Here is a 140074-nt window from a genome sequence, read left to right as displayed (position 1 = left end):
GTCACGATACATATTAACATATTTACTTCGTATTACGGTATAATTATATGTTATTGAGTATGTGGTCAACTCTCATACAGTCATACGAAGTACGGAGCAAAAGTTATTACAGTAGGTCTTACCATTGTAACCAAATAGTCTTACACGATATGATTATGCAAATAGGTAACAGATAACCATATACTCTTCTTCTTAGTGAATAGAGGCAATATTTACCTACCGTTTAATTCTATTGGAATTCAATCAATAAATAAATTTTCCGAAACGGTCAAAACGTAGTTATCATATATAGTTGCAAAGATTTTCATAAAAAAAAACGTACATATCACTTCAACTTTCTGATACTCGTAGTTACATTATATTATATAGTTCTGAAAAATAAGTTACGCGATCGAATGATATGACATATTCGGATGACCTAAATTGATTGTTTAATACTACTCCTAGTTTGCATTAACAACAGTAGACATGACATTTTAATATTCTAGCTAGCTAACACGCCAAGATTACTTTTAGTTCAAAAGTTATTTTCATGAATTAGTAACAAAGTACATTATAATCTAGATTTGCTGCTTTTTTTTTTACTTTGATATTTCTATCTTTATGATTGTAAACTCGTGTTAAACCTGCCGTCCGATAATTTATTTATTTTGATTACGGTCCTTAAATTACCCTGAATATGATGTTCAAAAACTGGTCTGGATTAAATTGGGCCGAAAATATGGTGAAATAATACGGTAATTTAAAAGTTGGGCTTTGGCCCAACCAGTAGGGAGCCCAACCAATATCGGGTAAGATCTGCATAAATAATCTGGTTTGAGCCCATCATCTAATCACTTGACCAAATTTTGCTGAAGTCATTATATAATGCTTGGGCATGCAATCACTTAAAGAACTTTAGTAAGTAGATTAATGTAATTATGTTCTTTAAAAGTTTACAAAATATAATTCACTATTTTGTAATTTTGCTCCTCCGTTTAAGAAATTTACCTCCGTACTTTTTTGTAAATATATACGTAGTACTTCGTATATTGATAGTAGTATAAATTACGAGAGTGAGGGATAGCTCAAGTGGTTAGAGCTTCCCTCCCGATTCTAGGAGGCCGTAGTATAAAATAACGGAAGGTACATCTTTGTGCAAACCTCACCTTTTCTGTGCAAACCTAATCTTTTCTTCTACTTCGCATATTAAAAATGTTGAATACGCATATCAATTATTGGGAATTATGTCATTTAAGTGTTGCTAACCATGTACCGCTCTAAAGTGCTATTAGAAGTATTTTAATTAATAACACAAGTTTATGCGAAAATAGACCTCTAGGAGACAAACAAAAACCTAGAATCCTAATTAGTTCACATCATTGCCCATTTGCCCAAAACATCAACAAAAAAAGAAAGTTGACAAATTGCGTATGATAGCATAATTTAATCCCTTACTACATTTGGCATATATATATATAAATATATTATTACTCCCTCAATTCCTAATTGTTCTTATGATTTGACTTTTATCTCGATAAATATTTCAACAAGGAATACATTTATGAAGGGAGTACGAACTAGCTAATGAAAATAGCCGAGATTTGAAGGTTGCATAGAAGCATGATTTCCTGTAAGTTGTTGCACAAGACCCCTAAATTCCTCTGGCTTGACCTCTATAACCTTCGGCGATGTCATGTACACGACAACCGGACCGGGATTTTTTCCCGGAACTTGCTTCACTTTCTTCTTGAACTTAGATGAATCGTTGCATACTGATCCTGCTAAGCACTCTTCAGTCCTTCCCTTTGGTGCATGAACATTAACGTCATTAACGTTGCTCATATTAAAACTAATTACGTGATTCAATCACTTAAACCGGAATAATCGAATCTCTCGTTTTGAGCAATCTATCAATACAAATATTAAGCAAACAAAGGTGTATTTATATATGAGTGTGTGCATGAGAGAACTTAAATTATTAAACCGGATTTCAAATCTTGGGTCAAAATCATGACTTAGTCAATTTATGTTTGAAATATCGAGTAATATTATGTTAGTTTATAAAGACGAATTAAATTCAGTCTTTTTAAAAAAAGGCAGGTGAGGTGACTTTTGCTGGACCCTTTGATTCTAAAAGCCAACTCTTGAATTGTTAAGTTTAGATTGAAATGTCAAAAGAAATTAAAAATTTCAAATCAAGAACTAATCAAAAAATCAGAATAATTGAGGCAGTTTAGTCAAACTATTTGAGATTTAATTAAATTATACTAATCCATAAACAGTGACATATATAACATTCCAAAAGTACGTGCTAGAAGTTTTGATAAAGAACAAGAGCGCAGCCAGTCAAAGTCGTTAATTACTAACAAAATGATATTGCTGTCATGTAATTGGTTGACAGGAGTTAATTAGTTGTACTTAAAAGGAGCAATTAGCAATGACACACCAATCACGCCAATAAGGTATGATCCTGAAATTATATATTGTATGTATGCATGATCCTGAAACAGTGCTTTTTACCTGGCCTCTCAGTCTTCTTACGAAAATAGTAACCATATATCTAACGAACCATGCAATAATTACTTGTTTAAGTTCCTAACCATAGGTCATGTTGTGCACGGATCGTGTATCTATTTTGATTTTGCACATTGGTAAAAATTAGCAAAGGTTATGCATCAAATAAACAGATGGATATTGACCTAGATGAAATTTGGAATTGTATGTTTACATCTTTCAGAAATAACTTTATTATATGGATGTAGGATGGAATCACGGTTAGAGCTGTCAATTCGGGTAAACGGGTCGGGTAAGAGTGGTTCGGGTCAATTCAGATTAATTTCATAACCTATGCGGGTCAGGTTTGGGACTTTGGGTTGGGTCACGCTTGAGTCGGGTCATACTTCTTATCGGGTTTGGGTCGGGTTAATAACATGTCAGGTTACATTCGGGTCGGGTGAACAATAGGTCGGGTTTAATGCGGGTTTTCACAGGTTAAAACGGGTTAGGGTAACTCTCGGGTTCGAGTCGGGTTCGGTTCAAGTCAATAATTTGCGGGTTAGATCAGGTCGGGTCATTCTCGGGTTTGAGTCGGTTCGTTTCAAGTCAATAATTTGCGGGTTATAATCAAGTCATGTCATTTTCAAGTCGAGTCATTCTCGGGTTCAAGTCGGGTTATGTTCAAGTCGATAAATTGCAGGTTACAATCAGGTTGGGTCATTTCCAAGTCAGGTCATATTCGGGTTCAACTAACTATAAATAGATAATTATCATTTTTATCAAGCTTATTATTTGACTATAATATATATGAAAATATACTAGGAACTATATTCTATAATTTAGGAAGATAATTATCTCCTTTGACCATACAACAAATATATACTATATTTAAAACTTAAATTTGAGGATGATACTCATTAATTTTGCCGGCCAAGACCGACTTGGTCTCCCTAGACAAAATGCTTTAATCAACAATAATAAGGTGGTCTAAATTGCATTCAAGGTGATTTGAAATCAGGTCAGGAATAATTTGGGTTGAATTTAGGTCGGGTCAATAACAAGTCTTGTTAATTTCGAGTCGAGTTAGTAACAGATCAGATTGAATTTTTGGGTCAGGTAAGTAATAGGTTTGGTAAAATTCGGGACAGGTCAATTACAAGTTGGGTTTAATTTGGGTCAGATCAATAACAAGTCGTGTTGATTTCAAGTCGGGTTTGTGACAAGTTCGGTTAAATTCGGATCAGGTTAGGAACGGGTCGGGTTGAATTCAGGTCAAGTTAGTAACAAGTCGAGTTAAACTCGGGTTTTGACGGGTTAAAACGAGTTTGGTTCAATTTCGATTCAAGTCAGGTTCGGTGCAAAGTTAATTAAATTGGCTGTTGTAAACCGATAAAGCGGTGCAAATTGTAAACCGGTAAATTGGTCGTTTAAAGGCAAATTGGATGGTTCCACCCACCCAATTGGACTCCCGGAGGATATTAGGGACCATATACATTTCGAAGTTTTTTATTCAAGGCGGAAAAATGTCAAAATTTTCCGAAATTGAAAGCTAATGTTAACGCTTTTTGAGAAATTTTGGAGGTTTCGAGGCCCGGTGTCGAAAAGAATTGAAATTAGAGGGGATACATCTCGGCGTCATATAATGACGTTTGGAACCATATATGATCATTATATGTTGTCATAAATGTACGTGGTGGATAGGCTTGATTAATGAAATCAGTGCAAGTTGTAAACTAATAAATTGGTCGTTTAAAGGTAAATTGGATGGTTACACCCACCCATTTGGACCCCCGGAGGGTATTAGGGACCATGGTAAACATTTCGAAAATTTTTATTTCCGGGCGAAAAAAATTAAAAAAAAGTTCCAAAATTAAAGGCTAATATCCACGCTTTTTTAGAATTTTTGGAGGTTTCGAGGCCCGGTGTCGAAAAGCCTTGAAATTTTAGGGGATACATCTCGAGGTCATATAATTCCGTTTGGAACCATTTATGATCATTATATGTTGTCATAAATGTTCGTGGTAGACTTGATTTAATGAAATCAGTGCAAGTTGTAAGCTGGTAAATTGGCCGTTTAAAGGCAAATTGGATGGATACACCCACCCAAACTGGACTCTCGGAGTGTATTAGGGACCATGGTAAAAATTTCGGCAATTTTTAATACCGAGCGAAAAAAGTCAAAAATTTTCCAAAATTGAAGGCTTATATCCACGCTTTTTGAGAAAATTTTGAGGTTTCGGGGCACGGTGTCGAAAAGCCTTTAGATTTTAGGAAATACATATTGGGGTCATATAATGCCATTTAGAGTCATATATGATCATTATATGTTGTCATAAATGTTTGTGGTAGGCTTGAGTTAATGAAATTGGTGCAAGTTGTAAACTGGTAAATTGGTCGTTTGAAGGCAAATTGGATGGTTCCACCCAGCCAATTGGACTTCCGGAGGGTATTAGGGACCATGGCAAACATTTCCGCAATTTTTATATTTTAGCGAAAAAAAGTCAAAAAGTTCCAAAATTGAAGGCTTATCCACGTTTTTTGAGAAATTTTTGAGGTTTCGGGGCCCGGTGTCGAAAAACCTTGAGATTTTAGAGAATACATCTCAGGGTCATATAAAGTCGTTTGGAACCATATATGATCATTATATGTTGTCATAAATGACCGTGGTAGGCTTGATTTAAATTAATGAAATAGGTGCAAGTTGTAAATCAGTGAATTGGCCATTTAAAAGCAAATTGGATGGTTCCACCCACCTAATTGGACTCCCAGCGGGTATTAGGGACCATGGTAAACATTTCAGTAATTTTTAATTCCGGGCGAAAAAAAGTTAAAAAAAAATCCAAAATTGAAGTCTAATATTCACGCTTTTTAAGAAATTTTGGAGGTTTCGGGGCCCGGTGTCGAAATTTTGGAGGTTTCGGGGCCCGGTGTCGAAATTTTAGGGAATACATTTGTTGTCATAAATGTTCATTTTAGGCTTGAGTTAATAAAATCGGTGCAAGTTGTAAACCGGTATCTCAGCTGTTTAATGGCAAATTGGATGGTTGCACTTAGCCAGGTGGACACCCGGAGGTTATTAGGGACCATTTTTAACATTATGGAAATTTTTATTTTCGGGCGAAAAAAAAAGTCAAAAAATTCGAAAATTGAAGTCTAATATCCATGCATTTTGCGAAATTTTGGAGGTTTCGAGTCCCGGTGTCGAATAGTCTTGAAATTCTAGGGGATAAATCTCAGGGTCATATAATGTCGTTTGGTACCATATATGATCATTATATGTTGCCATAAATTTCGTGGTAGGCTTAAATTAATGAAATCAGTGCAAGTTGTAAATCGGTAAATTGGTCGTTTAAAGGCAAATTGGATGATTCCACCTATCCAATTGGACTTCCGGATGGTATTATGGACCATGGTAAACACTTCAGCAATTTTTATTTCCGGGCAAAAAAAACTCAAAAAATTCCTAAATTTAAATCCACGTTGTTTGCGAATTTTGTGAGGTTTCAGGACCCGGTGTCAAAAAGTCTTAAAATTCTAAGAGATACATCTCGCGGTCATATAATGTCGTTTGGAACCATTTATAGTCATTATATGTTGTCATAAATCTTCTGGTAGGCTTGAGTTATTGAAATCAGTGCAAGTTATAAACCTGTAAATTGGCCGTTTAAAGACAAATTAGATGGAAATACCCACCCAATTGGACTCCTGAAGGATATTAGAAACCATGGTAAAAATTTCGCCAATTTTTATTTTCGGGCGAAAAAAAGTAAAAAACAATTCCAAAATTGTAGGCTTATATCCATACTTTTTGAAAAATTTTAGAGGTTTCGGGGCACGGTGTCGAAAAACCTTTAGATTTTAGGGAATACATATCGGGGTCATATAATGCCGTTAGGAATCATATATGATCATTATATGTTGTCATAAATGTTCGTGGTAGCCTTGAGTTAATGAAATCGGTGCAAGTTGTAAACTGGTAAATTGGTCGTTTAAAGGAAAATTAGATGGTTCCACCCACCCAATTGGAATCCCGGAGGGTATTAAGGACTATTGTAAACATTTCGGCAATTTTTATATCAGGGCGAAAAAAATTCAAAAAATTCCAAAATTGAAGGCTTATATCTACGCTTTTTGAGAAATTTTTGAGGTTTTAGTGCCCGGTGTCGAAAAGCCTTGAGATTTTAGATAATACATCTCGAGGTCATATAATTCCGTTTGAAACCATATATGATCATTATATGTTGTCATAAATGATCGTGGTAGACTTGTGACAATGAAATCGGTGCAAGTTGTAAATCAGTAAATTGGTCGTATAAAGGCAAATTGGATGGTTCAACCCACCCAATTGGACTCTCGGAGGTTATAGGGACCATGGTAAACATTTCGGCAATTTTTAATTTCAGGCGAAAAAAAGTTTAAAAATTTCAAAATTGAAGTCTATTATCCACGCTTTTTATGAAATTTTGGACGTTTCGGGGCCCGACGTCGAAAAGTTTTGAAATTTTAGAGAATACATTTTGGGGTCCTATAATGTTGTTTGAACCATTAATGATCATTATTTGTTGTCATAAATGTTCGTTGTAGGCTTGAGTTAATAAAATCGGTGCAAGTTATAAACCGATAACACGGCTGTTTAATGGCAAATTGGATGATTTCACATAGCCGGGTGGACTCTCGGAGGGTATTAGGGATCATTGTAAACATTACATCAATTTTTATTTTCGGGCGAAAAAAAGTCAAAAAATTACAAAATTGAAATCTAATATCCACGCATTTTGCGGAATTTTGGAGGTTTCGGGGCTCGGTGTCGAAAAGTCTTGAAATTTTACGGGATAAATCTGTGGGTCATATAATGCTATTTGGAACCATATATGATCATTATATGTTGTCATTTCGTGTTAGGCTTAAATTAATGAAATCAGTGCAAGTTTTAAATCGGTAAATTGGCCGTTTAAAGGCAAATTGGATGGTTCTACCCACCTAATTGGACTCCCGGAGAGTATTAGGGTTCATGGTAAACACTTTGGCAATTTTTATTTTTGAGCGAAAAAAAGTCAAAAAATTCCAAAATTTAAGGCTAATATCCATGCATTTTGAGAAATTTTCGAGGTTTCGGGGCCCGGTGTTGAAAAGCTTTGAGATTATAGGGGACACATCTCAGGGTAATATAATAAAGTTTTAAACCATAAATGATCTTTATATGTTGTCATAAATGTTCGTGGTAGGTTTGAGTTAATGAAATCATTGCAAGTTGTAAACCGGTAAATTCGCCATTTAAAGACAAATTGGATGGTTTCACCCACCTAATTGGACTGCCGGAGGGTATTAGGGACCATGGTAAACATTTCGGCAATTTTTATTTATGGGCGAAAAAAAGTCAAAAAATTCCAAAACTGAAGGCATTATCCACGCTTTTTGTGAAATTTTGGAGGTTTCGAGGACCGGTGTCGAAAAGGCTTGAGATTTTAGGGGATAAATCTTGGGGTCATAAAATGCCATTTGGAACAATATATTATCATTATATGTGGTCATAAATGTTCGTGGTAAGATTGAGTTAGTGAAATCGGTGCAAGATGTAAACCGGTAAATTGGCCTAAAAGGCAAATTGGATGATTACACCCACCCAATTGGACTCCCGGAGGGTAATAGGGACCATGGAAAACGTTTCGGCAATTTTTAAATATGGGCGAAAAAAAGTTGAAAATTTCAAAAATTGAAAGCTAATATCCACGCTTTTTGAGAATTTTTGAAGGTTTAGGGGTCCGGTGTCGAAACCTTATGTAGGCAACAAGGCATATTGGGATTGGTCATGGGATGAGCTGATGGCATATGATCTTCCAGCAATGGACCAAATATGTGTATGATCTGGTAAACAGAAGGTACATTATGTTGGGCATTCACAGGTAAAATCTAAAAATACTGAATTGTACTGCACTAATGTTGGTAGCATTTCCTTCTTCCCAGTTTCTGTATAACTCTCAGGTATATTACGAGCATTTAAGAAGTTTGACTGCAGGGAGCATTGACAGCCCTGACCGCCTTTTCCAAGCAGAAGTTGTTGAACATGGAAAAATCAGCCGGCTTCCTCTATCCAGTTGCTTATCTAAGTCGAATGACTTTCCCACTTGCTAAAGATGCTGCTGAAAACTTCGTAACTGAAGTAAGTGCACAAGCTTATCTAATCTCTAAATGCACATGCTTCTAAGTCAATAAATTGCATACTTCTTACATTATAAGTACCCTTTTCAGAGTATTCATAACCCCAATAATGGACCCTCAGTTAGCGAACTTAGCTTGCCTACTTCAGACGCAGGCTTACTTGGTAGCAAGAAACCATCAGTAAAACATTCACAAATTCAGGGGTACTAATACTAACCACACCAAAACAAAAACCATACAATAACAAAGTTGTCCAGTGTTCATCTATCTTATTTCATCCCAAAAGTTTCACAAAATAATAAAGTTTCACAATTGATCTTCAAGTGCATATACATAACAAAATAAACGAAGATTGCCCAAAAGGTAGTACTGCTTATGTTTTCTGAAGCTAACAATTTAAACTATCCAACTTCTTATGTTTCTCTACGCCAACTGAGCCACCCCTAAAATACAACATTTTACGATCAACCTCTACTAGTTATGTATAACAACATAAACTCAACAAACCTCATTTGTCCAGTTTTCATATTATTTCATCCTTGAAGTTCTACTCAAGCAATAGTTATGTTTGTACCTGAAATCTTTAAAGCTCAAGTCCAGGACCTTACATAAAAATCTAATGCCTACTTCTTGCATCGTCATTCAAGTCATTTCACTCGACATCGAAGCCCTTTTCTTGAAGCTCAGCAATGACTTCATTCCTCATTCTAAACCACAGCTTTTGAGCCTCCTGCTCAAACTTCTTGTTCTGCAACTCCTTCTGATAGTTGAATGCATCCTTATCAGTATCGACCGTCCCTTTGGGGCCAATGGTAGTGCCAATCATCCCTCCCTTAGCAACAAACTCTTCCATGGCTTCTTTGTCACCCGGGTACGGAAATTGTCGCCTTTCGTAGAGGTGAGCCAGTTCTTTCTCCTCCTTGGGACGAGGCTTCAACGTCCACCACCCAAGTGGGGATGTTTCATTGTAAACCCAAGCTGCCCCAAACAATGCATAGGTGCATAACAATGCCTTACCCACTTGCTTCCAAAAGTACCAATCTTCCCTCCCTAAACCCACTTTTTTCAAGACTTTAGCCCATTGAATACCTGTTATAGAAGCATTGCAATAAACATTAGTACAAAAAAAAAGCATGCCATTTACGCATTTCATCGAACAGGTGCTGGGCATTAGTGTTAAACCTGTTGGTGGATCTGGGAAGCGCTTCCTAACCATTGAATCGAATCGTTTCAAGCTAAAAAAACAAACGAAGTAACAAAATCAGATGATCCCATCATAATATCATCATGAATTGATCAATATTTGTAATTGGGTGCCCAAAAATGCACATTCAAATTACCAGCCAACTTTTGAGCTGAATTCAATATTTGATAATAACTTCGCAATCAATCAATCAATCAATCAATCAAAGCCTTAATCCCAAAAGTGGGGTCGGCTAACATGAACCAAATTTGATTATTCCGTGTAGTCATCAACATAAATCTTTCTCCTCCATCCCTTACGATCCAAAACTTCATCCTCACGTAAATCCATGCACTTCATATCCTTCCTCACTCCTTCCAACCAAGTCATCTTTGGTCTCCCTCTTCCTCGTTTAATCCCTCCATGGTCCCACTCTTCCACTCTTCGCACCGGTGCACCCTCGGGTCTCCGTCTTACATGTCCAAACCAACGCAGACGATTTTCCCTTAATTTATCTACAATGCCCGCCACACCTACTTTCTTGCGAATAACCTCATTTCTGATTCTATCTCTTAAAGTGTTTCCACACATCCACCTTAACATGCGCATTTCCGTAACCTCCATCTTTTTAATATGCTCTTTCTTAGAAGCCCAACATTCTGTACCATAGAGCAACACTGGTCTTATGGCAGTCCTGTAGAATTTTCCCTTCAACTTTAAGGGAATGCTGCGGTCGCATAACACTCCCGTGGCCGCTCTCCATTTAAGCCACCCTGACTTAATCCTGTGGGTCACGTCTTGATCAATGTCACCATTCTTCTGGATGATCGACCCTAGGTACTTAAAACATTCACTCATGGTCAAATCCTTTCCATCCAAACTCACCACTTCATTGCTTGTACCCCTCTGAGTGCCAAAACGACATACCAAATATTCAGTCTTACTCCGACTTAGCTTAAACCCTCTAGATTCCAACCTTTGCCTCCATTGCTCCAACTTGACATTAACCCCATCCTTAGTCTCATCCACCAAAACGATATCATCTGCGAACAACATACACCATGGAACCTCATCTTGAATTGGTCTAGTTACTTCATCTAGAACCGTTGCAAAAAGAAAAGGGCTTAATGCAGACCCTTGATGCAATCCGATTGTAATAGGGAAATCTTTTGTCAACCCTCCGCATGTCCTCACATTTGTTGACACATCCCGATACATATCCTTAACTAGGTCTACATACCTTCGTGGGATACCTTTCTTCAACATTGCCCACCAAAGTATCTCTCTTGGCACCTTGTCATATGCCTTCTCTAAATCAATAAAGACCATATGAAGATCTTTCTTCTTTACCCTATAAAACTCCATCATTTGTCTTATCAAATGGATTGCCTCCATAGTAGATCTCCCAGGCATAAAACCAAATTGGTTATCTGAAATGCTTGTGCATGCCCTCAACCTTTGTTCAATCACCCTTTCCCACAACTTCATAGTATGGCTCATAAGCTTAATTCCTCGATAGTTAGAACAATCTTGAGCGTCTCCTTTGTTTTTATAAACCGGGACCAAGGTGCTCTTCCTCCAATCTTGTGGGATCCTTGTAGCCGTCCATATCTTGTTGAAAAGGTTTGTTAACCAATCAATACCAATCTTACCCAAACACCTCCACACCTCTATCGGTACCCCATCAGGGCCAACCGCCTTCTTAGGTTTCATCTTCCTCAGTGCAATCTCCACCTCTACTCTCCTAATCCTTCGCACATACTCCATGTTGATTTCTTCATCACTCATAGAGGTATCTCCTATCACAACTCCATTACTTCCATTAAATAATTCATCGAAGTACCCCTTCCACCTGTCCTTGATGCCCTCCTCTTGCACTAGGACCATTTGGTTCTTATCTTTGACACACTTCACCATGCCAATATCCTTCCTTGCCTCTTGTCTTCTCTTTGCCATCTTATAAATGATCCTTTCTCCCTCCTTGGAATCAAGCTTTTCATAAACCTCCTGATATGCCTTTTCTTTTGCTTGGCGAACAGCTGCCTTTGCCTTACTCTTAGCCTCCTTATACGCTGCAAAGGTTTCATCACTCCTACATTTTCCTAAGGCTTGATAGCATTCCCTTTTTTGCTTAATTACTGCTTTCACCTCTTCATTCCACCACGAAGTATCTCTCTGTACCGAAGTTCTTCCCCTTACTTCCCCTAAGACCTCTTTGGCCACTCTTAGGAAACAGTTCTTCATTCGTAACCAAGTCATGTCCGGATCCACCTCTCCATCCCAATCCGCTTCTTCAATTACCTTTTCTGTAAAAACCTTAGCTTTTGCATCCCTTAGGGTCCACCATCTTATCCTTGGTTCTTCTTGTCTAACTTTTTTCTTCGCCTTCTCTTTCAGACGAATAGTCATTACCAATAGCCGGTGTTGGGTGACCACACTCTCCCCTGGGATAACCTTACAGTTTATGCAACTTTGTCTATCTATGCTCCTTGTGAGCAGGAAGTCTATTTGAGTTGCATTTGCTCCATTCCGAAAAGTTATCAAGTGTGAATCCCTCTTCTTAAACCAAGTATTAGCCAAAATTAAATCATATGATTGGGCAAAATCCATAATAGCTTCACCACCGGCGTCCCTCTGCCCATACCCAAAGCCTCCATGGACACTCTCATAGCCATCTCGGCTCGCCCCAACGTGCCCATTTAGATCCCCTCCAATATATAACTTCTCTGAGTGGTGGACACCCTGCACCACCTCGTCTAGGTCCTCCCAAAATTGTCGTTTCTCTTCTGCATCTAAACCCACTTGGGGAGCATAAGCACTGATAACATTCACAATCTCCTTGCCACATAGCAACTTCAGCCTTATCAACCTATCGTTCTTCCGATAGACCTCGATCACCTCTTTTGCCAACCTCTCATCGAGAACCACACCAACTCCGTTCCTAGCTCCACCATTCCTTGTTCTGTGGCTCGTTTCTTGCCCAACATACCATACCTTATACCCCAAAACCAAGCCTCGAGCTCCTTCTCCTGTCCATCTTGTCTCTTGGAGGCACATGATGTTCACGCGTCGTCTTTTCATTACTTCTACCAATTCTGCTGATTTTCCCGTAAGAGACCCCACATTCCAAGAACCAATCCGCAAACTAAATTCTTTTCTCCCACGCTCCCTCCTGATCCCAACTCCAAGCCCTTGATTATTTGACACCACAATTGGGCAATATGGCGCGTCGCTTCTGGGCGACGACCTAGCAACCCTTACATACTTATCACTGCACCCGGGTCTGGGAAGTGCAGCGCGTCGCTCAGTAGGGAACGCCCCAATGGCACGCCCTTGCTCATTTGACACCACACTCGGGCAATGTGGCGCGTCGCTTCTGGGCGACGACCTAGCAACCCTTGCATACTTATCACTACACCCGGGTCTAGGAAGTGCAGCGCGTCGCTGAGTAGGGAACGCCCCCACGAAAATATCTGTTTGGCTCATGTCATGGGATGTGACGAAGTTTTATACTGGCTGTCACTGGCCTACCGTAACCCTCCTCCTTTATCCAGGCTTGGGACTGGCAGCGGGAAACCCACTGGCGGAGTTATTTGATAATAACTTCGCAAAACCCTAAAATTTTACATTAATCGACTCAGATAAATACAAATTTTGCAATCAAAAGCAATTAGAGCAAGCATTTTTCAAAATTTTGCAGCGATAAACAAGAAAATATGCAATACAGGAGAGAGAAAGAGTAGAATTACCGGAGAAAGTTTTACGTTTGATAGAAATATAGAGTTGATCAAACCAACGAAAACCGGCAAGACTTGCCGGTTCGAATTTCTGCTTCTAACTATGCGATCAGCTCACTAATTATGATGCCCTTCTTCCGGCTATAATCGCAACAATTTTACCAACGCACGGGATATAGCACGTACACGGGATAACTGCTTACAGTTACAACATTACAGGCTACCCGAACTCAACTCGGTCAACCTCAACTCGATATGGCTCGTGCTCATGTACACTTATTGAGTTTCGAGATGATTCAAATAAGCAATTCGTGAGCAATTTGGCTCGACTCGAAAGTTAACGAGCACGAGTCGAGTTACTTTCTACTCGTAATCGACTCGCTCAATAAGCACCCTTAAAAGGAGGGTGCAAGGTGTTAGAAAAGGGAGAGTGCAAAAGTTGAGTATTAAGGACTTGGTTCAATGTATATTTGGACATTTGGTATTTTGGTTGTACAAAAAACAAAAAAAAAAAAAAAAAAAAAAAAAACAACTAAACTTGTAACGTTATTGTTCAAGCTCCATAGGTTATTTGATGTTTCTACCATGGTCAATTACCCAAGCTTTACCCTTGGTGGAAAAAGGACACCGGGATTAACTTGTAATGTAGGCTACAGCTCGCTAGAATCAAGGCGGTGCTATCTACAAAGTGGTTTCAACACTCATGAGAGGACTAAGATGGCAGTTTCTTTTAACTTTGTTTGTTTTCTTTTGTTCATAAGAGCAAGTGTTGCTCATAGCTTTGTAAATGTCTTAATTGGCCTATAAACCTTTCAATATATGCAATTGTATCCTTTTTCAAAAAAAAAAAAAATAATAATAATAATAATAAATAAATAAATAAATAAATAAAATAAAAAAAAAAGATTTGGTTTGTGGCCAGAAGTTAGTTGAATAACTCTTCAGATCTATGGATATATTATGCTGTAAAAGAAAATTAAATTTTTTTCAGCATATGAAAAAAGATTTTCAAAATTGATTATATTTGAAAAGAATTATTATATAAAGTAAAGTAACTCTATAATTAGTAAAGCAAGTTAAAATGTCTACTCCTTTAAGGTTTTTTTTTTTATTATTATTTTTTTTTTTTATCTTTCATTTGGTACCGTTGTAGACTTAGGGCCTGTTCATATTTACTTATTTTCAGTTTAGTTCAGTTCAGCTACAATCAGTTCAGCTCTTAATTTCCTTCTCTCATAAAATATTCATTTCAGCTTAGTTCAGTTCAGTTCATTAAATATGAACAGGCCCTTAATAGTTTTAATTTTCCCATTTAGTACCCAATTTTTAGTTTTACAGTACATGGTTCTATTGTAATTTTAACTTATTCTTTACTATAGCATCTCGTTAAAAGTAACATTAGTTTGGGGTGATTGTGGCCCTTTATTTCTAATTCCGACTGCAAATTTTGATCCTTTAAGATCATAATGACTCCCAAAACTTTAACCAAACATTTTTTTTGCACGAAACCGATCGAAATATACATATTGAAACATTTTTCTTGCACATAAATTAATAGCGACATTTTTAAATTTTTTTTCCCGCTAATTTCGACCTCAAACTTAAACCTTAGGGCCGCTAAGGGCTAAAACATTTTCTTAAAACTTTAACCGATCAATTTTAATGAAATCCAAATGGAAGAATACATATTATATTTGATGGAATGCTATAGTAGAGAATAAATTGAAACTATAATGGTACAAATTGGGAAAAAAAAATTTGAATGACATTGCCCAAAGTAAGAGAAAGGGATTTCGCGTTAATAAGAATCGAACCTCGCGCCTCAATGATACGAGGCGACCTTTCGTGATACTGTACCAAAAGTCAATCCTGATTCCACACCTTTATTTTCGTGGTGAGCCAAACCATTCATTTCTCTCACTATACATAGAGTATTAAAGTTCAATCCATACGTCATTGTTTTGCTGAATCTAGCAAATTTATATGTAGACAATTAAGAAAAAAAGGAAAAAAGATCTCTAAGACTCTAACTAATAAACAAAATGTACTCCCTCCATTTTATTTATTTGTCACACCACTTCGGCACACATATCAAGAAGGATGATATTATACTAGTTAAATGGACAAATATGTTGATGATTCTTTAACTTTTTGAACTTAAATTTTTCACATGCATGCCAACTTGCATCAATTAACTATATCAATGTATCACAATTTACAAATGTTTCACTTTTAAATAATTTTTCCCCATTAATAGTCGTAATAGTGTATGACTAATCAATAACATGTTCATTTTACTATACACATCCGGATAAATCATACATAGGGTAAATCATCTACACCTGATTTCAAATGAAGCATTGAAAAACAGCCTTGGGTCAAAGTATCAAAGTTGTAAGCTTGTGATGGCATTGAAATTAAATTTTCTTTTAGTACTTCGTATGATGAAATGCTATTTATTTTTCTTTCATCGAGCAAAATGAACCAAATTTCATGGAATACTTCATACCTCAAATCTGTTAATTTTAGTGATTAAACTTCAAGGGGGGATGGATTCATTTGAAGGATTTTCCTTATCTATCACCTCAACTCAATCCCCTCCTTAAATCCAACGTGTGTAATAATCACATGTCGGAATGGATATATATATGTATATGTATATATGTATATATATATATGTATGTACATACACATACATATATATATATATATACACTAGTAGAAAAAGTGCTATTTGTAGCCGGCGAAATTGACTTTTGGTAACTGGCATTGTTGGTTGCGAATGCCACCGGTACAACTAGTGAAAATTATTTGTAACCAGGTAATGTTAGTTACAAATAATGTATTATTCGTAACTGGCTTAACCCAACGCCAGTTACAAAAAGTCTATTTTCCCATTAAGAAATCACACTATTTGTAACTGGCATTAAGTTACGTCGGTTACAATAAGGATATTATTAGTAACTGGCAAATCATAACGCCGGTTACGAATATATTTTTTATTTAAAAAAAATACTATTAGTAACTAGCACAAGATTACGCCAGATACTAATGAATAATTATTATTTTTTTATAAATATTTGATTCGAATACCAAACGACCCATGCATCGTCAAATGAGTTATAACCTGTTACAATTTAACCAACAAAACACGTACTCCAAATACTTCCATAGAACTTAAATTCACCCACAACATACAATACAAACACTCTAAATAGTTCCACACAAATCAAGTTATTCATCCACAACCATACAATACAACAAAATTAACTATACTTTAATTTCCAACAAAAACAATTAAAACTTCAATAATTCACATAATACCTCAGTTACAGGTTATGTGCAACGATTTGACATAAAGCAGAGAGGAAAAATGTCTAATCGTTGCACATAACCTATAACGGAGGTAGTAATTAAAGTAATAAATAGTTCCACACAACTCGAATAACTCACACACAAGACTCATACGCATATCAATCACATCGAGTACCCAATGGTTCCTACATTTCAAAAAACTTGTTTGTATTATTCACATAATTAAAATAAGAAAATTATGAAAAAAGTAAGGATTCCAAGGTATCCATGGATTTAGAAAATTCCTAATGAGTTCAACAAAATGATTGATTCAAGGGCTTGGGGTGGATAGTTAATAATCTTAAAACAAAAGGTCACCAAAAGAAAATATCAACAAACTACTTGTCATAACACCTAAGGTAGTTTGTAAGGTTATCACCCAGCTTCACTAGTTTCAGAATCCCAAACCAATTCCAAGGAAAAACTTCATCCCACTATATTTGGACTAAAATGATCTATGTTTCTATTACTGAAACGTGAACCAACAGATTTCAATGCTTTCAACTTCACACTAATGACATCAGGTTAACAACTGAAAAAAGAAAGAAATTGTGGTGGTGGACCAATATTTATCTATGATCAAAAGTCCCAATATAAGTCCAACAATTAGTTGATCTCATCAATCTCAGAGCCTTCAAAGGCCACTTTTACACTCAATCTCTTCACTTATGTTATTGTCTTACTGATCTTATTTTATAAATACAACAATAAGTAATCTTCTACGTATTTTCCATGGCATTACAAAGTTAAATTACCAATTACCTGTTACTTTTCAGTTCATCACTTACTGTACAACAATTTTAATGACACTTTCCTTCTTATAGTAGAAAAATATGAAGGAAATTCAATGTCAGTATGCTGCTTTTCAAGCTTATAAACTGTTCATATCTTCTACTATGACACGCCTCAAGGATACATACACCTCCTTTAATAATTGATATATGAGCAGCCACACCAAGTTCTCAGTCTTCTCACTTTCCTGGTCTTTCCGCTTGCCAGACCCTTCTTACATCACTATTTAATAACAATAAAGGGGCAGTTTGATTTGAAGATGAGGAAAGGAAATAACAAAGAGAAACGAAAGGAATAGTATAAAAACTCCTTCATTGATCCATCTTGTCTGGGTGTAGAGGGGAAAGAGATTTAATTCCATTTCAACTGCTTGTAGAAAAAGAAGGGCCTTTTCGCTTGTTCGTAAAGCTTTCGAGCAGCTCTTTCAACTGCCGCCTAATCTCCCAACATGCTCAAGAACCGAGAGCCGTCCAGGTACCTACCGGCCGGAGGGAGCTTGCTTATAGAAAGAAGATGGGCCGGTCAAAAAAACAAGGCGCAACGGGCTCTCTGCTCCTAGTCACTATGTAGTGCTATTAAGTCCTCCGGGGGACTGGACTTCACCAAGGGGTTCGGTTACCCTCAACACTTACAAGGAAAATATATGAAAATGTCCACTAAACACTCACAAAGGGATTTTAGGTTCATAATTAGCTTTTCTATTCTCAATTACCCTCAACTAAAAAGCCGTTAAAGTATAAAGCTCAAGCTCCTCCCCTCTAAACATCCATTATCAGAAAGTTTGAGCTCTATACAAGTCATGTATCAAAATCCTAAAAGGAAATTATAGAGGTAGGAAAGGCAAACATGAAACAAGTGAAAAAAGTTAAATATAATAATTTTTTGTGTTACAAGACTGCTCCATGTTGCAGCTTTAATGGATCACGGTGACTCGTTGACTAATCAAACTAGCACAAAGCAAAATGACAATTGTGAAAGCAAATAAGGACTGAAAAGTGTTTCGCTATTCTGGGGCAAAAACAGCCCACAAAAACCAATTTTCCATCTGCTTTTTTTTCCAGGTAATTAGGTACCTCTCCTATTAAGCGGATATGAAGAGGGCCAATATAATCACAATTTACAAATGTGAAAGCTTCCTAATTGACCATGCTAACTTCATTTTCGTAGAATAAATACAAAAAAGAACTGCCTTTCCCAACAAAAACAGCTTATCAACCTAATTGTGTAACTAATTGACCATTTCACAAAAATGTACATTAAAGCATTATCAAAGCATGACCTAAAACCGTTACCAATCAATCTGGAAACATGTTTTAATAACTAACCCAATTTTAATACCCAGTTATAATCGCATCTTCATGAATTCTCAAAGCCATAAACAAATTAAAATCGATCATACAACTCACCAACAAGAATCAAAGTTATCAAAGTGATTGATTCAATACAAGATAATTCCCAATCTGTGAGAGATGAGCTCTCCTAATACTCTTAGCTGCCTTCTAGCATAAGTGAGCACAACAGAACACCTGACTAAATTCCTAGCAGACATGTAATCTAACAGCAAGAAACGATGCTATTAGATCATAGTTCAACTTTCCAAGACAATAATGTTTGCAATATATATAACAAAGTACATTGTTGGTCTGGAATGGCTGGCAGATCTATACCATCCCACCAACAAATCCATATAGTAAAATATTATTTCACCACCAAAATTCAAATTAGCAATTTAGACGAAGAGATAAATGTATTAATAGATCAAAGTGATTGATTCAATACAAGATTTACGCACACACACAAACAATAATCGTTTCTTAATTTTTTTTGTTCGAAATTATTCATCAAAACCTAATTTCCTTGGCTTTTAATAATCATATTCATTAAAAATTAATCAAGTAATTGAAAACAACAATAATCAATTCGAATTTACATGTAAAACCACTAATTTGAAAGTACAAGAACCCTAATTCAAAAGGAACACATACCTCAAAACCTTGATAAAAATCCCCTAAAGCTGATCCCAAATTCGAACAAACCAAAACAACAATTAATGGAGTGAGATGCAGCAAAAGAGAAGGAAGAGCGGTGAAGGAGAAGGAGGAGCAGTGAAGGGGTGAAGGAGAAGGAGGAGCACTTTGTATTGGAGCGAAAGTGTTAGTGGTTTTTTTTATTTCTGCGAATTTACCTGAATAATACTAGCTACCTTAATTTATTTATTTACTAGATGAAGCCCGTGCGATGCACGGTTTGTTTGATTTTTTTTTAAATAATGTTTTTTTTTGTATTTATGATCCTAAATTTTGTTATATATTTAGATAAAATTCCTAATATTAAAAGATAATATATAATATTTAATTAATTTAAACTTAAAAATCTCATTCGCCAATTTTGCTTGCATGACATTTAAATTATTTAATTCTAAAAGAAATTAATAATCTCTTATTTAATTGGCTACTACTAAGATTTATAATCCTACATGGCGCGCTGAGAAAATTAGATCCTACGTGGCTCTCTAAAAACTCGGGAAAAAACTCCCCTTTATATATATATATATATTAGATTTTTAACCATTAATCAAAATTTAAATGAAAATTACTTTCCAAAAAAAAAATAATGAAAAATAAATAAAATTAATGGAAAGTAGAAAACTAGAAACTTAGGGTTCATTTGGCATTGTTGTGGTTTTCAGTTTTTTGGTTTTTTGTATTTTAAAAGTGTATGATATATGTCATATAATGAATAAAAAATTAGTCAAACTTATTAAAATCATGCTAATTTTGAAAATTGGCAACTAAAAAGTGAAAACACCTTTTTCTTGTTTCCTGTTTTTGGTTTTTTGTTTTCAAAAAAACTGAAAACTCAAAACAAAAAACAATGCCAAACAAGCCCTTAATATTTGTTGCTTTTACAAAAAACAAAAATTATTATTAGACTTATTATTTATAACCAACGTTTGTAAGCTAGTTACAAAATTTTTGGTCAAATTTACTTTGACTTATTATTTGTAACTGACGTTTGTAAGCTAGTTACAAGATTTTTAGTCAAAGTTTTTGTGACTTAACATTTGTAACTGACATTTATTTAGTCTGTTACTAATAAAACTTCAAATAAAGATAAAACCACATATTAGTAACTAACATTTACTATGTTGGTTACTAATGTCATGGAATTTGTAACTTATCTTAGTCCTGATGCTTCTGTAACTAGCATAATATACGCCAATTATTAATAGGGCGTTACAAATAGCATTTTTTCTACTAGTGATATATATATATATATATATAAAGTGTTTTTTCAATCGTAATATGACTATAATGTATGGATTATATACTTTTTATGTAATCCGTCGTCCCTATGTTTTTTTTTTCTTTTTTATGTCAACTCATTTTTCATTTTATGTCGTTTTTCCAACTTCTATCCACTTTAATTTTCTAATTATGACATGCCCTTCGATCATCTCTTCAACCTCACAATAACTACACTTTTTTATATTATTTCTCTGACTTTATTTATCTTTTTCTTACACAAACTAAAATTTTTACATTCTTTCTCTTGTTTGTCTTACACTCACTCACATTGTTAACAATTTCTTAAATTACATATTTACAAAAAGTGGGTAGAACATAAAAGAACAAGCGGTACTTATTTAACTAACGTGTACCTTTGACCAACATAATGTTTGATAAGATAAATTGGCCTCAATTGTACGAATTGAAAGTTGCACGTAGCAGCATGAACTTTGACTAGTAGTTATAAAAACATAAACTTCCTCATTGGGTGCACAAACTATCATAGATGAAATCAAGCACCAGAGATATTTTTTGAAGGCGATTTATCTTTAATAATTTATTATTAAAATCGTCTTGGATTGTTTGATTTGCATGTCGGGAGATTGATCAGACAAGATTTTGAGGGGTCATTTCAATCCGTATGGGTCAATTTTGAGATCATATTTTAGCATAAACTTACCAAAAACACATCGTGTTTTGTGCTATGAAAGTTCTTGGGTCAATTTGAACCTTTAGGACTAAATACGAGGTGGTAATTTACAAAAAAGTTGATAAATATTAAAGATATCACGTCTTCGACAAAAAATCAAGTTTTGGTTATTTTTTTATGATATTTTGTGCTCCCAACGAAGAAATTGGTGTTGTTACAACTATAAGTCAAAGTTCATGCTGCCACGTGAACCTTGTTAAAAGTTCGTACTATTGAGACCAATTTTGCCTTATAATAATGGAATAGTTAGTGGTTAGTGGTTAGTGGTTAGGTCCATACCATTTATTGTTTAAAAATAAAGCATTCCAATTAAGACTATGTTCACTACTCACTTCAGATTTGATATGAACTTTTCCAATTTATTTTGATCTAATTTTCATATTTGACTAAACTTTAAACTTATATCTACACTAATGAGATGGTGCAATAATAGCTTTATTAATTTATACTTTTCCAATAAGTTAAATTTTTTATTAAGGAATTACATATGTAATGATAATTATATATAAATTAAATTAAATGATCTGATTTAATCAGATAAAATCATTTGTGAAATAAGCAAATATTATGTTGAATAAGTTGGATTAAACTTAGATAAAGACAGTTTTATAAGAAAAGTACATCAACAAAATAGGGGCGGAAGGAGTAAGTACACACGCGTACCATGATGAACTTTTAATGAGCTATATAAACAAGGTTACTTATTTACGAAATATTTATTTACTCACATGCTTGTGCCCTCCAATCACATGAGCTAGATTAAGACATTGTACATTACTCTCCCTATCTTGTAAATCTAGCCCCTCATACCAAAAATTGATGTTCCAAAAAACTGCCTCATACCAGAATTTGATGTTCCAAAAAACTGCCTCATACCTTATATGATAGTTTCCCCATGATGTGTCTATTTTATATAGTATTTTACCCCCGTCCCTTGGTCATAATTAGTAGTGATTTTGGCTCTTTAGAGCCACTTTTATTACTAATTGGTGTTTTCTAGTGTTTTCGTAGGTTTGGTTGACTTTTGCAGGGATTTATGCTTTTGGAGTATTTTCCCGAGATATTTAGGAGCAATCACGAGCATTGGAAAAGCACGACCAGAGTTTATAGCCCAGGGCCGGTTAGAGACATCGAACCGGTGATTAAGGGCTCGGTAGAGGTGATACCGGGGCGTTTGGACCGAGTATTCAAGACCCAAAGAGGAAACCTAGATTGGCCCGAAGAATTGGAGCCCAATCGAAGTCCAAATATTGGCCCAAATGAGCCGCCCGGCCAAAAAGGCTGGCGCCCGGAGGCGCGCCCGGCCGGGCGGGAGGAGCGCCCGGTGACGCGCCCGGTCGGGCGCGAGATTGCTATTAGAGGTGAAAAAAGGCGCGCCCGATCGGGCGCGTGTATATTTAGGAGACGATTAGCGTCGTTTTAATTTGTTTTAGTTTAGGATTTTTGTACGGAGTATAAATACTCCTCCGTAATACGATTTTAGTACCTCTTCTTTTTCTCTTAATCCTTTATCTTAGACTTTCTCTCTCTACTTAGTCTTCTCTCTCTAAACTCTCTCTCTAAACCTTTGTTATTAATTCTTTAATTAATTCCAGATTTATTTTGGTAACGATTTCTCTTCCCTTAATCTTAGTTATTTATTTTATTTCTTTCATCATGATTTATTCTATTACTCCCTCCGTCCCAAATTACTCGCAACAGTTTGACTTTTTGCACTATTCATACATCTCCCTTTGACCATCTTTTTTAACTAGTATATGAAAGTCAATGTAATCATGTAAGATGTTGTTGGGTCTATTTTAATGTATAATTTCTTAATATAAACTTTTTATAACTTATATAAATATATAATAAAAGATATCAACGGTCAAACATGTGCATCGACAAGCGTGTCCAGTCAAAATGTTGCAAGTAAACTGGGATAGAGGGAGTATTTTGTTTAGTTTAGTTTTTAATATGTGTGAGTAGTTCAATTTCTAGGGTTTATGGGGATCTAATAAATAATATGAAGGGGTAAATTATTGTTGTTGATTATCACCCCACTTGCTATTCCACTAACAATGCCATGTACTTTTTTTTTTATATATATAAAAAAAATCTTTCTCCCAATAATTGTGGCTATCCATGTGCACATTTATGCTTTGTTTCATTTAAAAAAGGTAAAGTGAAGGGTTTTGGACAATCTTTTAAGGACAACTTCTATTGTTTAAAAAAAAAAAAGCAACGTGTCAACCCGTAATTTTGATCAATAATTATATATTGAAACTCACCGATAATGTATATGTCAAACCGCTATAGCTAACATCTAATTGCTAAATTAAACTAGGTCTATAATTTAATTTAAATTGTTTATGCTGATTGTCTCTCTTTATTTGTGAATAAGTGCAACTATTTGACTTTTGGACTATTCACATAATAACTTTGATTTAATTTGTTGGAATTTAAATATATATAATATCAACTATTTTAAATATTTAATAACCAAATGTCATTGTGTGAACTTCCTTTGTATTTGTTTAGGTGAAACATTTTGCTCCTTGCACTATTAACCTACTCTATTTTTTTACTAATGTTTGTGATTTATAAATAAGAAAAAATCTAGGCATGTGATTACTTGTTGGAATTATTTCAATAAATAGATTATTATTAATATTCAATTGTTATAATTTTTACTTATTGATAATTAAAGATATTATTGGTCAAAGTTTTTCATTGGCATATATACGTGTAGGAGAAGTGTTTCACTTAAAAAATACGGAGGGAGTACAAATTTAAAAATATAAATGGTCAAAATCGTGTGTTGCCATATGTGATAGTCAAATTGATTCACTTACTTAGATACAATGGAAATATTTGTTTATTTAGAAATAATTAGTCCAAACCATAGCAGAACAAATTTTATACTTTTAGTTGCATTTAAAAATCTAAAAAATTTCATATTTGAAATTGAATATTAATACGAATATAATGACATCTCATTTCATGATTTTTCATCATATGAATTAGTGTATGTCAGATAATATGAAATTTCTTGATTAGAGTGATTTCCATTGATCAATATTTATAGGGCTACAATGAGAGTCCTAATCATCTTAGTTAACTAACAAGATATCATAAGATATCCTTATATAAAATATATCCTAAACTTAGGATACGAATATTCTATGAATATTTTCTATTTACATCCCCGCAGCCGAGGCGGGAGAAAATCGAATGCTCAGATTGAATTTGAATCACACATCAAAGGTTAAGGATAGTATGGTAATCCATGCTAAAAAAAGAAGTTGTAGACATGTGCCGGATTGCAGGGTGATAACGATGAGAAGCAACAACCAAGACCTACGTATAGTAGATTAGATAAGCATTGCTAGGCCGGAGGAGAAGAAGAAGAAGAGTCGTGCACAGACTTGGGCCAAAGTTGCAGATCCAGAGAAGAAGAAGCTAAGGTAACTGTAGGGAATAATTTCAAGCCTTAATCCCACTAGCTCGAACCCCACTGTGATCATACACTAAAGTACGGTGGCGTCCAAAAGGGAAGAAGATAGAGCAAAAGAGTCGCAAACAAGTTTTTTTAGGAACTTGTAAACCGTTCATAGGATGAAGGTTACACCCCTTAACGATCCAAGATATCGTCAACTCTATAAGGTCTAGAACCAAATAAGGGTTCGGGGATGATGGTACAAATCCAACCTAAAAGAGATTGAACCTGCCCTAATAATAGGCCTCTGCTTTATTCTGATCGTACTCATGTGCGCTTTTTAATTAACATACAATCAATAGATTAACCCTAAACCTGTTTAATCTATGTTGGTTGAATATTAATGCACACATAAACTATTATTGGTGATCACTTGAATTATAATCACAATTAACCCTAAACAAGATTATCATTTATCTTATTAAGCGTGATTACAAGTACAAATTCCCTTTAACATGCATAAAAGGTGATCAAGCAATAACAATAACGTATCAAGCAACATAATAAATAACCATAACAATAATTATAATCGTTATCAAAATAATAATAATAATAATAATATTCATAATCATCATAAATTATAACAATTATAATCATAATCATGTTCATGTTAATATTAAAGCATATAATAGCAAGATCCTAGGCATGATACTAACAAGATTAATAGCAAACCCTAGCATGTCACTAAGCAATAAAAATCAAGTCTTTAACCCTAACATGATACTAACAATCATAAATATTAGGGAGAAAATAGGAAGCATCGTAACAATCATATTTAATATTAAAAATACCCTAGACATGATACTAGGAATATCATAATAACAATATAAACATGATTTCTACATCATAACCTCAATTAATCAATTAAAGTACTTACTTTAATGCTTCGTACCTCTTTCTAATAACAAAATACACACGTTAGTAACTTCAAGGAAAATAATAATCAAACAATCAAATTAAATAATTGAAAGAGAGATTTGGGACCAAACCCTCAGAAATTAAAACCTTTCACATCTAGGGCGAAGACAACTTCGAATATGGCTAGGTGTTTCTTGATCTTGTGAATGCGGAATTTTGTATGAAAACAAAGTAAGAAAGAATTGAATGTTTTAGGAGATGAATGAATTAGAGAATGCTAAAGAATTAATGATTGTTGATGAAAGCTTGCGAATGAAGAGAATTGGTGAATGAAAACGGAGTTTTTGATACGATATTTATAGAGAAAATCAGCCAAAAAAGATAATTTAACAAAACAGAGTCTGACGCTCAGGAAACAGAGCTGGCGCCAACCCTGGCTAGCGCCAGGCGCCAATGGCTAGCGCCAAGCCTGGTTCCACGCGCCAAGGCCTGGGGTTGGACGCCAAGCTTGATTTCAACACGTTTTCGAAAATCTGATAAATTTCCCGTACTGGAGGATAAAATAATATAATTTCTTCGAAAATGCTATTTGATTTTGATTAAAACTCTGAAAAGTCAACAAAGTCAACTTATCAATGCTAATTGAATTAGGAATGAAAAGAACCTTCTAGAAGACTAAAACCATTCCTAATTGCATTAGGAATGATAAATCATATTAGGCCCTCCCCTAGATCATTGGGCCGCACATAAGGCTCAAAACGGGCCCAGTTTAGTAAATTGGCCATAACTTCCTCAATATTCATCGGAATTGGGCTTATAATATATCGTTGGAAAGCTCTTGTCAAGCCCCATCCAACTACACCATTATTGGACCCATATCATGGACCAACCAAACTAGATTGACTGTTTTCTTAAAATAAAGTTTTCAAAAAACAGAGAGAAAAGAAAAGAAAATAAAAAAACTTTCTGCAACACTAGACCTTCCACACTTTCGTTTCATTCGATTATGAATCGACGTGAAAGGTACTCATCACTGGGTTTGGTTTTGGGGAGACACAAATGAGTGTCTACAGTAACAAACCATCATAAGAGTGAAGATACTAAATTACTACGAGAAATCACATTTGAAGAAAAACAAATAAGATAGCCTAAATCCCGGCCCACACCACTTGACCATTAGGAATTATATACCTCTAAAAAAAAGATGACCCACACAACAAGATAAATTCCACTAATTTAAAACAAGTAGCCTTTGGACTTAGAAAGACGTAATCCATCACATACACTTACGATAAAATTAATTTTTTTTTTTAAAAAAAAAATTCAAAAAATTGTTGCTGCTGCATAAAATCTAACACATGCCTCTAAGCTGTAATGTACGTATTTAAACAAGGCTCCAAGTCCAACTAAGGTGGTGGGGGACGACTTTGCTGGTGTTGTTGTTGTTGTTGTTGGTGAGGAATATTCCGGCAACAACAACATCGAGAAAAAGAAGACTAACAAAGTGGTGGGCTATCTTGTGGGTATGGTTCATCCAAGACTACTATTTGTCATAGGATACGCTATGCAAAATTACAATTCACTCACAAATTAGACTAATGAAGGAGGACTGTGAGTGAGGAAGGTGTGGCGTATTAAGTGGAGAGCCAAGAGGTAGAGGTGGTGCACGAATCTCCTAAGTGTGGTGGGAAGTCAAAGTACAAGAAAGGTTGTCGGTGCTAGTTAACCATCATACTCCATAATTAAATCGCGGGAAGCAAAAAAAATGTGTTTTTGTGTAATCATTTGTTAATCCCGTTGGTGGGTTTAGATTTCAACAGAAATTTTTAGATCTAAACAATCCCAAGATCTAACCTAAACTATGATACCATGTCAGATAATATAAGATTCCTTGATCAAAGTGATTTCCATTTTTCAATATATATAAGGTTACAATAGGAGGCATAATCGAGGGAACCCCAATTAATATATGGGATTACATAAAGTCTTATATGTGGTTGGCCACACCGTGTGGCAGGGGTTACTTCGTAGTTTAATAGGGGGTACTTGATCGGTGTTAAAGGAGTTACTCCGTCAATGTTATTGGGTTACTCGGTTAGTGTTATAGAGGTTACTTAGTCAGTATTATAGGGGTTACCTAGTCAGTGTTACATGGGTAACTTTGTTCTTTTATAAGTGGTCACACGGTATGGCTAGCCACATACAAGATAGGTTGTTGTGATTAACATTCCAAGTTAATCTCCTCTCACAACTTTATGCATATATTTATGTGCCACTTTACTTTTTTACTTTTATTATTTATGGAAAATAAAAGTAAAACAATATATTGTGAGAGGAGATATATATTCATGTTTATCTCATAGATAAACTTGAATTTTTCCGTCATGATCATATTAGGTAACTAATAAGATATCATAAAAATATTCTTATACAAAATTGATCCTAAACCTAAGATAAGAATATTCTATGGGTATTCTCTATCAGTGCACAAATAAAGTCAAAATCTGATTGAATTAATATACCACAAAATTCAATAAATTAGATCAGATTTTTTGTATAAATTAGGTGATTTGAACCTAGCCTTAATTTGTAGAAAAGTCAGGATTTATTTTGAAACAAAGAGAGTACAATGTACAATCGCTTTTGAAGTGCAAATTTTCCATACATAGCATACCTTATTGACCGCGGTTATATTATAACCTCTCCAAATCTATTCTATGGTTACATTTTTACCTCAGTATTATATACGTGGTTAAAGTTGTGCATTGGAGATTGTAAAAGTTAAATTGTAACATAAAAAAAGCGACAAATAAAGTATTATACACGAAATACATTATGAGTACTATAAATAAATGCATTGACAAACGTGAAAATTAAAGTATCACAAAGACAAACTAAAAATAAACCCAACAAATGGTTGAGAAACATTAAAAGTAAAAAAGAAAAAAAAAAGACAATTTTGAAAAAAAAAAAAACAAAGGAAAGAATGAGTTCTTCCTCCTACCTTTCCCCTCTCCAACCATCTTAGGCCGCCACCACCACCACCACCTCTTCCGCCGCCGCTACCACCGTCATCTCCGCCGCAACACCTCCTTCTTTTCCTTTTCAATCAAAAAATTTTCTCTTTCTTCCATCTTTGTTCGATCCAGTGAGGCAAATCCGACGGAAATTGGAGCTCCGTTTTAGTGAAGAAGAAAGCAAGGTTTGTTTTTATGGGTTTTTTTTTTTCTTTATTTTCTCTATGAATTTGAACTGGGTTTTTGATTTTTTTCCATTTTAAAAGCATTAATGGGTAGCCTAGATTTAACCCAGAAAGATTAGTTTATTGTACTAATTTAAATCATTTTATCTGATTTGGGAATTTTTTTTTGGGGGTTCTGACGGTGTGAGAATCTTGGGAGGCTTCAATTCAGTTGATTGCGGCTTCGTCGGAAGCGGGATGCTATTTCTTAGATTTACTTTTTTTTTTTTTTTTTTTTGTTTTTTTTTTTTTTTTTTTTTCAAATATTTTTCTCTTCGATTTTTTTTGTTATATATTTTTTTTTGTTATTAAAGTTTTTTCAATTAGTAATGTGAACCAATTTTGCCTGCATTTATGCCTCAAAATGAAAGGGAAACTACTCCGTAGAATTTATCAATTTAGTGCAAAGTAAATGTTACATTAAGTTCATTTTTAGACCCTTAAAATGTCTAAGAATTGTTATTGGGTAGTTGAAGAAATAAAAGGTAAAGAAAGTTAGCAATGTAGTTCATATGTGTGATGGTCCATTGGTCCTATTCCAATTATAAGCATTCTAGGGAAGAGTTGTTAATTCGGAACATTCGCATAGCTTCCGAGATTTGTTGTCAAGAACCCTTCTAAATGATGTGATGGACTTGGATTTACTGGTAGAATGTAGCTAACAAATTGGCGATAAGTATAAATACTATTGCTATGTATGCATTAATATGTAATATAACTTTTTTTTTCGTGGTTCTAATTGGGTTTTGAATCGAATAAATGTATAGCGTTGCTAATAGTTGCTTCAACTTCGTAAGAATAAGAGGACTTGTTTATGACCATTTCATTATCTATGATGAGAAGTTGTGATAAAATATGCTTTCTTTTTTTTGGAATTGCCATAGGAAGGTGTATTATAAATGTCACAAATATAGTTAAATAGATTAGGTTTGGTTGGTTCTATGCTCTTGTCTTTCTCTACATGTTAAGATGTGTAATCGCTTATGTTCTTTGTATGTAGTGCTCTTTTCCTATTTTTTTTCCTCTCTATGTACCATGTTTGCTAGTTGAGGGGGCTGGGGAGGTAGTATAGGCTACTGCATAACTTTTTATCATACACAAAATGTTAGTTGAGATTGATCAAAAGATGAGGATTCTATGTTACATGAAATTGGTGATGACATGCGGCCTTTATACAAGATTAATCTACTCTAATGCTGGTGTATATATGCAAGATGTTAATCAAAACAGATTGCCCTTCAACAACGTCATTACCATACCCCACTTGCAGCATTGAGTAATTGTGTTTACGTCATGTTCATAGATGAACCTTGCTAAGTGTATTCAAGATAGTTTTTGATGTGGTATTTACTCACAGAAAAGTATCAATTGTTGAAGGGAGTTATTGTGGAAAAGCTGTTTTACGCAGGTATGAAGTGGTATGAAGTGCAGTCGTACAGAAAAATCGATGATGTTTATGCAAAACCCACCATGTTTTATGTTAGAATGATGTGGCGAATCTTGTTGGCTCCTTTTTAAGAAAAGAATTTTCTGTTTTCTTATTTAGCTTTGTTTTCAAATGTGAAATTTTCATATTGGTTAACATGATTGTGTATTTGTGTTGGTAAGTGCAAAAAATATCATATACAGTAAGAATATAAATAGAGTATAACATACTTGTATGCATGTATTAATTTTTTTTTTTCTTTTTTTCCCAATAATGGGAAGAAGTGTAGTCACATAAATCTACAAGAAACACATAAGGAATTGTTTATGAAATAGTTTAAGGATGGGAAATTGGTTCAACTTGTTGCGTACTTTGGTCTGGCGGTGGATCTAGTAGTACACTAGGTATACATGTAATGTGATTGGAGTGGTAAAATAGTATTGTGGTACTGGTTCTGTATTTTGTCTTAGTGGGTTGTGACAAATAACTATATGTGCTTAGCTGGGATAGTTGATCTTGTTTCTTTAGAATATACTTCGATGAAAATTTCTTTACTTAATGCATTGCTGATAAAATGATGTGAGAGTGAGAATACATAGTTCCTGCAATGTTACTTGAAACAGCAAATATGCTGGCCTGTCCTTTCTCTATGGGAACCAAGTGGTGATAGAGCTGTTTAAAGTGGTGTACCTCTAATTCATGGCTGTCTGAGTAGTATTGTGTGAAAAGGGGCCCTTTGGGTCCTTGTTCCCCTTGTTGCATTAAAGTGTATAGGATGATTTCCTCATCCGCTAGCTCATCAATTGTACTCGATAACAGAACAGCTGCGCTCTTTTCACCTTAAAAGAAAAAAAAAAAAGTTTCAGGGGAGATTAGTTCAAAAAGGCTCCGATAAGCTGCAATTCTTTCTGAGGGGCTTCCCTAGTTCAATTCACTAATAATTATAAGTAAGTTCTGATAAGTTTAGAGAAAGGTTTTTAGGTGAATTAAAGGAAATCAAATCATAATGGTGTATTAGAATCACAGAATGGTCTCTCCTGGACGGAGGGTATATGGAAACAAAAAATTTCTCTGCTTCTGCAGGGGTAAGCTGTATATCTTACTACATCCGACCCTTGCATAATTGGATTCTTGTTTGCTGGTGGTTTTGTTGTAGTGGCTTATGAAGTTTGACTACTTTGTTGCTTTAGCTACTATTTGCTCACTTTTTGTTTAATGTGCTAATCTATTCTTCTTTTTCATAAATATATTGGACTGGTTGGATCAGCTGATTAGGAGTTAATTAAGGATTGGATAATTTGGTCTACAGCTGAAGGCTTGAGCAGCATATTGTGTGGAATCAGAAACATTCTCCAGCATTACAAAATTGAATCTGGTACTTTTTAGTTGAACTCAACAAGATTTTCCATTTGATTTGACAACATGCACATGTACAGACATCTTGATTATTGTGAATATTGGGAACCAGCAAGTTACTCCAACTTACTAAATATTAATCATCTGGGTATCAATGTTTAAATATAACTAGGCTGCAGTTTGATACATTCGCCATGCACAAGCCAAAGAAAAGAAATCTGCAATCACCTCAGAAGTCAGCAGACTGGTTAGAATATATTAATGATTGCCTGCCTGCACTAGTAATACCTGTTGGTCCTCGATTTCAAGCTGATGTGCCAGAATGGACGAGTGCATCTAATCATATGTACGAAAATGGTGATTTGGATACTTCAAAGTGGTTAGGTACCAGAGTTTGGGCCTTTCAAAATGATAGTACAGATTCAGGAGGTAAAATAGGAAAGGGAAGGCCTGAATCCTGCTCTTGCTCTTCTCCTGGTTCTTTACAGTGTGCAAAACAACATATTTCGGAAGCAAGAGCAAGGTTGCAATCTGACCTGGGCCCTGCATATAAGAGTTGGAAGTTTGACGAGATGGGTGAAGATGTTGGCAAGTCCTGGAGCTCAAAACAGAAAAAGAAGTTTGATAGCCTTGTCTGTGCAAATCCGTTGTCACATGGTAAGAGTTTTCTGCAGCCAGCCGAATCATCCTTCCCATCTAAGACCAGGAAAGATATTGTCAGTTATTATCTGAATGTATATGTTCCTAAGCGCATTAGCATAATAACTCGGTTGGGATATATAGTGCTTGATAGTGATGATGACGAGGTGGAGGAAGCCCCAAATACCAAGAGCTCTCAGAAAAGACCGCGACCCAATAGTGATGATAGTACAAAACTTGCCAAGTCCCACTACTTGACTGGGAGAAGATGACACACCGGACCCAGTGTCTTACTGAACAACTCTTTACAGGTTTCCTTTTAGTTCAGACTTCGGAGGATTCCCCCTTTTTTGGGTTTTTGCCTGTAATGGTTGCACATTACAGTGCAAAAATAGCGAAACTAGGAATAGCAAAATTTAGGCCTGAACTTTGTGATTATACACCCTAACGGGGATTTTCTTGCGGCAAACTCGTCTCAATGTTGAGAAAGCTGTGTGCATCTAGGAAAGTCAAGCTGCACAGTTTTGTGACACTATTTTTTTCTGCTCATATTGTGCTGGTAATAGAAACATCCTTGTTCTACTGCAAATTTATCGTCTACAACCTGGTCTCACCCCTTTCCCCCCTTTTCAATGAAAACTCCTCTTGTGCGGAAGTAATAGTAACATTGAGAGCATGTTTAGTAAGAGTGATATTTTGGTTAGAAACGGATTTATCATTAGAGTGTTTGGTTAGATGGTTTGGGTAATAGTTTTCACCTATTTATGTAGTAGAGTATTATTTTTCTAAAACTTAAGGTAATTTCCCTTACCTTCCTCGGAGAAAAAGAGAGGGAGTTAGTTTAGGTATTTCATCTTCATGGTTAACCCAAACAAATGAAAAAGTAGTTAGATTATTCTTTTTCTCCCTCTTATTTGCTTCTTTATCATTTCGTTTTCAATGTTTATAACAAACACCCCATGATAGTGTACATGACCTAAATGTGATCAGTAAAATGTGATCAGTAAATCCGGACATAGGTAGTACTAAGGAATTATTTTGCATTGTACAGGGAAAGATGAAGTGAATCTAGTGCTATACTGGCTATGTTAATGCTCAAACTAGTATCACTTCCGTGCCCAAAAATTCGCTACTTTGCAACTGTTTTGGAATAAGAGGTTTTTAAGCTTTGAACAGGATGAGAAGATCTAGGGTTCTGGAAATAACCCCAGAACAACGTCAAGGTTGCCCTTTATAATCGAAAAATTTTAGCTGGCATATCACAAATGTTACAATCATCATACAGTACAAGGAATGGTTTAAAACTAAAAAGGGTGAAACAGACATTTTTGTATTTAACTGTTTGTTAAACTATGAACGTTTGTTTTGTTTTTCTCGGACTCGTTGAAAAACTTGGATTAACCCATGTCATATGCCACGAAATTGCACTCCTCCTGTCATCTGCTGCATCATCTCACTTCACAAAATCACAACCTCATACTCCCTCCCATCCCATTAGATTTGCTCATTAAACCCTTTTTGTACGAGTTTTTGGGGTCAAATAGAGCGATCTTAGTGAGATTGAGAGAGTAATAAAAAAGAGTAGCCTCTGAAAAAATATTTTTTTTGCTAGTTAAATTGATAGACCAAATCACCAAGAATAGTCAGTAGTTCAGTACTCAGAGCCTGCCTGAGTTAAAGAAACCTCACTTAATAAATTGTATTTGCAAACCTCAGCCCCAAAAATATGAAAAAACCAACATAACACAATGCATGTTACAATTACTCCGTTTGAACAATGAAAGCGTCGCCAAACATCATTACACTAAAAGATAATAAATCACACAAAAGCAAAGCATACAATCACATAAGAACAATTGTTAGCATAATTGAGATCATGATCATGTTATTTGAAAATGCATCAAAGTGTTTTAAAAGGTAAATTACTAATAAGTTTTATAGTAGAAGCAACATGAAACAAGATTACAAGTGTCTTTACAGAATGCCCTGAAACTGAAAACTCATATCAACATATACTGCTCTATTGTTTCAGTAATCAGTATTACAACCTTAATACACTTCTAGCCAAAGATTTTGAGTTCTTCAATCTACTTTTTCCTAACCTATTTCTCCTACGGCTCCTCAATGGCGTCAAATAAAATCGTAACAAGCCATTATCGAGGGGGTGATTAGGTGAGTTAGTGTACCTAGCGCTTCGATTCCTCTGTAAAACAACAGGTTCCTGCCTACTCCTAACAATGGCCTTTGATTCGTTCCTACTTGCTACTCCACCAACTGAACCAACTATCGTGGAAGAGCCTCTAGAGCTCGATGTGCTATGGCTTCGTGTAAGTTTCCTTCCACTGATGTCTGCAGAATCAGCATCAGGACTCTCTGAATGTTCTCTATCGCCTTCTTCGTTCCCAAATTTGTCTCCCTTTTTTCGATTTAGCAATCCCCAAATACTCCACAACTTGCTCCATTGGCGGCACTTCTTGAACCCCTTCCCATTACTGCTGCTAGAGACGGATGCAAGGTCTTTAGACGCCGTCTCAAAGCTCTCCGAGCTATTATCATCTCTTAAAGAACTCGAATTCAACCTCCATTCATTCAACTCTTTCTCAGTTATAAGCAACTTAGTCCCATTAAAGATCCCAATAGCAGCAGGTGAAACCCTGGCATTCGATATTCCCTTAGCTTCAACATCCTCAATCACATTCACCCCCACATCCCTCCTTACTGAGCTCGTAGATCGATCAAACCCATTCCTCCACCTCTCCCTATCACTCCCACTCTCCACCTTCGTCTTCCCTTCACTCAATACTCTATTATCAAACCCGTAAACTGTAGCCATAGCATTCTCAATAACCGAAACCATAGGGGCATTTCCATTCGCATTACCACGAGACAATGCCGCTCTCCCACCTAGCATATACCCGTCCCAAGACGCCCTCGGAGCATCAAACTCACTCCTCCCAACCTCATCAATCGACATTCTACCACAATCAACCGATGCCCTCCCTAAATCAATTGAAAACCTAGGGTCTGTATCACAAGACCTCCTCCCAAACCCACCACAATCAATCGAAGCTCTACCTAAATCAATCGAGCCTCGAGGATCGGTATCACAAGACCGCCTTCCGAACCCATAATCACCAACCTCTGATTGAGTATCCCTCAACCTCCTCCCTCTCAAATTCTCAAGCTTCATCTCCCCCAAACCAACACCACCATTGTTGCTTGTTCTTCCATTACAATCACTATTCTCTTTCTTCTGCTTCTTCCCCCATTTTCGAAACTTCTTACTGAATACAGAAGCAGCAATCCAGAAACTTCCAGCAATTTCCTTAAAATCCTTCTTATTACTACTATTTTTAGCTTGCAATTCAAGATCTATAAACTCTTTCATAGTCCTATTAGCTTCCTCAAATTCATCTTCTACATTTCTAAAATTAGAAACCCTAGGTTTAACTTCTACTTGTATTTCACCTTCAACTACTTCAATCTCTTCCTCCTCGGGAACAGGACAAGTACCTTTACTCAAAAACCCTAAATTCCTCGATTGAACTGAAACGACGTCGTCCTCTTCATCGTTATCATCATCAATATCAAACAAAGACGACAACGATTTCCGACCACGAACATCGCAAGATCTCCGGCGAGGCTCCATTCCGATGACAACATCACAGTTCTTCGCCGAGAAAGTCTTGCACCGCCGTAACTCCGGCAAAACTCCGGCGGAAGTAGCAGCAGAAGTTGAAGCTTCACCACTGCAAGAAGAAGATGGGTTGAGGAGAGAGAGTCGCTCCCGAAGACATGGCGCACAAAGACCAGTAGTAGTGGGAAGATTAGGGTGACGATGGCATGGAGTAAGACGGCGAGGTTTAGGGTTTGGCGGTGGTTGCGCCATTGTTGAAGGTAGAAGAAGTTTACGCCATTTTTGAGGAGAGAGAAAATGGTGTTCTTTGCTTTGAGAAAGGGGAAATCTAAGTTACAGCTTTCACTTGGTTAGAGGTTTTGGTTTCATTGGATTCGTAAATTTTTGGGGTTTTTTTTTTTAATTTTTAATTTTAAATTTTGATTTTTTGGGTTTTTTGAGATTATTTTTGCTCTAGTCGTTTCTTTGTGTGTGTCTTGTTTTTCTGTGGAATTTCTGACTATCTCGTGCTGTCTGTAGGGATTTATTATTTGTTTATTTATTTGCACTTTAAAATAAATAAAAAAAAAAATAAATAAACCATTTGTTTATTTGTAGTGGGAAATACAAATAATAATGTTATTTGTTGTTGTGATTTATTTTGGATTTCTAGGGTGTAGGGTGGTCTAGATTAGCATCATCAAATGATCATATGCACGAATGGTTTTTAGGCACTAATGAGTGTAATGAGGACAATTCTACTAAAGTGTGGTCTTAATAATGTGTACTAAATCTACTAATCATAGCACACTATTGTTTTATGACAATTGATTTTTGTTGTCATATTGATTTGAATAATGAGATTTGAACATGATTATTAGAATTAAATAGTTAATTTGAGTCGAGTTTTATTAAACTTGAAATTGAACTGATTTGAAGATTAATTGGTATAAGACTCGTATCAAATATATATTAAATACAAACTAAAGTTGATATATTAGGTGGCTCATTAGCATGGCACAATTTGCTAATCCGGTATGCGGGATCGGATCATGCATGAGCTTCATTTATGAAAGATCAGCACAAGCCTGACACAACACAATTGTTTCTGGACTCGTTTTAAATATGACCTACTTGAACACAAGACACTAGAAGGTCTTCAGCGGCATGTACCTAACAACCACAACCCCCATGTTTACTAATCTAGATTAGTTAAATAAAACCTATTTAACCATCTTTTTAGTGGTTACAAATTACTTGTAAGCAGTACAAAGCTACTATGGAGAAAGCGAAAGGAACGATTGAAGCAAGTAAGGAAGAATCAGAAATTGTGTCCAAACTTGATGTTCATCCTCATCGTCCTAATCTCGATTTCAGTTTCTATGAAGATTTCACCTTACGCGGTATCCGAGTTGACCGAGTTCAACCCCAACTCGTCGTCTGTTCATTCAAGGTTCCTCCTAGACTCACTGTAAGTTTCATTAAAACCCCATTTCTTTCTTGTACAAATCAATTCAACTGATAATTTCATTTATATGGGTATTTCAATTTATTTTCTGGGTTTTATCTATTTGTTTTTATAATCTTGGAGTGACTTTGATTGGGGAAAAAAAACCCAAATTTATGATTGTAGTTTAAATTTCACCTGATATGTCAGAAAATCTATGTAATCCATATACTATTGTAACTTAATTGATCAAATTAGTCTCAGTTTTCATATTTTATGAAATCAATAATGATATGTTGTAAACAAGAAAGAAAGCCAAAGGTTTGAAATGTCTGTTATACATAGTGGCAATTGATAAGTAATACATGTTTGATTCCTCAATGATGCAGGATAGAAATGGAAATTTAGCATCCGGCGCGATTGCGAACCTTGTTGATGAACTTGGTGGTGTGGTGATTTACAGAGAAGGACTTCCAATGAATGTATCTGTCACCATGTCTATCTCCTATGTGTCAACTGCCAAGGTTGATGTATGTGTAACTTCAATTCTTGAACTTCTTGTTATTGTTTATCATGCTTGTACTTTGGTTTGTTGTATGAGTGACTTTTGATGGTTGGCTTCGTTATGAATGTTAACATGAGCTAATTTGGCTCAGGCAAATCCCGGTGAAATCGAGCAGTGTCAAATTAAATTGGGCAGCCAAAGATTGATTTGGACATTTAGTTTAGCCTAAGAAGTGTTTTAGGGTGTGCCACATAAATAAGGCTTGTGTCATTTTGATTCTTTGTGCTCGTTGTTGTTGTTGCTTATCGTGATTTGCTCTGGTTTTTTAGAATATCAAGCAACTCAAAGGGCTGTATAAAGGTAGGGGGGGGGGGGTGCTGAAATTTTCAAATCGAACTTTTGCATTTGGTTGGTATTGCATCTGTAAAATGTATGTTTGTATCAGTTGAGTGGTGGCTGGTGTGGTAGCATTGGTTTAGTGAATTTATGACATGATGTCCTGCTTTCTATGCTAACAATGATTTGGGTTGTTGGTTGTATATTAATAGATTGATATGATTATGAGAAATAATTGACTCATGTTGTGAGACAGATATGAATCAAATAAGCAAAAGTTAGCACTTGTAAAGTTCAACATATGCATCGTTCATGAATTTGTGGGTTTGAAGAACAAACTTCTGTTAGGCATTGTTTTAAGGATGGTAACGAGTCTTTGTTGCCTGGAATCTTGATAAGTGAATGTTCTTTGTAAAGCCTTTTCTTTTAATAAGTAGATGTTTTTGTTTAATTTGTGTTACCATTCATTACCACCTCTGTTGGTACTTGGTAGTAAAGATTTTTTTTTTTTTTTGGGAGTTTCATTGGTAGTAATGAATTACGAGTATATTGAAAAAATAATGAAGAAAATACACAGATACATACGCATCTGAAAGCTAACACAGATACATTACTAGGAGTTTAGCACATCAGAATTTCCTATAGAATGGACAGTCAGTGCAAAGCATGATTCAGTAGCAACTAACACTCGTATATTTCGTAGGATGAGCTAGAAGTTACCTCAAGGCTTTTGGGACGGAAGGGGTCTGTTTTTGGAACTACTGTCGTGCTCAAGAATAAAGCTACCGGGGAGACTATTGCTGAGGGTCGACATACTCTATTTAGCAAACATGCTAGCAAAATTTGATCTGAACAATGTGTGCCGGTTCATGGAAACAAAGTTTGATATGGTATTAGCCTCTATGAAGAGTTGGAGGCTCTTGGAAGATAAAGTTGTCATTTTAAGTATTGAATTGACAAATGTGTAAAATATAACGTATTTCTGTAAATTGAATGTCTTTTATTTCTTCTACTTGATAACCAAATATTATTTCATTAATTATGTCCTATGTTGGATACAACAAGAAATTTTTATTTCTTATTTGAGTGCATTTTTTCACCTAATTAACACATATCTAAACTTATTAGACCTTATTTTATTGGGAAATTCTCAATGGTAAACAGTATTTTTTGTAAATGTGTATAGTAAACCTCAAATTATTATGTTAAGCGAATGGTAAAATTAACTAGTTAACTATACAGTTAATGACTAATTTATAGTGTAACCCTAGTTAACTATACAGTTAATGACTAATTTACCCTTAATTCCCATTTTCATCCAACTGTGAATACCCACTTCCCTCCCATTTCCCTCTTAAATCAATTTCCCCAATTTTTCCCCAATTTTCACTTTTTATGAACCCTAATTATTTCAATCTCAATTTCTTCGCCAATTTTGTGCAAATCCCCAATTGAATGAGCATGCCAATTTCGCGTTCTTCTTCCTCCTCTTTCAGACCAATAACCATGGAAGATAGGATAGGTTGGGTGAAGCTTGTTCGATGTCAGTGTGTTCCCCCCAAAATCGCTGCTGTGAAGATCTCAGAGACTGCGAAGAATCCTCGAAGATTATTCTTCAACCGTAGGGTTTGCGATTTCTTTGCTTGGGTGAAGGAAGAGGACATAATTCGACCTAAAGCTGCTGAATTTGGAGCTGAACAAGGTGATGTTGTTGCTGTTATTGGCAGGCTTGATGAACTGGTTAATTTCATTAAAGTGATTGTGACAGTAGCTCTTATTATGTATTTCCTTATATTTTATGTTGCGATGTAATGTATTTTGAATGATTAGGAAATTATGGTGTTGTTTGATGATGGAATATAATGTATCACTTTTGTAATGAATAAAATTCAAATTTGATCCAATGCTAGTTTGATTTGTCTCAATATGAAAGGAAGGCATAAAAGCAAATATATTTTTTGCACATTTTGAGAACTAACTTTGGATGTTTTTTTGAAACAAACTTCATATGTTATATGTTACAGAAGTAATCCTGTCAAATTAGTAAAAAAAACAACAAAGAAACTTGGAGCAAAAAATTAAATAAAACATTGATATTAATTAATGTTTAACATATCATAAAAAAGGCCATAAAAGCAAAGTATTCAACTCCATTCAACTTCCACTACTAATAAATGATGGACTTGTGGCTTTTGCCCTTCGATTTTCTTGGCACATATCATAGTTGAACCTTCAGGATCAAATTTTAGCTCACCTCTGATAGTCTCTTCTATTTTACCTCCAACCTGAACATGTAATTTCACATCCAAAATCAATTTAGTACTAGATTGTACAGCGACTAAATCTTTTGACAATGGTATGTCAATTGCATAATAATCAGAATTTGATGATCTTTGACCACACCACTTCACAACTTCTGACTTTTCCTTTTTAAACAACATGCTTCGATAAAATTTCTTTTCGTAGTTTGTAGAGCACCTGTACTCACTATACCTAGCATAAATACTCCCATAAACTTCAAATGGAGAATTTAAAGACAGTAGTCTAACACGAACTCTTGCAGATACTGCTTCATGGAAGATCACATAATGCACACAGGCAAAACCGTGTTCACCTGTAATAACAGAGGATATGCGCTTGTCATACCACATATGTGTTTTATGAGGATGCCACTTCATACAACCGTTACTGATTTCACGCCCTCCTACATCCTTCAGGTCAAGATGCATAGCAAAGTAACCATTGTCGGCCTCATAACAATTACAAGGCTTTAGCAACGATATAGGCTTATAGGGAAACACTGCTTCAGGTTTCATCTCCTCTCTCTCGAAGATAAGATAACCTTTAAGCTCATTTTCAAAGCTGATTGTTTCATACTTGATTGTTCCAGAGACACTCAAAGTACATTCATGACTAAAAGAACCAACATAAACAGAGAACACCTCAACAAGTTCTCGAGAAAATTGTTTTGGCCAGAACCTGAAAATTCAAGAATAATTCCCAAGGCAATTATTATTCATCTCAAACAATCAGAATCTATATTGATATAGTACAAGATAACAAAGAACATTAAGAACACACACAACACAATAATAATAAAATAAAAATGCATGACATAACTCAAACCAGTGATCTTTTGAATAAATCATGTAAAGTATGATACGTTCATACCTCTTTTGTTGAGATTCCTCAATGGTACTAATTCCCCGAACCAAAAGGTTTTCATCATCACTACCCGAGGACCCATAATCATCTTCATATATTATTTTATAATTATCATAGCTTATTAGCTCACCAATAAACTCATCTATATCCCGAAGGCAACCATATGGATGGATAAAAAACACTCCCAAACGGATGCACCAATTTTCCCCCATGAATTTCTTATAACACGGTTCATTATCTGCTTCAGGTTTGCATTCCAAAGTGTCATCACCAGTGACAATTCGTTCACCATTAACTACCAAGTCTGGTTTAATTCGAAGTAATGAATAAGCTGGCACAGCGACCACAGGCAGCCTAGTATCATCATTATTCACGGTCAAAGATATGGATGTATCACAGAGCACGCGTGAAAGTTCCCTCTTACCCTTCACATTAGTACTAGCAGAAATGCTACCACTGACAGTCACAACTTCATCAGTTTTATCATTTTCAATACCACTTCCATTCTTATAAACTCCAAGAGTAGTTAGAGCAAAGAGTGCACAGCGGAATACAGTATAGTTCAAAGTGACAATCCCATACCCTTTACCTTTACTATCATAAATTACTGATTGTTCTTTGTCATAAACAACCTTATGTCGGAAATCCAACAAATACTCTGCATTGACAATGGTGACATTCCGAGTCTTGTCTACCAGATACAACTTTAACCAAAAATATTTTGGTACCCATCGAGGTTGGTAGCCTTGGAATTTAGGAAGGATTGCACGTCCCTTGTCCAGCATACAGACAGTCACTGGTTGACGGCGGTGTTGTTTGAAGAGAAAAAACTCTTTACCATAATCATTAGTCAATTTTATATGACCATAAATTTCAAAATCATTAATATCATCCCCCTGTGTTGTATCCCTTTGTATAATAACAGAGAAAAACTCAATTATATTTAGTGCTTTAATATCGAAGTTAGGAGGCACAAGTTTTTGAACATCTGATGGCTTCGAACTCTTCTCAGTCTCAACATGCCTGATCAGAGCACACGATTCTTTTTTAGCAACTTCTACTTGTTCCGGATTATCACGAATTAATTCCAGCATATCTCCGGAAAAATAGTTTCCTAGTTAAATTCTGTGTCCATATTGTGGAGTAATCTATTCAGCCTGCAAAAACCACGACATAAATTGATCAGTGACTACCATGTATAATTATTTCTTAGATGATACAACTAAACCAATGAATGATCGTATATACTAATAAAAATATGATAGGCCTTTCAATTTCAATTTTATGCAGGAGAGTTGTACGATTAGGTCTAGGCCCGTCCTAACCAACACTCAATCACCATATTAGGCTCCAAAAATCACATTCGCTTAACATAATTAATCGTATAAACTTCCATAACTTGACTAATCTAAATTAATTGTTAAGGGTTCGTTTGACATTGCTGTGGTTTTCTGTTTTATGGTTTTTTGTTTTCTAAAAGTATATGATATGAGTCCCATAATGAATCAAAAATTATATAAACTTATTAAAATTATGATAATGTTGAAAACTGACAACAGAAAAGTGGAAACACCTTTTTCTTGTTTCTGGTTTTTAGTTTAAAAAAAAAACAGGAAACTGAAAACCAAAATTAATGCCAAACAAGCTTAAATTGTTTCAAAAAAAAAAAAAACTAATTGTTAAATAGTCCAAACCCAGGCTTGTTTCCTCAAAAAAAAAAAAAAAAAAAAAAAATCCAAACCCAAGCTCCAAAAATCACATAAAACTCTTCTAGCATGAATATATCAATAAAATTACTCGTATCATCTTTCGCAACTTCGGTAATTATAACTATTAGTTCAATATTCCACCTTATAAGAACCCTTAATCAATTATAACCTTAGAAGAACCCTAAATCGACTATAACCTTAGAATATTCCTCGATTGTGAAATTCATAGTCAACGATTAAAAATAACATCTTACCACAGAAGCCGCTTCAATTGAGGAAAGTTAGAGGGACCGCTTCAATGGAAGAGAGAAAGCTCAGGAGCCGCTTCAATGAGAGAGTCTAAAGCTCCAAAGGGGTAAAAACTAAAAAGTAATACGGGGTATAATAATTAGATATTATTTAGATGTAACTACTTGTCAAAAAAAAAAAATTAAAAAATAACTAAAATATCAACGATTACAAGTCTTACAAGTTACGGACTTAGGGCTTGTTTGGTTCACCTTATTTTTGCTTATCTTAACTTATCTGATATGGTCTGATCTGATCTGTTATGATCTGATCTGTTATGATCTGATCTGATTTGGTATGATCTTATCTGAATGTCATATTTGACCAAACTTTGACCTTAAATATACGATAATCTATAAGGAAAAAAATATATCAAATGGGATCTTGTTAAATTCGTAATGATGTATATTTTATTAATATGTGATCGTAATTTTTTTCATTACGAAATTAAAATATTTAGCGATAAAAAATTACACATAAAACGATGATCTGATCTGAACTTATATCTGATCTGAACTTATATTTTCTGATCTGAAATTATTTTTTTCTGAAATAAGTAAAAAATAAGGTAAACTAAACAAGGCCTTACGGAGTACAACTTATGAACTTATCCCGCAAATCATAACCAGGGATAGGGCTGTTCATCGGTCCAAGACCGGACCGGACCGGACCAACCTGGATAAGACCGAAGACCGAAAATTAGAATTTTAAGAACCGAAGACCGGACTGATTAAGTTAGGACCGAACCTGGACCGGACCGAAAGAATCGGTCCAAAACCTGAACCGGACCATTTTGGACCGATTTAAGAATTTTTTTAAAAAGAATATTAATTTTTAATAAAGTCAAGGAAAACAAAAAAAAAATATTGGAAAAACGATATTGTAACGTCATTTTTGCGTCTTTTTTTGTATGTTTAGTGCAAAAAAACTTATAAAATTAAAGTATTCTAAGCTTATTAAGGATAATTTTAAACGTTATTTAAGGTTTCACACATATTTTTTATAAAAAAATTGGTCCGGTCCAAAACCGGTTTTTATAGGGTTTTGGACCGGACCGGACCGAAGACCGGAAAAATGAATTTCAAGACCCGAAGACATGACCGATTAATTCGGTCTGGTCCGGTCCGGGGTGGTCCGGTCCATTTTTCGGTCCGGACCGATTTATGAACATCCCTAACCAGGGATGACAGTGGATATGAACTCGACTCGAATCCATGGATTCAGATTCGTTTTTTACGAATATAGGTTTTTAAATTTTGGATCCGAGTTCTATTATAAAATGGATTTGGATCTGGGTCTAACCCCCATTCATGGACACAGATCCGTTTACCCCTTTTTTTTAATTTTCTAAGAAAATAATTGATAGGAATAATTCCAATTTTGCTTCATTTTTCCAAAATAATCACAACTTTGCTTCATTTTCCCAAAATAATCCCAACTTTGGAATACTTTTTAGGAAAAATGGATTCTTTTTAGGAAAAATGGATTCTAATAATCCCACCTTTTGATTATTATCTAATAATCCTATCTTTGGAGCACATTCTCTTCTAATGGACCTTCATGACCGGTGACCTAGCTTGTGGAGGAAAGCATTTGCCTAAGTCCCATCAATGCAATTAAGTCCTTTGAGAGAAGGAGATAGCCACTTTCACTTGATACTAAATGATATTTATCATGTTTGCTTGTCGTTTTGATGTGGTAGTTTCTTGGAGTTTTATTGATAGAGAGGGTAATAAAGTCGCTCATGAGCTCGCTCATTGTGAGCCTTGGGTTGTAGGTAGTCGTGTGTGTGGGTTTCGAACTTTCCATAATGCTTTTTTTTTTTTTTTTTTTTTTTTGAGGAAACAACTTTCCGGAATGCATTGTATCTCTTTTAAGTCATGATATCTCTATGAATGAAAACTAGTAGCCCTGTATGGGTGTTTTAAAAAAAAAAAAAAAAAAAAAAAACTGATTATCAGTTCTTCCCTTCCCCATAGAGCCCTGCAGTATGTATCAAAATTCGACAACTCCTTCCATTTCCGGCCACCCTTCCTCCTGACCTTCCTATGGCTAACTTCTTTTGCCCCCCTTCCCTTCTCTTTATGGGTGTTGTGTCATCTTTCTTCGTGAGTGCACTCCATAACCGCACCTTTTGGGTCTTCAAATTGGTCGAAAATTGAAGATGCGCAAAGCGGGGTTAGGAGGGGGATAAAATAAGGGAGTTATCCCTCCAAATTAATAACTAAGGGGGTAGTATTAGGAATGTAAATTAAATTTAATGAGTAAAAGACATTTTTACCTTTAATGAAAGAGAAAATGAAAGAGAAAGAAGAGAGTGAAGAAAGGATATTAAGGATAATTTTGTATTTTTATTAGTTATTCCAATCTAATCCCAACCCATACCAAATATTAGAATACACTATTTTTTTTTTTTTTTTTTTTTTTTTTATCCTTATCTCATCTATTAATTCCACCTTTTTATCTCACTTAATCCCATCCCCTACCAAACGCCCCGCTATAGTTGAAATTGCTCCACTTTCCCTTTTAGGGGGTGTTTGGTAAGTGGGAATTGAGGTTGGGATTGAGAGTTTTAATCCCAATTTAAAAAATAAGCCTGGTTTGTTTGGTGAGAATGGGAATAAAAAGGGGTTTAGGCATGGGATTATTTATGGGTGAATTCCCACCATTTTATTACCTAAGGAGGATAGGTAATAAATGGATGAAAATGGGAATAGGGAAAAAATGACATTTTTGCCATTAATGAAAAAAATGAAATAATAATCTTAGTAAGGGTATTTTTTATAAAATTGTTATATATTCTCTATAAATTCCCACCAACTATTTAAACAAGATATTTTCATGTATTCCCATCAATTAAGGATAAATACAAGTTAATCTCTGAGATATATCAAATTTGTTTATCACATGACAATTTTGTAAATAAATAAACAACTTTTTCAATAAATATGGGCTTCCTCATCAATTATTTCCCAATCTTATTTTCATCTTTTAATCCTCAAACTCCCGTCCTCACGATCCAAACGCCCCGTTATTTTCTTCTCACTCCCTGCTGATTTCCTCCTATTTCATTCTCTCTCTTCAGATTCTCCTATTTTCCAACTTTATTTTGCTCAATTTCTATAGATATTAATGCTTTTCTTATCATTTTTTGTTTGGGTGTAGGAATTGAGCTTAAAGTTTGCATCTTGGATGGAGTGGTTGTGGTTATCTACTGGTGCTCTTTCTAAATTGTGCTCGATCATCTCTGGTAAGGTTTTTGATTTTACGTTTTTGTAGTAGATCATTTCTAGGGTTCTTTGTTGAATTATAGGTGAGTGAGGATTTATGATTTGGATTTATAACGAGTAGTTTAATTGGACATAATTGTGAATTGGGTAAATTTTGAGTTTCATCATTTGAAATTTGGATTTTGTAAATTGATTTCTGTAGTTAATTTAGATATTGAACAAGAGAGCGGTTGAGGCTTCAGATGAGCAGCGTCTAATGCCTGACATCAGGACTGGAGACATTGTGCAAATCAAATTGTTTGGTTAGTAGTGGATGTGAATACTAAATTGTTCAATTGTTTGAGCATAAGATTACTTTGTGTCAATGTGTCTCATCTTTTACATGCTCCATTGCAGGCTGATGTTGATGGTAATGGAACATCATCACAGCCGCAATGCATATGAATAGAGTGAAGAAGGAGGAGTGGGAGACCATCTGTAAAAGGGCTTTGAATATTTTGACCAAGATAAGAGTGGGTAGCTTGCTCATGGCTTTTAAATATCTTGTCTGCTTTCAAAACATTTTCAACAGCTTTGTATCCTGACTCCTGATTAATGAACATTGCTTGCTTTGATTCTCACCATTGATTTCATGGGTGATGAGCAAGCCTCGAACAAGTATAACATGGGTGATGAGAAAACAATGCAGGAGATAATTGCTCAAGTTGACGCATATAATTTATCTTCTTGTCTCTGTCTCCTTATTTACCGTTAAGTAGATAATCGTAAAGCATAATCCTGCTAGCTGCTGTCTCATTATTCTTCAGCATAGCATTTGTCAATTTGATAGTTGTGCTATCATTCATATCGAAGAGACTCAAAGCATGTTACTGGCAGAATTAAAACTGGACTAAATTACAATTCTTCTCTCCTGTGCAGGATGTTAGAATTAACTATAAGGATTTCATAGCTATGATGAAGAAAGGCAATCCTGATTTGTGTTAAACAGATGGAGGAGATGATTCATAGGACAGTAACTTTATGATATGACTACTATGACTATCGTGTAAATGTTATCTACACCAGCCTGGAACGATTGCAAAGATTTTGTCAATATCCGATGCCTTGAAATAGAGTGGATCAAAAAGAAAGAAACGCTCAAAGCACGTGCTCAGCTGTAAGGTTTTGTATCTATACCCTCTTTGTCATTTATATCATTGGAACATTTGGTAGTTATTTTTTTTGGTTTTGCATCTATTTGTTCAAAGAAACATGTTCAGTTTGCAATAGCTTAACCTATGTTTTTCTTGCTTGTATCAAAGTATGTTGTATGTTTTATCTACTTCCTTTGTTAAATGTTATTTGCAATAAAAGGAAGCTAAGCATTATTTGCAACATTTCTAAATTTTTCCATTTTTAGTAAATTTCGTTTAATTATAATTACAAAACACATTTACATAAAACTTAACAAACTCAATTACATACTTAAAACATAATTAATTAAACTAATCTAATCTAATTTAACTCATCTTATCTTTATGAAATCATCATATTAATCCACATTCTTTCTTCATCTTCTCCATTATCTTTCTCTCTGTTTCTTCATTACCAATTTCTTCATCTTCTTCCTTTTCTCCATTATCTTTTTCTCTCCTCCTTCAAACCCTATTCTCATAAATTGAAGAAGAAGACCACCCTTTAGTTGCTTCAATTCCTTTCGTGGGGGTGGCCGGGTGGGTTTGATTCCAAATGTGATGGTTCGTGTTGCTGTGGGTTTTGGGTTCAAGTTCAAGTTCTGGGATTCGTTGGTTTGATTTTGGGTTCGCGGGTCGTTTATTTGTGGGTTGTGGTCCATGGGTTCATGGGTTCTAGGTTTTGGGTTCGTGGGTTCAGGGAGGGAGGGTGGGTGGGTGGATCCATGGTGGTTAAAATTGCTTCCATGAAGAAGAGGATTTCCCTAAGGGGTTGATATGGCCCTAATTTACACTCATTTTCTACTAGGGTGTCATTTTGTTCGGGGCATTCCGCCATTGTTGAAGAAGACGACGACAAGGAAGGCCGGTGGTGTTAGGGTTTCTCCTCTTGTCCTTTTCGGTGGTGGAAACGGTGGTGGAATGGGGAAGCCTTCGTGGTTGATCGACGGGAAAACAGCGTACCGTTGTGGTGATTGGCGGATTGGTGGTTGTCGGAGAGGTGGCTGACTGGCTGTAGTTTTGGTTTTGGAGAGCTGGTCGTGGCTCGTGGTAGATAGCTGTAGTAATTTTATTTTTTTTTTTAGAAATGGGATTGATTTACAATTTTTGTCAATCAGACCGATTGACTGAGGTGCCCCCTGTCCTATTAGCTCCAATCTTTTTTAGTTACGATTATTTTCTTAACCTTTTTTTTTTGGTTAAAACCTTTCTTTTTATGATAGTGCCATAGTGGTTAAATATATTGTGAGGGCCGTTAATTCTCACATTAATGTATCATTATATGTTTTTGTTGATTTGATGAGGATTTATATGAAAAAATTAGGTGTTGTGTTGGAATTTAAATAGGACCTCTCTACATACTTGCACCCTGACAAATACTACGTATCTTGGAGGGATGAGTGGTTTATCCGTTTATGGTTTAACCAGAGAAAGGGTTTGTGACCAGTACACTCACTGCATGAATCTTAGCTGGATCACATGCTGATTTTAATAATGTTCTATCGCAGAAACTATGTTGTCCAGTACATCATCAAGCTAAAAATTCCATTTGCAGCAGCACAGTTTGTCTCTCAGTCTAAAGGGAACTATGTGCGTCTCTGCATGCAGAAATTCAGCAGCCATGTGGTTGAAGCTTGGAGCATTTTTTAACCAGTGTACGAGGATAGTCACCAATTCAAGGTCTGCTTCTAATAAAATCCAAGAGTTTACAGGGTTAGTCACCAAGGTCTGCTTCTTGTAAACGCTTCTTAACTATTTGCTTTCATGTCCTGTTATGCTCATCTATGAAGTAGAATAATTATCATGCTTGATTGGTGAATGAAAATTTCAGGATTTTGGAACCCAAATAGTAATATGTGATTATACATTGATAAGAATATCAATAAATTTAAGGAAAAATTGAAACTGATGTGCTCAAAATAATTCCACCTTTAAAAAATCCCAAAATAATCCCACCTTTTACCCTTATCTTCTTAAAATAGGTCATGACCGGCTTTGTAAGGATTATAACCGGTAGAAATGGGTAGCTTGCCATGTGTTAATTTATTATTGGTCACATTATTATTATTATTATTATTATTATTATTATTATTATTATTATTATTATTATTATTATTATTACTACCTCCGTTTCGCATTATCTGCAACAAAGTGATCTTACACAATTCCCAAGACAAAATTTCTTATGCAAAGATTAGTAAAGAGAGGGGCAAGTGATTAATTGGATGAGAGAGAAACTTAACTCCACCAGCACCAACCCCACCACCACCAACACTCTCTCCGACACCAACCTAACACCACCAACATCCACCCAATGAAACCACGACCACCAACATCCACCCTATGAAACCACGACCACCAACATCCAGCTTCGCCCGCAGCCACCGACTCCACCTCCACCTTCGCTGACCCCCTGAACCTAACATGCGTCCTCCCCCAACACCCCTTCAACCTCGGCGATCCCCAACCCAACCTTGTAAACCACTACGAAACCACTTACCCCGAAAACCTCAGCCCACACTCTCAAAACCATTGAACAACCCACCTTGAAACCGTCTCCCATCAAACCCAGAAAAACCCACCACCATAAAACCCACCCTTTTTCAAGAAAAAACCACCCAACAACCTGAAACTATGAAGACAGCTTTAAAAATGGTAGTTTTTTACCTTCAAATCGTCATTTAGGGGTTTACTAGCGTTAGTTCCACCAGGAAGTCTGGAAGATTTTTTTTTTTTTTTTTTTTTTTGATAGTTGAATTGGTGATTGAATGGTGGTAGTTGGAGGAGGTTGATTTAGTTTGAGGTTAATTGATTTATGTTTGTAATTTAATCAAGTCTCATTAGTCTATTAATTCTGATTAGGAAATTTTAAGTAAGGGTAATATAGTAATATCATACAAAAAAAAATTTACTATAAGAGGAAAGTTTTTGGTTTGTTGCAATTAAAGTGAAGCACCCGTTTTTGGAATATGTTGCGGAAAATGCGAAACGGAGGTAGTATTTTTATTTTTAAAAAAAAAAAAAAAAAAAAAAACTCTTTCATCTCCCTCTTCTTTTCCTTCCTTGTCAATGGCAGGCCGCCATTACAACCACCCACTCCAGGCAACACACCACCAACAATGCTTAAGCAATCTCATTAAACATCAACCCACAAAAAAAAAAAAAAAAAAAAAAAAAAAAAAAAAAAAAAAAATATATATATATATATATATATATATATATATATATATATATATATATATATATATATATATATATATATATATATCATAATTGCGTGTAACCGTAACATCGATCCATTTTGTTTGGGATTTTTCTGGTGGGTGGGTAAAGAGGAAACTTTGATCTTATCATCAACAACAATAACAAAAGCCCACAAACCCAGGCCACAAATCCCAATCAAATCACCTAATCAAATTAACAAACAACAACTCAATCAAAGCCTCAAATCCCACAAACTAAACGCCCCCAACAAAATTAAGGTTCCAACAACTTATCATATTTTATATATCTCAAATCGAAGAACACTTTAAAACCAAGAAATCGATAAGTTTACATTATCTCATGACCGCCTGAATAATCAATTAATCTGTTTATGTATGTTTAATTTGTAGGTAAAATTGGTATAAACCACCTTTTTTGTCCGACTTTTTTGAAAAAACCACCTTTTAAGTTTTTTTTTTTTAACTAAACCACCTTTTAAGTACCTAAATTTTTTATTGCACCACCCCTATTTCAAATCTAACATATTGTATCTCAACCATCCACTTCCAAATCATCAACCATAGCAAATCTTTCCCTTCCATCTCAACCATCCACTTCAATTACCTCAATTTAGGTTTTGAGGATAAACAAATACTACAATTTAATTTTTGTAGCAAAATTAAGTTTGGTTTTTTAGAGTTTTACTCAATTTAGTCATGCATATATATAAAGGGGAGGGTCAAATGTTTTTGGAGGTGAAAAAAATACATGATTTTGGAGCGAAAGTCACAAGTTGTGGGCCCCTTTGACGTTTTAGTTAATTTTTTCGTCATAATTTGAAATAGGGGTGGTGCAATTAAAAGTTTAGATACTTAAAAGGTGGTTTAATTAAAAAAAAAAAACATAAAAGGTGGTTTTTTCAAAAAAGGTGAACATAAAAGGTGGTTTTTACCAATTTTACCTAATTTGTAAGGAGTGCTGTTTTGGGGTTGAATGTGATTATAATCTGTACGTAGTGCTGTTTTGTGTCGATGGACATAGGTTGGTGATAGGTGTGATGGGTGGGGTACTGGGTAACTGGCGGTGGTGGGTTGCCATGGAAGGAGGTTGTAAGGTAGGGTGGTGGATAGTGTGAGTATGGTGTATTCTAAGGTGGCAATGAAATGATAGTTGTGGAGAGGAGAGAGATGTAGGTTTTTTTTTATTTTTTTTTAAATATAGAACCTATTAAACAAGTTTTAAGCCAAAAGGGTTGTTAATATCAAAGGTGGGATTATTTCTAGATTATTGAAAGGTGGGATTGTTTTGAGCACATCAGTGAAAGGTGGGATTATTAGTTTCAATTTTTCATAAATTTAAAGATGTGAACTATTATAATTAATTGAGAATTGCAATAGAAAAACTATGAAATGGAAATGAGTAGGGGTGAGTATTTGTTTTAGTGTGCTGGCTAACTTTTTTGCCTATGAAAATATTCATTACAATTCTTTTGTTCTTCCCTGAAATGATGAAATTGCAGTATTCTCATCCTCTTAAGTGTGGGCGTGCACACTGGGCTAGGGATTGCCTGTCGAGTGGTGGTGGAAGGTATCCTTCACAATCTAAATTTTGTAGATTTGGTCTGCAGGGAGATCGTGATTATGACTGCGGGGACTGTTATGGCAGTAGAGATTGTTTGGAGAACAGAAATGGGTATCCGCCTGCTAGTGATCATTCTGGAAGCGATAGATATTTGGATCGATGTCCCTTAAATATGGCCGGGATAGAGATATGGAGGCGTTATGAGGTGGTGATGGGTATGCTGCTGGTGGACCAACTCCCTATGACAGAGAAAGCTTTAGATACCAGGCTCACCCTTATGATGCTCCGGGAGAAGCAAACAGAGTTGATATTGCTGTTGATTTTGCTCCTTTTCTAAATAGTTGCAGAAATGTTGGATATCGTCTCCTTTGCGTATTCGTATTCTGTCCAGAAAAAATTTAAAAGAGTATGGATAACTGTGGTGACCTTATTAGTTGACCTGTAGGAGTATCTATTGGGAGGAAATTATTTATATTCTGTATGTATGTTTTAGTTGAATGTAAGAATGGACAAGATGCACATAGATCAATGTTGGATATCCTCCCTTTTTGCCCCACACATTGCGCATATATATTATCAGTTAATAAACCCCTGGAACTCAAATTTTTAACCTTCACACTAAGTTCCATCCAGTCAAACTCATCATTGCAACTAGATGAGGTTGCCTTCTCACGCTCTCTCAATAAAGTCAGCATCTTGTAAGAGCGTATATCTCCCATCTTTCTTGTAATGCCACACCCACCTATCCTTCCTATCAAAGAGACTTAAAACCTTAATTTTACTAATGCAAATAGAAATACCTGTATACTTGTAATTTGTAACGATTTCAAAACTTATCTATGTGATTACTACATACACAGTTTCCACACTATGATGTAAATATTTTGGAATATAAATTAATGTTTGTAAAAGTTAATTTGGAATATAAATTATGCACGCGGAGGTTTGGATTAATGTTGACAAAAGTAAACATTTTTATGTTTGCAATAGGTGATTTGGAATTTGAATTATGCAAATTTGAAAAATTGTGATTTGTTACTGGTTGGAAGGTTGGACTTTAATGTCAATATCATGATTTAATGCTAGGAAAAATACTTTTTAATAATTCCAATTTTGATCGATTTATTTGATATACAGTATAATCTTTGAGCATATTGCCATATTTTATTGAACCAAAGATTGAAAGAATCGTACTAATACATACTCAACCCAAATAAAAATGTCCATTATTCAAACTGAGTTGTTCCTATGTAAATTTGTTTTCATTACTATTGTTATTATTTAGATATCAATAATATAATTTATAATAATATTGTTTTAAAACGCGGCCTTTGGACACTTCTCCTCCATAGTCTAGTATTAGTTGATTAGACCGGTGTTACGGGCCTATCTTAGGCGTGTAGTTAAGCTGCACATTAAGGTCTACTTAGCTAAGCTTAACAATCCATCGCATCCAAAGGAAAAGCCTTGAACCTATATACTTGTATGTATAATGAGCCCATTTTAGGCTGATTTACACAGCAGCTTTGAGGGATTAGTGGCTGATCAATTTGCCCTAAGTAATCAATGGCTATTAACACCTAATCATGGCTGCCCAACTCCTCCTCTCTCCTTTCCCTTTTTACGTACAAAACAAGGCTGACTTTCATCGGTTTTCTTCATCTTTTTCGTGGGTTTCAAAGGCAAATCTAAGGGGGAAATTAAAGCCTAATTTGCTGCTTAAAACGTGCCCAAGTTCCTCCTCTTTCGAATTGTCAAAACCGAACAACTTTGAGTTAATCATGACTTTGGTCACGCTTCAAGAGGTAATCAGATTTACTCCCTTGGGTTTTGGGGTTGGATTGATTAGGGTAGGTTATATTTGTGATTTTCGTTGCAAAATTTTGCATGGTTAAATAGATGAATTTTATTCATGTAATGAATATCACAACCTAGTTGTTTTGTGAAGATTTCATTAGGATTATGCCTTACTTGACTTAGTATGGGTTGATTAGGTATAAGTTTGTTTTTGGGCGGGGGAAAGTGAAATCCACAGCACCTTAAGCATGAGTTTAAGGTGCTATCACCAAATTAATTTTAATGGCCTAAAGCCAAGTATAGGAGTTGCTGCCTTCCATTGTGAAATGTGCGTCGTTAGAGAGTTTTTAAGATGTGTTTTGCCTAATTTCTAAGCTCAAATGCATGATTAACATGACCTATTATGTTTTTAGAGTGTGTACTATAATGAGCTAAGCTTAGTTCATTTCATGTCTAAGGTGGGGTTTGGGTGATTTGTTGTGATTGGTGCTGTTGTATATTAGTGTAGGGGCTGCTTTAAATATGATATTATTTGGTGATTTGTTGTGATTATTGGTGCTGTTGTATATTAGTGTAGGGGCTGCTTTAAAAATATGATTTTGTTTGGGCATGTTTTCTCTTGAATTTTAACTCCGTTAGGGTTTCATATGATGCCTATTGTATTTTTGTATGTGCCCTAATTTTTATTTCACATTTGAAGCATGTTTGGTTGGGTTTTATAATGATTTTTGGACTAATATGTTGTTATCCCGTACGTTTTGGTTGTTTTATGAAATGGTAATTTGGAATTTTGGTTAACATAATTGAATAAATTTATGGATTTTTTATTGTAAGTATTATATATTGGTTGAAATTATACTTTTAATAAGTGATGTGTGAGATTTTGAGTACTCCGTATTATAAACCCCTAAAGTGAAATACTTGAATGTGTGTTTGAATTTGGGTGAGTAGTTGTAAACTTGTAATTGTATTATTGACGTCATAATGTTTTTGAAAAGGATAATACCGTATTTAGCATTTCTTCGCCAAGAGTTGTGAATGTATGCAGTTCATTGTTTTAATCCATTAATTATATTCCCAAACTCAGACGATACCCTTTTGTGGTTTATTAAGTTGAAATGTGTTTTAATTTGAAATGGAGTTTTAATTATATTTTATAAATATATGGTTTTCTTATGTAGTTTAAATTGAGTGTAAGACCATTTGAGGCTTCTCTGCAGAATTCTGAGGGAAATATGATATTGAATTTTAATTGATTTTGAATTGTGTGTGGGGCCATAGTTGGGTGTGAGGTAGAGTTGCTTCATGATGGTTAATGAACATGCTAACTTCATTAACTACGAGTCTTAGGTAGCTCAACTTTCCGGGGGTATGTAAGACCTTATAGACATTGACCTATAACCGGGAGTTGGCCAATCTTAGTCGTGGTCTTCTATGAGTTGACTGGGGGTTCGTCCTAACAAACCTTAGGAGGTGGTCTGCGAGTTCACTGGCATTCCCTCCATGCCATTTCTACTTTTTTGAATATTTTGAGTTTGAGATATTGAATATATGAAATAATTACTTATTTTGAAGTTTAAAAAAAAATTATGATTGAAATAAAGGTGTTTTAACATCGATTTTCAATTTTAAGTTGATTACTTCGTATGAAATATTTCACAGTTTGTATCGTTAGATGATTTTAAGTGATATCATTTGAGTTTTCAAGTTGTTTGTGCTATGGTTTCTTTTTATTAATTTAACTTTGAAAGCTTTTATTTCTAATTTAAGGAAGAACTCCTAGTTGCTCTCCACTGATTGTGGAACGTTATTGTAATTTGTAGATTCATTTATTTAAACATTGTGACAATGGGTTGGGAATTGAGAGTCAAAGACCCAACTTTGGCTTGTATGCTTTAGTTGTTAGTTGATTGTTTAAGTGCTTTGAATTTGGTTTTTGTATGATTTCAGTTTGGCGGATAAGGGTTGTTCTATCCTTGGTTTTTGAATGTAATTGATTTGCCTAAGTTTATGTTCATTTGTTAATTTTTTTTTCACCTTATAGTTTGCTTGCTCTTTAGGTTAAACAACTTATTAATTTGGATGTTTGAATGACTTAACCTTTAGATCTAGGTTAAGCTTGATTTTGTCGATCGAAGTTAAGTGGCCTCCTATCTAAATGAACGGGGTGTTACATTATTAGTTTGCCAATTAATTTATTTTAAATTTAATCATCTAGCAAAAAACCGGGTAGTAACATTTTAAGGCTTGAAACAAAGGATTGATACTCATCTATTAATCCAATACTAATTTCCAAAGCATAAAACGAAGTAATATATAATTTTCTTCAATTTATTCAATAATAATTTGTTTCCTCAAAAAAAAAAAAAAAAAAAAAAAAAAAAAAAAAAAAAAAAAAAAACCATCTAAAGTTAGAATTAAAAATTTAAAGCTAATTATTAAATCCAATTTTTGTTTCTTATTAATTGGAGCTGAGATATATACGAAGTACTCCGTAGTATATAAGAAGTCAAGCAAACTGTAGTAATGCAATGAGATGGAAGCCGTGATGCTACAACACAGGCCAACAGCAGCTACTGCGACTATCAGACCCTGAAGTATGCCAAATCATGAAATCCAGTGCTTGTTCCAAATGCAAACAAATGGTAAGGGCAAAAGATCATAGAAAATTTGAGCAAATAATGTATTTCTGTGGCGAAAATGATAAAGTCAGAGGCTGCATCCTTAACAAATAGTCAAATGTATTGAGCTATCTTATACACCTGGTTTAAGACACAAAAAGATAATCCTTGATTCTCTTCAACTTCTCTCATTTAGTAACCCCTGATTTCAAGGTCATGTATAAAGGTAGACTCCTCTTCTTCAGCATAGACTGGAGACCTGAGTTCAACAAAATTAACAATTTTCAAAAGTACACTCCATTGAATACTTCTTCAAATCTTCAATTAAATATGTCCAGCAAAAATAAAAATACCATCAGTCAAACGATCTCAAAACCTTCATTTCATCCTCCTTCACCTCATATCTCTCACCTACAAAAAAAAACCATTTTATATACTAATATTTTTACCAAAATACTGTATTATATACTAATATTAATTACAGTAAGATTATATATAGATTTTTACCTGTATATGAATAAATAACAGAACAATCCGGCTTCTCAAGTATGATATTGCTGTTTTTGGCAATGTACTGAGCTAATCTATCATCGGGCTCTACCAAAATACGGTAGAGACACCTCCACACATCTGGAGAACCCCTCTCATTTTCCAACCACCTATCTAATATCTTTTCACGTTCAAGAGTTGATCTGCGCCCACTGCGTTTCTTCAATCGGATATTTCCTTTGTATTCCTCTGGAAAAAATAAATAATAGTTGTTATTAACAAAAAATAAAAACAAAGATGATTGCTTATAATTAATCAGGACATAACAAAAGATTGATTAAAATCAATTTTACGCACAAAAGAAGAGCAACCAAGTTAAAACAGACAGAAATAAGAATATGTAGTGGATACATAATGTATTCTGAACATGAGGAGCAGGAATCAAGCATTATGAGACGTAATAGGGAGCATCCCATCCCATCCTACATTACATAATCATGAAATTTTAGCAAATGCGATGACAAACCTGAAAATTCTCAAGCAAATACAAACCTAACTTCAAACGACGAGTTGAAACTGAGCTTCAAAATTACATAATCATGAAATTGAATTTCACTTTTCACTCTAAATTTCTTACAGTACTCTTCAAAAATTCTTACAGTAATCTTCCAATTTGATTGGGCAGGAGAGAGAAAAGACCGCTGATTTAGGGCGGACCTCTATTAGCCCTAATAGGGAGCATCGCATCCCATCCTACATTAAGTCTATAAGCCCAAGTTAAAAGCCCAAAAATTTGAACCCATTCCAAATATCCATATTTCATAGGTGACAAAGTCCTACTTCTCTTATACTCCTACTACGAACTATACTTAAAAATATATATATATATATATATATATATATCAGTGGCGATTCCAGGAATTGCTCGTTATGAGTTCGGACTCTCCAAACTAATATAGCGATATCAAATGTCATAATTAAAATAAAATTTGCATTTGTTAATTCGGGTGTGCACAATACATGTCAATTACAACAACAACCAAAAAGTTAAACTAAATTACAATTGAACTCGACTTTATACGAATTTTGCAATTTTAACACAAGTCCTTTCAAAAATACTTTAAGTTTTTCATATCCAAACTGTCAAACACAATGATAGAATATATATACGTATTAACATTCTACTTTCTACTTCACGGATTTTGAATTCACAGTTTCACAATTCACATCATTTATCCATTTATCAATTTACTCCAACTAATTAACAATTGTACACATCCATCAAGCATTCACAACTTCAGTTATTGGATAATTAACAATATAAATAACAATTTTTGAGTTTAATTAACAATTTTAAACTTAAAAAAAATAAAAGCTGAAAAAAAATAAATAAAAAAAGGTGCAAGGTTAGTGGGTTCCGCACATTCTCTCGTGAAAATAAATGCATAGTTTAATAATTAACCCTTGTTTTGATTAATTTTCTGTAAAAAAAATAAAGAAGTGCGGTTAGTGGGTTTTGAACCCATACCTTTCCTCTAGAAGGTGAAGCGCTAACCAATAGTCCGCGCATTGTCTAACATAAATACTGACATAGTTTAATATTTATCCCTTGTTTTGATTATTTTTGTAAAAAAAAATCTATTAGTTTTTTTTCGTGGAATCGCCACTGATATATATATATATATATATATATATATATATATATATATATATATATATATATATATATATATATATATATACTATCCTAATGTAGTGCTTATTTATGCTCATTTTTGTAACAAAATTACTTAATGTATTTTTTTTTGTTGTTTAGAGAGTCACAAAGCCGAGTGATGAGAATCGTTCCTAGATCACCTGGAATCGGGAGGGGAGCTCTAACCACTTTAGCTATCCCTCACTCTCATGTAAAATACATACATTAATACATATATGGAAAAATTGCAAATAATATTACAACCTTTGACTCGTTCTTTTTTAATAATACAACATTTTGATTATACATTAATATTACAACATTTGGAGGTGTTTATTTTAATAGGAAAAAACCAGTTGGTAACATGTGACGTGTTGTTGTTTTATTGGTTTTGTAAATTTAATTTGATTTTTAAAAAAATATTAATATTTTAAATTTTTAAAATATATAAAATAATAATAATCATAAAAAAAAAAAAAAAAAACCTAGCCTCCTATTCTCTCTTCTATCTCCTAAACCTAGTCTCCATTGTCAATTTTAAAGGGGCTTCCATCGGATTTCACCGGTGGAAAACCCCAATCTTTATTTTCTTTTAAGCCTTTTGTTTTAGGTTACAATAATGTCTCCCTCGAAAGAAAGGGTTTATCTCCTTCGAAAGACAAGGTTTTTTCGATCTCCTTCGAAAGACAAGGTTTTTCGTACTCCTTCGAAAGACAAGGTTTTATTTGTGCTTAATTTGGTCTCCGGTTGTACGGGGCTACTATTGATTGTGGCTCGGATTTGGGTTAAGGAATCAGCACAAGAATTGACTTTCTCACAAAATTGCGAAGCGATGACGGATCCAGTCAAAAAGTTGTATGAGACAACGAATCGAGAATATGCCAAATTGTTATATTTATGTATTTGGATTCTTAGCTCTTCCCCGATTAATTCTTGTTTGATTTTGCTAAATTCATTTTCATTATCGTTCATTGTTAATTGTAGATGCCGTATGGCTTATATTAATGAAATTTAGTGTCCTTCAGGACTTTTTTCAAAAAAAAATAAATAAAAAAAATAATAATAATCATATAACTAATATATAAAGCTAAACTTTTAGCCAGGCGACGAGATAGCGACACTTGGCGTTCCAACTCATGATCATTATCTCTTTACCAACATGTCAAGGACTAAGGTCTATAACGCCGAGCCTCAAACCAAGAATAAAATAATAATTCTCAACCTTTTAATCTCATACATTAATCAAATAACCATTCACAAATTAATAGATAATATCTCAACAATTGCACAGGTTCCCAAATATTATAACATGATGAACTCAATTCAATCATAGAATATCTCAAAGCTTATAGGGCTAATATTAGTATCCAAAATTAATTAATTCTTAACCCAGGATTATATTAGTAACTCTAAAACCTCAAAAACAATACTACTCCCCATATCAACAACATTAAAAACCCTGAAATAATAACACAATCAATATAATCAATAATACAACAATATAATATACGATAATTAAATCATATATCACGACATATTAACAAATATATGTACAAAACTTGATCATACAAATCCTAAAATTTACACATAACAATACAAAATATAAAACAAACATCTCCATAAAAAGTCTAGTGTGATTACATACAATAATAATACAAGCATCTCCAGATAGGCCTGTTCACATTTACTAAACTGAGCTGAACTGAACTGAATTGAACTGAATATTTTATGAGAGAAGAAAATTAGGAGCTGAACTGAACTGATTGAAGCTGAACTGAACAGAAATTAAGTAAATATGAACATGCCCTAAATCTGCGTGATTACCTTTCACCGAATCACAATAAAATTGTGATATATAGAAGGGACTAAGGGCTTGTTCACATTTACTTAATTTCAGTTCAGTTCAGCTCCAATCAGTTTAGTTCAGTTCAGTTCAGTCCAGCTCTTAATTTTCCTCTCTCATAAAATATTCATTTCAGCTCAATTTAGTTCAGTTCAGCTACAATCAGTTCAGTTCAGTTCAGCTCAATTCGGTAAATGTGAACAGGCCCTAAACAGCTCGGCAACAATACAATTCACGGTTTGCAATCAACATATAGATCAATGTGATGGTGGAGAATTGGAGATTATAGAATAAACCAAAAACATCAAAAAAAAAAAAAAAAAATCAAATTTGGGTTCGGTTAATGAACCCCACGCACAAGAATAGGAAAACGGCTGCCGCTGCTTTATTATTATTATTTTTTTATATATATATACTAGTTGATGTGTCAATTTTATATAGTATTTTACCCCTGTCCCTTGGTCATAATTAGTAGTGTTTTTGGCTCTTTAGAGCCACTTTTATTACTAATTGGTGTTTTCTAGTGTCTTCGTAGATTTGGTTGACTTATGCAGGGATTTATGCTTTTGGAGTATTTTCCCGAGATATTTTGGAGCAATCACGAGCATTGGAGAAGCACGACCAGATTCTATAGCCCAGGGCCGGTTAGAGCCATCGAACCGGTGATTAAGGGCTCGGTATAGGTGATACCGGGGCATTTGGACCGAGTATTCAAGACCGGAAGAGGAAATCCAAATTGGCCTGAAGAGTTGGAGCCCAATCGAAGTCCAAATAGTGGCCCAAATGAGCCGCCCGGCCAAAAAGGCTGGCGCCCGGAGGCGCGCCCGACCGGGCGGGAGAACCTTTGGCTGGCGCCCGATGACGCGCCCGACCGGGCGCGAGATTTGTAGACGCGCCCGATCGGGCGGTGCCTCGCCCGATCGGGCGCGTGTATTTCTTAGTAGACGATTAGCGTCGTTTTAATTTGTTTGAGTTTAGGATTTTTGTACGGAGTATAAATACTCCTCCGTAATACGATTTTATCACTTCTTCTTCTCCTTTTTACTCTTTCTTTACTCTCTTAATTATTCTCTTAGAATTCTCTCTCTATACTTTTGTTCTTAATTCTTCCATTAATTCCAGATTACTTTTTAGTAACAATTTCTTCCCCTTTAATTTCAGTTATTTTATTTACTCCCTTGATTATGCTTTTATTTATTTATTTGATTAGTTTAGTCATGATGATTTGTGAGTAGTTTAACTTCTAGGGTTTATGGGGATCTAATAAATAATATGAAGGGGTAAATTATTGTTGTTGATTATCAATGCTAGATTAATTTCCTATTGATTGATTTAATGCTCTGTGACTAGATTAGGCCTATCTTTTATGCATGAGTTTGACAATATTGATTCAAGATTCGAGAGATGAGAATTAATGTTTAGGTCTAGTTTCAATAGGCAGGTTAATTTATAAATGGTTAAGTCGAGATTCGAGAGATGAGATTTAATACCGGTAAATTAATTATGTGATTGTAATACGTAGCGAAAGCCCTTTACAATCTGGTTAATTGATGCATTGATGATTGACTATTATTGGTTATTGGTATTGCATGATAATTTCTTATTGAATTGTTTTAATGTTTTACAATTGCGGCTTGTAAAAGTATAGCAATATTAAATTGATGAATCGAGCAGATGTTAATTTGATATTAAAGGCTATTTTCAATAAGAACTTAGATCTAGTAAATTGCGAGAGCCTGTTAGATCTATGTTGATTAATAAATTGCGAGAGCCTGTTAATCATGTTATTTATGCAATGTCAATGATTGATTACTATGTTTTACCCTGGAGTATTATTTATTGGTGAACCTATGCCCTAGATCCTTTTATATATTGTTTTCTCCCTATTCCTATTCTTTGTAGTTTAGTTTCATACTCAAATATAAATATTGGTTACTTAGATAATTTAGATTATAATAATTAATTATGAGTAAAAAGGCTTGTTTCCCTGTGGAGATCGACCCTACTTCCCTATCTACTTTAGTTAGAGGATTTAGGTATTTACTTTTGATTAGGGGATACGACTTTACCCTGTCACTAGTATATATAAAATATCTTTTTGTGGGTTTAAAATAGTTTATAAAGTTTAAAATAGTTTATAATTGTAGAGTCCTATTTAAACAAAATAGGGTTTTAAAACTTTCCGAATTCTAAAATAAAAATATGATATTAGGTTAGTTATTTAATAAATAAAAATAAACTATTTTATTAAATTATAAAATATTTTGGTATTACAAAAATGGCAAGTATTTTAATGCAAATGGGATGAACATCTATTAACTATAACTAAAACAAAACATGCTGACATCATTAAGGGATATATGTCAACTTTTTATGAAATTTTTTCCCGCCAAAATTATTTTTGACATCATCATTTTTATTTTCTCTATTTTTTTCCTCCTAATTTGTAATTCTTTCAAAATTAATTAAAGAGAGATTATGATTACATTTTTTCAAATAAAGAATATTGACAATTATTTTCATCAAATAATATCTAATTAAACCGTGCAACGCACGGGACTAAACTAGTTTTGGGACTAAAATTAGGGATGAAGGCAGTACAACCTTTGGATGGTCCGTAAAAAACAAGTCAAGATTATGATTATTTCTGAATAATACAACCTTTGTAGAGTTTTCGCTTTAAACAATATATTTTACTTGCTACCTTTATAATCAGTTAAAATTTATTTTATTTTTTATAAATTCGTTTTATAGTTTAGTTAACTCTTAATTAAAACTTTAATTATGGTTAACAATTAAAACAATTAACAATTAATATAATTTTTTTGAAAAAAAAAAAATCCACAACACCCATATCCTACACCGGCCCACTGCTGCCACCTCCTTCCCAACGCCGGCGCTCCCAAACCCCCTTCCCCGACGCCGGCGCTGACCCCCTCCCCCAATCTCGCGTAGCTCATCCCCTCTTCCCTCTTCCCCCTAACCACCAACGACGATTCTCCCCCAAATCTCCTTTCCTCCGACCACAAAATCACCCATCCCCAACCTTAGAAAACCTTAATCGGACCTCGCCAGATTAGGGTTTTCGAAGGTGGGGAAAGGGTTTTAGGAGGTTTTGTGGTCTGAGAAAGGTTCTATGCGATTGTTTTAGGTAGAGGAAGAGGATTACGGGGAGGGCTGGTAGCTAGGTGGGCGGCGCGGACATGGGGGGTCGGCTCCGGAGCTGGGGGAGGAGGAACTAGGCGCGGCCAGCACCGGAGAGTGGGAAATGGGGTGGCAGCGGTGGTTGGTGGGTAAGGATTGTTTGCTTTTCAAAAAAATAAAAAAATAAAAAAAATAATAATTTAAATGGCAATCGGTTGGGATGTGTACTAACTAGGCTCACGTTTATTAAATTAAATCATTTTCTGCCAAAGTAATACTTTGTGAAAAAACATCATACAAACTAAGACTTTATTACTTAATTAGTTACCAATTAAGTCTTTCCATAATTTTTTTCCATCCTTGAGTTTAAAACAATAGCTTAATGGAGGCTGTGCACACTTAAAGATTAAGACCTATTTTGGGTGGTGGATTATGGATTATTCGAATCTACAATTTGGTGGTGGCGTTATAATATGGTATCGTCTTTCCTCAAAGAATCTAATTATTTGAATATATAATTCTATAAATGTGTTTAAGCTGTTTGTGTATAAGTTATTAAAACAAAATGTATTTTTCAATAGTAAAGAAACATTTCTATGTTTATGGGGTGAAATTGTACTTAGTTTTATCGACTTTGCTATTTCCTTCTTGCATGTGTTTCTTTAATTTCAAGTTTATGTGACTCAATGTGAGAGTGCGGTCCCTGAAGTTAACTAGTTTTATTAGTGATTATGTAGTGGATTTGAGACACTTATCTAAAGCTTAGTATTTGGATTCAGAATAAATTTGGTTAAGGCCCTGTTTGGTGGTAATGTTTGAGGTAGCGGTTTTAGTAGCGGTAAGCGATAGAGGTAGCGTTTAGGTAGCTTTTCTCAAACGTTAAAAATAGTAGCGTTTAGAAGTAGCGGGTAGCGTTTGACAAATTTTTATTAATTTTAAAACAATATTTATATGAATTTTGATATATTTTGGTATTGCAACCGCTACTTTTGCCAAACACTCATACTATCAACCGTTACTTTAACAACTAACCTCTACCCACTACTAATTGACCGCTACTCGCTACCTTAACAACTACCAGCTACCGCTACTTTTGCCAAACAAGACCTAAGTAGTGATGTAAATAGCATGAGCCGTGAGGCAATGACACTCCTAATTTTCTATTTTGTAATATCTCATCAATTCGATCTCTTAGGAAAAAAATTCAAAAATGATACTCGTACAACCTTTAAGCATTCCGCCAAAAACAAGTCAAGTTTTTTATTATTTCTAAATAATACAACCTTTTAAGGTATCCGCTTAAACAAGTCATAATCGGTTATTAACCTCATTAACAAGTTATATACTTATATGGAACATGTATCATTATTTTATTGGTTTACAATTTAATTTACTTTTTTGTATCGATCTTGCTAACGAGCGCCCCGTGGCGTTAGTTAAGGATAAATTATATTGGTTGAAATGGTATTAAGTTAGGAATTCATGACAAAATCACTCGTCGTTCGGTGTAATTAATGTTAATTTTACTCTAATATTTGCACTTTAATTCTCTTATCTAACGCCCCGGGGCGCTCATTAGTTTAAAAAAATTCAATAAAATAAGAGAAAAATATAATCATAACCAAACACCAAAAGGGATTGGAAAAAAAAAAGTAAACGAACAACATATATAATAAATTCCATGTAGATAGAAACATATAAAAATGATCATCATTAAGCATTTAAATTAAATATGAAATTGAACTCATATTGATTTTAGATTTGTATTGTTAGTTTCTATATATGTAGAGAGTAGAGACAATATATGTAAATTTACCTTATGTATTTGATAGAGGAGAAATTGAGTCACCCAAGTTTGTTGCGATTGTGAACAAAATTTTTTTGTTTGTTTAATTTGATAGTGTTGATTATGACAGTGAACAAAAGTTTGGTAGGATTTTTTTAACCCACGTTTAAGTTCTTGGCAGTTTTTTTTTTTTTTTTTTTTTTTTTTTTTTTTTTTTTTTTTTCTTTTTTCTTTTAAATAAATATTTTTCATAAGTATTTTTATAAAGGGTATTTTTGGAAAGGGAAAATTCCCAACCAAAAAAGGTTGTTCCTTTTAAAGAGTAACTTATAAAAACATAGTTATAACAAACATAAAAGATGGAGAGAGCAAATGAGGTTCTAAATTTGAGGTCGGGCGAGTCTGAAATGGTTTCAGAAATCGTGGTTAACCCACACGAGCCCCAAGTTGGACCCAGTTTCTATGAAGATTTTGCCCTTAGAGGCATCCGAGTCGACCGAGTTCAACCCGGGTTCATCTTCTGCACCTTCAAGGTCCCTCCTCGCCTAATTGTAAGCTTCCCATCAAATTACTATCATTCATCTCATTCTTTTCTGTATAATTTTTAATTGATTGGATTTGGTTATAATTAATTGATTATACAAATGGGTGTCAGTTATAATTATACCTTATTGGGATTTTTGTATTATAATCTAACAAAAAAGTGCTAATTTGTGCTTAAATTAACCCAGATTATTTGAAATCAGATGGGTATTGATCTCTTAACTCTATTGGTTTCAAGTATTTTCACTTTATGGTTGTATTTCAATTAACAACTCTGTTGTAATTTTTCACAATTTGGGGTTTGAAAAAATGCTTTAGAAATAATGGTGTTAATTTTGTAGTGGATAGATTAGTAATTTATGATTATAATAACTTGCAATGGTGAGGAAAATGTGGGTCTTTCTGAAAAATTTACTCTAAGCTTGAAAGGAATTAAGTTGGGGGAATTTGGACCTCCTTAGACTAGCTCATAGCAGGATCGGAACCGGTCCATTTGTGGTATATTGTATTAAGGTTGAGTGAATCTCACTTGGTGAGCTTTGATTAAATGATGATACTCTGATAGTGATATGGTGTCTTCACTTTTGGTGCCAAAGAAAATAGTTTTTAGGGCTGTTTCTGTTTTCAATCGACTTTGATGGTAGCGCCAAATGTTAATTCTTATAATTATGATAGTGGTGATTGGTGCTTCCATTCTTATTAGCTTGTTAAAATTTTGATTTTCTGGAATACATGGAAATGTCGGAAGCCTGTTGATCATAAAGGGTTTTCCTAGTAGCTGTTTTAGCAAATGTTTTCTATAACTTATTAAGAATTAGAGGCTATGTTTGACCTTTTGCTATAATTTGCTACTTGTATGTTTGAATGTTAGTGTGTGTATATATATCAATACATTGATCTATAAGGTTGAGAGTCATTATTCAACTGTGAAGGTTATCAAATTTTGTCTCTCGTTACATTAATACAAAGGGAGTTCCTTTTTTCAGCACTCACATTTATGAAAAAGAATGGTTCGTTCCTAGCTGACTGAAGTATCATCAGTAGATTAATATTGGGCAACATTAACACTTTGTTTGGATAGGAAGAAATGGAAGGAAAAGAAGAGAAGAGAAATGGAGGGGGACAAAATCTCTTGTTTGGGTAAAAGATTGGGGGAAGGAAGGGGAAGGAGAGGGAGGGATCCATTTTCCCTCTCTCTTTAATAACCATAATCTCTCCAAAATTGGAGAGATTTGGAGGGAAAATGGAGCTCACCTCCCCCTCCCTTTCTTTTCCCTCCCCTTCCTTCATTTTCCCTCCCCTTCTTTTCCTTCCTTCTTTGCTATCCAAACAAAGCGTAAGGCTGTAACAGGCCATCTGCTTAGAAATTAGTATTGATACAGAAATGGCATGTGTCAGGCATTACGGAGTAATATGTTTGATTTTGTGGTTAGGCATTGTTTGCCTTCTTTCAGTATATGATGTCTAAGGTTGTTAACTAGCTATGGGTTGTTGCCAAGGATAAAAAATGTAGAAAGATGAGTATGAACTTCAATAAACATTTGGGACAACTATGAAACATAAACCTTTTCTCTCTGATTACTGTGTTTAATTTAATTTAATTCTCACAAGTGTTGCCTTGCTTGTCATGTCAGGTTCTTGGCGGTTTGCTACCTTAGATTTTTCTATTATTTTGTCATGTGTTACTTCAAGAATTTGATTAAAGCCTTAAAGAACTCTCTTCTAGCATGACTTGTGCAGAGTTATGCTCTTTATTCATTGGATTCAGAATTCTTTCATGCTCCATGCTTAGATACCTTTCATTGGATGTATGAGTTTCCATAGATGTCAGCTCTTATTCAGTTCTTAACATAACTTATTGCAGGACCGAACAGGGCACCTGGCTGGTGGTGCAATAGCCAATCTCATTGACATAGTTGGTAATGCATTAATCTATCGACTTGGTCAGCCTATGAATGTATCGGTCGATATGTCCATCTCATATCTTTCAAATGCAAAGCTTGATGTAAGTAAGCATTGTTTTGCAATAATATGGAGTTTGCATGTTTATATTTTTAGTTTGGTGGTGACTGCTTGATGGATCTAGGAACAAACCTATTGATCTGAAAAGGATAGAGTGAATTCTTTAAGACTGAAATTGAATTCCCGTCCATATTAATTACCTAAAGCTGTTGAAGCTTGAATCTGAAGTTGGGATGTGGAGTTTGTTTCTTGAGTTCTTATATCTCAACTAATTAGTCGCCTTATCTTTAATGTTCTTCTTTATAGGCACATATTTAACATGTTTGGTCTAAATATTGGTAGGATGAGCTGGAGATTACATCAAAACTTCTAGGGAAAATTGGATCTGTTTCTGGAACTTCTGTAATCATCAAGAATAAGGTGTCTGGAGAAATTATTGCTGAAGGACGACATTCATTGTTTAGCAGACTGAAGAGTAAAATCTGATACCAATCCCATGACTTTTACTATTCTTGTACTTGAATGACTATTGTTTTAATGCTTAACTATTGCATTGGATCTCACCTGTTCACTGATCCTAGTGATGTTGTGGTTATTATGATGTGTGTAAATAAGGAGTTACAGATAAATAAAAGTTAGGAATTACAACTTTAAAAGAATTTTACTTTTTTCATGCTTTTGTTTTAAGTGCTCATTAGTTTGTACAAACAACTTAGATTCTGATGGATTTTTTAAACATTTGCAAAATTTTAATGCAATGAGTAAGCTTAGGATTTGAGCTTGATTGATGATGTTAATGAACACAACTCATTAATTTCTGTAAGACCTCACCCCCCCCCCCCCCCCCCCCCCCCCAACTCTCTCTCTCTTGCTGGGGCTTGGGCATGCAAGGAGATACAGAAGTTTATGAACGCAGCTTGCATACATATGGAATTCAGGATCTCTAGTGTACAAATTGGTGTTATCTAATCCTCCCCCACCCCTCTCCCCTCTTCCTTTGTGTGAATTGTGTTTTGGGAACGTGTAGTGGTGTGGTAGAACTCTTTTGGATTAATTTAGTAATTAGGTAGCACTTTATGTTTCGTGTATTAGAAATGCTCCATGAATTAGGCAACACTTGTATAAACATTATAGATCGGAGAATATTTGAGCTAAGATAGCTGATTCTTAGCTTGAATGCCTTGAAATCATTCTTGGTAGATTAGAAGAGTCATTGATTCCCTTGGGTCTTTGTAGTTTGGAATTATATTTCATATATTATGCAGGATCATCCTGTATTATCATTTCCTTGTGAGAAGACATCTACTACAGAGATCTAACAATGAGACCAATACATCTGTATCTTCTCTATTTTGAGGTTTATTACCTTTGTGGATATTTTTAGTAACTTCAGTTAGTCTTGACTCTTGAGTGTTTGTTTAGTCTTGACTCTTGAGTGTTTGTTCTCTCAGTAGAACTGTAGAGTCAACAGCCCCAGGGCAGCTTGGGGGACTGACATGAACCTGGGAATTCAAGGCGAGCTCTAGCTGAGCCACAACACACCCTTCTTGCTCTGTTATGTTGCTTTTGTGTGCTGAGTTATGAATTTGCTTATAATGACTGTATGATGGATGTGTGTCATGGATTACCTATCTCAATGGTAAGTTATTTGTAAAATGAATAGAGTAAGGGAAAGGAAAAAGAAACATGTACTTAAAATAAGCACAAATGATAAAATCATCATGAAGCTTCAAGTTGAGTTGATCATATTCATATATAATCGTTATGCATCCATATCAACTGTCTGAACCCTGTTACTGGAAATAGGTTGTTGATTAGTTTGTTAAAGATTACTTACTTTGTTTTTTTTCAACTTGTGTAGTTCTACATATTTGGTTGAAATAAGAGCATAACGAGTTGAATATTTCGACAAGATTTCTTGTGAAAAATAGAAGTATTTCTTGAATTTATGTTGTTATCAAGAGAAAAGCATCTGTAGAAGTTATTGCTGAAGACAAGATTTGTACTTCAGTGATTTGGAATGACAGCATAATGTTTATTTATTTATTTATTTTTTATTTTTATTATGAAGCATATGTTATGGACTTATGGTACGAGTAATATTAATAAGTAGTGCAGCCGCTGGTTAATGCCATTGAATAACTCTTTGATTTTCTCACATTTTGCTAAAGTTTGAATCTTCTCTCCTTTCTCATACACCATTGTTTTTAATTTAATTTGATCAAACTTCAACCTTATATACATACAATAATACACTGTATTTTAAATTTGATTTTGATCAAATATAAGTGCATCATATGGGTATTCATAATACTGTATTTTATTAATATACTTCGTATAATTTTAATATTTTACTTCCATTACAAAATTTAAAATATATATTCTTTTTTGATCCGATTGAAGAACAAAACCAGAGAATAAAAAAGCAAACTACGACACCTAATTATGGAGGAATAAAGCGTGACATTGTCACACCCCTAGCATCATCATCTAAAATACGAATATACGATTCAACTCTACCAGATAAAAAAAACCACAAATAAAATTATACAGTGCCTTTGATAAAAAAAAAATATATAATACAGAGTACTACTGTAATTTTTTTTTTTTTTTTTTTGAAGTGAATTTATTCTTTCAATTAGATCTTAAATAAATAATAAAGTCCAATAAACTTAAACATTTTAGTTGGACAACTAATTACTCCGTAAAAATTTACTCGTAAGACGATAAGAACACAAAGAAAACGGGATTAGGCTCCTTTAATCCATTTTACTATTCCAATTTACTACGTACAAATATTATACAATTGTACTATAAAACTTTGAAACACAATTTCTCTCTCCTCTACCAACCTGAGTCTACACTCTGAGCAACCAACCATGAACACCTTTGCCTCTCCTCCAACATTGAGCAACAAACTCCATTTTCCCCCAATTCCACCATCTTCAAACCCTAATTTCCTCTTCTTCTCCAATCTTTCTCTCTCCTCCGCTCATTTCGCTCCTCCTTCCATCACCAGACGCTCGATTCTTCCTCCCTTCCTCGCCGGAGCACCTTCTCCGATTTCTCCGGTAATCAATCTCCGACATGGAGCTTCGTTGTTACTCGCCGGTAAAACTAGGGTTACTCCCGGAGATTCTTCCTTCCTCTCCGATAATGGCGGAGGAGAGAGAATGGAAGCGCCGAGTTTTTTGGAATTTTTGACGTCTGAGAGAGTGAAGGTGGTGATGATGCTGGCTTTGGCTCTCGCTCTTTGTAATGCTGATCGTGTTGTTATGTCCGTCGCCATTGTTCCTCTTTCTCTTTCTCATGGTTGGAGTCGAGCTTTTGCTGGCGTTGTTCAGGTCATTCATCTTTGATAACTCCGAATTAATTTTCTGTATTTCGAATTTCTTTTTTCTTCTTTTAATTATCTTGATTTTCTTACAATTTTAACAATTCTGCAGGTTTCAATTACTTATTAATTTTTGTGTAAGTCTTGTTTCCATTTTTGAATATGTATGATGAATAATTTGTTGTCATTGCTTTCACTTGTGATAATATTGAGTAATTTGGACAATTTTCATGGATACGTGAAACTGCATTGAGTTGCTTGCTTGTTTAACAGTTTTGCAGATTTAAATTCGTTGTTCAATTCTTATTCAATGTCATATTTCTGGATTTGTGTGTATATATATTTTGGCATCATTTTTAGCTTGTGAGTTGTGACAATGTCGGTTTTTTTTTTGGTTACTTTACAAATTACTGTTGTAATTTTTTTATATTGATAACTTGATAAGCACTAAACACTTGCTTTTTTTAATACCTTTGAATTTATGCTTTAGAATAGTTAATATCTCAATTTAAATGTGATTATCGTTGTACTGGAAGTTTAATTGCTCTATTTGTTCCGAAAACACGTATTATTTTGCTCCTTATGGTATCACTTACCTGGAGGGAATGTTAAAGGTCGATTACAAAACATTTCAAATACTTGTGGATTATCTATATAACGCAAATTGAGTTAGTTGATGGATAGAAGAGTGGGATGCATGGTGGAATTCCTCTTGACCCCTACATGGCTACATCTACTAGCTTCTTTTTGGTCTATGCATCTCAACATTTTTCGTGTACCTAAAATTTAGGAAAATGGCTGAAGTGCCTAAAGATTTAATTCTGTGGGCCATTCAATATGAATGATTAGCTTTGTTATGACTTCCTAAAACTTACCAAGAGCAAGAAAATAGTAGTTTGTGACAATTTAATGAAAACTCATATATTAATTCAATGTACGACTAACACAGTAGCTTAATATCACTAGTTTAGGAATTAATCTTAAGTTAAATAAAGAATACATGTTTCTTGTTTCTGCTGCTGCTGCTACTGCTAATATAAGTTACTATTGCTGCTTGCAGTCATCTTTTTTGTGGGGATACCTTATATCACCAATAGCAGGTGGAGCTCTAGTGGATTACTATGGTGGTAAAGTTGTCATGGGATGGGGTGTTGCTTTGTGGTCCTTTGCTACTTTTCTAACTCCTTGGGCAGCTGAAAAGTCTCTCTGGGCTCTGCTTGCCATGCGAGCTATGCTTGGCATTGCAGAAGGTGTAGCTCTTCCTTCGATGAACAACATGATATCAAAGTATGGATACCAATGTCTATTTATTGGAATTTGATGTTTACTGGTCATTTATATCCTGCTTCAAACTTTATGATTTATATTTTTTGTTTGTCGTTTTGTGCACTCAAGAATGCAATTGTGAGTGAGTAATGGGCTTCTCTGTTTGACCTTTTCTTTCCAGGTGGTTTCCTAAAGCAGAACGAGCAAGAGCTGTTGGAATAGCAATGGCTGGGTTTCAGCTTGGTAGTGCTATTGGACTAATACTTTCTCCAATCCTAATGTCCAATGCTGGTGTGTTTGGACCATTTGTGATATTTGGATTATTTGGATTTCTCTGGGTTGTTGTATGGCTGTCTGCTACTTCTAGTATTCCAGAGAGAAGCCCTCAAATCTCTGCGTATGAACTAAAATACATACTAACAAAGAGGCAACAATCTGTTCCATCCAATGCTGGGAAGGCACACAAAGCTAGAGTGATCCCACCTTTCAAGCGGCTGCTGTCTAAGCTTCCTACTTGGTCACTTATGGTTGCCAATGCTATGCATAGTTGGGTAATGATCTAGATCTGATCCTCTATCTTGGCATTATATATGTCATTGACTGCTTTACCTGGTACAATAAAATTACTTTTGTATCTCCTTGCTAACGCAAGTTTTTTTTTTCCTTTCTTGTGCAGGGCTTCTTTGTTATTCTTTCCTGGATGCCGTTGTATTTTAACAGTGTGAGTATTAAAGTTTGGCTTTCTGTGTGTGAACTCTGTGAAGTCAAATATGTGATGTGATTTTTCTTTGAATGGTTATTTGAATGTGGTTGCAGGTATATCATGTTGATCTTAGACAAGCAGCATGGTTTAGTGCTGTCCCATGGAGTATGATGGCGCTTGTGGGATATTTTGGAGGTGCTTGGTCAGATACGTTGATCCAGCGTGGTTTCAGTATCACTTTGACCAGAAAAATCATGCAGGTTGGTGCTTATGTATATATGTATTTCAATCATTTGTGTGATAGGCCTCCTTTCTCTTGTTAAACAGATTTTTAGAATTGAGTGCCTATATTCTCTTCTTATCTAGTTGACTTGTCCTTTGAAACCATTTTTCTTAACTTTGTATGAGTAGCCGTGTAAATCAAAGCAATTTCATACTTGTTTTGTAGTCGACTAGTTGTGCTTTGACTTACTCTATGTCAAGGGAGGATTGGTTCTCATAAATAGTCATTGGTCCGGATGAATGTTCAGTGCTGAAAGGAACTTTTTGTGTTCAACTGAGCAACTAGATTTGATAATTCTGGTGATCGTTCATTGTTGCACCTATAGTTTTTCCTGTGTATGCCAACAGTTGAAAACCAACCTGCTATATCTAAGTCAGGATAATCTTGGTGCCGAGCAAATTTATTACAACTTGTTTGGTAAATTTTGAAGGGAAAAAAAAAAGGAATGGGGGAGTTTCCTATGTTTGGCTTTAAAATACATATGTACTTGATAATAAGAGAATGGAATCCAAAGGAATATAAGCTCACAAAGTTTCAGCTTCCCTTTACTCCCAAAACTGGAGGTATTTGGAATGAAAGAAAAACTAAAACATGTAAACCTTATTTTCTTTCCATTATACTACTCGTAATAATTAACCTAACATTGTAATCCCTTCAATTTCTTCAATAAAACCCAACATTGAAAAATATAATTACTTGCCTTTTTATTCCCCTCTTCTCTTCTTTACCTTTGCTTTACTATATATATATGAAGTACTCTGTATCAAACAAGCTGTTAATACAATTGTTAAATAATTCTGTTGGTTTGACATGTAGCATAATTTTTTCAGTTCTACTCCCTTTGTCTTGCCATAATTGATAAAATGGTCCTCTTCCCTAAATACTTTATGCTGTAACCATAAATTTTGTGAGAATTTCAGCATACTTGGTATTTGCAATGATCCTGTTTAACTTGTCAATTGAATACCTGTTAGATTTCAAGTACTCTTATGTCTTGATCTGTTTGCTTCGTCTTATATTCATTATATTTTATATGGCCTCTCTAATTGTCTAGATTGAAATTGTTTGTTATGCAGTCAATAGGATTTATTGGCCCTGGCATTGCTCTTATTGGTCTGACTACCGCAACTAGCCCATCTATAGCTTCTGCTTGGCTCACATTAGCTGTTGGACTAAAGTCATTCAGTCATTCTGGTTTCCTTGTTAATATTCAGGTTTGTTGCTTCTGAAACTTAAAATTTTTAGTATCAGTGCCATTCAGTAATGTGCTCGCCCAATTTCTAACGACATTGTATTTTTGCTCTCTTCTGATGCCAGGAAATTGCTCCACAATATACTGGCATATTACATGGTAATTTATTTTTATTATTTATTTAATGTGTTATTCAGGAATTTCAAGATTAAGATGGCAAAGATGGGAAATTGACTTTATTTTTTTAATCAGTGGATTTCTGGATTCTAACTTGATTCAATTTATATATACAGGGTTGGCAAATACAGCTGGAACGTTCGCTGCAATTCTAGGAACTGTTGGGGCTGGTTATTTTGTTGAACTGTTTGGATCATTCAGAGGATTTTTATGGCTGACATCACTTTTATATTTTCTCGCTGCTTTATTCTGGAATCTATTTTCAACTGGAGAGCTTGTAAATTTTGATGCATCCAGTAAGTGTTATACCTTTGATGATTTAATAAGCACATTTCCAGTTTTCCACTATTCAGTAGCTTCATCATGACTCTCATTTTTTTGACAAACTCCATCTATTCTTTGAATTTCAGATTCTTGAACCTGATTCTAAGGTTTGGTGATACCTATCTGTAAATATCATGGAATAAACATACAGTTGAAAAGGCACATGAAGACCAGAAGACAGGTTCTGCGACATCTCTTTAATAATCCCAAAGCACTGAAATGTCTGAATCACTCCTGCAGCAAATATCGAAATTCATCATTCATGCATACGTGATCAACTGTATAATTAACTTATTGCCACGTAGATACACTAAAGAGGCTATCAGCAGCAGTGACCCTTGGTGTCTTGTATAAACTTCCCAGCTCCCTCCACCAGTCGAGGAATGATGATCAGACTCTGGGAGTGAACAACTAGGAATGATGATCGCCTGATTGGACTCTAGGGGTGGACAAATGATGACTTTCCGTGGTACTCTACCAATGGCTAGGTGTTGAATGAAAATACCACTAGTATTACTGGTCAATGAAAGAGAGACTGTTAAAGCAGGAAACATGTTCTATTCAAGACGTGGGGGCCTAGTCCTGTTGCAGTTATTTGGGACCCTTGACAACTTGTTTTCTTTTACTCGTGATTGAGAGTTAATAGAATACTCGTAATACGGTTGCACATAAAATTAAGTAGACCTTTCAACGTCTTTGACTAGCTGTATTTATTCAACAACTTATTGCTAGTTGTATTTGCAACTAAGGATTGATCTAGTCATTCTTTCACCATATTATTATACTATCATTAAATGAATATCTCTACCAAATTGTGGAATTTATGCATAAGCAAATCATTATAATATATCTTCCATCTTTTAGATCCAGATAATTTCTAGTATTATTTTGCCTGGAGAATTTTATCTGTGTCGCGAATGAAGAAATCACCTCTCCCTTCTCCCAATTCCCAGCATGGAAACCAGGAGAAGAAGTCTCGCTTATACCAATTTATAAGGAAAATTACTATAAGTTGCACAGCTTTTGGGTCCAAAACAGAAAGGGATGCCCCAGAACCAGAGCAAACTTATGGAAACAAGAACTCGAATCCAGATCAATCCTATGGAAACAAGAACTCGAATCAGATTCATAGCAACTCATGTTAGTCCTCAATCACCCTTTACATTTTCTCAGTTCTTTTTTATTTTCTTTCTTTCTTTGGGTTACTGTCGATTTCTCATTATTCATGAAGGGATGCCCAGTTTATAATGGTTAGGAGCGCCTTTCTGTTCGTAGAGGGGACCTTCTGGTTTATAATTTGTGATATTAGATGCAATAATCAAACTCATTTGATTATATTGATGGTGTGAATTTTTGTGGTCAATGCTCAGTTGTTAAATTTGTGAAAATGAGATAGAGTTGGATTGTGCTCCCATTTTACAGGATTTTAAGTAATATATACTTTGTATGTTCTATTTCAGCTGGATTTTCCACAGGAAGCAAAAATAAAGGAGGGCAGCCAGATTCTTTTAATTCGTCGGGATCAGTAAGTGGAGAGGTCTATGGCTCATTGAATTTTACTCTTCATGATATCAAGAAAGCTACAAAGAATTTCTCTCAGAATAATGTAATTGGAGATGGCGGTTTTGGGACAGTGTACAAGGGACAGCTGAAAGATGGAACTGTTGTTGCCATAAAACGTGCCAAAAAGGTAAAAACATAATAGGCTTAACATCTAATGATCATCAACTAACTCACAGACTGTTATGCCGGAGAAATGCTCATTGACTTGCTTGATATGTGGCAGGATGTTTATAATATGCGCACAGCACAAGAATTCAAGAGCGAAGTCCTAGCATACTCCAAGATAGAACACCTAAATTTGGTGAAGTTCTTTGGATATCTAGAGCACCCGGATGAAAAAATTATTGTGGTTGAGTATGTCGGTAATGGAACTCTCTTCGACCTTTTACATGGTAAGCCATTAGCCATAAGTTCTCCAGTATGTATTAATGATGAAATTCTATCCAGTATCCATCAAATAAAAAAATAAAAAATTTATAAGTTTGTAATGATGGCTATTATATCGGTGAATAATGGTGTTATAATCTGGTACTGGATGTTAGCAAATGCTGGTACATTGTCCTAGCACATTTAGTCTTCCCAAAATGAAAATCTAACCATTGCAGTATGCTGTGTCCTCAGTCAGCATGTGTTGCATATAACGCCTTCTATTTTAAATCTTCAGTTTGAGAGTTGATTATGTTTGAATTGCAATGCAGGTAATCGGGCACTAGTGCTTGAGCTTCCTGAAAGACTGGATATTGCTATTGATGTAGCTCATGCAATCACATATTTACACAGTTATAACGGTAGGTGCATTTCAAGCTCCAGAATAACCGTTTTTTCCATTTTTAACTTTGTGCTGGATTATATTTGGGCTTAGTCTGGAACTCTGGATTAAAATCATATCCTACATTTTCTTTTAATGGATTTTGATATGAAATCACATCTTCAAACATTGTAAGAACTCTGATTGTGAACGGATAATTCAATGCTGTTGTTCTGTAAGTTTACTTTGTACATCATTAGTTTGAAAGCAAAAAATTCATTTCCAGAAATTACAGAAGCAATTTTAGTTGGTACTACTGTCTGATTCCTGAGTGCTTACTGAATTACTTAAATTTGTTTATAGAATTTGTACATTGATTAATTGAATTCCTCTTTATGTTGCTTCTTCAATTGACAGATCCTCCAATTATCCACAGAGATATAAAAGCATCTAACATTCTCATCACAGAGAAATTCCGAGCTAAAGTAGCAGATTTCGGGCTTGCTCGATTTGTCCCAGATGGTGCAGATGTAACCCACATATCTACTCAGATCAAAGGGACTGCTGGATACTTGGACCCTGAATATATGAAGTCTTATCAGTTGACTGAAAAAAGTGATGTCTACTCTTTTGGTGTATTGCTTGTTGAACTCGCGACAGGAAGACACCCAATTGAACCATTGAAAGGGGTCAAAGAGAGAGTTACCACAAGATGGGTGAGCATCCTAGTCAACTCTCTTTATTAATTTCTTAATCAAGAAAAAAGATTAGTGATCTACATTATATTTGTATCTTATGACTTCCTTACTTCATGCAACTTATGCTGTTTCAGCTTTAGTAACTAATATGAAAAAACAGTCCAACTTAGTAGACTTATTTTGATATCTTAACACAGTTTTTTTTTACCCTGATCATTTTTAATTTTTTGTCCAATTTTGGTCATTTAGAATCAACAATAAGCAGCTTAACCCAGTAATAAGACTATATCAGATTCAGACTCTTATCCAGTAACCAGTTTATTTGGAAGTGCCATGTTCAGCTTAGAAATTTCTGAATTTTCCCGAGTTATCTGATTTGACCGACATCTGTTAAGTTCAACACTACATCAGACATTAAATTACCTGACATGAGAACTCAATCCCTCTGATTAGCCATATGTTTCTGTATTCATCTTCATCAGCAATCTTCTAATATGCTGCATGTCACTTTAGTTTCACGTGAAATCGATCTTCATGATGGGTTCATGATTAAAAACAACAGATTTAAAGATCACAAAAGCAAAATATTATAAGAATTATAAGATAGATGTCATTCATTTTAAGCTTCATGCCACGACCCCTCGTTTTGCTAAGTTAGCTAAGCTAATCTCTTAATGCAGGCATTGAGCAAGCTAAGAGATGGTATGCCAGTGCTGGCAATGGATCCTAAGCTGAACAGAAGTCCGGCATCCATCAAGGTAATCGAAAACATTTTAGAAGTTGCCAAAAAATGCACTGGGCCAATCAGGCAGTCTAGACCATCAATGAAGGAGTGCGTTGATGAGTTATGGGCTATTAGAAAAGGATTTAAAGAGGGAAATCAGCTGGACTACTCTGCTTCTCATAGATCGGTCGATATACTTGAAAAGGATGCAAGAAAGATACGCCAAGAATCATTGGGGATTGTAGGAGAGAGCTACTCTTTTATGTCTGCATAGTCAAATTGTAAAGGGTGTTGTGTACATTCTTGAGTTCTCTTTATATCTAGCAAGTATAGTCCTATTTGCAGCATGCAGAAGGTCAAATGTTAAGAAAATTTTGATGTATAGATTATTGATTGGAAATGTAATTTGTGATTATTGTTACAAAGGTTGCTAGCTTCTTGTAGTTCCATGTTTATTGGTTTATCACTTATAGTGTTGTAGTAAAAACTTTACCTCACTTAGTCACTTGGTATGTTCTAATTTAACATAACTAAACTAAACTGAATTGTTTATGAGAGAAGAAAATTAGAAATTGAGCTGAACTAAATCTAAGCTGAAGAGAACAGATCCTTATATATACTCTATGATAGCTCGATTGTCATAGCAACCTAGATTTTGACGTGTTCAACGCTAAATATTGTAAATTAATCATCCTAATAAAATCGTCAATAAGGACAATTACTACTTTACAATAGCTACTAATCAATACGAGTTTGAAAATTAGTACCAATTTAGGACCTTAATTAACCCGGTTAAGGTCCTAAACTGGGTATTAAAATTTAAAAAGATGTTTTGTCTCACTTTCTTTCAAAAACTAGAGAAATTAGAAGCGGTGGTTATAAAGAATCAAACGAAATTTTCACCAAAAGTCTTAAATAGAAATATCGCCTATTATTATCGTAGAAAAACGAGAGGCGGTTGATATTATACCATTGAAAATAATATCTCAGATTCCAGATTCAACCCATCTCCCAAGTTGGAGGAAGAAGACGAAATTACAAATCAATTTTTTCCATACTTAAATTACACACACCTTTCTATTTTTGCTTGCACTTTTTAAGCAAAAAATAAAAAAATAATTAAAAATATCGTTAAGCGCGCTCTTTTTAAACCCTCCACGTGTCCCTTCCCAAAAACTTTGGCAATCTCAATATTTTTTCATCACTCAATTTACTACACTCTCTCTCTCTCTCTCTCTCCTCAATCATTCCTCGTGAATCGAACTGCTTTGAATCAATCAAATTCCAAAAATTTGCTAATTTTTCATTTTTATTTTTCAGAAATTCAATCATAAACTGCCAAAATTATCAATTTGTCTGCTTTTTCTGCAGTCGTTTTCGTCAATTTTTTCGCATATTCTTTTTCTATCGTTCTCCAATTATTCAGAAAATATCTCTGCAATTTGCAATTTAATTTCACTATTTCTTCATAAATAACGCTTCAAATTGTTTGCTTTAAGATATTATATCTCAATTTTTTTTAATTATTATTGTTTCAGCTGGTGCTTGAAATTCTGTGGAATATCTGGTAAGTTGCTTTTTTTTCCGTTAATTTTTGTGAATTTGATTCCTTTTATCTCATTTTCATTTTTCCATTGTTTTAATATACTTTCTTCGTTCGGAATTAAGGAGTAACGATCATATTTATTTGTCGGATGAATTTGAATTTTCGCTATTTTAATGTATTTCAATGAATTTTTCTGATGAAGTTTAATGTGATGATTTAATGATTTAATGTACATTATCTGTATGTGATTTGAACTAGTAATGCGACAATTAAATTCCGATACGATGATTGATTTCATTCATATCTTGAAGTTTGTACATCACATTTACTGTTGATTTTCCAAATGCTGCAAGTGCTTATAACAGAATAACACCGGATGAATTTCTATATTGGACTAAAAGATATACAGTTGATTTAATATTGTACATATATACAATTGTTACTATATATGCTGATATAATGTCATAAAATCTTGATTTGTTTTGAATATTAATCTCGGATATGAACCGAGCATTTCTCAGTACATCCTTGGAATGTTTGATGCAAGTTTCATATTATTTTTACTGATTAATTTGAAAGTTCTTGTTGATTTTTTTTTCTTAGTTTTATCTGATTAATGTTGTGGCAATATTGTTAAATTGAAGCTGGTAATTTAAGGTTTTTTTTTTTTTTTTTTTTTTTTTTTTTTTTTTTTTTTGATGAGGAATGCTTCATATATGATCATCAAAGAATTGTTTTTTTTTTTTTTTTTTTTTTTTTCTTTTTGTAAAATATTTAGGTTGTTTGAGAGTTAATAAGGATTCATATATATGTAGGAGTGGATTAACTGCTGCAGATGGGGACAGAGAAAGCCAATGGTGTGTCAAAGCATGGAATTGCTTCGAAAATTCCAGCTGAAGCACATCCTTTATCTGAAGAACCAACTGAAATTGCATCAAACATTAACTACCATGCTCAGTTCAGCCCTCATTTCTCCCCTCTAAAGTTTGAGCCAGAGCAGGCTTTTTATGCCACTGCTGAGAGTGTTCGGGATCGTCTTATTCAGGTTCCAATCTTAACACCCATGCTTTCATGTCATTGGTAAAAAGATCATTTAGTGATATTTTGGAAATGATTAGGGTAAACTCTGTAATGAATATGAGTTGATGAATACTCTAAAAAAATGGATATGTTCAGCTGATCTTAGATGTGAAGCAAAATATTGAAGTGTCTTTAGTCATTTGGGTTAGCATTGCTTGCAGACATTTAATTATTTGACTGATTTAGCTTTGTTTTCTTGAATCGATATCTGCAGCAATGGAATGAAACCTATTTGCACTTTCATGAGGCTAATCCAAAGCAGACGTACTATTTGTCCATGGAATATCTGCAAGGACGAGCCTTAACAAATGCTGTTGGAAACTTGAACATCCAAGATGCTTATGCAGATGCTCTGAATAAACTTGGACATCAGCTTGAGGAAGTTGTTGAGCAGGTACAATGTTACATGGCCAGATATTGATATCATCAGTGTTGCAAGGAACCTTGACATCGTAATTCCTTAATGTGCCAAATTAGTTTTGCTTAATCATCTCTTATACTGCTGTCATTGCATGTTTCTAATGTATTTAGTGACTAGACACATGTGTCATCCAAGTTTTGATACCAACCTTAATTTGAATATCTCATATCTTTTCTTTTCTTTTCTTTTTTCTCTCTCATTAGCTGTATGCTAATAACATCATTTCTCAGTTGCATAGCTGATTTTTAACTATCTATGAGAATTGTGTAAGCTTCAATAGAAATTTTAACACTTTGCTGAGATGATACCGATTGTCTTTTAGGAAAAAGATGCAGCACTTGGAAATGGTGGCTTAGGGAGGCTTGCTTCTTGCTTTTTGGATTCCATGGCTACATTGAATCTTCCTGCATGGGGATATGGTTTAAGATATAGGCATGGTCTTTTCAAGCAGCTAATTACTAAGGAGGGCCAAGCAGAGGTTCCTGAAGACTGGCTTGAGGTTTCACTAAACCTATAACATTATTAAACTTTTTCTTTTTTCCTTGAAAGATATCATGAAACCCAATTCAAATGTCCTATATCTTACTTTAAACTTCTGAAATTTTGCAGAAGTTCAGTCCTTGGGAAATTGTCAGGCATGATGTTGTATTTCCTGTCAGATTTTTTGGTCAAGTTCAGGTCAATCCCGATGGATCGTAAGTGTCTCTCCAAGATGTAATTATCTTGTTAATTATAAGCATTTCATGAGTCTAGCTTGTGGAGTTTAAATAAGTACAAGTTATTAACTTAAGACTTAGTAAAAGTCCATGCATATCAACTGCCCTCATTTTATGCTACTCTACATCACCCAGTGTGCAACTTAGTTGTTATGCACATCATCCTCCTCAAATCCCCCCTGACCCCATGTGTAAACCTCTTGTGCATTTCAGACGAAAATGGGTCGATGGTGAGATTATTCAGGCTCTGGCATATGATGTTCCTATCCCAGGTTACAAGACCAAAAACACCATTAGTCTTCGTCTTTGGGAAGCAAAGGCTTGTGCTACGGACTTTGATCTGTTTCAATTTAATGATGGACAGTATGAATCTTCTCTACAAATTCATTCCAGAGCTCAACAGGTGAGTCTAATTAAAGTCCTACACAAGATTTTTATAATTGTACTACTCGTAAAGTTGTAATATACTGCATGATTTGAGGTTTAATAGGCTTTTTACATTTGCAGATCTGTGCTGTTCTCTATCCAGGAGATGCTACTGAAGGCGGAAAGCTGTTGCGTCTGAAGCAACAATTCTTTCTGTGCAGTGCTTCACTTCAGGTTAAATCTCAAGTTTATTATCAATTGATGCGCATCTTTTGATTCTGGACCTGTTGGCTTTAAAACATGTTCCACTTTGCAGTTAGAGTACTGTTAATAACACTTATGACTTGACGAGCATAACTGAGCAATATAAGCTTGCGATACCACTGTTGTGTTTCTATTGACTGTTACAGCTGACATGAAACACACTGTTAGGTTGCCACTGCATTCTCTGATGCGAACTTTAAATAATCCTGTGAGATGGGGAATAACTCTGAAGATTTCACATAAGAAATAGGTTCATTTGCCAAAGTTTTTCTGGTCATGTTTCACTGCAAAACATGCTACTCAATACTCATAGAAATAGCTATTGTACAGTCTGTAGTATATTTTTTGATGCTCTTATAGCCTCTGAAGTCATTAACACAAGACTACTGCCTGTACATCAGGAGAGAAGCTTTGTTATTGCTCAACTATATATATTCTTAGCACTCATGAATACTCCATGTAGGAACCTAGGTAGTTTTGTGCTGGAATCCTGGTGACTAGAAGTTAATAATGCTTAATCTCAGAGTAACATGTATTCAATGAACATTTATTGGAGCAATGGTTAATGATTTTCACTGTATTCTTCTGTACTCTGAAGCATGCCATATGAGACAACTATTTTACCAGTAGATCCTATTGTGATCCCTTTGGTCTGTACATTGATTTGACTTCTTATCTGCTATTACAGGATATTATTTTCAGATTTAAAGAGAGGAAGGAGGGAAAGACCCCTCTGCAGTGGTCTGAATTTCCAAGCAAAGTTGCTGTTCAGCTTAATGATACACATCCCACACTTGCAATTCCAGAGCTTATGCGTTTGCTGATGGATGATGAAGGGCTTGGTTGGGATGAAGCCTGGAATGTAACAACCAGGTGATTTTCAATTAAATATGAGTCCTGTTGTTCACATATCAAGTGCACTGTTCCATAATGACTGTGAAACCAACTAAAACAGGGCCATTGCTTACACAAACCACACAGTTCTTCCTGAAGCTCTGGAGAAGTGGTCACAATCTGTAATGTGGAAGCTTCTACCTCGTCATATGGAGATCATAACTGAAATTGACAAGCGGGTAGGTCTATCTGTTTTCTAGCACCATCACTAAGTGCAACATCACTAGTCCTACAGTGGCCTTTTTTTTATTTTTATTTTAATTTTTTAATTTATTTATTTTTATTTTTTTTATGGTGCTACATTATTATCATTTATCAATACTTATTTAGAAGATGACTTAATAATGAAGGTTTGGTATGGAAAATCAAATTAATGGTGAATGCAAGATATAAGTTGAGCATGTGTCCTTGACAAAAAGTGACATTTATTTGGAGTTGAATTGCAAGATGCTACTTCTGGTTTCTTATTTTCACCAAAACCATTGAAATGGTTTTTTGCAGTTTGTGGATTTGATACATTCCACAAGGCCTGATCTTGAGGACAAGGTTAACTCTATGTGCATTTTGGACAACAATCCACAAAAGCCAGTTGTGCGCATGGCAAATCTGTGTGTGGTGACTTCTCATACGGTGAGCTAGATTTTTTTTTTTTTGAAACCGAGCTAGCTCTATATGCATATATTCATTTGACTAAAATTATGAAAATCAAATGCAAATAAATTGATTTCGTCTTGGTTCTGTCTGATGCTATGCAGGTGAATGGTGTGGCACAGTTGCACAGTGACATCTTAACATCAGAATTATTTGCAGACTATGTCTCAATATGGCCTACCAAATTCCAAAATAAGACAAATGGTATTACTCCTCGACGGTGGCTTAGATTTTGCAATCCAGAGCTCAGTAACATCATCACAAAATGGTTGAAAACTGATGAATGGGTTACAAATCTTGATCTCCTTGTTAATCTGCGCAAAGTAAGTACTATTGAAAATTTGTTTTTCTTATACCACCTCTTGAACTATAATGATTGATGCTTCACCGTATATATGGTTTACAGTTTGCAGACAATGAGGACCTCCAAGCTGAGTGGGCTGCTGCCAAAATGGCAAACAAAAAGCGCTTGGCACAATATATTCATGAAATTACAGGTGTAAGCATAGACCCAAATAGCCTTTTTGACATACAAGTCAAGCGAATTCATGAATATAAAAGACAACTACTAAACATCTTGGGTGCAATTTACATGTACAAGAAGTTAAAGGTATGTACAAGCAATGCATGAATATGCACTAGTCCATACATTGTTTTCAGGTTGTCACAAATCCTCCAATGCAACTATTCTTATTTAAGTTGTCCCTAATAGGAGATGAGTCCTGAAGAGCGTAGTAATGCTACACCTAGGACCATCATGATTGGTGGAAAGGCCTTTGCAACATATACAAATGCTAAAAGAATAGTGAAATTGGTAAATGATGTGGGTTCTGTTGTCAACACTGATCCAGAAGTCAACAATTATCTCAAGGTAATGAACAGCATGATATATCATCACCTCTGTTTGAAATCACACTTGGAATACAGAATGCTACTGAAATCCTTACATTTTATTTAGTTCTTTTACTTGTTTTATTTAAACATATTCTCGTGTTTCAATTATTTGTTGGATATAAAAAAACCTGCATTACTTCTAGGGAATGTCCAAATCACTAAAATCCATCTTCGTTAAAGTGACTTACTAATTTTAGAACTCCAAACTCGTCTTTATGGAATTTTATAGCAGTAGCTATATGAGGAGAAGAATTCAACACATTGTTGCACTACACTCCACTTTTTTAGTGAACTGCATGACTTATTTGATGTTAATGCGGAACTAATTAGTCATGCTTGTTACATAATAGTAAATGTTATTTGTCATTTTTTAAAATATGGTGTGGCCTTGAAAGAACATTTCATTCATTCTTCATTGGAGTAAATTTTTTTAGAATAATAGAGAGGATGGATTAAATAATGATAAAATAAAATAAAACAAGTAGGGAAAAGGAGATAATTACCTTATTCTTAACATGTGCACGACTCAGTGTCAGCCACTTTGTTATATTTTGTGTGAGCTTCCTTATAGCAATGATCTTCTCAAGGTTTTTACTTTATCTATTTTTGTATAATTCAGATCGTTTTTGTTCCGAACTACAACGTATCTGTGGCAGAAATGCTCATTCCTGGAAGTGAGCTATCACAGCATATCAGCACTGCTGGCATGGAAGCCAGTGGAACAAGTAACATGAAGTTTGCCCTCAATGGATGCCTCATCATAGGAACACTGGATGGTGCCAATGTTGAAATCAGAGAAGAAATAGGAGAAGATAATTTCTTTCTCTTTGGAGCAACGGCAGATGAAGTGCCAAAGCTCCGTAAGGATAGGGAGAATGGATTGGTAATTTCCCTGAAACTTTTTGTACTCTGTAGAGATGTGCAATCTTTCAGGATTGCAAACATGGATAGCTGATGACTGACCTCTTTACCAGACCAATTAGGTTTAGGCGTTTAGCAGTTAGCTTCTGTCTTACTCAAAGATAGATCTATAGAATTTGGAAAATGTTGAAGATCTATAGAATTTGGAAAATGTTGAATATCTATCCAAACATAACTTCCCAAGAAATTAGCTCTTTTAAAAGTTATGTAGAGATGATGCATATATTATATCTTAGTATCATGTTTCACCCTTTCATGCCTTGCTTTTGACCTGAAACTATGGTTTTTGATGGTGCAGTTCAAACCAGATCCTCGCTTTGAAGAGGCTAAAGAGTTTATAAGATCTGGAGCTTTTGGAAGCTATGACTATAATCCTCTCCTCGATTCTCTTGAAGGCAATACTGGCTATGGTCGTGGAGACTATTTCCTTGTTGGTCATGATTTTCCTAGTTACATGGATGCTCAGGCTAAAGTTGATGAAGCATACAAGTAAAGTTCCTTGGCTTTTTTTGTTACTTTTTCGTCGCTCATTTGGTTGATATATTGATCTTTTGTCGTAATTTGTGAAGACTGAAGAAAATAAAAACTTCCTGGCTGTAAATTGTAAAAGAGTTGCACCAACACCACACTGATTGCTTAAAGTCCCAAATGTGATGTCACATCTTCTTGCAATTTCTCCTTGCTTCCTAGGTCTTCATATATACTGTTACTATGAGCCTAGAGACTTCTCAGCCTTGTTAATAAATACGTCTATTTTTCAGCCTTTTCACCTCCTGGCAAAGCGTTGCCCTTGTACACTTCAAAGAGCCACCCTACTATACCAACTCAGCAGGGTGCCCTTGAACCATTCTCTTCTTCCCATAATTGATCTGCTACTTAGCTTTGCCGATTTCTTTGTGTCATCTGCAGGGACCAAAAGAAATGGCTGAAGATGTCTATACTAAGCACTGCTGGGAGTGGCAAATTTAGCAGTGACCGGACAATTGCACAATATGCAAAGGAGATATGGAACATAGAAGAATGCCCTGTAAATTAAAGAGGGTATTTGTTTCTTATTTTGTGGACTCAATTTTATGTTTTCTTATCTACTGCAGTGTTTGCTTAAAATATTTCTATTATCTGCAGGACTGCAGGGATGAAATGATCTGAAGACGTCTAGTTGTCTACTCATTTAGTCATTTGTGTGATGCTGCAAGTGTAATTAGTGGCGACTTTGGAACTGTTTTATGTACTGAAATATAGATTTAGTAGCACCAGAAAGTGCCATGAACAAGTGGTTACTTCATTAAAATAAAGCTAGGCCTAAACCCATATTTATCTAATTTGTGTATCATCTTTTCATGCTGTTGTTTTACTATAAAGATCATTGATTCAAGATTCCATACCTTCCAATATTTAATTTAATCAAACGCAGAAATTGTCTTCCAGTTGTTTAAGCTATATTTGTTCAACAAAGTTCACATGTATATTTACATAATATTTGTACTTTTTAGTATGGATGTCAGCGTAGTTACTCTCAAGTAGTTTTGGACACGAATAATGTTGTTCCGTCAAAGGTTTGAAGTCAGTTTCATCAAAGTTTGGTTCAGGCTTTGAAATTATTATAATGCTAGTATCAGACACATCATTTATGAAAATTGATATGCATTTTTAACGAGGCTTTTATATCCTTTACCCCAAAGCCTAAATTATCATAGGATTCTTTTAATAAATTAAACGACAGATCAAAGGATTCTTTTACTAGTAATAAGATTTACCCAAACCATCAAAGCTGTTGTTATATACAGAGTATGAACTCAAATAAAGAATCGGGTTGAAACTTAAATGCATGATGCATTATTCAATGGAAATCATGTTACTTTTAACCCAAGCTTATAAAGGAGATTGTTTATTTGTAGCACATAATAGTGACTTGCAATTTTTCTTCTAATTCTCCTATTTTCAATAAGGAAATTTTGTCAAGAACTACCAATTAAAGCGCGTGTTTTGAAAACAACTACCTATTAAATTTTTTTTTTAAAAGAACTACCACAAAGTTGTAAAAAGTTTAAGTAGCACTACCACTTTGATAATTCCAAGTAGAATATTTGGCATGTAGGTTCCACTTTTTACCTTTACCTCATAAAATCATCATCTAAATTGACTAAATTACCCTTCATAAAGGTAAAAAGTGATAAAAATGAGACTCAAATACCAGAGATTCTAATTAAAATTGTTAGAGTGGTAGTGCTACTTAAACTTTTTACAACTATATGGTAGTTCTTTTAAAAAACTTTTTTAATAGGTAGTTGTTTTCAAAACACGTGATTTAATTGATAGTTATCGACAAAATTACCTTTCAAAAATATGTACTGCGTACTATTTTAGTAGCTCCACATATAAGAAACCCGAGTTTAAACTTCAGTCTGCTACAACTTAAAACGCCAGCAAAAGGTTAACTGCAAGCCGCTTCACAATACAATTTCACTGGTTTAGAAAAGCCTACAAGTTCCAGATACACATATAATACAATGGAAAGAGAGAGTAATCAAAAGCCTAAATAGGTAGTCAACTTCAGCCTTGGACAAGTATCTAAATTAATTAAGAGAACATCATATTAGAGTTTATTCTACACAATGAAACCAGTCTGTTCAGGTAGACGGTGAAGGAGACCTTGGACTAGCAGATTTTGAAAGAGACCTAGATCTGGAGGGAGCACTGTGACCCGAGTAGCTTCTGGATGAGTGACTATCAAGGGATCGGTCACATTTCTTAGGGGAATAGGAAACACTCCTACTGGGGCTTCTTGATAAACTGCGAGAACAGCTTCTCCTGGTACTCTTCCTTGGCCTTGGTGAATAGCTACGGGAGTAGCTCTGCCTTGAGCCTCTCCTAGGCTTAGGTGAGTAACTCCTTCGTGAACTTCTCCTTGGTCTAGGTGAGTAACTCCGAGAGTAGCTCCTCCTTGAACTTCTCCTTGGTCTCGGAGAGTAACTGCGTGAGTAGCTCCTTCCCCTGGGTGAGTAGCTACGGGAGTAACTCCGGCGCCTTCTTCTGTAATACCTTTCATCAGGAGAATAATCATACCGTCGCCTACCAACTGATGATCTCCTGTAGTATGGAGAAAGAGACCTTGAGCATGATCGGCGGCTCCGACGTCTAACATAGGGAGAATATGATCTATCTCGCCTGGGGTACGGTGAATAGGATCTCTCACGATCAGACGAATGAGACGAGTGCCTGCTGTAAGGTGAATAAGTAGAACGGCCACGACCTGAATAGAGGATATAAAGGAAACAGTTTGCAAACCAGTTGGTACTTGGTGCAGAAAAAGATAACAAAAACTCAAGACAAAGGAAAGGACTCTTACTGCGAGATGTCCTCAACCCCAAGTATCTTCCTGGTGTTGGTGTGCGACCTCTCCTTCTTCGGGCCTGAAATAGGCATTTGTGGACTGAGTGTTAGTTAACAGTTGGATAACCTGGGACCCTATGTATGTCCACTAAGCAGCAGATTACGGTTTTGGGAAAAGAAGACTTCTTAGCCAAGGAACTAACAAAATAAGCAATAATAGCACACAGCTAAATTCAACAGCAAAGAGAGAAATGCAGGGCATACAACCCTCTGATATAAAGTCTGAAATTTGATTTGCTTGGATTGATTTGATAGTTGTGTAGTTTGGTGAAGAGCTGCTACACACAGCTAACCTGTAGCTGCCACAAAAACTTCAGGTGACAAGAAGCAAACCGATTTCAATCTTAACATGCCAACAAAAACAAATACCAATCTTGATACATCATAAGCTGTAAACATAAACATGGCAATCATAAAAGCTCTAAATAATACTAGTGCTTGAAAGAATACCAATCCTTGGGAAATGCTGAGCTCTGCTGATACGAGGATAATCTGCTGAGGGGGAGGGAACTAATATGTAAAAAGAAAAAATAAATCTATACCTTCTCAACCGTGATGACACGCCCTTCAAGTACAGAGCGGTTCAGATACTTAATGCAACGATCTGCCTCCTCAAGAGAGGACATAGTCACAAAACCAAAACCACGTGATTCTTTGGTCCATGGGTCTGTCACGAGGTGAACATCCTCAACCTGCAAATGTCATTCATTAGGGAACAGGGCAAGTAGAAATAATAACAGTAAAAAATAGCTAAGGTCCCATAGACCCAAACAGAATCTGCTAGCATTCGAGTTCATAAAGAGAAACACAATTGCTTTTCAATTCAATTTATTTGACCATATAATGCCCCATTCTAAAAGCTCGCAAAAACTGCAAAATATATAATCACCTTTCCCTCACTTGAGAAATGCTTCTCAAGTTCTCTTCTGGTGACACGTGTCGATAATCCAGTCACATACAGATTATTGCCAGGATTCTCCACACTGCTTTCACGGCTCCTGCCACATACAAAAGCGCATAAATATCATCAACATTGCTGCTGTTACTCTGTTTATACTTCAAGTGAAATTAAAATACAGAGGTCCAAAATACATATCAAAGAAAGATGAGTACCTTGATCGACTTCTTGACAATGACCTTGATCTAGACAAGGACCTCGAAATAGAGCGACCGTACCGCTTGTACGGCGATGGTGAACGAACATCCCGTCTGGAGTACGACATCTGTAACAGGTACGAAAATTAAGATTCTAGAAACTAAAATAGAAGGTCAAGTACAGCAACTTCACAAAAAAGTTATTCCCAACACTCCAACAGTCGATAAAATCACCAGTAATACAACCAAGCAACCATATCGAATATCAACAGAGAACTCACACAGTTACGTACTTATATATTACTAAAATAGTTCCAAAAGGTTTAAATATCATCTGCGTAACTAGGGAATTTCAGAGATAGAAAAGATACCATGCCCTACAACCTTAAGGCAATTAGATGCTTATAACATGTCAATTATATGGATCATAAATAATTTAATCAAGTTTTAATCAAAGTTTTAATCTCACAAGTGATATGGAAAAAGTTTGTTGGATCAAGTAAAATATTATGCTGAAACTCATCTTGTACAGTGCATTCTAAAAAACAATGACATGTTCTCAGGGAAATTATGAATCTTCTAAACGACATACAGAGTATTAAATTTCAAATGCACATAATCTACGTTATACTTCCATCAAATGGCAACGCCAGGTAAAAAACATATAGCAACATAATACTCTGCTTGCCAATTCATACTAGAGACAGAAGCATATCATATAGTTATAGGTATATTTTACGTGCTATTAACTACAAACATTACGCGGTCATCAATTTGCTTATCCACTGCCAAAGATTAATCCATCAACCCTTGAACAAAGCCGACGATAGCAAAACTCTCCGGCAGGTTATCTAGTAGTCTATAAAGGGAAAGCCAGAATCTGATACCCTTATCAAAATTCACAGATTTCCTACAAATTAACGAACCAAGGGGAAAGCATAACTTTCTTCCGGGTTAATTAAGAATCAATTTCAACATCTACGCAAATCTCACTCCTGTATAGCTCAGGTAACTACTTTTAACAATTCTACGTTTTCTCGAACTTCCCCAAAAAATTAACGCCAAAGATGAGATGGCAATTTCTATCTTATGAACGCAAAACCCTAATATAGATAACAATTGATTTCGAATTAAATTGCCTAACGATCAATGAATTTGTAAAAACAACACAACAATTGATTTTAAATTGAAACGATCAGTCAAATCAAATCTAATTACATGTCATTAACATTAAAAAGCCCACAAATTACAAACCCTAAACAAGTCGAAAGTTCTTGATAATAAATTCACCAGGAAAATCCAGAACACAACAATTGAACATGAAAACTCAAATCAAATCAAATCAAAATCAAGAATTAAACAGTACTAACCGTGAAAAACTGATTGATCGAAATTTCTGAGATTGTTAGATTTGATGAGAAATTGAGAATGGAGAAGATTATCTCTCTCTATAATGCGGAAGTTTGTGGAAAACTGAAAATTGTGGTGGGGAATAGCCTTATAAGGCGCAGGAAGGTTCTGGAGAATGCTGATTCGGAAGTTTATTTTATTTTTTTTTTATTTTTTTATTCCGCTTCATTAATTTCGAGTTTTCGTCCATCCATTTTTTTTTCTCTTTTTTCTATCAAATGAAATACTCGCCACGTTGACGGTGGATATATTTTCAACTTACCATTACAAAAAGGGCTGAAAATCTCTGAACTGATCTCGACCCGAAGAAACTGAGAGAAATCCGACCCAAATCTAAAGAATTTGAATTTAACCCGATTTGACCCAAATTTTATATTTCGTAATAATGTTAAGTTTTACACTACTTTTGATAGATTTTAAGCATAACCGGAATAAGTTAAGAGTATATTTAAAGGTAAAAAGTTAAAGAGTATATTAAAAGGTAAAAAGTGAGGGTATTTAGGTACTGGGTAGTATACAAAAACTAAAAATTGAAACAAATGCTTAATTTTGAGACACCAAATAAGAAATACTCATGCAATTAATTTTGAGACTGAGATAGTAAAATCACTACAGAATATGATATTGGTACAATACCGATTAAAATTAGGCATTATGTGAGTTTTGGTAATATCAGCTTCCTATCTTATTCTCTTCAATCCCTAAAAAAAAAAAAAAAAAAAAAAAAAATCTTATTCTCTTCAAATGTAAAATAATATTCTCCTCGTGAAGTCCTCCATGGCTCCATGCATGTCAGGCAATAATGAATAATGATGATAATTATCAGGAGATTAGTTACATTTTTTTTTTTTGTTGGATAAAATCCTAACAGATTGAAGATGGGTTAACAGATTATATAATTTCATTAATCCAAGTTTTAGTAACTACGGAGTAACAAGTTCGATCTACTCAGTAAACCATAGTTTTAGTTAAACAAAAGAGCAACTAAGGGTCTGTTCTCATTGACTGAACTCAGTTGAACTGAACTGAACTGAACTGAAGTGAATTGAATTGAGCTGAACTGAACTGAAATGAATATTTTATATGAGAAGGAAATTAGGAGCTAAACTGAACTGAACTGAACTGAGCTGAAATGAACTGAAATGAACTGAACTAAGCTGAACTGAACTGAATTGAACTGAATTTCAATGTAAGAGAACAGACCCTAAATCTAATTTAATCGATTTGCCTCAAAAAAAGAAAAAACTCTAATGTAATCGATTAATTTAAGAAAAAGTTTCTAAGCGTTCGTTAGTCATATATTTTTCGATATCTCACATGTGTAACAGCTTTGTTAAAGAAAGCAACATTTAAATAAGAACACTAAAGTGATAAAGTAATTAACTCATCATGTAAATTAAAATAAGTACATGCAAGTAAATACGAGACAAAGTAACTGGTATAGTACGGAGTAATATTTAACACAGACAAAATGTACGGATTAACAAGAGACACTAGACTAGAAACACTCAAGTTACATCATTATATAATTCATACGACAATATACACCTTAAGTTTTTAAATAAATTTAAATCGAGTCTCAACTCACTTGAATTCTATTACATTAATGTCCCGTATTAATACAAATACAACTAAACCAACACATGACATACACGTATAACGTTTTACATTACTACGGAGTACTCCCTCCGTTTTTAAATACTTGCTCCACTGTTCTTTTCCGGCCGTTTTTAAATACTTGCTCCATTTCCTTTTTTGAAAAGTTTTTACAATATTTAATTCATTTCTCACACTTAGTGGACCCAACATAATACTCTCTGTCCTCATATTCTTCCACTACTTTTGCTTTTTACAATTTTTTATTCTCTCAACTACTATACCCCACTACCTCCATATTTTATTACTTTCTCCAATTTCTCCTAAAACTCCGCGCATGAAGAAATAATGGAGCAAGTATTTAAAAATGGAGGGAGTATTACTCTCACTAAACCATACGTACAATATTACAATATACTAAGTGGTAAGGATTGTACCTTCCAACCTTGAGGTTGGGGGTTCAAACCCCACTAGAGGCACTTTAAGGGGTGTAAAACTAGAAATTTCTTACCCTTCCCCCGTCACTTTCAAAATATTTCTTACCCTTCTCCGTCACTTTCAAACTAAAGATTTGGTCAAGTTTCTTCTCCTTACCATTTTTTTTTTATAAAAAAAACAATATTACAATAGCATAAAAAACCCAACTTCTCTAAAGACCCAACCTCTTAATTGACTCCAAAATAAAGTCATAAACCTTGTTTAGATCAGGAAGAGCTTTAGCCACACTTTCCCTTTGCATGCACCTCTTAGCCCATTCAATGATTTTTGGGCAAGATTCTTCAATCTTGAAGTTGGTCAATGTTTCATAGGCGGAAAACCAACTATAGAATGGGATGAAAACAACATCAACAAACCCAAATTTATCTCCTCCAAAGTAAGGTTTATTCCCCAACTCTTGCTCCAATATCTTCAAATGCTCAATGAATTCCTTTGCCGCCGCCTCTTGATCTTCGCCTTTAGTGGTCCAAACTCTCCTCCCGGCAACGTAAACCTGTACGAATGTACAAATGTTAGTCATCTGATCAAAGGAATGAAAATGTTTGACATACATCTTAATCCAACTTAACTTACAAAGTAGGAAATACAAAATGAACCTACAACAATTCTTTGTATGTGTTGTTAATTGTTCCATATAACTACTTCAACTACCCTTGAATATGATGTGTTGTTTGGACAAAACAATTACTACCTTGGTTTCATTTTATTTTAAACGAGTAAATATTTTTCCTCTTTACTTTTATGTTAAATTGTTATACTACCACCGGTCCAAATTTCTCGCAACTTTGAAATATTTAATATCTCATAAATAATACCCCAAAGTTGCAAGTAATTTGGACCGGAGGCAGTAAATAATATCAACTGAAGAAGTAAATTTTAACATTACAACAAGACGTACAAAACACGGCTTGTAGCTGCTATGATAATGATAGGCAAAAATTGTTTTGATTATGGTGGTCCTTAACTAGCTAGAGTAGTGGTACCGTAGTAGTGAAATCAAACTCAGCATTTTATAATTAGGTAGACGTAGTAATGTCCAACTTAATTTTTTCTGACCCATAAACAAGGAGTCATCAAATACTCCCTTAGCTTATAAATATAACCATAACAACTTTTAATTGAAATCCTTTAATTATATATTGATTATAAAAACATAATAAATAATCTCCAATTAGACTAAAGTAAAAAGTGGAGGGGGTTTTGGGTGATAAATTTTACTTTTTCAAAATACCCCTCTTATTTTATTATATAGCGTACATGACATCATCAACATATTTTTTTTAATAACATATTATTTTAATATTACCCACCAATATTTTTTACTTAGAATTAATGAGATAATATTTATGAGAAAAAAAACGTAGAATAATCAAGCTTAATATATACTTCCTCCGTTTCTTTTTAGTTGACACGTTTCTTTAGTCACGTTTGTCGATGCACTTATTCAATCATTAATATCTTTAATTATCGATATGCAAAAATTATTAAAAAAACTGATATTTAAAAGCATATAACGTGACGAATCTAACAAAGATCCCACATGACTATATTTTCCATTATATATAAATCACAAAATACGGTCAAATAGAGGTGAATAAATAGTGCTAAAGTCAAAATGTGTCAACTAATTAAAAAGAAACGGAGGTAGTATAGATTACTTATATTACGCACACACGTATTATCTCCCTTAGCTTGATGAAATAAACCTGAAATATAAAGGGAAAAAAAAAAGTTAAAGATGAGTTACCTTCTTCTCAACAAAATCAGCCCAAAAACGAGCTTGAGCCCTATGATAAGGATCAGAAGGCAACAAAGCAGGTTTATCAGACCAAACTTCATCAATGTATTGAAGAATGATAAGAGACTCACAAAGCGGTTTATTATTATGAACAAAAACCGGTATCTTTTTATAAACCGGGTTCATCTTAAGTAGTAATTCACTCTTATTCTTCAAATCTTGTTCACTATTTTCATAATTCACTCCCTTTTCAGCTAATGCTATCCTCACTCTCATCCCAAATGGACTTGCCCAAAAATCCAACAATTTTACTTCATTATTATTGGTTGCCATTTTTTAAAATTTTTGAGGTAATTAAAGTTAATTAACGATAGGGAATTTGTGGTTTTAATAAGGTGGGTTTGAAGGGTATTTATAAAGGGCCAAAAGGGGTTTTGGCGAGTGAAAGAGAAATGCATGTGGAGATTCCAAGGTTGATAGTAGAGACGTAGAGTTGTAAGAGTCTCGGATTTTCTTTTGAATGTGTCATCATGGCTTACGTTAGCATATTGTTCTTGATGTAAGGGTAGTACTCTAATTGATAATCATCAATTAAAGATAGCAAAATACCAAAAACAGACACCGACAATAAAACGTGTTATTTTCTGATATTATTTTTCTCATTAGAGTCCCCTTTCCTTTTAGTAAATATCTTTTATTTTAGAATACTACCGTGCATCTGTACTAATGCTCGAGATATATATATCTTTTTGTTTTAACAAGAGACGCTAGACTAGAAACACGTACTCAAGTTACATCATTATTCATACGACAATATACGCCTTAGTTTTCAAATAAATGGAGTCTCAACTCGCTTGAAATCTATTACATTAATGCCACGTACTAATACAAATACAGCTAAACCAACACATACATGACACATACGTATAACGTACTACATTATTACTCTCACCAAACCATACAATGCAACATAAAAAACCAACTTCTCTAAAGACCCAACCTCTTCTTTAACTGCAAAATAAACTCATAAACCTTGTTTTGGTCAGGAAGAGCTTTAGCCACACTTTCCCTTTGCATGCACCTTTTAGCCCATTCAATGATTTTTGGGCAAGATTCTTCAATCTTGAAGTTAGCCAATGTTTCATAGGCGTAAAACCAACTATAGAATGGGATGAAAACAACATCAACAAACCCAAATTTATCACCTCCAAAGTATGGTTTGTTTCCCAGCTCTTGCTCCAATAGCTTCAAATGCTCAATGAATTCCTTCCTCGCCGCCTCTTGATCTTCTCCTTTAGTGGTCCAAACTCTCCTCCCAGTATCATAAATCTGTATGAGTGTCACACATAAGGATATATAGTTATGCTAGTCATTCGATCAAACTCATCAAGCAATAATATGTTACCTCCGTTTCTTATTATGTGCAACAAAGGTGTATTATTTATGAGACATAAAATATTCCTTTGTTGCACATCATAAGAAACGGAGGTGGTAGTACATAGTATTACATAAAGAATCTTGAACAATTCTATGTGCTATTATATCAACTACCCTTGAATATGATGTGTTGTTTGGACAAAACAATTTAACCCATATAGTGAGCAATTTATCTACTTTTAATCAAAATCCTTTAATTATCGACTTTAAAAACATAAATAATCTCCAATAATCAGACCGCTTGACAAGAGACAAGCTTATAAAAATAAAGCATGAAATTTAATGAAAAAAAAAAGTTGAGTTTTTTTAAGAATTACCTTCTTCTCAACAAAATCAGCCCAAAAACGAGCTTGAGCCCTCTGATAAGGATCAGACGGCATCAAAGCAGCTTTATCAGACCAAACTTCATCAATGTATTGAACAATGATAAGAGACTCACAAACCGGTTTATTATTATGAACCAGAACCGGTATCTTTTTATGAACCGGGTTCATCTTAAGGAGTAATTCACTCTTATTCATCAAATCTTGTTCACTGTATTCATAATTCACTCCTTTTTCAGCTAATGCTATCCTCACTCTCATTCCAAATGGACTTGCCCAGAAATCCAACAATTTTACTTCATTGTTTGTTGCCATTTTTTTTTTGTTTGAGGTAAAAATGAATTTTAAGGGAGTTTACTACGGAATATGTTTTTAATCAGGTGGGTTTGAACTTTGAAGGGTGTTTATAAAGGGTTTTGGAGAGTAAAAGAAATGTGTGGAGAATCCTAAGTTGATAGTTCTAGTTATAGACGTAGAGTCTAGGATTTTCTTTTGAATGTGTCATGGCTTACGTTAGCAGAATGTTCTTGATGTAAGGGTATTAACTTTACTAAAGTGATTTATTTGGACTACTTTCACGGTATATTTTTTTAAGCTAAAAATTGAAAAGAATTGAAAATAAATAAACATTTATTATACCCGATTTATTCGTAAAATGAAGTATATTAAATGCTTATATGTAGTCCTATTACCCCCTTTTTTTTTTTTTGACAAGCTATTACCCTATTTTTTACTCCTTCCCTTCCGTAATGTTTTTTCCATTTCTTTTTAGTTGACACGTTTTTTTAGTCACTTTCGTCAACATACAAATTCAACCATTAATATTTTTAATTTCCAATAAGCAAAAAGCATAAAAAGTTGATATTTAGAAAAATATACTACTATATCGAAACGATTATAACAAGATCCCACAATCCCACATCACTATATATTTCAATACATATAAGTCACGAACCATGGTCAAAGAGAAGTGTGTGAATAATGCTAAACTCAAAATATGTCAACTAATAAAAAAACGGAGATAGTAGTAGTGTTATTTACATATATCGATGCAATCTTTGGTCATATTAATCTCACTCCAACAAAAATTGAAAAAAATTAGATATTAATAACGTATTCATTGAGACGAATAAAACTAGATTTCAAATGACTATGTTTGTTTGTATTTAGAGAGAAAATTAAAATATGTCCTCTAATTTTTAATATAGTTGAAAGATTATAAATAGGATTAACAAACAGAAACGAAGGGATTATTTAGTAGGGAAAGATACAAGTGCTGTAAACAAAATTTAATCTCAAGTTTGAATGACATATCTCAATTTACTCTCTCCGTATTTTATTATTTGCTTCGTTTGCAATATTCATTTAACTAGTTTTGACTAATAATGTTTGAGATTTATACATAACATAAATTATAGTCTTATAAGTTTTTGTTTGAATCTGATGTTTGTTTTAAGTATTAAGGGTTCGTTTAGCATCGCCGTGGTTTTGTTTTACTAAAAAAAAAAATCAAACTTATTAAAATTCTGATAATTTTGAAAACTGACAACAAAAAAATAAGGGCTTGTTTGGTATCAGTTTTGGTTTTCAGTTTTCTGTTTTTTTGAAAACCAAAAACCAAAAACAGGAAACAAGAAAAAGGTGTTTCCACTTTTCTGTTGTCAGTTTTCAAATATCATAATTTTGATAAGTTTATATAATTTTTGATTCATTATGGGACACATATCATATACTTTTAGAAAACAAAAACCGAAAAACAGAAAACCACAGCAATGTCAAACGAACCCTAAAAATACCTTTTTTTTGTTTCCAGTTTTATTTAAAAAAAAAAAAACCACAGAAAACAAAAAACAAAAAACAATGGCAAAATTAGCTATAAGCTATTGACAATAGATGAATAGATAGATTGATAAATTTTCAATCATCCTTATGGACTATGGTTTAGCTATTTGGGCCTAATTACACGTAGTGGGCTGGGACTTGTTGTACTATTCAGTTTATTCTAAATTCTAACCTATTTTAAAAAAATAAAAAAATAAAAAAAAATCATCCTTCCTAACCCTCTTCTCTTCTCTCCTCCATTGAACCGTACTCTGAGTTCTCCATTGAAGCGGCTAAACAGAAGGTAAGAAGGTTTTATTTTTCATCATTTATCGATCTAGGGTTTAACTGTTGATTTAATTCAGCTTCATTGTTATTTCTTCTCGATTTTTTTTGTAGTATTTTTTGAGCAGAATTTTAGAGTAGAACTAAGATGAAGTTGGATGTTAATGCTCTTAAATACCTCTCTAAAGATGATTTCCGGGTTCTCACTGCCGTTGAGATGGGCATGCGTAATGTAATCAATCACCTTTCTTTCTTCCCTCTTTTAATTGTCAAAAACACTTTCAAATTTTAATTATTTTTTTTTTAATTTGGGTTTTTGTTGCAGCACGAAATTGTCCCTTCTGAACTCATTGCTCGAATTGCTTCACTCAAGTAATGATTGTTTTAATTCTCAATTTTGATGGGTTATTTGTATTTTGTGAAATTAATTCATTGGTAATTCTCAATTTTAATGGTTGATTTGATTTGTTTGTGAAATTTTATAGACATGGTGGTACTTATAAAGTGTTGAAGAATTTGCTTAAGCACAAGCTGCTGCATCATGATGCTTCTAAATGTTAGTCACTTACTCTTTCATTTGCTGATTAAATTATTTTTCATGTTGTGTAATATCTTGTATTCTTCAATATAATTTGTGGGTATTTTGTTTAGATGATGGTTTTAGGTTAACATATCTTGGGTATGATTTTCTTGCCATCAAGACGCTGGTCAATCGCGGTGTCTTCTGTGCAGTTGGCCGTCAAATCGGAGTTGGAAAGGAATCTGGTAATGCCTGTTGATGTATTATGTATAGTGCCCTATGTTTAGTTTTGTTAATATGTGATAAAAATTGAGCAAGTTTGTGTTTTTTGTGGGTTCAAGATATCTTTGAAGTGTCCAATGAAGATGGTACAATTATGGCCATGAAGCTGCACAGATTGGGTAGAGTTTCTTTTAGGGCCGTGAAGTCTAAGCGTGACTATTTGCAAAACAGGAGTTGTTCTAACTGGCTGTACTTGTCTCGTCTTGCGGCACTGAAGGAATTTTCTTTTATGAAGGTTCCACATTTCTACTTGTTTGCTCTCTCATTGACTAGTTTTGATGGTTCATTGTTTTGAGCTTAATGTTATCTTAATTTGATAGGCATTGGAAGATCATGACTTTCCTGTACCAAAGGCTTTGGATTGCAACCGACATTGTGTGATTATGTCCCTTGTACAAGGCTATCCACTGTAAGGATTCCTCTTTTGCTTTACATGTCTCGTAAAAAAACATGCTAGATAAGCCTGTAACAAATTTTTGGTAGCTATAATGAATATCTATTATTCTAATATGTTCCATTCCACTGTCTATGATTTCACCTGGAACCTTCCATTTCCGTTTGTTTCCCCATCATAACAATATGATTTAATTACACTATGATTTAATTACCGTTGTCAAAGTAGAATGAGGATCATAATTTTGGAATAAAGGTAGTATTCGTCTATTAGAGGTGGAATCTAATAAACAGTAACGAGGAATTGAGGTCTTAGATTTATAGGTGATCCTTTCAATATGGTTTTCATATGGCAACCTTTTTCATTTCAAATTGTATGCTTGGTTCATGCTAAGAACTGGAAGTTTGGAAATTTAATAGTCCTCAATATCTGTGCTAAACTGTCAGTTTTATTTAAGTGACCAGTTCTTATTGTTATGCTTTATTATCTTATTTTCCTCACTTTCCCACTCGCCCTTCTTCAGTTCTTTTTCCTTTTCTGGTTTGATCTTATCTTCGAAGTTTTGAAATTATGTTTGTGATCAAGGATATATGAGGTAAATCAAATGCATACTAATCATATTCTTTCTTAATCTAGTGTGCAGGTCAAGGAATTGCAAAACCCAGATATTATTTTTGATACTGTGATAAGTTTAATTGTTCGACTGGCTGAGCATGGACTTATTCATTGTGACTTCAATGAATTCAATATCATGGTACTCAACTTTGCTTCTTCCATCCCCACCCCCTCCTGTCCAAAATAATAATAATAATAATAATAATAATAATAAAATAAATCAAATTTCACTGCTGAGGGATTTGGGAATTGGAATTGTTGGGTTTACTACTGGGCCTACCCATTCAGGCTTTCTGTTTCTCTGTTTGCAGTTCAGATTTCTAGTTTTACAACATGTTATATGAAATTATGAAGTTTGCATGCGATAACACAATTGTTTACACCTTTGTTGCAAGACTTGCAACTGTCAATTCCACTGACAGTAGATAAATTGTCCTCTTTCCTTGTAGATTGATGATGATGAGAAGGTTACTATGATTGATTTCCCACAGATGGTATCTATATCTCATCGGAATGCACAAATGTGCGTAATTCTTTCCAGAGTCTTTAAGTCTTCACTATTTGAATACAAGTGTGCAAAGTGAAGATATAGAGCTTATGTCTTTTATGCTTATACTCTTGACAACCACAGATATTAATAATTATTACTCTGCCTTGCAGGTATTTCGACCGTGATGTTGAATGCATTTTCAAATTTTTCAGGAAAAGGTAGTGAGATCTTTCAATTGCCTAGGAATAATTTTTTGCTCTTCATTTGTTAATATAGCTTTTCAAGGTTGCATGATTGAAATGATATCTTTTTATGCCAGACCTCCCCTTTACTTTTTTGTTACTTGTTTTAAATTTGCTCTTTATGCCCCTAAAGAACAAAAAAAACTTATTCCTGGGACTGGATTAATGTGCCATGCCATTTTGAGTTGGAGGCATAGTGCTTGTATCAAGGCTGCTGGTTATGGGCATGGGAATTTTATGCATGGATGATAAATGCAAATAGATGTTCTTTGTGAAACATTAGGTATAAGTCTCAGTCTGGAGTCTGTAGTTCTGTACAATACAATACCATAGCTGAATGTGCGATTTGTTTGTGTTCATAATAGTTGGTTGTACACCTTGTGGTATGTGGTATTTGGAACTTTCCATTGTGCATTGTATTTAGTGGCAGCTGGCAAATTTATGGAATTATGTAAAGTGCTGCAAGTGTTGAAGGTACTTAGTTTGGGATCCTGTGAAGGGATTTGAACTTCTGAAGTTTTCTTTTGGTAGTTGGAGCTTGGAGGCCTTTAAGCAAGACTAGAATTTTGAATTTTGAGTTCTTATCAAGATGCTCTGTGTTTCTTGTTCTGAGTTTGATATCATTTTTTTTTAAGAATGTGCTGCATGTTTTTTGGCTGTATAAACTCTATTTTGCCATCAACTCCAGTTTTTAATATTTTAATCAGATTATTTGTCTCTGTGATGGCTTGATGTCTTTGCAGTTCCTTTTGACTTAGTCTCGATTATTTATGAAACTGGAAGCTTAAAAATAATGCCAGAATTTACTCGTTATGCTGAACTTTCTCTGATCCAACACAATTCTCTGTACAGATTTAAGCTGACTTTTGAACTGCAGTCGGATGAGGCTGATGGTACAGATGTAAATACGGATGAAAATGAAAGCAGGCCAAGCTTCTCCTCTATATTACCTATATCTGGATCCTTAGACAAGGAACTTGCTGCTAGTGGATTTTCAAAAAAGGATCAGGAAAACCTTGAAAAGGTATTGCATCTTATCTTTTTCTGTGTTTGTGTTCTTTTGATGAATTTTGTGCAAGTGGATTTGGTCTGATTACAAAATTGTAAGAAAGAAGAAATTTGTTAGTTTTGTTCTCCATGTTGCAAGACGAGGCTCTATATATGTGGCAGTTTTCTTTAACTTATGTTAAGAAGTTGCCCCATAAAAATCGCCTTGCTACTAAAACATCCAATTTGTTGCTAAAACATCCTATTTGTATCCATACATATCAATCAAGTAGACGAAGAGGAAGGTTAGGTAATTGGATATCATATTATTTTCAAGATGGTTTTCTTAAGAACCCATAACCCAACTCTAATATATCTTCAATATCCAAAACAATCCAGAACCAATCAAATATCTCCCAAAAGTTACTGAATCCTAGAACTTAGTCCTAATAGAAGCAGTCCCTGAAGAAATGAGAAGTTTGTCCCAATAAAAGCCTCCACTTTATGATATTCTACCAGTGTTTGTTTCAAAAACAGGGAATATGGTGATGATTGGTAATGTTTGCAGCATGTGAGAGGATGTACAACTAGCCGTCAGTGGGGTTGGGTTGGGGGATTAGAGGGGAGGGGGGTGGGGGAATGGGAAAAAAGTTTGTGAGCTTGGGTTGGGGAAGAGAAAAAGTTATGATTTTGCTCTACATTTCTCTTTTTTTCTAATAAATCTCTAGATGATGTTGCAAACTTTGTGGTGCTAGGTCTCATTTTTGTGGAATACTTAACTAGAGTTGTTGTCTCATGTGACTTTGTTTAGGGCATCTCTTTCTTTTAAGTACTGTTTTTCAATGTAGCCGGCTTCACTTGTTGTGTCACTTGTATCTATTGCTTTGAAATTCTTATTTTTTTTTTTTCACTCACAGTTTATTGAAGGGACTTCTAAGGACTCAGATTTTAGTGATGAGGCAAACACAGATGATGATTCAGGTGTTGATGAAGATGACGAGCCAGATGACGCAGACATCAAGAAATTTGAATCATTGAGCTTAAAAAAGCAGGTACTGTCTAGTGTCTACTCTACTAATCATCAGTCACCATGCTTAAGGGTCTGGTGCTACTACTACTGCTGCATGTCATTTATCCGTCGGTCTCTAATTTGATAGGGGTTTTTCTTGTGCTATACGACAATTTAATGATTTGTGTTTTACCAGAAGTAAATCTGATAGAAAACTGTCCATGAAAGGGTTAATTATGTACATCTTTGATTGAGCATTAGTGAATTCATGTATGAGTTGTGCCTATGGCCCAATAAGGCTGTGATGAAGTGCTCCTGAAGCATTTAGCTTATCATGGCTTTATATCTTGCATCAGCCACAGAACCACTTTTGCAGGTAATGTGGATGGTCTGTGGCTGCTGCGGCTTAATATCTAGGTAATGGTAAGCTCAAAACCCTTCATGGTGGGGCCATGATGGGCCAATATCTATTTCGTGTAGATATTATCATACTACTAATTATCTAATCATAAACAATGTTTTTTTAATTGTGACTTTTGCCGATTATAACCCACAAATCAGCTCATCTTGTCACCTTGAATCTTTTCTTTTTATTTTGGTTTAATTGTGGAAGATTGTATATGGTATTGGAATAGGAATTAATGGCAATTGCCTTAAAAAGATGAAATAGATATGTTTTTTTGTTTCCCTATACTTCATATGTCATTGAGTCTGGGAAACTTTATTGCACCTAAAATTCTCTCATGATTCACCAGCTTTTTAATCTGCTATACACTTTTGAAACTTTCTGCCATCTGTATTTTTCTTAATACCATTCTTAATCTGTTTTTTTTTTTTCCCCTTCTCTTCTTTGGATGAATGGCATTTTCAATCTGCTGACTAAGATTTTGTTTTTATGTCTTGGACTCTTTGTTGTGATAGGACTCAAGAGAGGAGGAATGTGATACAGTTGACACTGAACAAATTTCTTCTATAGCTTCTAGGAGTTCTGAGGTGCAGAGTGCAAGTGACGAGGTTTGTAATTATTTTAACTTTGTGTTTTCACTATGATGTGAAGCTATAATAAGAAGAATGGCAATCACTTCACGAATGCAGTTAACCTCATTATGCACAACGAGCTGAATTTATTTGTGAAGTTAACCTCACTCAATTGGCTCAGTGATTGAAGTTTGTTTAGATAATTAAACTTGTGTTGCCACTTTTTTAAGTGATGTTTATGCGTATGGGTCTATGCTATAAGTTTCTCTGATGGAACTCATTCAAGAAGGCTTGGCTATCTTGAGAATGGTTGAACTTATCTATAAACTGCTAAGTGAATGCTCTCTAGCTGCCTTCTGGAAATGGAATTTTTTAAACTCTTCTCGCTCTATTTATCTACACTAGATGAATTAGAATATATCTCATGTGCCCAGTGCCACCTCCTTAATCCCCCTATGAAAGTGGAAAAGGTGTTCACTGGTGATACCATTTCTGTAAGATGAAAAAGAACCACTGAATACTGGCATATATGACTAAAATGATGGTCTTTTAGCCCTTTGGGAACCTTGTGTAAATGGGTTAGAATATGAGGTGCTTGATTTTTCCAATATTTGGAGACCCTTGTATAGTAGGATGACGACTTTACGCCCAGGTGTACCATGAACACAGTGACACTGTGCAACCACACCCATTAGTTGTATATGTGTTCTTTATTTACTCTTCTAATTGAACAGAAAAGATGTCATTGGGTGATAATGTGCATCCTCTAAATTTGCAACTCCAAGTTAATCTCAGCTAACTTCCATGTTGATGCTTTGGATTTATGCGTTGTTCTAATACAATATACTTTTCACAGGAGAAAAGTGATGAAGAAAGCGATCCTGAACTAGCAAAGCGCCTTGGCAAGCAAAGGCGTAGGGCCATAGCATCTGCACATAGGAGGCAGCACCTGACCTCCAGAAATTCCTACAAAGATAAAGGTGGCAAATCGTCACAGAACTCTAAAATTCAGAAACAGTTAGGTGCTTGGTAGGAAGCTAAATAGTACAAAGTGTTAAACTTCATGCTACTACGTAATCAGCCAGACATGAATCAGTTATACAACCTTCACAGTTGCAGCGTGTGATGTACGAAAATAGATAAATTAGTGATAATATCAAGACTTCTTAGTCTTGGATCAGTTGTCTTAGCCGCAAAATAGAAAGCTTTTGCAATTGTATCCTTACAAGTTTTGAAGAGTAGTATATCATACGGGCTAACAGTCTGATGGCCATTGTTGTAACATCTTTATTTTTACAAAAACAGCAGAGGGTCTTTATAAGTGTTTTCTTTCTTTTCTTCTCTCTACTATTTGATTTTAGTTTGAATGCACTAAACCAGGGCAAACATGCACACAGGCTCCTGCAAATAATATTACTCTGTAATCAAATGCTGTTTTGTTCCTCTTGGCAATGAGAACTCAATGAGAACTAACTTAAAGAACATTTTTTTTTGAAAGATAAGTTAAAGAACATTTGATACTCTGTTTGGCTAGGACTTAGGAAAACAGATTTATTTAACAAGTAACAAGTTATGGGCAACAAAGGAAGGCATATAAAGGCTTTCAAAAAAAAAAAAAAAAGAAAAAGAAAAAGGAAGGCATCTATAAAAGAGTTTATAGAAAGCCTTAAAGTTCTCTCGAAGGAACTAGGAGACTTGACTCATTTAATCTGGGTCCGAATTGTACAGGGTAAGTGTATTTAGCTCGATGTTCCCTTACTTCACCCATTATTTTAACTTCCCAAATACTTAATCCGTTTGAAAAAAAAATAAAAAAATTTGACATTTAAGATTGAATTCTAGCCTAAGTTAACAAATGCCCTTGTATGAAAAAAAAACTAATGAAGGTTGGAATTAAAGGCATAGTCAAGCACTCAAATCTAAGGGTAGAGATGACTATGAACTCTATTAAGGCTGCCATTGAGCTTGATTTTCTCCATTAACATTCTCCATTGTTACTTTTGAATTTTCTCCATTAGCGTTCTCCATTGTTTCTTCTTTATTTTCTCTATTAATATCGTTGTCCAAGAGATTAACAGTGTAAACATTCTTTTATACCCGAAATTACAAAATTATCCATATTAAAATCATTAACGTGGCGTTTTTAGATAATCGGATTTATATCTTGTATTTTCTCCCATTGTATCTCTACTCCATAGTTAGAGAGCCCGCCAAACCCCAAATCAAGTGCAAAAAACCCAAAAAATTCATTAGAGTAACAGCAAAACACTGAAACAGAGAAAATAGAAGAAGAAGAAGAAGAAAGAGCGTGATGCATGGATAGAGTAACAGTAGCTAACGATTTATCATTTCGGGTCGGGCTCACGGGTCACAGCGCCCATCTTTCCATCGAACCTCTTCCTCCGGTTCAATCCCACAATCCTCTCGACGACCTTCCTCAATTCATTCTTGTCGGTATTCTTAATCTTCTGTTGATTTTTGTATTAGAATTTCGTTATAATTGTAGCAATCAAGGTCATGAATTTGTTTGCTAATTTTTCCAATTCTAGAAATACTGTAATTTTGATTGAATTTCAGAGAGTTTAGGGGTTTGAAATTGATTATGCTATGCAAAAGTGTTTATTTTTTATTTATTTTTTTGGTAATTTTAGTGATTTGTTAGTGTTTTGATGATTAGGGTTTTAGCGGGCAATTGAAGTTTTTGGTAAATGTGATAGTGTGATACTCATTGCTTTTCTAGTTTCTACTATACTCATTGTGTGATATAGCTTTGTTCATTGTGCTCTAAACTTAAATGTAATTATAAGTATTTGAACTTGATCAGTTTGAATTTTGTGGTTACCGTATTTGAACGAGATGTACTAGGGGAACAATTTGTCGAGAATTTACTCACCATGTAAATAATTGAACACTAGAACTATATATGCGGGGTCATAACTCATAAGTAATATACTGTATTATGTTTTTGTGGGTTGGACAAGCTTTTGTTTCAATTTCTGTATGTCGGTGATCTAGAAAGAAATCCAATCGATGACAATCGAACATTCTTCAAATTTTAAAGGCATTAGTTTTCCTAATTTGACAAATCGGGGGGGGGGGGGGGTTGATAGTTTATATTTTTTCTTCATGCTCCAACACCAACAATCCATTTCTCAGGATGCTGTAGGCTGTGACATACGCTGCCAAAATCAAAAGATTCATCTTGGTAATTAATTATAACTCTATCAATTTCAGCCGCCTGCATTTCCTGAGGAAACAACAGAATCTATTAAGGAATATATAGAGGAAAAGTATTTAATACCAAGATTGGACCCCGATGAGTTCTCTCCTGAGAAAGCTGGAAGAGACTGGGATTTTGACTGGTTCAGCAAGGCCAAAATACCTGTGGAACCATCATTACCTCGGACAGCTGTGTTTCCTGAATGGGAGCTTCCATTTAGGCGCCATAAAGGACAGGAACAAGGAATTTGGGAGCCTCAATCCGTACAGGTCTGTCCTCTAACTTGCGTATTTTGTATCTTTGGTGTCATTTACGCATTTCTTACAGGATGTGAATTTAGCTAGACTTAGTAGAGGCTAAGTATTATGCTACTGATGTGAACCACATCACTATGATGTTACAACTGTGTTTGTGACATAATCTTTATGTTTGGTCCAATTTACTCTAGGTGGAGATTTCAGAATTAACTGCAGGGATAGAGGACTCTAGTGCTTTACCACGAATTACAGGGCCAGCAAAGGACTTTGTGAGGGGGAGCCTTCATAGTCGCCCTTTTCATCCAGGTGGGTTAGATGGATCTCAGTCTCTGCCCAGGGTTGTTCCTGAGGGTTCATTGAATGGTGACTGGATTCGTGAAGTTCTTGAGGGTGGTCCTGCAGAAAAAATTCCTCCAAGCTTTAAGCAAGGATTGGATTCTGGTGATCTTAAGGTAAGTTGAATTGTACAGTGTTTGAAATAATAAAGTATACTTATATATGGGATGATATGCTTATGTATTTGAGGGTAATCCAGTGTTTTTTTGGGTGTGTTTGTGTGTGAAAAGTATTTATGATGTGGAGACGACTATATCTTACTGATTCCAAGACCTGTTTTGATTTATTAACTTTAGGCATATCCTTCTTCATGGAGTGTGAATGAGTGCCACGCTTCTCCAAAGGTTGTATCAGATGAGAAGCAGGTTAGTTGATGTTCAACATGCTGTCTTTGAAATTGGTAGTAGCTGGATTGCATCACTTTAGTTATTAATATTTGGATTGTATAGTTTCTAGTTCTGATGATTTGTTTGTTTAGTTGGCTTTATTTTTTACTATTTTTTTTCCCTGCAATTGAGATAGGTCTTTGCAAGCTTACCAGTTACAGTGGCTAAATCCTCATTGCCCTTTTATTTGTAGAGTAAACTGTCACTGCAATTTGATGATATGTTCAAGAGAGCGTGGGAAGATGATTTTGCTGAAAATGACGAGTCTGATGGTATGCTCTTTCCACCCCTTTTCACTCCACTGCAAGTAGGGTTCTTGATATGGCTAAATTCAAGTGTCTGTCCTCAATTAAGGTTGCTGATATTCTCATCTTCTCATCTTAGACAAAGATATATTGTGGGGAACAGCTGAAAAGCAAATTATGTGAACAACAAATGAAACAAACCTATGAAAAGCATAACTCAGTTTGTATACAGAGATTTCAAGTAATGGCGTATTAGTTGTGAGTACCATTGCATGTACATTGGGAGATTAAGAGGCATATATAATTAGAAATGTCACACTTGACTTCAAGTATCTTTTCTGTGTACTCCCTCCGTTCTAATTTGTTCTACTCACTTATCTTTGTAGGCCATTCGTTTATGTTCTACTCACATTGCTTTGTTCTGTTATGGCATACCCCTTTTACCATCTTAACCTTTCAATCCCACAAAGATTACACCTTTCCATACATTCTCTCTTACTTTATTCACCTATTTATATTCTCTCTTTTACTTTATCTTATACCCACTCACATTCATCTATGATTTCTTAAATTGTGTTTTCATAGTACGTGAGTAGAACATAAAAGAACGGAGGTGGTATTTTACAGAAATGGCAACTTTTTTAGTCTTTGATCAGTTCGATACTTTAGTCTTGCATGGCCCAAAATCCCTGGCTTGTTAATCATGGGAATATTAGTAGTAGAGAGGGGCTCTTTTTTTTCTTTTACAAAATATTAGGTGGGGTTGTTGACTGTACTGAAATTTAAAATCATCTACCTTTTTTTTTCCCCTTCCTATTAACTTTCTGCCACTAGGCTTCATGACCATGGTAAATTTACTCTCTAAACAACCTTTATTAAAGAGGTATTAGACACGGACACATGTCCGATCCGGCAAGTTCCAAAATTTTTAGGACACGGGGGACTCTGTTCGTTATTTGGACATGGGTACGGGGACACGTCAATACGTCACTTCAATTTATATAAATAAATTATATACTACAAAAGCTGTAAAAGTTTTAATTACGTCCACCCCTATTTTTTTTACTTTAATTCTTCCCTTGGTAAATTCTCCCAATAAATGGTTGTCTTCTTCTCTCCATCTTTTCTACGTCAATGGTGGTCTTCGAGAAAGATGTGTTTTTCTTTCATGCTTCTCCTCTTTTTTCCTCTCCACTCTTAACGGTAGTGTCCAAGTGCACAGTAAAGGATCGGACACGGGTGTCGTGCCGACACAGACACTGCGATTTTAGCCGTGTCCGATTAACATAGTTACATAGCTGTAGTGTTTATTATAGTCTTTAGAGGAGTATTATACTGAGCATTAGATTTATGATCTTCCCTATTCTTTTTTGTGACTGTGTATATATAAGTTTTACCTATAAAACCTGTCTTTTATTTTTATTTTGTACTTATCTGTGTCAAGAAAGGGTGGGGGCCTGAAAGATAATATCAGTTGCATAATCTTTTGTGTTTATGATACTACATCACGATACTAATAAAAAACTGTTGAACGATGATACTTTTACCTCCATTACCCATCTTTAGATTGTAGATGATAAAGAGACTTGATTTCAACAAAGTTGAGAGTCACTATTGGGTATTTCTTGGATTATAATGGACTATGCTTAACATATAAATGGGTGAAGTAGTTAAATTTGTTGACATTCATACAAGGGTTTAAAGAGAATAGCCACTCAGGCCCTCTTTGCATGCACTTGCCAGATAATTTACTAGCTGCAGGTGTTAGCCTTTATAGAGGAAATGTTGTAACGATATTGTATGGTAGAGCTTCAATAGTAGTGAAAATGCTTCAAAATACAGCTATTTATTGTTGTTGCACCGGTCTATTATTATCACTGTTTTTTTTCCCTGTCCACATTTTTATTCAGTCTGGTGTATTTACTATACTTACATCAACATCATTACATTCTTGTAAGGTATTGAGTCAGAAGCAGAATCTAATGAATCAGAGATACAAGTCAATAAAACTGAACATGAAGGTGATGTTCCTGATGTTAAATTATCGGAATTAGATCAAATTTTGTCTGTGGACTCTGCTGTGTTGGATATAAAGGCAGATGTGAAAAATGAAGAAGGTGACAATCAGGGTAAAGAGGTAGACTTTTACCCAGCCTTCATCAACCTGTTATTTAAAAAGCTGTGCCCACATTGCAGATCTTTATGTATTTATGCTGCTTTAATGAGCTTGCTATCTGCAGTCCTGGGCTATCCGTGAAAGCAACAATGGTATCGCAGATCGTTTTCATGAACTTGTTCCTGATTTGGCTCTCGAGTTTCCGTTCGAATTAGATAGATTCCAGAAGGAGGTATTGCATCTAAACTTGGGTAGCCCTTATCTTTTTCCATAACTTATTTTACTGGAATAAGGTGAGTTGAACAAGGCCTACTTTTGAGACTGGTGTTTAGGAAGTCTGTTTCTCTGCTTATAGCATTCCTAATGGGGTTGCAGGAAACATTGTACATCTTTAGCTTTTAATATGCTTTTATTTTGCAAGCCACCCAAAAATATAAAATAAAATATAAATTAAAAAAAAAAATCAGTAATTTGTGGCTAACCCAATTATAATGTCTTCTTCAAGTTGTCTGTTTCACACCCTGGATACTGTGTCCAAGAACAACCTTCCTATCAATATATGCAACCTAACCCCACTATTTAACAATTCAAATACATAGTATCGTTCTGCTAGATTTGGATACACACTTGGTTATCCCTTTGCACTATCAACTTTGTTGTCCCAAGTTCCCTATCTAACTCCAATCCTCTAGTGACAGCCATAAGGCTGATTTAAAAATTTCATTACTGTATCTAACTTATCCTGCCAATCCTGGAGTTCCTTTCACCCATCATCAAATTTCAATTGGTGGAGGGGCTCTCCATCTAATGTTTTTTTTTTTTTTTTTTGTTTGTTTGTTTGTTTGTTTGTTTGTTTGTTTGTTTTATGGAGAGCCATCTAATGTATGCTTTTGGTTACATGTGATGTTGGGTTACCTATTTCTTCTATATAGTCTGTCCACATGGATGATATCCCCAAAATCACTTGTCTTTGATCTCTTCCCTACTTTATTACAGGCTATCTACTATCTTGAACGAGGGGAATCTGTTTTTGTGGCAGCTCATACATCTGCTGGAAAGACAGTTGTTGCTGAATATGCATTTGCATTGGCTTCAAAGGTATGGAATAGTATTGCCTACCTAAATGAGTTGTACTCCTATTCTTTGTATATGATAAAAGAAATCCCTTTTCTGATCTCTGGATGATGTTTAATTCTGACATGCCCTCTGTATGATATGCCCTTTGTTTCACATTTCATTTTCCTGCACTGATTAAGTTATGTGTGCAGCATTGTACTAGAGCAGTGTACACAGCTCCAATCAAGACAATCAGCAATCAGAAATACAGAGATTTCACTGGAAAATTTGATGTTGGCCTTCTCACTGGCGATATCAGCTTGAGGCCAGAGGCGTCCTGCCTCATCATGACTACTGAAATATTGAGGTCAATGTTGTATAGAGGTGCTGATATTATCCGTGACATTGAATGGGTAAGAGGGTAGCTTCTTGTAGCATTGTCCATGATGGCCTTCCTCAGTTTTACGAAAATGGCAACACTCGCTACTTTAGGAAGTTTTAATAAATTTGCAACACTTTCTTTTTTTGGTAACTTTTACGAGTTAGTGTTTTACTTTGCTCATATTTGACCCTATATCTCTTACCTCTCCTCTCTTATTTTCCTTAAAATAAATATTTTTGCACTTCATATACTTTTTGTAAAATCACATGGTTGTTTCGCCTCTCTCCCTTGCCTAAAATAATGTGCCATTTGCAAGTGCAAGTGCTGCCATTTTAGTGAAACAGAAGAAGTATATATTTTTCTTGCACAATGTTCTTATGTTTCTTCACATTGATGGTGAATGCTATAGGTTATATTTGATGAAGTGCATTATGTCAATGATGCTGAAAGAGGTGTTGTGTGGGAAGAAGTTATAATAATGCTTCCTCGTCACATTAATTTCGTTCTCCTCTCTGCCACAGTAAGTATTGTATTACACATTAAAATCTGTGTTGAATGTGCTACTTGTTACGTGCAACTTGATCATAGAGTTGTTGCTTTTCTTCTCCTGTATTATTGTTTAGTGTATATGATTTTTTATATGATTTTTGCAATGATAGAGAAGTGATTGCAAACTTGCGTTTGGCTTTTCTAGCTTGCTTGCTATAAGTTGGAGAGTAATATCTATACCCTGCTATTGGATCTTCTGGAATAGGTAGGCTCCTATGTATCATAGGCTGGAACCTGTCAAAAGTCTCCATGTGTGTTAAATTGAATAATGTATATTGTTGTGGATGATTGGGTATTGTTGATACCGCTACATAGAGCACATAGTTAACACTATATATCTGCTTTTGATTTCGAAACCGTGTGACTCTTTGCATTGAGAATCATATCTTTGGTGGCTTTGATTTGGATAAATTCTGTTATGTAATGTCCCTTGAACTATTTATTCATGGCTACATTTGTTTCAATTGACAAATTTAATGTAATGTGAAGAAAAAATATAATTTATGCTAAATTAATATATGTTAGGAAATATTTTTTATGATACAAGCCATGACATCAATAGACTTGTGGACTAAAGAAGAGAGTATCAATTCTAGACCAAGTAGGAGCAGAAGAGGCCCATATTACAAAAATGATTCGCTTCCTCCTTCTAGAATCTTGATTTTGGAAAAAAAAAATAATTGTAACATTGTTGACTGCGACTGCGAATACTACAAGTTGTGGGCTCAATGATGTTGGTGACAATAAATTCTATAGAGGGTGGACTGTTGAGAAAGAAAATTGAATGAGATATGGGGGTAGGAATAATAAATTGTTGTCGTTTCCTCCTCTCTTTCTTTTCCCACTTTTTACCATAATATCAATCTATTGGTTGTAATATCAATATGACATATGTTAGCCGTAGTCTAATACTCTAAGCCCTAAAAGCAGTGAGCATATTTAATTATCTGTGGCAACTGGGAACTACTTTGTGGCTTTGTGCCGTTTGAGCTGTCTGCTTTTTTAGTTGTGAAACAGTTGTTATCTCTGCTGAAGACTTTCAAAGTCTCCTCTTTACTAGAGTAGATTGGTTAAGGGTTGGCTAAAATCCTTGAACTTTTAGATCTCTGACCCTTCAATGTGATTTGATCCATGTTGATGGTTTTCAATGTTATGATATAATTGCATGAATTAAATTGACTTCTGCTTTTCCAGTGATCAGAATCTAATTTGATACTTTTCTAATATTATATTGTATATGTAGAAGTTAAACATAGCTGAGTACTTGAGTAGTAAAGAATGCAAATATGAATTTTTTGTTACTGTTTTCCTTATTTCTCCAGCACCTCTAGAATTTTGATGTATGTTGCAAGCTTTATCTTGTAGGTTCCAAATACAATAGAATTTGCCGATTGGATCGGCAGAACAAAGCAGAAGATCATCCGTGTTACCGGGTGAGTTGCTACTTTATGATAATGGTGCATTAGTGTAAAAAAAAATCATATTATAGGTATTTGTTCTTAATAGGTGTTCAGAGAAATGAAATAATATTTTTGCTTGTATGCCAATTTTAGTTTTCTTAACATAAGTTTTGGATATCAGGACCACTAAGAGACCAGTTCCGTTGGAGCACTGCCTGTTTTACTCAGGAGAACTCTACAGAATTTGCGAGAACGAAAGATTTTTAGAACAGGGCCTAAAAGCTGCTAAAGATGCATACAAGAAAAAGAATTCCAATGCAGCCAGAAGTGGCCCTACAATGCATTCAGGATCTGCAGCTGGTTCTGGTGCGGCTAATGCCCAGAATCGTGAAAATTCTCATCGTGGGAAACAAAAGCATTCTGGGTCTCGTAATTCTGGGAACTTCAATGGGACGGGCTCAGGGAACTTTACAAGTGGAAGCCAACCCAACTTGGGCTTGAGAAGACCAGATGCTTCTTTGTGGTTACAACTTGTGAACAAGCTCTTAAAAAAATCACTTTTACCGGTAAGTGGTATTTATACTGATTAGAATATTCCAGTGATACTTGAGTTTTGTACGAACACGCTCCTTTAGGGTTCAGAGAACTAATCAGTCTGTTATGTTGCCTAGACAAGTTGATTTTTGTCAGATTTATGTTTGTTTATTCTTTGATGTTAATTTCATGATCTATTTTTCTTTTTGGTCTTTAGGTAATCATATTTTGCTTTTCAAAGAATCGTTGTGATCGATCAGCTGATAGTATGATGAGTATAGATCTTACCAGTAGTGTGGAAAAGAGTGAAATTCGTGTTTTCTGTGACAAAGCATTTTCGCGGCTGAAGGGTTCTGACCGAAATTTACCTCAGGTTGTTAAGGCTTTTCTCATGTCATCCTCATTATGGGTTAGATAGAGTCTTAGAATTTATATATGTTTTACATGTTCACAGATTCTCCGAGTTCAAAGTCTGCTTCGTAGGGGTATCGGTGTCCATCATGCTGGGCTTCTCCCTATCGTGAAAGAAGTTATTGAAATGCTATTCTGCCGTGGTGTAATTAAGGTAGGTGCATTTAATGTGGCTAATATTTTCTCAATTGGATGGTTATAAGCATTCCTCGTATTATGCTATCTCTTAAAAGCTGATGGGAAAGAAGTGGCAGTGCCTAGTTGATTTTACCTGTTTCCAGAACTTAGTTTTGTAGAAATAACTGGAACAGGGAGTTTGAGGGCATGAGAGTCAATTATAAAACTTATGGCTTGGAAATTGGCTTTGTAAATTGAAGTTAAATCATTTTGCAGCGATCTTTCCTGTGTGGCTGTGTGCCTTTTGTCCTTCTGATGTATTCTATATTTTTGGTTCTGAAAGTGTTTTTTTTATCCACAATATATTGCTCCATGCCACCAATATGAATTTTTTTTTAAGCTGATAAATGATGCTGGACTCTCATTCCAATTCTTCAACCTTACAATTCTTTTCATGTATTATTGTTGGTAAACATGACAAAGATATTTAGCAGGGACCAATATTGACAAACATTTATGTCCATCTTTACTATAGGTTCTATTTTCAACGGAGACATTTGCTATGGGTGTCAATGCTCCTGCCAGAACGGTATGTGTTTTTATTGAACTTCTTGGCATTATTAACCTACATGATTGAATGTGCTCTTTACTTCAGACTTTTGGTTTCCTTCTTCAGTCTTATATTATGGATCTACCGGTTTCTATCTTTTCCCACAGGACCCTTTTACCAAAAAGGATCTTAATCACATTTTTCAATGGCAAGGGATGTTTAGTTAGCCAAAAATAAGAACTTGACCTTTCACCATCAATCTTTTCTCTTCTATTCTCTTCTCCTCCTGTTCTTATTTATCTCCTCTTTACTCTTATCTTTTGCTTCCTTTTTTGGTGGGAGTCGGGAGATCATTTTAAGGGGAGGAGTGGAGGACTGAGTTGATATTCTTGTTCTGTTTAATTTCAATTTTAAGGTTGCTACACGTTGGGGTTGTTTGGCTCACTCCTCACTGTTGGATGTTTAGCTTTAGGTAACTCTAGGTATTGAATTGAACCTTTGTTTCATAACAACACAAAGTTTTTTCTTCTAAAAGGAAGAATCTACAAAAGAGGTTCAACATTGAGCCTTCTTCTAAAGGAGCTAGAAAGGACCATTGTGATGATATTCTTCTGACGAAAAGAGAAAGCCCCTGTAATGTGCACTTATTTTGCAAATTAAACTGCTACTTTGTTGGTCTTCCTAAAAGAAGTGGTAATATTTGCTTCCTCAAAAGAAAGAATTAGAAATCATGGAATTTAATCAAGATAATTTTCCAATTACACTATAAGCCATCTTGCTACTGATTATATGTTCTGTGATAAGCTTTGTTGTAAATTGTAATGTGCGTTAAAATCACACTATTGATTGCATTAAATTACTGTATCATTTTCTAGATTTTGTTTATAAATCTGTTATGTTTGGTGGCACAATTCACTAAAAATGTTCAGAACCTCTAACTTCAATTAAAAAAAAAAGGGGGTACTAAGTATGTTTTAAGTATAATTTGAAAGCATGTTCCAATAATTCTTAGATTAATATAGAGTACTTTTTTTTTTGGTGCTTGTCTGTTTCCACTAATGGTTGTCAAATGTGACGTATGTACTTGAGCAATGCAGCTCATTTTTGGTGGGGCTTGAAAAAAATTGTGAGCCATTTGTTATCACACCGAAGTTTCTGAAAACCTAATTTCTTAGCTTGGATGATTTCTTCTTAAAAGCTTCAGCTTTTGCAGTGAGGATTGACCATCTTTGTATTGCTCCCTGTTCTTCTGTATTTCTTGCATTGATATACGTAGTATTTGGCTGCTCCTTCATGTCTAATGATTCTAATTCTAAATTTATGTACTATGAAAGTTTGGACATAGGACATTACTGAATCTTGACCCAGTTAAATTCAACTCTATGAACTTATCAGAAGCTTTTTGAGTAGCTTGTGCTATTTAGTCTACAATTTTATATCTTAGATACAGAAAGGAAGTCCACAGTATCATCTTCTTGGTTCCATGAATTAGCAACAAACAGCTTGGATAATAAATTACCTTAGAGCAACTCCAAAGGTTGGCTAATTCGTCTTATAGCTTGCTATGACACATCTGTTTTTCGATCTACACTAATTCTAGCTACCTTTTGCTCCATTGGTCAAGCCAGCTTTGTAAAAAAAAAAAAATATAAATTTCATATCTGATTAATATTTACCAATCTTATTCCTCCACAGAGCTAATTTGCTTGCCAAAGCTTATTAACACGATGTGCGACAATGGTGTAGCAGTTCAATAAAGATTTTTAGTATTTGCGAGCAAGTCCCTTTTTCCAATCATTGGAGCTGTGCAAAAATGAATTTAACTGGGTTAAGATTAAGTAAATGCCCAAACTATATTGATTTTAAAGAAGGCTATATTCTTTATTTTTTGTATTCAAAACTAAATTTCTTCTGGAACGGATGCTTAGAGCACGTGAAAAGATCGATGAGTTGAAGTTTTGGCATATTGGTGTTTGGTCACTTTGTGGAATCTAAATAGGTTATATTCAGCCGTATCTACTTCTCCTGGTAGCCTTTTAGACAAATTGTCTGAATGCAAATTTTGATTGCATTAGTTACTTGAAGGGTCTGTATGTGGATCTTCCTGCAAGTTGGGACCTTTTCCACTTTTAACTGCAAAGCCTGGTTGACAATGCTGCTTACTTACCAATGAGCCATCTATCCCAACTGTTTCCCAGATTTTTCTTATCTAGAAACAACCTCTTGTATTACCTCATGTAGAGCTGTCAAAAGTTGACCGACCCAAAATAACCGACTCAAACCCGATTATTAATATGGTTACGGAAGTGAAAACGTTAAGAGTTTAAGGCTACCAAAGATAATTCATATAAAAAGTGGCTACCAATGGAAATACGCAAAAGTACGAGGCTACCAGTGAGAATTTCCCAAAAATTAAACCCAATTTGTTACTAACTCGACTCGAAATCAACACGACTTGTTATTGACCTGACCTAAATTCAACCTAAATTGGTCCTGACCTGATTTCAAATCACCTAAAATGCAATTTAGACCACCTTATTATTGTTGATCAAAGCATTTTGTCTAGTGAAACCAAGTCGGTCCAGGCAGCAAAAGAAAGGAGCATCATCCTCAAATTTAAGAGTTAAATATAGTATATATTTGTTGTATGGTCAAAGGAGATAATTATCTTCCTAAATTGTAGACTATAGTTCCGTAGTATATTGCCATATATATTATAGTCAAAGGAAATAATTAGCTTGATAAAAATGATAATTATCTATTTATAGTTAGCTGAACCCGAATATGACTTGAGTTCGAAATGACCCGACGTGATTGTAACCTGCAAATTATTAACTTGAACATAACCCGACTTAAATCCGAGAATGACCCGACTTCAAAATGACCCAACCTGATTATAACCCGCAAATTATTGACGTGAACCCGAAAATGACTCAACTTGAAAGTGACCCGACCTAATTATAACCCACAAATTATTGACTTGAACTGAACCCGACTAAAACCCGAGAATGACCCGACTTGATTCTAACCCGCAAATTATTGACTTGAACCGAACCCAAATTGAACCTAAGAATTACCCTAACCCTTTTTAACCCGAATTAAACCCGACCTATTATTCACCGACTCGAATGTAACTCGACCTGTCATTAACCCGACCTAAACCCGATAATAAGTAAGAACCGACGTGACCCAACTCAAGCAAGACCCAACCCTAACCCGACCCGCATAGGTTATAGAATTAATCCGAATTGACCCGACCCGAGTTGACCCGACTCACTCTTACCGATCCAAACCCGACCCGTTTACCCAAATTGAAAACTCTACTCGAAACCTCCAAAGTTTCTCAACAAGCGTGGATCTTAGCCTTCAATTTTGGAATTTTTTTGACTTTTTTTCACCCGGAAATAAAAATTGTTGAAATATTTACCATGGTCCCTCATACACTCTGGGAGAACAATTGGCTAGGTGGAACCATCCAATTTGCCTTTAAACGACCAATTTAACCAGTTTACAACTCACCGATTTCATTAACTCAAACCTGCCACGAATATTTATGACAATATATAATGATCATTTATGGTTCCAAACGACATTATATGACCCCGAGATATATTTCCTAAAATCTCAATTTTTTTCCTGAGCCCCGAAACATTCGAAATTTCTCAAATAGCGTGGATATTAGCCTTTAATTTTGGAAATTTTTGACTTTTTAATCTCCCGAAAATAAAAATTACCAAAATGTTTAAGATGGTCTCTATTACCCTTCGAGAGTCCAATTGGTTGGGTAGAACCATCCAATTTGCCTTTAAACGACCAATTTACCGGTTTAAAACTTGCGCCGATTTCATTAACTCAAGCCTACCCCAAACATTTATGACTACATATAATGATCATATATGGTTTCAAATGACATTATATGACCCTGAGATGTATGACAAAAAATTTCAATACTTTTCAACATAGGACCCCGAAACCTCTAAAATTTCTCAAAAAACGTGGATATTAGACTTCAATTTTGGAATTTTTTGACTTTTTCTTCGCCCGAAATTAAAAGTTGCCGAAATGTTTACCATGGTCCCTAATACTCTCTGGCAGCCAATTAGGTGGGTGGAACTATGTAATTTGTCTTTAAACGACCAATTTACCGATTTTCAACTTGCACTGATTTCATTAACTCAAGCCTACCACGAACATTTATGACAACATATAATGATCATATGTGGTTCCAAACGGCATTATATGACCCCGAGATTTATCCTCTAGAATTTAAAGAACTATCGACACCGGGCCCCGAAACCTACGAAATTTTGCAAATTGCGTGGATATTAGACTTCAACTTTGGAATATATTGACTTTTTTTTGCCCGAAAATGAAAATTGCCGTAATGTTTACGATGGTCCCTAATACCCTCCTGGAGTCACCCTAGCAAAGTGCAACCATCCAATTTGCCTTTAAACAACCGAGTTACCGGTTTAGAACTTACACCGATTTTATTAACTCTAGCCTACAACGAACATTTATGACAACAAATAATGATCATATATGGGTCCAAAAAACATTATATGACCCCGAAATGTATTTCCTAAAATTTCAAAACTTTTCGACACCGGGCCCCGAAGCCTCTAAAATATCTCGAAAAACGTGGATACTAGACTTCAATTTTGGAATTTTTTAACATTTTTTTCGCTCGGAATAAAAATTGCCGAAATGTTTACCATGGACCCTAATACCCTCCTAGAGTCCAATTAGGTGGGTGGAACCGTCCACTTTGCCTTTAAACGACCAATTTACCGGTTTACTACTTGCATCGATTTCATTAACTCAAGCTTACCACAAACATTTATGACATCATTAATCATTATATATGATTTCAAACGGTATTATATGACCCCTAGATAAATCCCTTAAATTTTCAAGTCTTTTCGACACCAGGCCTCGAAATTTCCAAAATTTCTCAAAAAGCGTAGATATTAGTGCTCAGTTTTGTAATTTTGTGACTTTTTTTCGTCTGGAAATAAAAATTGCCAAAATGTTTACCATGGTCCTTAATACCCTCCGAAGTCCAATTGGCTGAGTGGAACCATCCAATTTGCCTTTAAAAGTCCAATTGTACCGAATTCATTAAATCAAGCCTACCACAAATATTTATGACAACATATAATGATCATATATGGTTCTAAACGATATTATATGACCTCGAGATATATCCCCTAAAATCTCAATCCTTTTCGACACTGGGCTCCGAAACCTTTAAAATTTCTCAAAAAGCGTGGATATTAACCTTCAATTTTAGACTTTTTTTATTTTTTTCGCCCGGAAATAAAAATTGCCGAAATATTTACCATGGTCCCTAATTTCCTCCGGGAGTCCAATTGGAAGGGTGGAACCGTCCAATTAGCCTTTAAACGGCCAATTTACCGGTTTACAACTTGCGTCGATTTCATTAACTCAAGTCTACCATAAACATTTATGACAACATATAATGATCATATATGGTTCTAAATGACATTATATGACCCTAAGAAGTATGACCTAAAATTTCAATACTTTTCAACACAGGACCCCGAAACCTCTAAAATTTCTCAAATAGCGTGGATATTCAATTTTGGAATTTTTTGACTTTTTTTTGCCCGAAAATAAAAATTACCGAAATGTTTACCATGGTTCCTAATACTCTCTGGGAGTCCAATTAGGTGGGTGGAACCATCCAATTTGCCTTTAAAAAACCAATTTACCGATTTACAACTTGCGCCGATTTAATTAACTCAAGCCTACCAAGAATATTTATGACATCATATAATGATCATATGTGGTTCCAAACGGCATTATATGATCCCCGAGATTTATCCTCTAGAATTTCAAGAATTTTCGACATCGGGCCCAAAACCTCCAAAATTTCGCAAATTGCGTGGATATTAGACTTCAACTTTGGAATATTTTGATATTTTTCGCCCGGACATAAAAATTGCCTTAATGTTTACAATGGTCCCTAATACCCTTTACCTGGTTAAGTGCAACCATTCAATTTGCCTTTAAACAACCGAGTTACCGGTTTAGAACTTGCATCGATTTTATTAAATCAAGCTTACAACGAACATTTATGACAACAAATAATGATCATATAGTTCCAAACAACATTATATGACCCCGAAATGTATTCCCTAAAATTTCAAAATTTTTCTACACCGGGCCACGAATCCTCTAAAATTTCTCAAAAAGCGTGGATATTAGACTTTAATTTTGGAATTTTTCAACTTTTTTTTCGCTCGGAAATAAAAATTGCCGAAATGTTACCATGACCCCTAATACCCTCCTGGAGTCCAATTAGGTGGTGGAACCATCCAATTTGCCTTTAAACGGCCAATTTACCGGTTTACTACTTGCATCGATTTCATTAACTTAAGCTTACCACGAACATTTATGACATCATTTTTTATTATATATGATTTCAAACGGTATTATATGACCCCTAGATAAATCCCTTAAATTTTCAAGCCTTTTCGACACTGGGCCTCGAAATTTCCAAAAATTCTCAAAAAGCGTGGATATTAGTGCTCAATTTTGGAATTTTGACTTTTTTTCGCCCGGAAATAAAAATTGCCGAAATGTTTACCATGGTCATTAATACCCTCCGATGTCCAATTGGTTGGGTGGAAACATCCAATTTGCCTTTAAAAGACCAATTTACCGGTTTACAACTTGCACCAAATTCATTGAATCAAGCCTACCTCAAACATTTATGACAACATATAATGATCATATACGGTTCTAAACGACATTATATGACCCCGAGATATATCTTCTAAAATCTAAAGCCTTTTCGACACCGGGCTCCGAAACCTCCAAAATATCTCAAAAAGCGTGAATGCATTCAATTTTAGAATTTTTTGACTTTTTTCGCCTGGAAATAAAAATTGCCGAAATGTTTACTATGGTCCCTAATATCCTCCAGGAGTCCAATTGGGAGGGTGGAACCGCTCAATTTGCCTTTAAACGGCCAATTTACCGGTTTACAACTTGCACTAATTTTCTTAATTTAAGCCTACCACAAACATTTATGACAACATATAATGATCATATATGGTTCCAAACGGCATTATATGAACCCGAGATGTATCTCTAAAATCTAAAGGCTTTTCGACACCAGGCTCGCTCCGAAACCTCTAAAATTTCTCAAAAAGCGTGAATATTAGCCTTCATTTTGGAATTTTTTTACTTTTTTCGCACGGAAATAAAAATTGCCGAAATGTTTACCATGGTCCCTAATGCCCTCAAGAAATCCAATTGGGTGGTTGGAACCATCCAATTCATATTTAAACGGCCAATTTAATGGTTTACAACTTGCACCGATTTCATTAACTCTAGCTTACCACGAACATTTATGACAACATATAATGACCATATATGGTTCCAAACGACATTATATGACCGTGAGATTTATCTCCTGAAATCTTAAGGGTTTTCGACCTGGCCCTCGAAGCCTCAAAAATTTCTCTAAAAGCGTGGATATTAACCTTCAATTTTGGAATTTTAAAACTTATTTTCGCCTAGAAATAAAAAATTGCCGAAATATTTACAATGGTCCCTAATACCCTCCGGGAGTCCAATTGGGTAGGTGGAATCTAATTTGACTTTAAACGACCAATTTACTAGTTAACCGATTTCATTAACTCAAGCCTACCACGAATATTTATAACAACTTAGAATGATCATATATGGTTCTAAACGACATTATATAGATGTAATTCCTAAAATCTGAAGGCTTTTCGACACTGTGCCCCCAAACCTCCAAAAAAAACTCAAAAAGCGTGGATATAAGCCTTCAATTTTGGAATTTTTTGACTTTTTTTCGCTTGGAAATTAAAATAGCCGAAATTTTTACAATGGTCCCTTATCCCCTTCGGGAGTCCAATTGGGTGGGTGTATCCATCCAATTTGCCTTCAAACGACCAATTTACCGATTTACAATTTGCACCAATTTCATTAAATCAAGCCTACCACGAACATTTATGACAACATATAATGATCATAAATGGTTCCAGACGGCATTATGTGACCCCGAGATGTATCCCCTAAAATTTCAAGGCTTTTCGACACCGGGCCTCGAAACCTCTAAAATTTCTCAAAAAACGCGGATAGTCTTTAATTTTGGAATTTTTTGACTTTTTGTCGCCCGGAAATAAAAATTGCCGAAATGTTTACCATGGTCCCTAATACCCTCCGGGAGTCCAATTGGGTAGGTGGAATCATCCAATTTTCCTTTAAACAGCCAGTTTACCGGTTTAATACTTGCAATGATTTACCGGTTTACAACGGCTAATTTAATTAACTTGCACTGAACCTGACTTGAACCTAAATTGACCCAAACTCGTTTTAACCCGAATTTAACCTGACTTGTTACTAACCTGACTGAATTCAATCCGACCCGTTCCTAACCCGACCCGAATTTAACCTAATCTGTTATAAAACCGACCCGAATATCAACCAGACTTGTTATTGACTTGACCCAAATTAATCCCGACTTGTAATTGAGTTGTCTCGAATTTTACCAGACTTATTACTTACCTAACCCAAAAATTCAACCCGATCGGCTCGAAATTAACAAGACTTGTTATTGACCCGATCTAAATTCAAACCAAATTATTCCTGACCCGATTTCAAATCACCTTAATGCAATTTAGACCACCTTATTATTGTTGATCAAAGCATTTTGTCTAAGGAGACCAAGTCGGTTCAGGCAGCAAAAGAAAGGAGTATCATCATCATTTTTTTTTTTTTCAAGAGCAAACTAAAAACCAGAAGCATAAACTCAGGTAACACTAAAGCATAAACTCAGGTAACACTAAAGCTAATCATACTGGTCCTACACTTATTTGCTAAATCGTGTGTCTTCCGGACTTGATCCCTGCTTACCTTCCAAACAACACAACTTTGTAAGACGTTCCCCTGCTGCTCCCTAAGTTCTCGATCAATCCTGAAATAGCGCATGTCACCCCTATTTTGGTTTTGAATCAAGTTAACCACTTCACTTGAATCCGTATAGACCCAGATGTCGCTATAACCTCTTTGGATTGCCCAACAGATTTCTCCTAGACAAGCCCTAAGCTCAGTATACAAAGCCGCACTAGCCTTGCAAAAGCCGCCACCCCTTTTTCATAGTCCCCTCCATGGATCGCAAAGGCCCATCCAAATCCTCCATTTCCTGTTTGTTTATGCCACGAGCCATCACAAATGATTGTCACCTCTCGATCATTACCTTCCCACCTATGGGTCGAATTGCAACCCAAATGTACATAATGTCAGCTTGGAGGAGGTCCCTCTATTGGCCTCATAAACTGAATATTCCCTAGGCTCCTCTTATCTGGTTTTAAAAAAGACATTTAACTCCTAAGAGGCTATCTCTAAATGTCTCATGAGGCTTGTTGTATGGTCATCTTCATTTCTGAACACTCTCCCATTTCTTGCCGACCAAAGCCCCCACAACACCCTTATAATAATAGTGTTAATACAGTCACTAGTAATGCCATCCTCGCTGTCTCTGGATCCATTGTCGCAAAGGAGTAGATCCATATGCAGCGAGCAATTAAGCCAAGCATACCTAGCAATCCTCGTCAACATCACCACAAATGTCACACAGATTGTTGACCGAAATTCCCCTATGTTGCAAATTTGCCTCTACAGCTAACCCATTCAAAACAAGCTTCCATAAAAATAGGCTCCACTTTGGTGGAACCTTTAAATTCCAAATGAGTTTAAACACCTGTTCTTCCATCGAGCTATTAATAGCCTCCCTCCCATCTTGGCATAAGAAAGCATACCCTATCTTAACCGTATATCTCCCCGACTTGTGCCTTTGCCAATACAAGAAGTCCTCTTGTTCAGTGGCTGGAAGCTCCATGCTAGAATCTGCTTTGCCGATTCCCATTCAAATTTCTGTCGAACCACCTCCGCCTTCCACATTCTTCCCAGAGTATGGGTCAATAGATCAATGACCTTCCCTATCCCTATTCCCCTCAACACCTGTCTAGATTTAAGGATCGGCACATCTCCGTTCACCCACTTCATGCTTGCATATTTGACCTTTTCTCCATTTCCAATTTTCCAAGCAAAACTTGAAACAAATCTGTTTGCTACATTATGAAACCCATGTCTTCCCCATGAAGGATTTCCTCGAAGTATGTCATGTGATCGCCCATCACACATGGTGAAGGAGTGCAACGACGAATAAGAACGAGCCAATAAAAGCTGTGGATTAGAATGCATTCGGGCCACCTGTTTAAACAACAAAGCATCGTTGAGGTTTTCCATCGCCCTAATACCAAGACCTCCCATTCCTTTTGGAAGATGTAAGGTCTCCCTTCCAACCTAATGCATACCCTTTTCCCCATTTTTAGCCCAAAAGAACCTTGTAATTAGTGAATCAATTTTATTCACTATATACCCCGGAAGCTTGAAGCATTTCATAACGTGAGAAGAGATGCTGATTAGAACTGAATTTATAAGGATTAATTTCGCCGATTGAGAAATCCGCATCGACCCCCAACTTGTAATCTTCTGCACTACCTTATCTACCAAATACTGAAAGGAATCCTTCTTTCCCCGAGCAAGATCAATTGGTGCCCCTAAATGGAGGCCCAAGGTCTAGACTTGACCTATTTTGAGAATTCCCTTAAACTCTTCCATTTGAGGTCTAGGAACCAGCTTGCTGAACTTCACAAAAGACTTCCCCAAATGTAAACGCTCACTTGAATTATCTCCGAATCTATCAATAATGGTAGTTAGATTCTTGTATTATTCCTTAGTTACCTGCAAAAAAAATATAGCATCGTCAGCGAAAAATTAGTGCGAGATCGAGGGCGATATCCGCGTTACCTTAAGCCGTTTAAATTGGCCCAGATTTTCCCCCATAATCAACATTCTTGAAAGAATATCCATATAAAATAGGTAAAGATACGGGGATAGCGGATCCCCTTGTCTTAAGCCACTGTAGGAAACCGTCGAGATACATTGAGAAATCCACTGTATCCATCTTGGGGGGAAACCGTAAGCCTGTAAAACTTTTAGGAGAAAGAGCCAGTTCACCCTAACATACGCCTTTGACATGTCAATCTTTATGGCCGCCTTTTAAGCTTCACCTTTGTTAGTATTGATTAAATGAAGTAATTCATGGCTTAGAAGGATATTATCTTCCATGTATCTTCCCGGGACGAAAGCATGTTGAAACTCCGAAATTAGATTCTATAGCAGACCCTTCATTCTAATCACCATACACTTAGCTATGCATTTGAAAATAGTGTTGCATAAGCTAATCGGACGGAAGTGAGCTGCCACCTTTGGAACATCCACCTTGGGAATCATGACCATTAAATTCCTCTAATATGTATCCCGTGTTGAAAAAGGATAGGACCGCTGAAACTACTGTATCTCCCACCTTGTCCCAAAGGAGATAATTATCTTCCTAAATTATAGACTATAGTTTCCTAGTATATTGCCATATATATTATTGTCAAAGGAAATGATTAGCTTGATAAATATGATAATTATCTATTTATATTTAGTTGAACCCAAATATGACCTGACTTGGAAATGACCCGACGTGATTGTAACCTGCACATCATTGACTTGAACATAACCCGACTTGAATCCGAGAATGACCCGACTTGGAAATGACTCAACCTGATTATAACCCGCAAATTATTGACTTGAACCGAATCCGACTTGAACCCGAGAATGACTGACCGGATTCCGCAAGTTATTGACTTGAACCGAACCCGACTCAAACTCGAAAATGACCCGACCTGATTCTAACCCGCAAATTATTGACTTGAACCGAACCGGACTCGAACCCGAGAATTACCCTAATCCGTTTTAACCCGTGAAAACCCAAATTAAACCCGACCTATTGTTCACCCAACACGAATGTAACCCGACCCAAACCCGACCCCAACCCAATAAGAAGTATGACCCAATGTGACCCGACTCAAGCATGACCCAATCCAAACCCAACCCACACAGGTTATGGAATTAATCCGAATTGACCCGACCCGAGTTGACCCGACCCACTCTAACCCGACTTGTTTTCCCAAATTGACAGCTCTAACCTCATGGTAGCTAGGGTAAAGATGCTTTTACTTGATTAATTTATTGGCGGAGTATTTAGCCTTGTACAGTGGGTTGCTGCATTTCTTATTTGTCTTATGATGATTATACTTTTATACTCTTGAAGAGAAGGCGGGTGCAATTTTGGACTTTATGCATGAGTTTTTAGTCCATGCTCCTTCTCATGTTTTTGTTTCTTGTGCACCTTCATATCTACTAAATCAAAATATATAGATCGTTTTACCAGTCTGTTGGCTGGTAAATACAATTTCTAACTTTTAACATTTCTCTGCTTTGAATTAGATTTATGAGTCCTTTGACACATTGTTAATTGCAGGTTGTTTTTGATACTTTAAGAAAGTTTGATGGAAAGGAATACAGGCAGATAATTCCAGGGGAATATACACAGATGGCTGGTCGTGCTGGCAGAAGAGGGCTTGATAAGTTTGGAACAGTTATAATAATGTGCCGTGATGAGATTCTAGAAGAACGAGATCTGAGACACGTTATTGTTGGACATCCCACCAAACTCGAATCTCAATTTCGACTAACTTATATTATGATCTTGCAATTACTTCGTGTTGAAGAATTGAAGGTAAGCTGTATGAAATTTAATTTATGGGGCAGTTCAGATCTAAAATCATCTGTGTGGGAGTTAACTTTCTTAGTTGGCAAAATACAAATCAACAGTAAATTATTTTTTACGATCTACCAATAGGAGAAAGTATTATCTTGCACATTTATTTAATTATGTTGGTGAGTCCAAAATTTTTATTTTGGGAGGTCTGTTTTGATTCTTTTATGAACTAATTTATCTGTTAGGTGATTTCTTTAAAATCTAAAGCATCCAATATCACATATTCACATGTATGCTGTTACGTGCAATAGAAGTTAACCAGTGTTGATTGTAAACATTGTCAGTCAAACAATTCTATAGGAAAGATCCATACTTCCAATTCTTTGCATAGAACTTTCACTGATCTTAAATATGGCTGATGAAGGATTATTCTTGGGATATAAATTGAATAAGGTTTGTTTTGTTAGCTCTTAGCACTAAACATAATAAATTTGAAAAGTTCACTGTCATATTATGCCCTCTTTTGGTCCTGTGAGTTCATATCATCTGTACCTTAATATTGCAGATAGAAGACATGTTAAAGAGGAGCTTTGCTGAATTTCATACACAAAAGAAGCTTCCTGAAAAGCAACAACTTCTGATGTTAAAGCTTTCACAGCCCGAAAAAACAATAGAGTATGTTCCTTCTCTGACTAAGAAGCTTACAATTCTTGAAAATCGAATTTGTACAAGTGTGCATTGTCTGAAATAGTCAAATCTTTGCCCAGTCTGCTGAATCTCAAAGGTTGAAGGCCTCTGGTTGGATACGGCAGATTATATTCATATTGATGGCTAGACCAGTAGACTATCTTTTCAGATGTTTTTATCACTTTCTATTTCGCAGGCATATAATAATAGTTATGTGAAGCTACTCATGCTCGGAAACTGCAAGGTAGTCCTAGGTTCCTATGCTCTGCTAGGAACTGACATGGCTTACAGCACTAACAATGACAGAATTTAGAAGAAAATGATGATTATACTAATAAGATGAGAATTACAGTAAATCAAATGATAATTCCATTTCGAGAGGTGGATTCTCTCCTAAGCATGAGCTTTCGAGAGGCTCACTCTCACCCAATGACAAACTCACATAATACTCAACATGTCCTCTTTCCTCCTAATGAGACCTATTTATAGGAAATCCCTCCTAACAAACCTCTAGCTTATTCCCAAGTTACTACACTTTGAGTCTATGATTAACATACCTTTTCCCCTAAATATTGATTACTTGCATGCTTCAAATGGCTTAAAGAATCTTTTACTCGCTTAAGTGTCATGGAGTAGGCTTTGGTTTTCTTGTCCAGGTATCATAAATTGAAAAATCAAGTTGGGGGAAAGAAAAGTAAAGTTGTAAGTAGTAAGATTATTTAGAGCACATGCTACTATGAGTTTGTATTGTTTAGGCATTAACTTGAATTAATGACTTTATATGGAAAGAAAACTAAGAAAGTGAAATTGGAAGCTTGATGTTTTACTCAGTAGGTTTGGGAGACCATGCTATCTGCAATCCTTTACTCTCTTTTTTTGGTTTGTTCATTAGCAGTTACTATATTTTTTTTTGAATTCTTTTTTAACCTACTCTCTATATTTGAGTGCTTTCTACTTCTAAAATCCTTTCTGTGAAGGAACTTCAATTAATCTCACAGTTAATAGTCTTGGGAGGCTGGGACATTTTCCTTGTTTGGTCCTGTAGTAATCCCATGTATGTTGCAACTATGAAAATTTCCTATTTTCCTATGGAGTATGTAGTTATTGAATAACGAGTTTATATGCATTTGGCTATCAACAATTCAACATGATCCTGCTTTTAAATTAAGTTGGAACTTGGTGATAGTATATGGACAAGAAAAGGGGCTATTCTATCTGTGTTGGAACTTGTTGTAGCATGATGTGGTTAGAAATCATAATGAATGGAGATTAAGATTTTGCCTCTCTCCCTCCTGCTCCCGCTTTCTCTTGGCATACAGTTTCTTGAAGTAGGAGATTCTGACTAATGGTTGGTTGTTTGTAGATGCATAAAAGGTGAACCATCTATTGAGGATTATTATAAGATGTATACAGAGGCTGAGAGTTATTTGAACCAGATAACAGAGGGCGTCATGCAGTCTCATACTGCACAGCAATTCCTTGTGCCTGGAAGAGTGGTAGTTGTTAAGTCTCAAACGGTGAGTTAATATTGAGAAAATCAGCTTCCATCACTTCATCTTACTTTTCTTGTAGCTAGTGCAGATATTATGTCTATGTAATTGCTCATCCGTCTTCTTCATTTGATACTTTTGAAATATGTGAGCTCTTCGCAATCTTTTTTCATGTCCATTTCAAATTAGTGTCTAGTGGGCTACATTTGTTTCTTTCGCTATAGCTTCAATGTTTTTAACTTACGAAATATGCTGATAATAATGAAACATGTATCAATTATAGTTTTGCGCAAATAGAGGTTTATTGTATGGTGGATAAAGCAGTTGGATGTTATAGTATTATCTCGTCTTTAGCCTCCTCTTACATATTGTTTCCCCTTTTGGGTAAAGTCATACATGTGGCCTTAGTAAAGCTCTGACATTTACCTGTCTAGATGTTTGGTGAATGAGCCAGGGATGCTGATGGCATTCCAAGCATAAATTTAAGCAGCTAGACCTGTATCAATCTCCATGATGTTTCTGGCAGCTTGAATGTTTAATGTTCAATGCAATTTTCTTGAAATCTATCATCCTTTACTTGTGTTGTTGTGTGATTAGTGATTTTATCTTCGTTGTCCATAATTTACAGTCTCAGGACCATTTACTTGGTGTGGTGGTAAAAGCACCGTCAGCCAGCTTGAAGAAGTACATAATTTTAGTTTTGAAACCTGAATTACCTCCAACAATGCAATCCCCTACTGGCAGTGGTGCAGTCCTTGACATAGGGAGTAACAAATCTGGAGAAGGTTTCTTTGTGTTGCCCAAGGGAAAACGTGCTTTGGACGATGAATACTGTTCTTCTGTCACTGCTCGGAAGGGTACTGGTGTAATCAACATAAAATTGCCTTACCAGGGGGTGGCTGCTGGTGTGAATTATGAGGTCAGAGAAGTGGACAATAAAGAGTTCCTTTGCATCTGCAATTGCAAAATAAAGATTGACCAAGTTCGGCTTCTTGAAGATGTTAGCACTGCTGCCTATTCAAAAACTGTTCAGCAGCTTTCTGAAAAGAAACCCAATGGGAGTAAATATCCTCCAGCATTGGATCCTAAGAAGGGTATGTCTGACTGTCTTCCTACTTTCTGTACAGATAAATTAGTATTTAAGATGATATGCATTTTCCTAATCATATGTTTTGCCAATTGTCATTTGGAGAATTTGAATGAGAGAGATGTCATTTGGAGAATTTGAATGAGAGAGAGAGAGAGAGAGAGAGAGAGAGAGAGAGGCGCAAGGCATTAGGGATCATGCGCCTTTTGTGGTCTAGGCAAGGGTATTTTGATGAGGCGCACCAGGCGTACCCCCTGATTTTATCATGTTTATTATATGCCCCTCACTTCAAAGAGACGTGCCTTCATGATTTTTATTCTGATTATGATTCAGATCTGAAGCTGAAAGATATGGAACTTGTTGAAGCTTACCACAAATGGGACAAGTTATTGCAGAACATGACTGAGAACAAGTGCCATGGATGTATAAAGTTGGATGAACATATGAAATTAGTTAAAGAGATTTTCAAGTACAGAGATGAAGTCAATGATTTGACGTTTCAAATGTCTGACAAAGCACTTCAACAGATGCCTGACTTTCACGGACGGGTATGGCTGGTTAATTGTGATCTGTTTTGCTTTGTTGCAAATAAGTAACTGATCATTATATTCCTCTTCTCTTTCGTACAGATAAATGTTCTTAAGGAAATTGGCTGTATAGATGATGACCTTGTAGTTCAGATCAAAGGACGTGTTGCTTGTGAAATGAACTCCGGAGAGGAGCTTATATGCACTGAGTGTTTGTTTGAGAACCAGTTAGAGAACCTAGAACCAGAAGAAGCAGTTGCTGTAATGTCTGCATTTGTTTTTCAGCAGAAGAATACTTCTGAGCCTTCTCTTACTCCCAAGCTATCTGCTGCAGTACAGAGGTTAGCACCTACTTTGCTCATTTAATATGTACTCTTGAATTCTTCCATGCTGTATCTATTAGATATCTGTGTAGGTCAAGCTGGTCTCAGGTAGATGCTAAGATTTTGCAAGGAATCAATATTTAGGGGAGGGCATGTTAATCATAGTTTATTAGTAGTAACTTAGTAACTTAGGGAATAAGCTAGAGGTTTGTTAGGAGGGATTTTCTATAAATAGGTCTTATTAGGAGGAATAAGGAGATGTTGAATGTTGTGAGGTTTGTTATTGGGAGAGAATGAGCCTCTCAAAAGCTCATACTTGAAGAGAATCCACCTCTCGAAAGTGGAATTATCATTCGAATGAGTATAATTATCATCCTATCAATATAATCGCCATTTTTTTATTTTCTGCCATTTTTAATGCTGTAATCATGTCAGTTCCTAGCAGATTTCTAGGATTTCATATAATTGGGCTAGTCAAAGGGAGGATAGAGAAATGTGTGTGTCGTAGAGTAAGAGATCATGCCATGGAACTGAAAAAGCTGCCCAAGCTGTTGTCGCTAGCTGGGTGTGGGAGGACTTGCAAGAAACTAGGTTTTTGGCCTTTTAGCTATCTTTAGACGTTTCATGATCTCACCTAGGGGTACACTTGATTTTCTTGTATCTTATTAGATTCTAGTTTGTCTCTAGTTTGTTTATTAAACTAAATCTTCTTGCAGATTATATAATACAGCCATCAGACTGGGCCAGTTACAGGCAAGCTTTCAACTCCCAGTTGACCCTGAGGAGTATGCTCGGGAAAATCTTAAGTTTGGTCTTGTTGAAGTGGTTTATGAATGGGCAAAGGTAAATAATTTTCTGCTGATGACACTCGTATCTCATGAAATCCTTACATGAGAATTGATTACTCAATGCTTCATTTCATGGATCCTTTGGAAGCTAAACTTTTGAAGCATCTTTGTGGCAGGGCACAGAATTTGCTGATATTTGTGAGCTGACAGATGTTCCTGAAGGCTTGATAGTGAGAACAATTGTTCGACTTGATGAAACATGTCGAGAATTCAGAAATGCTGCAGCTATTATGGGAAACTCAGCTCTACACAAGAAAATGGAAGCTGCTTCAAATGCCATCAAGCGTGATATTGTCTTTGCAGCTAGCTTGTACATCACAGGAATCTGACTGCATGTTGATGGTATTTTCAACTGACATCCCCAGTGTGACTAGTTGTATTTCAATGGGTTTTAAGAAAGAGGATTAAGGAGATTACTAAAAGATTTGACCTTGTATGTTAGTTGTAATGAATGATCATCACTGGAGAATCAAGCGTGATATTGTTTTTGTTATATTATATATATATATATATATATATATATATATATATATATATATATATATATATATATATAACAAAAACATTTTTTTTGCAAATCCAGGATCTTATACTGCAAATTAAGGATTGTTAGAGCTGTGTTGTATGTTCCTTCGCCTGGAATTAGTTGTCCTTTTTTTGTTTTAAACCTTGGAAATTCCTGGACGGAGGGAATGGTTGATCGAATGAATCAGGTAGAGTCAGGGACTCAGGAATACAGGGTACTGCTGCTGTTTGTAATCCTCGTAGTGAAATTGATTCTTAACAAGACAAGTGAAGGTAATATACCAACAGAATTTTCTGTAGTGCCTAGAACTGTCAAATAATAGCATAAGTGTCCAGGTAAATAATCTTATTATTGAGATACATAGGTACTTTGAATCATACTAAAATTCTACTTAAGAACTCCCACAAGCAGCAAGAGACAGCAGCTTAGTTGTCGCTCCTTTTTGGCTTATCAGAAGCAAGAGTAACCTGTATCAGTTGCAATTTTTCAATTTAAAACCTGGATATATTACTGTATGTAACAAAGGTAGTGTTTTGGTTCAGGTTTCCAATGTTACCTGATCATCTGCAGACGGTATCCAGTCATTCGTTGCTGGATTTCCCTGGGAAGAAGCATGATGGGCGAGGTCGAGATCAGGAGCAATGTAGTAAGATTTCTCATTGTCATTCTCCATCTTGATGAATCCTTTTCCTGTCTGTAATACATACAGTATATTTATCAGTTGGTTATACTACTCGCAAGATTTATCTGACACTAACAAAATTTTCCAATTCCAAATTCTATCTAATATCATCATAATATAGATCCATCTATTATCTATATTTAATAAACTTAATTTTGCCCCTCGAAAAAACTACATATTTGGATTTTAGAATCATTTAAATTTCAGTATTAGTGTACAAACGTTCTGAATATTATGCTCCTAATTCACAACTACTATGTTAAGACGTTAACAAGGCTTCAAAGGGTAGGTTTCTTGTGCAAACTCATAATGAACATGACATAATGGAAAATCATAGCGCGATTTTATGAATTTTCAATAGCAATGAACAAATGAACTCCACACTCACATACCGTGTGATGTTGCTTATCCACACAATTCAGATCCTTGTAATACTCTGTCTCCACAAACTCCTCACTCGCTTGGCTTTCATTCTTGTACTCTTTTTTCTGCAACAAATAGAAAAAAAATGATTTGTTAGAAAAAGATGAGCATATTTTGTGTGTATGTTTGTTGATTACTACGTCATGAAATAAGATCAAGTTTGATGAGCACCTCTTGATCATTTTCGAGGCGTTGAAACTCGACATATTCAGGGATCGCGGAGGAATCGTTGTTGTTAACATCGACGTAATTGGTGGAATACTCGCTACGTTGTGGCTTAGTGTGACGCTTAGGAGCTAAGCCATCAAAATACTCCTTGGTTTCTTCCTCTATTTTTGCTTGTTCCTCTTTGCTCAAGTGTGTGTCACTCCTATTTGGCATCCTCGAAGACTCCATTTCTCTTGTTCTTTTTCTTTTTCTTTTTCTTTTTTCCCCTTATATCATTCAAGATTTTTGATCTTATGATATGAATTGAGCAAAGTTATAGGATAAGGTTTCAGTACTCTTAGAAATGAAGATATTTTCTGAGTTAGTTGGGTTTTGATATTCATAAATTGTAATTATTTCAAAGATGTACTAGTGTAGTGTAAGATATTTGAACGAGTGGCTAAATTTGTCCATTGCTATTTGTTAGGTTTGGTAGGGAATTTGTTCTTCATATTCGTCACAATCATTGGCCCCATACCCTGTGGATTGTGGACTCGTTTCTTACTTGCATGGCTGCACCTCAAAATGGGGGCTACTTTAGTCATTTTGTGTTTGCTATTAAAGGCATTTATGGGATACATTTAGTGCTTATATATCTCCTCCGTTTTGATATACTTGTACTCGTATCACATTGTTATTCACACACTCTTTATTTGCCTATTAATTGCAATTTATATACAAGGGAAAATGTAATTATATAGGAATTTACAACTTCTTAAAAGTACTTTTTATAATTTTTACTTATATATGTAGTATAAATAAAGATGTGGAGAGTTACAAATGTATTTTGGGAAGCATTATACTTTATTCCCTCGTATTCCGATACTAAAAGAGTAAAGGAAGTTTAAATTAATTGTTTCTAATACACAAATGATAAGATATTAAGATTATATATTTAACTTCAAACCTATGGTTTCGGGCACCAAATAGGTCTCTGAGTGCCTTTGGGAACCTATAGAAGAACCATGATGCATAATCTTGTCAAATAAAAAATGTTCTTAAGTAGCCTAATTTAAAGGCTATAATACACGAAATTGAACTAATTTCAAAAATTTCGGGACTCAATGTCAAAAACTCACGGAATAGTATGGATCGCAACCTGTAGTCATATAATGTTGTTTGTAATCATATGTGACCATTAGTTAGTCACATAAAGGCTCTTGACGGCTTTGATTCAATGGAATGAGGCATATTTGTACATGCGAAAATTAAAAGTTTAAAGGCAAAGTGAGAGGTTCTAGACAACCAAATGGGTACTTAAGGTGTTGTGGGGTCCGTAGGAAGTTACTCAAGCTCTTATCTTCTCGGGGTTGGGTAGGTAAGAGTGGGTCGGGTCAATTCGGATTAATTCCATAACCTATGCGGGTCAGGTTTGGGTTGGGTCATGCTTGAGTCGGGTCACGTCGAGTCATACTTCTTATCGGGTTTAGGTTGGGTTAATAACAAAGTCGGGTTACATTCAGGTCGAATGAACAATGTTTAATTCGGGTTTTCACGGGTTAAAAACGGGTTAGGGTAATTCTCGGGTTCGAGTCGGGTTCGGTTCAAGTCAAAAATTTGCGGGTTAGAATCAGGTCGGGTCATTCTCAGGTTTGAGTCGGGTTCGGTTCAAGTCAATAATTGCGGATTATAATAAGGTCAGGTAATTTTCAAGTCGGGTCATTCTCGGGTTCAAGACAAGTTCGGTTCAAATCAATAATTTGCGGGTTAAAATCGAGTTGGGTCATTTTCAAGTCGAGTCATTCTCATATTCAAATCGGGTTATGTTCATGCCAATAATTTTTAGGTTACAATCAGGTCGGGTCATTTCCAAGTCAGGTCATATTCGAGTTCAACTAATTATAAATAGATAATTATCATATTTATCAAGCTAATTATTTCCTTTGACTATAATATATATGGTAATATACTAGGGAACTATAGTCTATAATTTAGGAAGATAATTATCTCCTTTGACCATACAACAAATATATACTATATTTAACTCTTAACTTTGAAAATGATGCTCCTTTCTTTTGCTGGCCTGGATCAACTTGGTCTCCCTAGATAAAATGCTTTGATCAACAATAATAATGTGGTCTAAATTGCATTTAAGGTGATTTGAAATCGGGTTCGGAACAATTTGGGTTGAATTTAGGTCGGGTCAATAACAAATCGTGTTAATTTCGATTCGAGTTAGTAACAGATCAGGTTGAATTTTTGGTTTGATAAATAATAGGTCTGGTAAAATTCGGGTGGGGTCAATAACAAGTCGGGTTTAATTTGGGTCAGGTCAATAACAAGTCAGGTTGATTTCGGGTCGGGTTTGTAACATGTTAGGTTAAATT

General features: G+C 35.1%; 16 protein-coding genes across 40 annotated transcripts; 9 read left to right on the top strand and 7 right to left on the bottom strand.

Moving 5' to 3' along the window:
• Positions 1-8873: 8873 nt before the first annotated feature.
• On the bottom strand, positions 8874-19884 carry LOC145624627 (uncharacterized). Of its 4 annotated transcripts, none has more exons than XM_081677705.1 (3): positions 19689-19884; positions 9820-9872; positions 8874-9726 (listed from the first exon to the last, which is right to left on the bottom strand). In XM_081677705.1, the coding sequence occupies exons 2-3, from the start codon at positions 9851-9853 to the stop codon at positions 9290-9292; spliced, it is 471 nt and encodes a 156-aa protein (XP_081533831.1). In that variant the 5' UTR covers positions 9854-9872; positions 19689-19884; the 3' UTR covers positions 8874-9289. The 4 variants fall into 4 exon arrangements, 3 of the variants coding, with proteins under 3 accessions (XP_081533831.1, XP_081533830.1, XP_081533832.1); XM_081677704.1 differs by lacking the exon at positions 19689-19884 and adding an exon at positions 13570-14016; XM_081677706.1 differs by lacking the exon at positions 19689-19884 and adding an exon at positions 9995-10017 and having other exon boundaries at positions 9820-9874.
• Positions 19885-28988: 9104 nt separating this feature from the next.
• LOC145624625 (AT-rich interactive domain-containing protein 2-like) lies at positions 28989-33508 on the top strand. 4 transcript variants are annotated; one of them, XM_081677703.1, is made up of 3 exons: positions 28989-29240; positions 32015-32080; positions 32234-33508. In XM_081677703.1, exon 3 carries the CDS (start codon positions 32256-32258, stop codon positions 32970-32972), a length of 717 nt encoding a protein of 238 aa, XP_081533829.1. In that variant the 5' UTR covers positions 28989-29240; positions 32015-32080; positions 32234-32255; the 3' UTR covers positions 32973-33508. The 4 variants fall into 4 exon arrangements, with proteins under 4 accessions (XP_081533829.1, XP_081533827.1, XP_081533828.1 ...); XM_081677701.1 differs by having other exon boundaries at positions 31973-32080; XM_081677702.1 differs by having other exon boundaries at positions 32015-33508.
• A 1048-nt stretch (positions 33509-34556) lies between these two features.
• LOC145620643 (protein OCTOPUS-like) lies at positions 34557-36816 on the bottom strand. Its single transcript, XM_081675348.1, has one exon. It carries the CDS (start codon positions 36587-36589, stop codon positions 34742-34744), a length of 1848 nt encoding a protein of 615 aa, XP_081531474.1. The 5' UTR covers positions 36590-36816; the 3' UTR covers positions 34557-34741.
• Positions 36817-37537: 721 nt separating this feature from the next.
• LOC145620633 (uncharacterized) lies at positions 37538-39685 on the top strand. Its single transcript, XM_081675336.1, has 3 exons — positions 37538-37787; positions 38153-38293; positions 39308-39685. Exons 1-3 carry the CDS (start codon positions 37596-37598, stop codon positions 39449-39451), a joined length of 477 nt encoding a protein of 158 aa, XP_081531462.1. The 5' UTR covers positions 37538-37595; the 3' UTR covers positions 39452-39685.
• A 984-nt stretch (positions 39686-40669) lies between these two features.
• LOC145620628 (uncharacterized) lies at positions 40670-43874 on the bottom strand. The gene is made up of 3 exons (XM_081675333.1): positions 43733-43874; positions 41776-42926; positions 40670-41583 (listed from the first exon to the last, which is right to left on the bottom strand). The coding sequence occupies exons 2-3, from the start codon at positions 42861-42863 to the stop codon at positions 40749-40751; spliced, it is 1923 nt and encodes a 640-aa protein (XP_081531459.1). The 5' UTR covers positions 42864-42926; positions 43733-43874; the 3' UTR covers positions 40670-40748.
• Positions 43875-46760: 2886 nt separating this feature from the next.
• On the top strand, positions 46761-53493 carry LOC145624623 (uncharacterized). 17 transcript variants are annotated; one of them, XR_014110464.1, is made up of 6 exons: positions 46761-47016; positions 47199-47298; positions 47393-47508; positions 47915-48157; positions 49777-49881; positions 53000-53493. XR_014110464.1 is itself a non-coding variant. In XM_081677691.1 (6 exons), the coding sequence occupies exons 4-6, from the start codon at positions 48046-48048 to the stop codon at positions 53288-53290; spliced, it is 624 nt and encodes a 207-aa protein (XP_081533817.1). In that variant the 5' UTR covers positions 46761-47016; positions 47208-47298; positions 47393-47508; positions 47915-48045; the 3' UTR covers positions 53291-53493. The 17 variants fall into 17 exon arrangements, 12 of the variants coding, with proteins under 12 accessions (XP_081533817.1, XP_081533814.1, XP_081533823.1 ...); XR_014110463.1 differs by having other exon boundaries at positions 49677-49848; XR_014110461.1 differs by having other exon boundaries at positions 49677-49848; positions 52892-53493.
• A 13171-nt stretch (positions 53494-66664) lies between these two features.
• On the top strand, positions 66665-69581 carry LOC145620618 (uncharacterized). Its single transcript, XM_081675322.1, has 3 exons — positions 66665-66880; positions 68737-68877; positions 69177-69581. The coding sequence occupies exons 1-3, from the start codon at positions 66689-66691 to the stop codon at positions 69318-69320; spliced, it is 477 nt and encodes a 158-aa protein (XP_081531448.1). The 5' UTR covers positions 66665-66688; the 3' UTR covers positions 69321-69581.
• A 2078-nt stretch (positions 69582-71659) lies between these two features.
• Positions 71660-76987, top strand: LOC145624621 (putative anion transporter 4, chloroplastic). 2 transcript variants are annotated; one of them, XM_081677684.1, is made up of 10 exons: positions 72050-72178; positions 72281-72305; positions 73229-73455; positions 73616-73985; positions 74111-74155; positions 74251-74397; positions 75497-75634; positions 75738-75771; positions 75906-76085; positions 76200-76987. In XM_081677684.1, the coding sequence occupies exons 1-10, from the start codon at positions 72093-72095 to the stop codon at positions 76205-76207; spliced, it is 1260 nt and encodes a 419-aa protein (XP_081533810.1). In that variant the 5' UTR covers positions 72050-72092; the 3' UTR covers positions 76208-76987. The 2 variants fall into 2 exon arrangements, with proteins under 2 accessions (XP_081533809.1, XP_081533810.1); XM_081677683.1 differs by lacking the exon at positions 72281-72305 and having other exon boundaries at positions 71660-72178.
• A 35-nt stretch (positions 76988-77022) lies between these two features.
• LOC145624622 (calmodulin-binding receptor-like cytoplasmic kinase 2) lies at positions 77023-80328 on the top strand. Its single transcript, XM_081677685.1, has 6 exons — positions 77023-77253; positions 77574-77803; positions 77900-78068; positions 78375-78464; positions 78842-79140; positions 79803-80328. Exons 1-6 carry the CDS (start codon positions 77031-77033, stop codon positions 80118-80120), a joined length of 1329 nt encoding a protein of 442 aa, XP_081533811.1. The 5' UTR covers positions 77023-77030; the 3' UTR covers positions 80121-80328.
• A 707-nt stretch (positions 80329-81035) lies between these two features.
• LOC145624620 (alpha-glucan phosphorylase, H isozyme-like) lies at positions 81036-89026 on the top strand. The gene is made up of 17 exons (XM_081677682.1): positions 81036-81413; positions 82208-82437; positions 82687-82866; positions 83216-83392; positions 83503-83588; positions 83823-84012; positions 84117-84209; positions 84928-85112; positions 85195-85312; positions 85635-85763; positions 85889-86107; positions 86191-86394; positions 86497-86655; positions 87298-87561; positions 87898-88088; positions 88509-88640; positions 88725-89026. The coding sequence occupies exons 2-16, from the start codon at positions 82228-82230 to the stop codon at positions 88633-88635; spliced, it is 2532 nt and encodes an 843-aa protein (XP_081533808.1). The 5' UTR covers positions 81036-81413; positions 82208-82227; the 3' UTR covers positions 88636-88640; positions 88725-89026.
• Positions 89027-90033: 1007 nt separating this feature from the next.
• LOC145624619 (uncharacterized) lies at positions 90034-93653 on the bottom strand. The gene is made up of 6 exons (XM_081677681.1): positions 93458-93653; positions 92106-92215; positions 91882-91990; positions 91535-91684; positions 90949-91012; positions 90034-90852 (listed from the first exon to the last, which is right to left on the bottom strand). The coding sequence occupies exons 2-6, from the start codon at positions 92213-92215 to the stop codon at positions 90230-90232; spliced, it is 1056 nt and encodes a 351-aa protein (XP_081533807.1). The 5' UTR covers positions 93458-93653; the 3' UTR covers positions 90034-90229.
• Positions 93654-95702: 2049 nt separating this feature from the next.
• LOC145624617 (putative glutathione S-transferase parC) lies at positions 95703-97974 on the bottom strand. Of its 2 annotated transcripts, XM_081677678.1 has the most exons (3): positions 97461-97974; positions 97263-97297; positions 95703-96084 (listed from the first exon to the last, which is right to left on the bottom strand). In XM_081677678.1, exons 1-3 carry the CDS (start codon positions 97660-97662, stop codon positions 95743-95745), a joined length of 579 nt encoding a protein of 192 aa, XP_081533804.1. In that variant the 5' UTR covers positions 97663-97974; the 3' UTR covers positions 95703-95742. The 2 variants fall into 2 exon arrangements, with proteins under 2 accessions (XP_081533804.1, XP_081533803.1); XM_081677677.1 differs by lacking the exon at positions 97263-97297 and having other exon boundaries at positions 97339-97974.
• Positions 97975-98112: 138 nt separating this feature from the next.
• On the bottom strand, positions 98113-99538 carry LOC145624618 (putative glutathione S-transferase). The gene is made up of 2 exons (XM_081677680.1): positions 99084-99538; positions 98113-98658 (listed from the first exon to the last, which is right to left on the bottom strand). Exons 1-2 carry the CDS (start codon positions 99402-99404, stop codon positions 98317-98319), a joined length of 663 nt encoding a protein of 220 aa, XP_081533806.1. The 5' UTR covers positions 99405-99538; the 3' UTR covers positions 98113-98316.
• A 1554-nt stretch (positions 99539-101092) lies between these two features.
• Positions 101093-108044, top strand: LOC145624615 (serine/threonine-protein kinase rio2-like). Its single transcript, XM_081677675.1, has 14 exons — positions 101093-101214; positions 101310-101427; positions 101521-101567; positions 101681-101751; positions 101847-101960; positions 102057-102232; positions 102318-102406; positions 103028-103145; positions 103456-103529; positions 103667-103714; positions 104591-104762; positions 105643-105777; positions 106656-106748; positions 107569-108044. The coding sequence occupies exons 2-14, from the start codon at positions 101344-101346 to the stop codon at positions 107743-107745; spliced, it is 1398 nt and encodes a 465-aa protein (XP_081533801.1). The 5' UTR covers positions 101093-101214; positions 101310-101343; the 3' UTR covers positions 107746-108044.
• Positions 108045-108729: 685 nt separating this feature from the next.
• Positions 108730-136407, top strand: LOC145624613 (DExH-box ATP-dependent RNA helicase DExH11-like). Its single transcript, XM_081677674.1, has 23 exons — positions 108730-109162; positions 109947-110201; positions 110381-110641; positions 110822-110890; positions 111105-111183; positions 113115-113293; positions 113397-113504; positions 114269-114370; positions 114541-114741; positions 115120-115230; positions 116625-116692; positions 116841-117225; positions 117411-117566; positions 117648-117758; positions 118257-118310; positions 130708-130965; positions 131513-131622; positions 132998-133151; positions 133753-134218; positions 134545-134759; positions 134841-135079; positions 135778-135904; positions 136026-136407. Exons 1-23 carry the CDS (start codon positions 109028-109030, stop codon positions 136236-136238), a joined length of 4056 nt encoding a protein of 1351 aa, XP_081533800.1. The 5' UTR covers positions 108730-109027; the 3' UTR covers positions 136239-136407.
• A 301-nt stretch (positions 136408-136708) lies between these two features.
• On the bottom strand, positions 136709-138116 carry LOC145624616 (uncharacterized). The gene is made up of 4 exons (XM_081677676.1): positions 137712-138116; positions 137510-137605; positions 136992-137129; positions 136709-136902 (listed from the first exon to the last, which is right to left on the bottom strand). Exons 1-4 carry the CDS (start codon positions 137934-137936, stop codon positions 136861-136863), a joined length of 501 nt encoding a protein of 166 aa, XP_081533802.1. The 5' UTR covers positions 137937-138116; the 3' UTR covers positions 136709-136860.
• Positions 138117-140074: the final 1958 nt, after the last annotated feature.

Source organism: Chenopodium album, chromosome 3 (genome assembly GCF_948465745.1).
Source record: "Chenopodium album chromosome 3, dcCheAlbu1.1, whole genome shotgun sequence".
NCBI lineage: Eukaryota > Viridiplantae > Streptophyta > Magnoliopsida > Caryophyllales > Amaranthaceae > Chenopodium > Chenopodium album.
The sequence above is the reverse complement of the archived record's forward strand: the minus strand, read 5'-3'. Positions and strand labels throughout refer to the sequence as shown.

What these genes read in the sequence shown, in the direction of transcription:
- LOC145620633 (XM_081675336.1), top strand. Translation starts at nt 37,596, where the DNA reads ATGGAGAAAGCGAAAGGAACGATTGAAGCAAGTAAGGAAGAATCAGAA. An exon ending in AGGTTCCTCCTAGACTCACT is followed by an intron (nt 37,788 to 38,152) that starts GTAAGTTTCATT and finishes TCAATGATGCAG; the next exon opens with GATAGAAATGGAAATTTAGC. An exon ending in TGTCAACTGCCAAGGTTGAT is followed by an intron (nt 38,294 to 39,307) that starts GTATGTGTAACT and finishes TATATTTCGTAG; the next exon opens with GATGAGCTAGAAGTTACCTC.
- LOC145624620 (XM_081677682.1), top strand. Translation starts at nt 82,228, where the DNA reads ATGGGGACAGAGAAAGCCAATGGTGTGTCAAAGCATGGAATTGCTTCG. An exon ending in TGTGCAGTGCTTCACTTCAG is followed by an intron (nt 84,210 to 84,927) that starts GTTAAATCTCAA and finishes CTGCTATTACAG; the next exon opens with GATATTATTTTCAGATTTAA. An exon ending in AAGTCAACAATTATCTCAAG is followed by an intron (nt 86,656 to 87,297) that starts GTAATGAACAGC and finishes TGTATAATTCAG; the next exon opens with ATCGTTTTTGTTCCGAACTA.
- LOC145624618 (XM_081677680.1), bottom strand. Translation starts at nt 99,404, where the DNA reads ATGGCAACAAACAATGAAGTAAAATTGTTGGATTTCTGGGCAAGTCCA. An exon ending in CTGATTTTGTTGAGAAGAAG is followed by an intron (nt 98,659 to 99,083) that starts GTAATTCTTAAA and finishes ACACTCATACAG; the next exon opens with ATTTATGATACTGGGAGGAG.
- LOC145624623 (XM_081677694.1), top strand. Translation starts at nt 48,046, where the DNA reads ATGTTATCTACACCAGCCTGGAACGATTGCAAAGATTTTGTCAATATC. An exon ending in CTCAAAGCACGTGCTCAGCT is followed by an intron (nt 48,153 to 49,776) that starts GTAAGGTTTTGT and finishes CTCTGCATGCAG; the next exon opens with AAATTCAGCAGCCATGTGGT. An exon ending in TTACAGGGTTAGTCACCAAG is followed by an intron (nt 49,895 to 52,891) that starts GTCTGCTTCTTG and finishes ATGAAATTGCAG; the next exon opens with TATTCTCATCCTCTTAAGTG.
- LOC145624621 (XM_081677683.1), top strand. Translation starts at nt 71,714, where the DNA reads ATGAACACCTTTGCCTCTCCTCCAACATTGAGCAACAAACTCCATTTT. An exon ending in TGCCGTTGTATTTTAACAGT is followed by an intron (nt 74,156 to 74,250) that starts GTGAGTATTAAA and finishes ATGTGGTTGCAG; the next exon opens with GTATATCATGTTGATCTTAG. An exon ending in TGACCAGAAAAATCATGCAG is followed by an intron (nt 74,398 to 75,496) that starts GTTGGTGCTTAT and finishes TTTGTTATGCAG; the next exon opens with TCAATAGGATTTATTGGCCC.
- LOC145624627 (XM_081677705.1), bottom strand. Translation starts at nt 9,853, where the DNA reads ATGGTTAGGAAGCGCTTCCCAGATCCACCAACAG. An exon ending in CTTCCCAGATCCACCAACAG is followed by an intron (nt 9,727 to 9,819) that starts GTTTAACACTAA and finishes CTTCTATAACAG; the next exon opens with GTATTCAATGGGCTAAAGTC.
- LOC145624615 (XM_081677675.1), top strand. Translation starts at nt 101,344, where the DNA reads ATGAAGTTGGATGTTAATGCTCTTAAATACCTCTCTAAAGATGATTTC. An exon ending in TCTCATCGGAATGCACAAAT is followed by an intron (nt 103,530 to 103,666) that starts GTGCGTAATTCT and finishes TCTGCCTTGCAG; the next exon opens with GTATTTCGACCGTGATGTTG. An exon ending in TGCAGAGTGCAAGTGACGAG is followed by an intron (nt 106,749 to 107,568) that starts GTTTGTAATTAT and finishes TACTTTTCACAG; the next exon opens with GAGAAAAGTGATGAAGAAAG.
- LOC145624616 (XM_081677676.1), bottom strand. Translation starts at nt 137,936, where the DNA reads ATGGAGTCTTCGAGGATGCCAAATAGGAGTGACACACACTTGAGCAAA. An exon ending in GCCTCGAAAATGATCAAGAG is followed by an intron (nt 137,606 to 137,711) that starts GTGCTCATCAAA and finishes TATTTGTTGCAG; the next exon opens with AAAAAAGAGTACAAGAATGA. An exon ending in TACCGTCTGCAGATGATCAG is followed by an intron (nt 136,903 to 136,991) that starts GTAACATTGGAA and finishes CAACTGATACAG; the next exon opens with GTTACTCTTGCTTCTGATAA.
- LOC145624619 (XM_081677681.1), bottom strand. Translation starts at nt 92,215, where the DNA reads ATGTCGTACTCCAGACGGGATGTTCGTTCACCATCGCCGTACAAGCGG. An exon ending in TTGTCAAGAAGTCGATCAAG is followed by an intron (nt 91,991 to 92,105) that starts GTACTCATCTTT and finishes TGTATGTGGCAG; the next exon opens with GAGCCGTGAAAGCAGTGTGG. An exon ending in ATTTCTCAAGTGAGGGAAAG is followed by an intron (nt 91,685 to 91,881) that starts GTGATTATATAT and finishes TGACATTTGCAG; the next exon opens with GTTGAGGATGTTCACCTCGT.
- LOC145624617 (XM_081677677.1), bottom strand. Translation starts at nt 97,662, where the DNA reads ATGGCAACCAATAATAATGAAGTAAAATTGTTGGATTTTTGGGCAAGT. An exon ending in CTGATTTTGTTGAGAAGAAG is followed by an intron (nt 96,085 to 97,338) that starts GTAACTCATCTT and finishes ACATTCGTACAG; the next exon opens with GTTTACGTTGCCGGGAGGAG.
- LOC145624625 (XM_081677703.1), top strand. Translation starts at nt 32,256, where the DNA reads ATGCACAAGCCAAAGAAAAGAAATCTGCAATCACCTCAGAAGTCAGCA.
- LOC145620628 (XM_081675333.1), bottom strand. Translation starts at nt 42,863, where the DNA reads ATGCTGGAATTAATTCGTGATAATCCGGAACAAGTAGAAGTTGCTAAA. An exon ending in GAGGAATCTCAACAAAAGAG is followed by an intron (nt 41,584 to 41,775) that starts GTATGAACGTAT and finishes TTGAATTTTCAG; the next exon opens with GTTCTGGCCAAAACAATTTT.
- LOC145620618 (XM_081675322.1), top strand. Translation starts at nt 66,689, where the DNA reads ATGGAGAGAGCAAATGAGGTTCTAAATTTGAGGTCGGGCGAGTCTGAA. An exon ending in AGGTCCCTCCTCGCCTAATT is followed by an intron (nt 66,881 to 68,736) that starts GTAAGCTTCCCA and finishes AACTTATTGCAG; the next exon opens with GACCGAACAGGGCACCTGGC. An exon ending in TTTCAAATGCAAAGCTTGAT is followed by an intron (nt 68,878 to 69,176) that starts GTAAGTAAGCAT and finishes AAATATTGGTAG; the next exon opens with GATGAGCTGGAGATTACATC.
- LOC145620643 (XM_081675348.1), bottom strand. Translation starts at nt 36,589, where the DNA reads ATGGCGCAACCACCGCCAAACCCTAAACCTCGCCGTCTTACTCCATGC.
- LOC145624613 (XM_081677674.1), top strand. Translation starts at nt 109,028, where the DNA reads ATGGATAGAGTAACAGTAGCTAACGATTTATCATTTCGGGTCGGGCTC. An exon ending in TTGTATCAGATGAGAAGCAG is followed by an intron (nt 110,891 to 111,104) that starts GTTAGTTGATGT and finishes TTTTATTTGTAG; the next exon opens with AGTAAACTGTCACTGCAATT. An exon ending in TAGTTGTTAAGTCTCAAACG is followed by an intron (nt 133,152 to 133,752) that starts GTGAGTTAATAT and finishes CATAATTTACAG; the next exon opens with TCTCAGGACCATTTACTTGG.
- LOC145624622 (XM_081677685.1), top strand. Translation starts at nt 77,031, where the DNA reads ATGAAGAAATCACCTCTCCCTTCTCCCAATTCCCAGCATGGAAACCAG. An exon ending in TCTCTTCGACCTTTTACATG is followed by an intron (nt 78,069 to 78,374) that starts GTAAGCCATTAG and finishes ATTGCAATGCAG; the next exon opens with GTAATCGGGCACTAGTGCTT. An exon ending in AGAGAGTTACCACAAGATGG is followed by an intron (nt 79,141 to 79,802) that starts GTGAGCATCCTA and finishes CTCTTAATGCAG; the next exon opens with GCATTGAGCAAGCTAAGAGA.